Genomic DNA, 144,179 nt, shown 5'->3' with positions numbered 1-144,179 from the left:
GGATTGTACATTTAAAGACATTACCTTCTGAGTTTTTTGAATGCCTTAGCCTGGTTTTCACTATTATCTATGGTTAGGGCTTCTACTCTGTTCAAACTTTCAGTTTCATCTCTTTTTATCCTTCTCCCAGTGCTAGGTGACAGTGAAACTAGTCCTCTCCAAGTTTCTCCAACAGGTCTGCTTTCTTCTTGTAATGCCCTGCTTGCCCTCTTCTGCCTGTCCTATGGTATCATCGAAAGTCCGCAGGATGGGGGCGCCTGGGTGGCTCAGTGGGTTAAGTCACTGCCTTCGGCTCAGGTCATGATCTCAGGGTCCTGGGATCGAGTCCCGCGTCGGGCTCTCTGCTCAGCAGGGAGCCTGCTTCCTTCTCTCTCTCTCTGCCTGCCTCTCAGTGTACTTGTAATTTCTCTCTGTCAAATAAATAAATAAAATCTTTAAAAAAAAAAAAAGAAAGTCCGCAGGATGCCTTCCCCTCCATGTCTGCCCATCTCAATTCCTATGCAAGTTTTGCTCAGTCTTCTAAGTGCTTAGTTATGGCAGAAGATGGGAAACCTTGCCTCCCCTCTTCCACCTTTTATTCCCCAGGGTGCGTCCATTTAATTGCTTTCACTCTCTCTTCTTAATTATTGCAAAATACGTGAGAAATAGAGTGCAAATTCTTTTGGCAGGAGAGGGGCGAGTTCAAAGTACATTTGAATTTTTTCACTTGTGAAAATGCCCATATGTTGGTTAGTGTGCATCTGGAAGCTGGCCAGGTCAGGTTGCTCCAATCAGAACATACCTGGGGTGGAGAGAAAGCTGGGAGTGAGTCAAGATTCCAGATGTCAGCTTATAACAACCCCCCTCTTTCTGAAGGGAGTGGGATGGCGGGCACACAGAGAACATTCCTCAGCGAGGGTCCTCCCACACCATCTGCTGTGCCTGGTCACAGGAGGCCGTGGGCAGCTCCCAGACACAAGAGGGGAGCAAGAAGACTACCCCTCGATGGCTTTGCCTATGGTGTCCTCTTCTTCCTTTATTCAGGACATGAGTGGTACTTCCCAGTTGGTGGCAATAAAGTACAAGAAGGACCCAATTATTTGTCTTTAATCACATGGGTTAACTGTGAAATTAGAAATTGAAGAGCAGAAGCAGGAGCACAAAACCCTGCTCAGGAATCAGAAAGAAAATTTGAAGTATGTCAAGTGTGCATTAAGTCCCCCATTTTTACAGAAGCTTGAGAATTCAAGAGTTGTTTTGGTTGAATTTATCTTTCCATTCTTAATGTTCCTAAATTAAGATTTTGGAAGGTTATAATTTCAGGTTAAGGTAATCAACACTGAAGTTTGCCCTACATTCCAAAGTCTTATGCTTTTTTTCTCATTAAAAATTACTTAAGGAGAGCCTGGGTGGCTCAGACAGTTAAGCATCTGCCTTTGGTTCGGGTCATGATACTGGAGTCCTGGAATCGAATTCCGCCTTGGGCTTGCTTTTCAGCGGGGAGTCTGCTTCTCCCTCTCCCTTTCCTCCTCCCCCTGCTTGTGCTCTCACTCTTTCTGTCAAGTAAATAAATAAAATCTTGAAGAAAAATTACTTAAGTAATACATGGTGTAGTAAGAAATTCCATCACTAAGGAACCGTATACCCTTCAGTATCTGGTTCATATGTATGGCTTTAGCTTATCCTCTCTTGTGTCCTGTAGCCAGAGAAGCACCATATCATGTGTAAAAGCATGGGCTGTGGGGTCAGCCAAGGCGAAGCTCTAGCCTACTACGTGTTTTCCCTGGGGTAAATTGCTTAATCTCTCTGAGTCTTTTTCTATATATGCCAACCTCCTGAAAGGATTGTTTATGAGGATTAAATGAGAGAATGATTAATGATTTAGCATATAGTGTTTGGCACTTGGTTAAGTCTCAATAATTGGGAGCTAACTACAGAATGCATACACATGTTCTTTTCTATTCAATTATAAGCCCTTTCGGGATAGCAACCATGTTTTAGTCCCACAATACCTAACAGACTTGAGACTTGAGAATTGAGACTCAGTAAGTTTTGTTGAATGAATGAGTGAGCGAGGGAGTGAGTGAGTGGAGTGATCTTGGAGTCCCCAATGTAAATAGGAGTAAAACTTTTAGTAGTGAGTTTTTGTTTTGCAATTTTTTTTCCTTTTTTCCCCCTACATGGTTTTCTTTTTTCTGAAGTTAGTCTGCTTGCTTTTTTCTTTTTATATATATTTTTTATTACCATATAATTCTTTTTTTTTTTTTTAAGTAATCTCTACCCCAAATGGGGCTTGAACTCAGACCCTGTGAAATCAAGAGTTGCATGCTCTTCCAATTGAGCCAGCCAGGAGTTCCTGCTTGTTTGCTTTCAAAAAAGTATTTGATTGTAGTTTTTTTGCTTTTTGAATGAAGTTTTATATGCTCTGAATGCTTCACTTCCAAGTGTTGTTTCCCCAATATTTTCCCTTACTGCTGAGTGATAGAGATGTAGAGAACACAGGGATTTATATCACAGACTTGACAATGAAATTAGCACTAGAATATTTAGGCTTCACAGTCATGGAATTAACTCTTTTTTTTTTTTTTTTTGTATTCTACTAAACTCTATATTCTTCTGTTTCTCTATCATGTATAGATAATCTATTAGATAAAAATCATCTCTGAAGTTCTTATTTCTTTTTTTTAATTTTAAAGATTTTATTTATTTATTTGACAGACAAAGATCACAAGTAGGCAGAGCAGGAGGCAGAGAGAGAGGGAAGCAGGCTCCCCGCCGAGCAGAGAGCCCACTGAGCAGAGGGGCTTGATCCCAGCACTCTGAGACCATGACCTGAGCCAAAGGCAGAGGCTTAACCCACTGAGCCACCAGGCGCCCCTTAAGTTCTTATTTCTTCTTAAAGAAAGCACATCCGAGGTGAGAAATGGTATTCCAAAAAGAAATAACAAAATAAATAGACTATCCAGGTGAAAGGTGAGGGAGATGATTGATGGTGCTATTTAGCTTGGTTCCTCCCACCCCCTTTAAAGCACTTTTATGGAAAAATACTGCCCGTTTGTTCAGAAACATGCAGCAATTTATTAGCAAAGCTTAACAAGCATTTATAAAGCAAACCCCATGTAACTGGTACCAGGGTTATGAAACTGAGCATAGTGAACACTCCATCCCAACATGTATCCATTTCTGGCTTGAATCCTTATACTCCCCTCAGAGGTAACTGTCATCCTTCTTTTATGTCAGTCATTTCTTGCTTTTCTTTATCGTTACACTGCATTTGTGGGCAATATCCTTAAACAGTATTGTGCAGTTTTTGCCTGCTGTAAGACTGTGTATAAATCATACTGTTTATATTCTTTTGTATCTTGCTTTTTGCTTAATATTATGCTGTAAGCCACCCATATTGTTGCATGTAGTTGAAATTCATTAATTTCATTGCTGAGTGATATTCCTGCATGGATATTGTATATGTATGTGTATGTATATATATATATGTGTGTGTGTGTGTGTGTGTGTATTGCATTCTGCTGAAAATAGATCGCTTCCTGGGTACATTTTTATGTATATGTACATTTCATATGTATTCTAGTTTATATGTATATACTTTTTCTAGGATACATACCCAGGAACATAATTGCTACATCCCTGGGTATGTAGATCTTTAACTTTACTAGATACTACCAAGTTGTTTTCCACAGTGATTGTACCAATTTACAACCTCACCAGCAATGTATGAATAGAGTTCCAGTAGCTCTGTATCTTTATCAACATTTGGTATTTCTTTTCCCTTTTCCCTTTTTTCTTTCTTTTCTTTTATTTCTTTTTGTAGCAATTCCAGCGCCAGTATAATGTATATCATTGTGGTTGGAATTTGCATTTCCATGATGACTAATGAAATTTAGTACCTTTTCATTGGCAATTTGGATTTCCTGTTTTGTGAAGCATCTGTTTAAGTCTTACTCATTTTATTTATTGGATTACATACGTTTTTCTCAATAGATTTGGCCTGTCCTTCCTTTCATGAGTAATATAGTGGATGTTGACAAAGTGGAGTTTTGTGGTCATAGCCAACCTTTTTGAAAACTGCCCAAAGCAGTTTAAGTTACTGGGGAAGAGGATGTAATCAGTTCTCCTTTTCAGATGTTACCTCCACGTGGTACATGAATTTTTTCTGCCCTTGAGCCTGGCAAGTGAGTCTTGGTAAGATATTAAATGCCATCAAGAGAAGCCTCAGGAAGGAAATTTCCTACTCATTTCTTTCAGGGGATCATTTAATGGAGGGTATCAAAGGATGTCCGTTGCTTGGGGAAGGCCTCCAGTTAATTATTACCTAGAATCTGAGGGCAGAGCATGGTCCGCTCAATCCCCGAAACTGGTGAGTCCCCTTTAATCAGTGTTTTGAAAACATTTAAATTCCCATCAGGCTAATTAGTTCATCTGGAAAATAATGTTTACTTGGAAATGAGCCAAATGAGAAGGGGATTCTCTCAAACAATTTCCTGGAGGAATGTGTCTTCCCTCTCCTTACAGAAAGATAAAGTGGAGGATAGAGAGGAAAGCAGGAGAGAGTTTACTGCATTTTCTAACCAACAAACTGCTGGAACATTTCTGCATGTGTTCAATGTTGTTTTAACAGCATAGATGGGCTGATTTTGCAATACAATGACTGGTAGTTTCTACATGTGAACATTTTTGTCTTTCCAGAGGAATAATCTTGTGAAGAGTTGTTTGTTTTTTAATAGTGCTTGAGGTGGTTGGAATTCTGCAAATCCTTATTTCTCAGACAAAAGTGGAATTACAGCTTTTGATAAGCTCCACAAGGGCCGGGATTTGGCTCTCTTGTATTCATCGCTGTTTTTCCAGAACCTAGAGCAGTTCTGTACATGGCAGGCAGTCAAGTATTCATTAGATGAATGAACAAATGATTTTCTGCACTAGAGGTGTACTGAAAGCTACTAGCCCAGTAACAGAAGGAGAAACAATGCTGCTTGTCAATATGTGAACATATGCAGGCACACACACTCACTGCTTAGATTTGACCATGTTTATGACTTTGCAGGGAAAGAGGTGCGCAGTTTCTGCCCTTTTGAAGATAGTGTATATAAATAATTATTGAACATGAAAATAGTTTTATTGTCATAAAACACAAGCAGTAGACTTAAAGATAAGGTTTAGTTATGAGGGCAAAAACTGCTTTCCTTTCCTCTACTTCTAAGGATCCTCTGGCTTAGAAATGCCTGCCAAAGGCTCTGTACCTAGGAGGTTCTCAAAAAAGTGCGCAAAGCGTAAACATTGTTTCAACACAGTTTACCTGGAATTGTAATTGAATTTATTGCAAGTCAATACATTCTTTGCAGCATTTTTTGCTGGTTGGAAGCAAGCCCTGAGGCAAGAAGTGAACGGGTGGGGCAGCATCATCTTTGTCTCTGCACTTTCAGTGTACATTGCCAGGTATATAATAGGATGAAATCATGTTGGTTAAATGCATGAATCAATCCTATAGAGCCGAGTTGAGGAGCAAGGAGAGTGTGAATTACTTGGAGAGGGAGAGGTCTTGGGGAGGAGACAAGATGGCTGTCTTTGGACGTCTGAAAGCCCAACCTGTAGCAGAAGGAGAGCCAAGTGAGGACACTGTGTGGAAGCGTCTAAGAAGCAGATTTTTATTTGTCACATATCAGCAGAGGAACAGCTTGATCTTAAAAGCAAAAGGGAAGGGAAAACAATCGCATTTATTTATTTATTTATTTGGGGGTCTTATTTTTTCCAAGGTGTTTTTATGAGGCACCTCATTTCCCCCTATTACTCATTCCCTTATTTTCTCCAAGGTTTGCAGTTTGAGTTCCTTGATTCTGCAGGACAACACTGGCTCTCACTCAGCATATCTGCTTCTTGGGGAATGATGATTCTCTCACAGTTGTTACATACAGATTTCAAGGCTTAGGGTTCCGTGGCTACAATCCGCTAGGAATGATCCAGTCCTAACTTTGTCTAGGAAAATGAGATCTAAGACATGTTTAGATCTCGTCTATTGATGAGATCAATATAAATTGATATAAATCAATTTCAGGACTGACTAGACCTCCAGATTGCTCCTGGTAAGTATCATATTGCTAAGGAGTCCCTTGAAGTCCACGTGAAAAATTAGTTTTTGTAGACAGCGCTCTTTCAGTTGTTCTTAGTATTATTTATGCATTACCTTATTATTAATATGCATGACATCTTGACTTAAATATACTAATTTTACCTTGATTGATGTCGGGGTGATAAGAGTCTCAATTATTGGACTATTACACATCAATCTCTTCTGCCTTAAATTCAGACATTACTCCTTGTTTGAAAAGTACAAGTAGTTTAAGAGAAATATTATGACTTAGAGAGATAGACCCAGAGAAGAAACAAAGTGTTCCAACCTGAAGTCTACTTCTGAATCCTTATATAATCTTAGGTCTATTGCCCAACTTCTTAGCATCACATTCTTCTATCCAAAAAGTAATGTTAATAAGAGTAATTGACTATATTCTTCCTGTCGAAAGATGGAAGTATGCTTAGAAATTCTTGACATGTAAAACTAAATTGCCCCTGAAGAGAGTGCTAAAATGACTACTTCGAAGTCATTAAGTTATATATTTTTAAAAAGTATCTATTCATACTTTTAGCTTTCTTTACCAACAGGGCTTCAAGGAACCTGGCTTTGGGGCACTCAGTGGCTGTGGTTTACAGAGTGAGTTGTGGTGAGGAAACAGGAATCACCTTGTTGAACTTACCAAGGAGGGGGAGGAATGGGATGGGAATGTGGTTCATTTGACAGATGACCCCCAAAATGTCTGCAAATCAACCACAATAGTGTCCATGGTGTGGAAGAAAGGTCTTAAAAAAATTTTTTTTAAAAGATTTTATTTATTCGATATATATATATATATATAGAGAGAGAGAGAGAGAGAGAGCAAGAGAGGGAATGCAAGCAGGGGGAGTGGGAGAGGGAGAGGTTGGCTTCCAGCTGAGCAGGGAGCCAGATGTGGGGCTCCATCCCAGGACCCCAGGATCATGACCTGAGCCAAAGTCAGATGCTTAATGACTGAGCCACCCAGGCACGCCAAGAAGGGTCAGTCTTAGGAAGCTTGCAGTAGTTCTGGCTCAGCTACCTTAGTAGCTGGCAGCAAATCTGAGCAAATCACTTAACCTCTTTGGGCTTCAGTCTTCTTGAAAGTTAATCTAGGGTGTTTGGGCTAGATCTACACTGCCCAGTAGAGTAGCCACCAGATACGTGTGGCTACTGAACACTTGAAATGTGATTGATGGGATTGTAAACAAGTGAATTTTTTATTTTAGTGAATTTGAATTTAAGTTAAAAACTAAAGTAGTGTAACAATTTTTTTTCTTTTAAATACAACTTTATAACATTGGTGGGGCATTTCATGTTAACTGTTGAAAATTTAGTGTCCTTATGGAGACGCATCACAAATGTAAGATATACAATATTTCAAAGTACGCAGAAGACTGTAAAATATCACATTAATAGTTTTTCTTTTTTTTTGTATTGATTACATGTTGAAATAATAATATTGTGGGTATATTGGGTTCAATAAAATATATTATTAAAATGATTTTCACCTGTTTCCTTTTTACTTTTTAAAATGTGGCTACTAGAAAAATCTGAATGACATATATGGCTCATAGTGTATTCAAATGAGTAGCAATGGGTTAGATGATTTTAAAAATATAGCCTATTGTTCTAGGTTGCTGTTGCAAAAGTTCAGCTCTAAGTGGCTTCGAGCATGAATTTCAAAGACTTTACTAAGAGAGAGTGTGAGTTATAAGCCCCACTTACTAGTTGTGTGATTTTGGGCAGCTGCTTAACCTCACTGGGCCTCCGTGTCCTCATGTGAGGCATAAACACATCTACCTGCTATAGAGTTGTAAGGGTTAAATGAGATAGTATACACAAGGTGCCAAACCAAGTGCCCGTGACCCTGTTGAAATAAGTTTTCCCATCTCTCTGACTGTGGTTTTTAATATCCGGGGTGGACCAAACAAGGAGACCAGGACATGAGGGTTTTAACCCCAGCTCCAGCTCTTACGAAGAGCCAAGGTGCCAAGAGGTTTCGGTGGCCCAGGAAATGGGTGGCTTTGGAAACAGGAGTCTGCTATCCTTGGGTTTGATCCATCATGTGATCCAGGAGCTCACTTTCTCACCATGCACACTCATGTTTCTCTCTCTTAACTCTTGCCCTGATGGTCTTTCTAGTTAGTCATAGCCCAGGCTTTTGATGCTTTCTGCCCTCAGGATATAGGAATGTTGAAAGACATAATAAGACTGATTGGGAAAGAGGACATGTCCCCTCCTTTCCTGGGTACCGCTGTAGACCATGGAGGTTCCCTAGGAAACAGGTGAGAGAAAACATTGTAGTGGGTGCTACGGTCATCTTACTCCTCATGTCTACCCCACAACCCTAAATGCCAACAGCATTCTCTAAGCAGAATGATGAAAAAGAAAAAGGCAAGGAGTCTACACACCTTTTTAAGGAAATGAGGCAATTTGAAATGTTAAGGATAAGAAATTTATGGTGCACTTTAGTTTTATTTCACCAATATTTATTCATCACGAGTTTTAATTTTATTTTGTCAATATTGATTATTCATAATGATGAGGAAAACAAGCTCTGGGGTCAGAAAAACCTGGATTTGGATGTTAGTCACAATACTTACTACTGTGTGTACTTGGAAAGTGACCTCCCTTCTCTGAGTCTCAATTTCCTTTTATGATGGTTAGGGCTTGAGAAATGGTAGTTATTATTATTTTGATCTTGTAATATTTACTTAAGATTATCATTATTTTTTTAAAAACTAGTCTTTTTTGGAGTGGGTTTTCATCTCTTGCCTGATTTCTGTTAGAGTTACTTTGTTTCTTTGTTATCTGTATAATCTGTTTACTTTGATGTGCAAAGCAAAGAATTAGAATATAAATCAGGGAAGAAAATATTATCACCTGTGACTTGTAACTCTAAATATTACCTTGTCTCAGAGGGTGCTTATTGCAGTTAAGTTGCCTCTGTAGGTGGTTGAAGTGAGATTTTACTTTCTTTTTTTTTTTTTTTTTTGAAGTGGGATTTTCTATGTGTCCCCTGAGTCAGCTGAGGCAAACTGACATTATTTGATGTCCTCAGCCTTCTCCACCATCCCCAGCAGTAGAGAGGCTCAACAGGTTCTGACGAACTTCGCACTAAGGTTTCCCTTTTAGCAAATGGGTAGAAATCACTAAAGGGATTAAATTTAAAAAACATTTAACCACCTGTTGGTTTTACTCTTTAACACTAGCCAATCGGTGGCAGAATCCTGGGAAGAAAAGGCGAAAGGAGTAATCAGCGTTTTGGATTTTTGAGTCCCCCACTCTGTGGGCTATGGAGCATCTCAAGTCAGCTCCACACCTCACCAGTTGCCCAGGATCTGTGCTTTGGGAGGAGATCTGGATGCTAAGAAATCTTCCTCTCCTCTGGTATGAATTGCCTTCTAAAAGTTCTTCCTAGATGCACAGGAATGCACCATGCAGGGAGGCCCAGAGGCATCCCAACCCAGGGCCTGCTGCTCTTTAACTTGGGGAACGCTGTGGATGTGGAGCAGGAAGGAGAGAGCCATTTCCTTACCTGAGCGGGTTCCCACGAACCCTCGCAAATGCTTTTATTTCTACAATTGTCCCACATGATTTTTTTTTTTTTTTAATAGCTTTGTCCTCCGGAGGAAGATGAATGCTTCTGATAGTGTTGTAAACTCCCAGGGGCACCATTCACATGGTAGTTGATGTGAATGGCGCCTCCTGGCGGTGTGCTATGCACAGCCTGGGCGGTCCTGTGGCGGCTCTGCCTGGGGATGGGTTGGAACAGAGAGTTAGTAGATTGGCCTTGTACATCTTTGATCCTGGCATCTGGTACATGACAAATATTCACTCAACAAATTTTTTTTTAGTGAATGACACTGGTCCTACCATTTAATTTTGATTTGATGTGACCCATTTTTCTGATCCTATTTTTAGGATCAGAACCCCTTTCTCTCCATCCTGAAAGATTGATATTACTGGTATTTTTTTGTGCATAGTGAGGTGAGTTCACTCCTGGAGGGAGCTGGGGGGTATTCAAGGCTCCTTGATGCCCTTGGGGTGTCTCCTGCTGGGGTGAGTGGACCTGGAGGGCTAGTTTGGTCCATGCTTGACCCACTTTTAATGCTGAGAAACTACTCAGTGACCTTCTGGCCTCGTTTTCAATGTCACAGATGTGGCCCTGGAGAAGGACCAAGTTTATATCTTCAGAATATAATAGCGCAGAGTTTGGGTCACAGCTGCAGCAAAATCAGCCCAAAACAGACACACAGGATGTAAACAAAGTGGGAACGAATTCCGTCCGTTTTCCAAATTTGGAGTTTGGAGCTGAGGAGTGAGATTGTGGGTGGATGGTCTGTTTTGGATTCTTCTGCCTTCCTGGATTCATACTTCAGTGAGGAGGAATTTAGCTCAGAACACTAATGGCACCAGGATGGGAAAGCCCTCGCAGTGTGCCCTCACCCGTGAGCAGCTCGGTTCAGGAGAGTGAGAGGTCACGGAGCACTCCCCAGGGCCCAGGCTGGGTGGGGGGGGGGGGTGGGGTGGGGGTGGGATTTCCGCTTCCTCTGCTCCCCTCTCCTCACACTGCCAGCCTCGAGTTCTAGGGGAAAAGCAGCCATATCCTCCTAAGGTTTTGAAGAAGTTAGGCTTCTGAGTTGAAATTAAGTTAGAATTTAAGCTGAGTTAGAAATTAAGCTTCTAAGCTTCTGAGCTTCTGAACTGCTTCGTTTTTGTCGAAAAGGAACATAAAGGCATTGAGGAAACCCTTTTGTCCGGACAAAGGCTGGCTTTCCAAATCTACAAATCTTCCAGATCACGTCACTGGATGTCAGAGTCTGAATCCTGAGTCTTTCCTCTTGCCCCTCCTGTTGTAAAAACCCTCTCCTTCCTGCTCGCTGCTCAGGATCCCCAGAGCACGGTAGAGAGATCAGGCAGGTGAAGATGCCACAGAGGAGCGTCCATTACTGTGTTTTCAAAACGTTTCCTGTAGGAACATAATCCCTGTCAGGGCAAGGGGCTCAACAAATCATCGGCTTCTTAGAGGACAGGAAACGTTCCATGAAGGAAATGGAAAGAGACCCAGTACCAAGAGTCAGGACGTGAGAATATGGTTTTCCTTCAAATTTCTCAAGTAATTTGTGCTGTTGTCCTGCCCTGACCCCTTCTCAGTTACTTCACCTGGCGTGGAAGCAGAGCCAGGCACATACCAGGTTTGTGAGATCCAGCTTCTCTAGTTCTCTTCCTGAGGAGCCAATGGAAATTCATTGAGTTTGTTAATAAAGTGTTAGTAAGAATTGACAGGCCCTGCTACAAAAGGCAGTTTGGAAAAGGGTGAGTAGATCTTTGCATTTGGTGCTTGCGACCCAGTCCGGAGACTATGACTTGTGGGGTTTCCTTTGCAGCTCCTCCCACTTAGTTTTTAACTTGGAACAGAAATAGGGCCTGGATTTCTCAGCTGGGGTGAATGAGTTAGGGTAATCTGTGAAGTCGCTGCTTGTTTTTGCCCCTGTGGCTGCAAAGCCAGGCACCTAATTGTGTGCTCTGGAAATCATCCTGGTGTAATATGTCCTTAGAGGGAGGACTGTTTCCTTGTTGCCAAAATCATGGATGTCTGATAATTTAACTTTGCCAGTATTGGTAAGTAGTTATGAGCTTTAATTTATGATTAATAATTGGCACAAAGAGCAAGTTCATTTGCTCCTTTGGAGAGCATTAGGCATTTAAAGTGGGTAAGCTGGGGCACCTGGGTGGCTCACTGGCTTGGCCTCTGCCTTTGGCTCAGGGCATGGTCTCAGGGGATCATGGGATTGAGCCCTGCATCAGGCTCTCTGCTCAGCGGGGAGCCTGCTTCCTCCTCTATCTCTCTCTGCCTGCCTCTCTGCCTACTTGTGATCTCTGTCTGTTAAAAAAAAAAAAATCAATAAAGTGGGTAAGGGGACATGCTCTCTTCGTCATCTTTACCAGTTTGTGAATGGGTCGGGTGTTCCATAAAGGAAAGCAGAAAATAAGAATGCTTACTTTAAATGGCTTTCTAAGTAGCTTAGAAATTGGCAGAAACTCAACTCTCTAGCTTTCCATCAAGTGAACTTATTGACTCATATACTGGGGAAATGTAGCCAGGAGTGGATAGCTTCAGGCACAGCTGGATCTTGAGGTTCAAACCCTATCATCCAGGCAACTTTCCTCAATCATTTTGCCTTGTCCATTACAAGCTGGTTACATGGGTGACAATAGCTTGAGGCCCATATTCTCCAGCTTAGCAACTCTGAGTGAGTATAGACCATTTCTCTTCCTGACATTATTCTCAGAGAAAGCATTCATGTGCTCGGGTTGAGCCTTGTGTTCATCTTTGAATTCATCTCTGTGACCAGAGGGATAGTCCATGTGAGCTGGACTTCCTGGACCAAGTACTCGTCCCTGTGGTAGAAATGACAGGCACTAACTCCAGAAAAATTCCTTTGGTCTAATTGGATCTAACTTACTCACAAGCCCACCCTCAGTCACATGCCTGACTAAAGAGTGTGATGTTCTGATTGGCCAAGCCTGAGTCACCTGGGTCACCCCTGGAGACAGAGACATAGGACAAGAACTGAGAGTGAAGAAGGGGTGGTGCCACAAGAAAATTGGGGCACCGGCAGAGGGGAGACTAGAAGTTGACTAGCTGAAACAACAAATATTAAGAGAATTCAGTAAAAGCTTGCATTTTTAAAAGTACGCTCAATGCCCAATGTGGGACTTGAACTCAAGACCCTGAGGTCAGAAGTCACATGATTTACTGACTGAGGCAGCCAGGTGCCCCAGAAGCTTGCATTTATTGTTTAAAACTTTTGAGGTTGGGTTTGTTTTCTTTTCTTTGCAACACTATCTTGAGACAGAAGGAAACTTAAGTTTGCCCTGACTACAAATACTTACATAATAGAACTTTAAAAAAATTTTTACACAGTTCTTTCACCAATCCTTATAACAACTCCTTAGAACTGAAGCTTGTAACTGTTCCCATTCCACAGGTGAGGAAAGGAAGGTACAGAGAGGTTAAGGAACCAACCCCACACTATGCTACTATAACCAGAGGGGCCAGCACTCAAACCCAGGCCGTCTGACTCTATCTCTGTCTTTTTTGCTCTGCCCCGTGAGAGAGAGAGACTCAACAAAGCATGTCCGGTGTGAATGGGAGCAGGACACAGATTCTAGAGATCATTCAGAGGAGTTAGCAGCAGGCTGTAGTGACTCACTGATGGTGGGTGGGGTGGAGGTGGAGGTGGTGGTGAGGGACAGGAGATGACTCAGCCTTCTAGCTCGGATGACTGATGGGCTAGATACTGCTGCCATTAATTCAGATAGAGCTCTCAGGCAGAGATGGTGCCCAGCCTCTCAGGTACATCCTTCTTCTCACGTCAGCTCTTGAGCCTCTACTGATGAGACTGGGGCAATAACCATCCCCCTTTCTCCAAAGCCTGCCCCTATCTGGTGGGATCCAGTGGTCTGGCTGGATCTAGCTTTTCTGAGGGTCTAGTGGTCTAGCCTTTATGTCTTCTCTCAGAGTGCCTCTGGGACTCAGGTTCCTTTGCTGCCAGTTTGGACTTAGGGCTTGCTGACCCTGGGAATGAGTCCTGGGGTTTGGGTGGCCTGAGTTTCAGAACACAGTAAGCTGCCTCAACTTCTCCTCCCTAGTCCTCATACTCTAGAGCCGCACTAAGAACTGGCCTAACGGCTGGGCCCTGGTGTCCTACTCATCTTTTGACTCCCCTTCTGTCTGACTTTCTGGCATGTTGATTAGGGCCACACCTTACATGGACTAAATCCCTCCATGACGAGCTGTCATCTTGACTCCTGGATATTGGCCACAGCTGGGATGCCCCAGAGTGTTTCTTTGCTTGATTCTTGGCGTGGCCAGGAGCCAGTAGGCTTGCCTCTTCTAAGACTCCGAGATCTTGCTTCCCCCACTTGGGTGTCTGGCCATAGTCATCCGGTTAATTCTTGTTCCTGTTTTGAACAAACTTTCCACCACCTCTGAGCCTTTGTACGGGCTGTGCCTCTGCTTGCCATGCTCTGCTTTTTGGCCTGCTTGGCTTCTCTTTGCTTCAGATCCCAGCTTAAATGCTGTGTTCTCATTGAGTGTGGCCTGCCATCTTCCCGTCTCTTTCTACATCACCATCCCCATTTCTCTTTCATCATCACACTATTATATTTGGAATTCTTTCATTAGGGTTCTTGTTTCTAGGGTTCTTGTTATCTGTTTCCTCACTAGAATGAAAGCTCCTGGAAAGCTGGGACCTCCCCTTTCACGCTCACTGTTACCTTGGAGGGTCTGGAATAGCACCTGCTACACAGCAGTTGCTCCATAAACTATTCCTGGAGTGTGACTGAATGATTCTTGATTGTTGAGACCACACCATGTCTGGTCTATGCCGGGGAAGAAGGTACAATGGATTTTGTGCTGGCTGAACTTGGAGGGCTGTTCCCTTGGAACTGTCCAGTTCCCTCTGCCAAAACTGCCCAGCTGGTCTGTCAAGCAGACTCTTAAATTCAGTTCAGAATTGTCATCTTGAAAACCTTCCCTTGCCCTGACCTCCGAGCACTAGTTGTTCCTCTTCCTTGCTCTCATACCACCTCTTTCCCATCTTTAATTATTCCCCTTCACACAGCATTGTGTCCATGTTTGTGTACCTCTCTTTCTTCCCAGTTAGGCTGTGAGCTTTTTGCCAGCAGGGTTTGTCTTTGGATCCCGGGTGTCTGACACAGACTTATCATTGAATCCCATAATTATTTGTGTGCAACAGACAAGTTGGTGGGCACATTGGGAAGCTGGATGTGTGAATCTGATATGTGGGAGTGGAGTCCGGGTTAGTGATGCAATTGTTAATTTAACTGATTTAACAGCCATTTATCCCAAAACCACCTCACTAAAGAAAAAAGTCTTCGACACTTGGGCCAGTCAGTTGTGAAAGAGCTCATGTCATCCTGATTGTGTCACGTTGAGTTTATCTGAGCCATCCTCCCATTCACATCCTGTTCACATGTTCCTGGTCACAAGCCCGGGATAGAAGAGGCTCTCTTGGGATAACTCCAGAGTCATGGTTCTGACGTTCTTAGCTCTTGAATGACTCTATTTTCACCTAACCTGAGTTACAGTCACTAGCTCCTGTGAGACCAGCCTCATTAATCATAATAGTATCTTTGCTGGGGAGGATGCCTACCTCATTCCGCCCCCAGGGAGATCCAATGACGTACAACAGGAGGGTTAGCTCACTCAGGCTGATTCAATTCACTTTTGATTCATGGCCTCCTTTGGTCTACTGTGTTATCACAGATTTGAGATCCACAACCATAATCCAGTTGGTAACTTTATATAACATCATCCCTGGGGTGAAATTTTAATTGTGAAAGAAAATTAGTTGTTTATTCACTAATCATGTATAAATTGTGGATTGCATGGCAGGCCTTGTGCTGGGGGCTGAGGACAAGGATGAGTAAGATCAAACCCTTGTCTTTGAGGAGCTGACAGTCTAAAGGGCAACTCAGGACAAGAGGGCAGATGATTTCAGTCTGATTTGTGTGGGCCACAGGATGGTGAAGGCTTGGGGGAGGGACGCAAGCTGGCCAGACAAAGCATAGGGTCAGAGCAGGAACAGCAAGAACAAAAGACAGGAAAGCATGGACACGGAGCGGCATGGGACCAAAGCAGAACAGTCTCTGGGCCATGCAAGGCTCTTGAATTTTAACCTACAGACTGAGTGCTTCACAAAATATATTTTAAAGGATACTTGTTCTGTGTGATGATAATGGCTTTTGCATAGTAAAAGGGTTTTATGAAGAGCTAAATTTGGGGAACACTGACTTGCAAGGCAGTATTAATACTGTCCAGTTGGTACCTGTTTTTCCTGAGTCTCATTCTGTGCATCATCCTGATTAAGGAGGGGAGGACACAGGGAGGAATGATCCCTACTGTCCCACGCTCAAGGGGCTTGCAGGCCAACGAGGAAAATAGGGATTAAACAAAGAGCGACAAATGGTTTGTCAAATATTTACAAGGGAGAGAAGTCCCAGAAAGAAGAATGTGTTATATGACAGATTACAGGATAGAATGGTTAATAAGAACAAGATTGACATTCTTCTAACCCATGCTTTGAACCTGACATGGGGTTAAAGGCTTCACAATCATTATTACATTTAAGCAAAACTAATTGGGACCATTTGCTAATGTGCATTTTGCATTTCCTAATGCTGGACATAGTAATAGGGCATTTCCCAAGCAGATTTGACTGTGGGATGGTTTTTTCACAGAACAGCTTTAAATTCTATTTCAGTTTTGGCATGACAAACTGTTGAGGGCTTTTCAACCAGGGAAAGATATGGTCAGGTTTCATTTTCCAAATGGTAGAAAACATTTACCTTATGATCTTGATGACTTAAAAGGGGCCAGGAATTTGAGAAAAAGTTTAGGAATCATCAACCTTGCCAATAAAATTGAATTACCTTCACTTTTCAAAATACTACCCTGTTATGTCTGAGTTTCTTAGAGCCGTCTGTATTTTGTAAAAGCTCCTAGGTACACAGGGAAGTGGTAACACTTGTTGTCTCTGGAGAGAGGTCCTGGGCGGTTGCATGATAGGGACAGGAGGAAGAATCCTTATTGTAAAGTGGTGAGCCACGGTTACATACTACCTGTTACAGAATAAATGTGTGAATTAAACAGATCTTTATGGGTGATCCAGATGCAGACAGGATGGGGAACCGCTGGTTGAATTAATTAGTGAATTCAAAACAAAATGAAGTGAAACAAGTGATTAAAATTTCCTATTACATTGTTGGTGGGAATGCAAGCTGGTGCAACCACTCTGGAAAACAGCATGGAGGTTCCTCAAAATGTTGAAAATAGAACTACCCTACGGCCCAGCAATTGCACTACTGGGTATTTACCCTAAAGATACAAATGCAGTGATCCGAAGGGGCACGTGCACCTGAGTGTTTATAGCAGCAATGTCCACAATAGCCAAACTATGGAAAGAACCTAGATGTCCATCAACAGATGAATGGATAAAGAAGATGTGGTATATAAACACATTGGAACACTATGCAGCCATCAAAAGAAATGAAATCTTGCCATTTGCGATGACGTGGATGGAACTAGAGGGTAACATGCTTAGCGAAATAAGTCAATCGGAGAAAGACAACTATCATATGATCTCCCTGATATGAGGAAGTGGAGATGCAACATGGGGGGGTTAAGGGGTTAGGAGAAGAATAAATGAAACAAGATGGGATTGGGAGGGAGACAAACCATGAGTGACTCTTAATCTCACAAAACAAACTGAGGGTTGCTGGGGGGAGGGCTGTTGGGAGAAGAGGGGTGGGGTTATGGACATTGGGGAGGGTATGTGCTATGGTGAGTGCTGTGAAGTGTATAAACCTGGCAATTCACAGACCTGTACCCCTGGGGATAAAAATACATTATATGTTTATTAAAAAAAATTTCCTATTACAAGTAAGATGTGCTAGATAGAATTGATCATTAACTTTATTTATTTTTTTAAAAAAGATTTTATTTATTTATTTGACAAAGAGAGAGAGGTCACAAGTAGGCAGAGAGGCAGGCAGAGAGAGAGAGAGAAGGGGACGCAGGCACCCTGCTCAGCAGAGAGCCTGATGCGGGACTCAATCCCAGGACTCTGAGATCATGACCTGAGCCGAAAGCAGAAGTTTAACCCACTGAGCTACCCAGGCGCCCTGATCATTAACTTTAAATGATTAAAGAAAGTAACTTTCTAGGAATGGGGAAGGGAAGTCAGACCATGAAGGGTTAAAGAGACAGAAAAAGGGGGAGCAGAGGCCGAAGACTAAAATTCTCTTGTGGGCAGCTACAGGTGGGCTATTGAAGCCCTGACCCCTCTGCTCGCTAATCAATGAGCTGTGGGACTTGGGGTGTTTCCTAGTCCTCCTCTCCCCCATTCCTCACCATAACATAGGAATAATATTACTGCCTTAGCGGGTGCTTGGAAAATCAAAGGAAACAATGAATCATGGTTTACACACACACACACACACACACACACACACACACACACACACACACACAGTATTTAGCATAGTGCCTGGTACAAAGTGAGAAGATAGGGTGGACCTGGACATTTTTGTAGGAAGAGTGGGAGATGGAAGTTTTAAAAGTGGAGACAGATCAAGATCCTGCAGGGAATGGAAAGGGAGGAGAGTGAAAGTGCAGGCGGGGAGGGTTTCTTAGAAAGGTGGAGAACCTTTTCCTTTGGGAAGAAGGGAGGAAGTGGGCAGGCAGGTAAAGAGGTGGCAAGAGACATTTCAGGAGGGAGGAGGGAAGAAATCTCATTCCTTATCTCTGCGAAGAGAGAGGCAAGGTGAGAATTTCATAAAATGTTTCAAATACAATACTTGATGCACAAAAGCCATGTTTTGGGGTTAAAATAAATTGGTTCCAATCTGCATGTCTGATGAAAATATAGGCAGCGTCCCTCCTGTGTTACCTCCCTGCTGCTTCTTTTTTCAGTGCATTTTCTCTGGCACAAATACCATCAAGAGGCCATTTATTCATTCAAACCTTTTATTTTGAGCCTACTGTGTGGCAGGTCCCGGAAGATCAGGGAGGTCCACACAGTGAGAATAGCGCAGGGTGGTGGGAATGAGGAGGGGTGGGGAAGAAGAGCACAGCATAGCTCTTACGTCCGGTGTGTGAACTTAGAACCTCAGAGAAGGCTGCATGTTTGCATTGTAGGAACTGGGTGGGTTTCTCTTTGTAGAGCATGTTGAAACTGACTTATTTCCCCCAATTTGCCAATTGACATGGGATATGAATCCACATTTGGCCCAAGAAAGATGCTGGCACACTACCAAAAAGTATGGAAAGGAGTATGTTTCATCAAGCTTAAAAAATAATTTCTGCAAACAAATTGTCCACTTTCTTAAGAAGGACAAGAGTAATGTTCAATCCCTTCAGAGCCAATGCCTCCTTCCTAGCAGATAAATTTACTATTCTGAAATGAGGTTCATAGATGGTGACATAACCTACCAATACATTTAAAAAATAACATAATGCCCCAAATTTATAATATAGGAAAATTAAGGTTAGGTAAGTTACCATTAAATATGTGATTCTCCATGCAAATACTTGAGCATGGCTACACCAGGAGTACAATGAAGGCCACAGATAGTGACTCTACATGGACAATCACTGTGGTTGTGGTAGCTGAAAACACAGGCCAGGTTGGAGATTTTATTGTATTAGTAACTCAAAACCAACTCAAACAGCTTTGCTGATGGTGATGTGATTTTCTAAAATTTGAAGAACTATTTTTAAAAAATTGATTTCTTTATTTGAGAAAGAGAGCAAGAGAGAGCGGGGTGGGGGGGCAGGGCAGAGGGAGAGAGAGCATCTTGAGCAGACTCCCTGTACTGAGTACAGAGCTTGACACAGGGCTCATCTGAGATCAAGGCCCTGAGATCATGACCTGAGCCCAAATCAGGAGTTAGATACTCAACCAACTGAGTCACCCAGGTATACCTAAGATGTGAAGAAATTTTGATGAAGTTCTGAACAAAGCAAGTACAAATTTCTCTTAATTTATACAGTAGATGCATTTTTGGGAAATTAAGTGGCTATTAAAAAACATGCAAATACACTCAAACACAGATACTTTGTATTTATATGTAAAATGAAGTTAGGTTTTATTTTATTTTATTTTTATTTTTAATTTTTAAAAAATATTTTATTTATTTATTTGACAGAGATCACAAGTAGGCAGAGAGGCAGGCAGACAGAGGGGGGAAGAAGGTTCCCTGCTGAGCAGAGAGCCCAATGTGGGGCTCAATCCCAGGACCCTGGATCATGACCTGAGCTGAAGACAGAGACTTTAACCCACTGAGTTACCCAGGTGCCCCTGAAGCTAGGTTTTAGCTCAGATCATTATGAGCAAGCTTATGTCCAGTGGGACCTAGACAGTCCCATGGCCCTCGGGGCAATTCTTTGTTCTGTGGGACATTCCTGCAGACTACAGGGCATCTGGCACATCTGGCTGTCCACTCCTATCATGGGGACAAAGAAGAAACACTCCACAGCTTTCCAAAATGCCCACCAGGGAGTGACACCATCCCCTTTGTGAATCACTGTTGTGGGGTAAGTGAACGTAATTGAACTCTGCACTAGGAGAGCCTCACTAAGTGCCTGTGGAATAGAATGGTTATGTCTCTTGCACATCCTCACAATCATCATTTGGAACTTTAACTCACACTGTGGAGAGGCTGTAACTATCCATGGAAGATCTACACTGGGAGAGCCAAATGATCTGGTCTTTCAAGCCTACCCCAGTTGGTGGAAGTAATTGCCCTTAAGATCATATGCAGAATAATATTGGGGGCAGTGTCCAGCTTCTTCAATCATGTCAGCTTTATTTACTGGGCATCTAAGTTAGGCACTGTTCTAGGAGCTAGAGATACAGTAATGGCTAAAACAGAACAGATTTGTCTGTGTCTCCCTCTTGGAGAGCTCCCTCATGGAGCTAATATTTTGAGCTTAGGAGGAGCTGACATTAAACGTATCTGCTATGAGATCAGAAACCTACTAGCCACAAATGTGTCTTGCCTAAAACAGAAGAGTTACCTGAAACACTACTAACCCAGGAACTTTCCTGGAATTTTATTTTTAGAAAATTCAATTTCTAATACTCGTTCGTTTCCTATCATTTGTCTTTTTCTCCTCAGAAAGAGAAATAGCCAAAACAAAACAAAACAATCCAAGTAACTTCTGGTTAATTGATAATACTGATTGAATTCTCATGAGGATTATTTCATAATTTGTAAAGTGGTATGAGAATTAATGAAGAGATATCACTTGCCAAGAAATGGAGACTTGGTCAAGTCAGGAACAAGAATTGATCTGAAAGTAATTAGGACACCCCCAATACCTAAAAAAAATTATGAATATCCTATCTCCGTGAAGACCTGGCCACAACATTCCTGGGCAAACCTTACGAATAAGACACATATCCCCAGCCACTAGGTGACGACCTGCCCCTTATTGCTGTGGTTTTGTGATTTGGGGCAAGTTATTCAGCCTCTCTAGGCTCTGTGGCCTCTCCTGCTGGGATATGTGAAGGACGACCTCTTTGGGTCACATGACTGAGCAAATAATGTTCTCAAAGCCCTGAGCACGATGCCTGTGCAGGATGATCATTACTCCCAGCAGATGCGGGGTTTGAGTGTGGCTGGTTGGTTCTCTTCTTTCTAGGACAGTGGGGCTGCTTATCAGCTCACATGGGCACTTTTTATAGTCTCATAACTCCAGGAGAGGAGATCACATTTTCTTGCAAACAAACTTATGGTTTAATACATTTTATTGAATCTTTAAAGTGAAAAGTGCATTAAATCATCCCCAACCGCCACACTATACTGAGGGAAAAGCTGAGCTCCAGGGAGGTCATGTGATCTGGTACTAGACACAATGTTTAGTTTCCTTTTCTTTCTTTTTCCTTCCTTCCTTCCCTCCTTCAAGACTTTATTTATTTATTTGAGAGAACAAGAGAACACGTGTGTGAGCCCCATGAGCAGATGGGAGGGAAAGGAAGGGTAGAGGAAGAAGGAGAGCAGACTCTTTGCAGAGAGCCTGATCTGGGGCTCCATCCCCGGACTCTGGGATCATGACTTAAACTGAAGGCAGATGGTTAACCAACTGAGCCACCCAGGCACCCCAGTGTTTAGTGTTCTAAAGTCAGGCCTCCAAGACCTAATTAACCCATAATGTGCTGTGGGGTCTTCCAGAGTACAAATGTAGGACTACTTGTATTAGAATCATATGAGGAGCTTTTTAATAAGCAGGCTCATGGGTCCTACGCCTAAACTATTTTATCAGAATAGCTAGAGATGGGGCCTGGGAACCTCATTTCATAGCAGGCCATGCTTGAAATCAAGGGCTACTCATGTAATGATCAACATTGATAATTTACGGTATTATCAAGTATGCTCATACCCAGTCCCACCTGAGGACTTGGTCACAGTGGATTTGCAATAAGAACATAAATCCAGGGCTGTTGAACTACCTAACAGTTTCAGCTATTGTTTCTATTAGTTTCTGCCATAATTATCCAATAAATTGTCTCTATGCCAGGATAAGCTCAGCTCTGTGGCTCTTGTGAAATTGCGTAACTCAGTGTGGTTCTCTGCTCTTGCCCAAGAAATGACTCAAAAGATATAAAGCCTTAGAATCGTGCCGGGCTCATACTAAGCACTCAATAAATGTTAGTTATTAGTATTATTTCTCATCAGAGCAGGACGAACATCTGCAGAGGGGTGATGCTGGTTTCTTAGACATGAACTTAGATCATAGGATCAGCATTTGACTAGCAAAGATGGTTGGAGACAATTATTAAGATAAAGGAATGGAAGATCTCATTAAGACTCTCTGTGTGGTACAGATCATACTCTTGTTTTTGTTATTTTTATCTGTGAAGAGAATGTAAGATCAGATATGACTTTACTTTTGACAGTTTAAATTGTTGTTTGCATCAGCAGAAACTACTCTTATTGGAATGATGGTTCACTTAGGGATTTATTTATTCTCCTACTGACAAATACACACAAGTACATAGACTGCTGTTGCATACCTTTTAGGTTGCTGTAAATTATTTGTGTATGTCTCAATTTGGAAAGAGATACAGTTTTCAGGAACATGGAGAATTTTAGCCACAAAAGAATTCTTAGCTGTCACAGGTAGTGTGTAATTGAGAGACTGGGAAAAGAATGAGGAAGTAGTTTCTCCAGCATAATGAAAGGGAAAGGTGGTTCTTTCTTCCTTGAACAAAACATTTGTTAAATGCAAAAGAAAATTACCATGAACTCTGGAGCCAGAGCATCCACAATGCTAACATTTTGCAACAAGATCTTTTATCTATAGATCTCACAACGGTTTATGGACACTAATTAAGTCTCACTGTACTCATACACTTCACAATGAGTTTTCTTTACTTCTTTTTTGCTGAGGAAAACCAGGACAGTGAATGTTTAAACTCATTTGAAGTTACAAAGCTGGGATTTGAACCCGGTGCTTCTGGCCCAGAGAGGAAGGGGACCCACATGGTGGGTTTGACAGTTGACGCATAGCTGGATATTTTGCAGAGCAGGGAGGGATCTCCAGCGACTCTGAGAGGAAGGAGCACGGTAGGAGCACAGGGATGGTCTAGGGGACCAAGAGTGGGGACCAGAGATCTTGATGGACAGTGAAGGCGCATGTACCTGGTGTCTTTGATCTTGATACTCCTTCTGCCTTACTTGCTACACTCCTGAACAGACACACTGGGATTGAAGTTCATACTGATTGCTCTAGTTTTTTGAGGCTGTGAACCTTGAGGGAAGTATGTGTATGCCAGAGGGGAGTGGCCTGGTATTGGTGGGCAGAGGTGAGTCACTTACCAAGTGAAGCCACAGTAGGAGGGAAATCAAAGGGCAACAGGTTATGTTACTCCCTCTCACTTGTAATCTTGGCCCTCTTTAAAAAGGAAGAGAAAACAAAGCACAGGCTAGGTCTGAGATCAATCTCAGATGGCCAATTATGACAGCTACAGCTACACCTTAGATATATTCAGGCCCTGACTTGTCTAGGACCCAAAGTAGATGTCTGGGTCTATCAGAACTCTTGAATGGAGACTGGAAATAATTTGCAATAACTCACTTTCTCTCTCTCTCTATCCTCTCAAGGGGAATGTTCAAAGATTACACAGGAGGGCGCCTGGGTGGCTCAGTGGGTTAAGCCTTTGCCTTTGGCTCAGATCATGATCTCAGGGTCCTGGGATTGAGGCCTGCATCAGGCTCTCTGCTCAGCAGGGAGCTTGCCTCCTGCCCCCTCTCTGCCTATTTGTGATCTCTCTCTGTCAAATAAATAAATAAAAATCTTTATAGATTACGCAGGAATATTTTCATATAAATGGAATAAGAGTCAGAAAAGGGAGATGACCAGAAAGCCCCAGGAAAGACAGATGCAAGTGCTGGGAGCCAAGGAGGAATTTCACAGGCTCAAACACTATTATATTTCTGAGATGTAGTCAAATGTGTAAAAATAGTAGCAAATTATTTGCCGCTTTAAAGAGAGTTACATACCAAATTGCAGGGGAATTTATTAGCACATCTAAATCTGAAAAAGAAAGGTTATAGACTTACAAGGCTAAGTTGCAAGTAGGGAGCAGAAGGGAGAAAAATTTTAGTTGCTATTAGTTTTTATTCCAAATTGCATCAGTTCATTAGAAACAAATAGTTTATAAAGGACTTAGTCCATACTCTAGTAGAAAAATAATACAGGGCGCCTGGGTGGCTCAGTTGGTTAAGCGGCTTCCTTCAGCTCGGGTCATGATTCCAGGGTCCTGGGTTTGAGCCCTGCTTGGCAGAGAGCCTGCTTCTCTCTCTCCCTTTGCCTGCTGCTCTGCTTACTTGTACTCTCTGTCTCTCTGTCAAATAAATAAATAAAATCTTAAAAAAAAAAAAAAAAAATAATACAAACCAGAAGTATATCAATATTTTTTTTCATTCAATAATATTAAAATAGCTACAGGTAGCAGTTAATCTGGCTATATATATGTGGATATTTACAGACAAGATTATGCTTACACTATGTTTTGGAGAATGGTAAGATGTTATTACCTTTACTAAAAACAGATGGCTAAAATGGTCTATCTGACATTCTATTATCCATGTTTTAATAAGCTACATTGTAATGGTAATTGATGTTCAATTTGAGGGTACTGAAAAATCTCCAAATATCTTCTGGGTTATCAAGGAAAGATAAAATGGTATTTGATACAGTTCTTTACAACTTTGATATAGTTTTAATGGTGAGTTATTTTATGGCCCTTGAATATTTGGAAAGTCACATATGATATAAAAACGAGTTCTCTTAATCGGAACATGCAATTAACTGGAAAAATCTCTAAACGTACACTCTAAGAGACAATTTGTGAAAAAGGAAACGTGGTTAGGGTAAAACATTTCCTTTTTTTATAAACCTTGACCTGGGTATGTCCCTCACCAATTACATAGGGTCCCTTGGGCCTCAACTTTACGCAGGCGGTTGGGTCTCTATGGTAATGCACCCGGCTGCTGAAGCGGAACACAGGTGACAAGGCGGAGGCAGGGGCTGGGCGACTGTGGGGAGAAGGTCTGGCTGCCCAAGGCTATGCAGGGTCTTCTTGAGCGTCTAGGATTGACTGCTCTGCCTGGCCAAGAATCTGCAGAACCTCCTCCTGACAGCCTGCCTCGACTTCCTAGCTCTCCTGGTAAACGCGCTCTGCACACCGCTCCGCGGCCGCTCAGGAGGCCAGGGTACTTCTGATGCCTGGCTGCGCTGGGACTGGTGGCTCCCGGTGGGACCCCACTTCCGTTGATGCGTCAGCTGCATCCTTCCAACGCGCTCAGAGGCTATGACTCAGGTGAAAGGAGTCCATTTTGCCAGCCCCCGCTGTCATGCAGCCGTTCAGCATCCCCGTTCAAATTACACTCCAGGGTGGCCGGCGGCGCCAGGGGAGGTAAGTCGCCACCAGAACCTCTCTTGCTGATTAAGTGGCTGGAGGGCGGCCATAACGAGTTGGCAAGGTTAGGTTTAGGTTTGGTCTTCATCCTCTGAGAATGCCCACTTGCCAGGCCTCCCAGGGGATCCTGGGGGCATCTTTGTGTCTTCCCCAGAAGTCCTGGCATCAGGGGGCTGCAACTTTTCTTTTTGGTTTCCTCCTCCATTTGGCTTGCAAATCTTAAAGGCCAGGGACTTTTTTTTTTTTGACTCACCCGTGTTTCCCTGGCACTAGGACATGGCCCAGAACATGTTAGGTGCTCAGTAAATACCTCTTGGTTGCATGAAGGGTCTAGGAAACTACCACCAGCACTTGGTTGCCTGGTGAAGCATGCTTGGGCCCTGGAATCACAGGCCTGGATTCAAATCTCAGTTCCACTCTTTTTTTTTTTTTTTTTTTTTTTTATTTTTTTTTTATTTGTCACAGAGAGAGAGGAAGAACACAGGCAGAATGGTAGGCAGAGGCAGAGAGAGAAGCAGGCTTCCTGCTGAGCAAGGAGCCCCATGCAGGTCTTGATCCCAGGACCCTGGGATCATGACCTGAGCCGAAGGCAGCTGCTTAACCAACTGAGCCACCCAGGTGTCCCTCAGTTCCACTCTTTAACTAGCTATTTAACTGTGGGCAAGTCATATAATCTCTGTTGGCCTCATCCCCTTGTCCATGAAGTGGGGATAATAATGGTCTCTACATGCCTTGGCAGGCTTTCTAAGTACTCCTCTCGACACTATCCTATTACCCTCTAAGGGAGGAAGTGAGATAGGCTTTCTTTTTTTTTTTTTTAAGATTTTATTTATTTATTTATTCGTCAGGGGAGAGAGAGAGAGCGCGCGCACACAAGCAGGCAGAGTGGCAGGCAGAGGCCTAGAGAGAAGCAGGCTCCCTGCAGAGCAAGGAGCCCGATGTGGGACTCATCCCAGGACCCTGGTATCATGGCCTGAGCAGAAAGGCAGCGGCTTAACCAACTGAGACACCCAGAGGCCCTGAGAAAGGCTATCTTAAGGAGCTTTTTTTTTTTCTCTCCCCAGAGGAATGCAAAACAGGGGGGCTGTGAGCCTTCAGTGAAGTTACAGTTCTTCTGTCTGCTTCTGGGTTTGGGTGGGTGGAGCCTTAGAACTGGATGCTGATATTGAAAGATGAGCCTTGCTTCAGGGTATTTGAAAAAGAGCATAATAAAAGCTTGCCAGGGGTACATTTCTCAGCCAAGTTCACACACTTTATCTGGAAATGTGGATGGTTTGTTAGTAGCTCAAGTGGAGTCGGGAGCTGAGTAATTGGAAACAGTAAAAACCACAGTGGTCATCACATCACCCACTTCTAACATCCTGTAATGACAGGCATGGGTGTTGAAGAAGAAACAAAGGAAAGTGAGATTAGGGGTTTGGGCGGTGGTGAGGATTGGAAGAGGAAGACACAGAACATGGGGGAAAGAGATAGAGGCAAAAACCCTTCTCTCCTTGAAATGCACTAATGCTTTTGTGAAAAGACAAAGCGAATTACTATATGGCAGAAAATCAAATGACCAAAGGCAAGGGAACAAGTTTTAATGCACTGTTCATAACACAATTAACTAGACCTAAGAGCAGTTGTGTTCTCCCCAAGGCAAGACCGTCTTCCCTTTTCATTGGTGAGATGTACAATCAGATGATTGCCCTAGCCTTTTGCTGAACTCTGTGAACCATGCTGACTTCACTCAACTTCATTTGGTGCTTCAAAAGAAGTTGTTAAACAATTTTGTAATTAAAAAATAGGAGGATAAAAATGATTACCCACAGCTTCTCTGTAACACAAACAAATTACAGGGAAATACGAATTTAACATCCCCATGCTTCGAAGTTATATACACATGTGAAAGGAACGTCAGATGAATTACCGAACTTTGAGGAAGAGCAGCATCTTTCTAAGGAACCCTTCTTGACAAGCTACAGTGTTGGAGGGAGAGGCTCCTGGCTTCTGCAGGGAATCTCAGCCAGAGGAGCCTGTTCAAACTCTTTGAAATCAAGTTTGCCTGAGGCTAAGACAGAAAGTGCCTGGAGCAATGGGTGAAAAAGGGCTGGTGGGAAAGTCAGTTCAGTTTGCCAGGAAGCCACAGAAGGGGGTGGATACTGCCTAGACTATGACTTAGACATCTCCAGGTAACAAACTGGTTGGAAGTGGAAATGTATTGCTGGCAAAAGGAAATAAAAATTATATTCACTCATCTTACTGGCTAGAGAGCAAAATTAGATTGTTCTTTGTTTGTTTGTTTTAAGATTTTTTTCTTTCTTTTTTTGACAGAGAGATTGAGAGAAAGAGAGAGCGAGCACAAGTACGCAGAATGGCAGGCAGAGGGAGAGGGAGAAGCAGGCTTCCCACCAAGCAGGGAGCCCGATGTGGGGCTCGATCCCAGGACTCTGGGATCATGACCTGAGCCAAAGGTAGACGCTTAACCAAATGAGCCACCCAGGTGCCCCCCAAATTAGGTCATTCTGAAATGCTTTGAGATCCTTGGATGAAAGGCGCTTGTAATACCACAAAGTTAATTACAGGAATGTTTATGGTCTCAGAAAACTGGAAAAACCCCAATATTCAACTATAAGGAACTAGGTAAGGAATTGATGGGATATCCAATTGATGGAATATTATGGAGCCAGTAGAAGGGTCACAAAGAACTGCTTGTGACATAAGAAAGGGCTTACTATGTTAAGTGCAAAGACGAGATTTAAAAAATCCCACTATGTCCAGAATGATCTTGTTCTATTTAAAATAATAGAGAGGAGGGGGAATAACACAGTAAGTGAGTAGAAATTATCTCTGAGTGGTAAAATTGTGGGTGATTTTTGTTCTCTTCTCTCTACTTTTCCATATCGTTCAAGTTTTGTAACATGAGCGTGTAAAAAGTACATTACTTTCATGAATTCTTTGACATTTCTTGAGGCTTTCTTTAGGGCTTGGTTTGTGGTTAGGTCTCATAACTGTTGCTTATATGTTTGAGAATAATATATATTATGTAGGGGATAGTATTCTGCATTATCATTTAGATAAAACCCATTACTTACTTTGCTCAAATCTTTTCCTCACTAATTTATATGGTTGAGCTGTCCATCACTGAGGGGTTATGCAAAAATATCTCCTCATTTGTCAGTGGATTTTGTCTGTTTCTTCCTGTAGTTCTTCAGTGAGGCAATGCTATTAGGTACATATAAATTAGTATTGTTAGCTCTTCCAGGTGACTGCTTTAATATATTATCACCTTCTTTACTTCTAAAAGGCTTTTGAACCTGAAGGTTCACATCAGCTTGCTTTTCCTTAGACTTTGCCTCACAAACTTCAACCTTTTTACATCTGCGTGTCTCATGCGACTTTTTTTTAAAGATTTTTAAAAAATTTTATTTTTTTAGTGTTCCAGAATTCTTTTTTTATGCACCACACCCAGTTCTCCATGAAATACGTGCCTCCTTAATACCCACCATCAGACTCACCCAATCCCCCACCTCCTCCCCTCCAAAACCCTCAGTTTGTTTCTCAGAGTCCACAGTCTCTCATGGTTATCTCTCCCCTCCGATTTCCCCCAACTCCCTTCTCCTCTCCATCTCCCCATGTCCTCCATCTCACATGATTTCTCTCAGTCTATTGACAATATTCCTGTCTTCTGGTTTCCATTCCTGTTATGGAGAAGTGACAACTCAGCCTGTCATTCCTCTGCGGTTGATCTGTCTTTTTCGGGGGCTGCTTTTAAGATTTTCTGTTGTGGTGTCTGTGTAATAACTCTGTGATGTGTCTAGGTGTAGATTTCTTTATTTGATCCCACAGGGTTTATGGAATCTGAGGACTAGGTTTTCATCAATTCTGAGATTTTATTATCTTTTTAAGAACATTGCTTCTGACTTATTTCTCTTATTTCTGGAATTCTGAATAGATCTTACGTTAGAGCTTTCCTATTTATTTTCCATGTTTCTTCACTTCTCTTTAGTATTTTCCATTACAGAAACTCCGTGTCTTATACTCTGGCTGTTTTGCAGGTCCATCTCTCTGTTTACTAATTATCTCTGTGGATGTGTCTAATCCACGGTTAAATCTGTCCATGGAGTTTTTATTTAAATTTTTAAATTTTTCATTTCCAGAAATTATATTTGATTCTTTTAAATATTGGCCTGGTCATATTGCAGAGTCTTGCTCTTTTTGATATTTGTAATCCTTTCTTTCTTTCTTTTTTTTTTTTTTTAAATATTTTATTTATTTATTTGACAGAGAGAGAGATTGCAAGTAGGCAGGGAGGCAGACAGATGGGGGGAAGCAGGCTCCCTGCTGAGCAGAGATCCCAATGCGGGGCTCGATCCCAGGACCCTGAGATCATGACCTGAGCTGAAGGCAGAGGTTTTAACCCACTGAGCCACCCAGGCGCCTCCCTTTCTTTTTGTTTCTTTAAACATATCACAGATACATTTTTTTAAAAAGATTTTATTTATTTAATTTAACAGATAGAGATCACAAGTAGACATAGAAGCAGGCAGAGAGGAAGGGAAGCAGCTCCCTGCTGAGTGGAGAGCCCAATGTGGGGCTCTATCCCGGGACCCTGAGATCATGACCCGAGCCAAAGGCAGAGGCTTTAACCCACTGAGCCACCCAGGCACCCCTCACAGATACATTTTTATATACTGTCCAAATATCCGAAGTTTTTTGTGGATCTGAATCTGTTTTTTCTAACTCAAAGGCCCTTACTGTGTTTTATGACTTTTGAATGAGAACACATAGTCCTTGAAACATCATAGGATTCCTTTAGGGCCTAGATTCAGTAGACTGCCTTCTTCTTATTTTTTTTTTTTTTAAAGATTTTTTAATTTATTTGCCAGAGAGAGAGAGTGAGCAAGCAAGTACACACAAGCAGGCAGAGAGAGCAAGAGAAGCAGGTTCCCCGCTGAGCAAGGAGCCTATGCGGGGCTTGATCCCAGGACGCTGCGATCATGACCTGAGCCGAAGGCAGCGGCTTAACCCACTGAGCCACCCAAGTGTCCCGACTGCCTTCTCATTTTGTTGATGGTTTCCTTTTCTTTGCAGAAAGATTTTAGTTTGATGTAGTTGTATTTGTTTATTTTTGCTTTTGTTTTCCTTGTCTTTGGAGTTAGATTCAGAAAAATATCATTAAGATTCATACTAAAGAGCTTTTCATCTATGGTTTCTTTTAGAAGTTTTATGGTTTCAGGTCTTATATTGAAGTTTTTAATCCATTTTGAGTTAATTTTTGTATATGGTGTAAAATAGTGGTCCAGGTTCCTTCTTTTGCATGTAGCTGTCCTGTTTCCCAGCACCATTTATTGGGGAGACTGTCCTTTCTCCACTATATATTTTTGTCTCCTTTGTAATAAATTAATTGACATATAAACATAGGTTTCTTTTTGGGCCCTCTATTCTGTTCCATTTATTTCTGTCTGTTTTTATGCCAGTAACTTCAGATGTGCAGGATGGTTTCAAACCAAGCGGTGTGCTACCTCTAGTTTTGTTCTTCTTTCTCAAGCTTGTTTTAGTTATTCTGGGTCATTACGTGTGGTTCCACATAAATTTTAGAATTATTTGTCCTATTTCTGTGAAATATGTCATTAGAATTTTGATACGCATTGTACTGAATCTCATTGCTTTGGGTTTTTATGGACATTTTGACAATATTAATTCTTTTAATCCATGAGCACAAAATATCTTTCCATTTATTTGTTTCTTCTTCAAGTTCTTTAGTCAATGTCTTATAAGTTTTCAGTGTACAGATCTTTCATCTCCTTGGTTAAATTTATTCCTAATTATTTTATTTGTTTTGTTGTGATTATAAGTAGTATTGTTTTCTTGGTTTCTCTTTCTGGTAGTTTGTTACCAGTGTATAGAAACAACAAATTTTTGTATATTAATTTTGTATCCTATAAGGTTATTGAATACATTTAATAGTTCTAATAGCTTTTTTGATGGTCTTTAGGGTTTTCTATATATACTACCATGTCATCATCATATAGTGACAGTTTTACTTCTTTTTCTCCAATTTGTATGCCTCTTATTCTCTTTCTTGCCTAGTTGCTGTAGCTAGGACTTACAATATTATGTTGCCTAGAAGTGGGCATCCTTGTTTTGTTCCTGATCTTAGAGAAAAAGCTTTCAGCATTTCCCCATTGAGTATGAGGTTGGCTGTGGGCTTGTCATATATAGCCTTGATTATGTTGAGGTTCTCTCCCTCCATATCTACTTTGTTGAGAATTTTTATCATAAATGGATTTTGAATTTTGCTGGATGCTTTCTCTGCATCTATTGAGATGATCATATGGTTTTTATCTTTCATTATTTTAACGTGGTGTAGCATATTGATTGATTTGCAGATGTAAAATCATCCTTGAATCTGTGGAATAAATCCTACTCAGTCATGGTGTATCATCCTTTTAGCCTTTTGTTGAATTCAGCTTGCTAATATTTTGTTGAGAATTTTTGCTTCTATGTTTATCAGAATATCAGCTTATAATTTTCTTTTTTTTGTGGCTTCCTTGTCTGGTTTTGGCATCAGGGTATTGCTGGCCTCGTAAATGAGTTTGGAAGTATTCTTCAATGTTTTGGAAGAATTTGAGAAAGCTAGGTACCAAATCTTTGAATGTGATTTGGATGTCTGTTTCCTTCCCTAGGGAGGTTTTTAGCCATTATTTCTTCAAATAACTTTTCTGCCCCGTTTTCTCTTTCTTCTCCTTTTGAGACCTCCTATAATGTGAATGTTATGCTATTTGATGTTGGTCTCTTAAGATGTCTTCAATTTAAAAAATATTTTTTTTTTTCTTTTTTTGCTCTTCTGTCAGGGTGAGTTTTATTGCTTTGTGATGTGTTCTTGCTGATGTGTTCTGTTTCATCCAGTTTGCTATTGAGTATTCAATAGTATATTGAATTCTTCAGTTCAATTCTTCAGTTCCATTATTATGTTCTTCAGTTCTGTAACTTCTGTTTGGTACTTTCTGATCATTGCTCTCTCTTTTGAAGTTTTCATCATGTTTACTCATTCTTCTGAGTTTGGTGAGCATCTTTACGACTATTAATTTGAATTCTTTATCAGGTAGCTTTCTCATCTCTTTCTGAGGTTGTATTTTTTGTTTTTTGTCTTTTGTTTTTTTCCCATTGGGAAGTATTTATTTGTTTCTTCATTTTGCTTCACTCTGTGTTGGTGTCTGTGTATTGGGCAAAACAGCTTCTTCTCTCAGCCTTGAAGGAATAGCCTTGGTTAGGTGAGGAATCCTCTCATTCACTCTTTTTCTAGCTCTTGGCTATCTCTTTGTGATTGTCTAAACTACCTGATTTATTCTTTATGTGTCCCTAGCAGGTATGTCAAGACCTGTTAATGTTCCAAGGGGAGAATTTCATTTAGCACTTAGCTTAAGGCTGATTAGAAGCCAGCCCCTCAGGCAGCAGCTGTCAAAGCATGCAAATTTTTACAGTCCTTCGGGGCTGCAACTGGAAACCTAGTTGGCCTTTAGACCAGGTCATCTAGAGGTGTCTCCTGGATGAGAGTTATAAAAATTAGGGCTCTAGACAAGTGTAGAAGCTCCTTTCTGGGAGGTCTATTGAGCTATAGCAAGACCAAGAGGGTGTGCAAGGATTGTGTCTTCCTGCCTGTGTTCCCTGGGAATGCCTCTTGGTCTCTAGATGTATGGGAAACCTGAAGCCTGTACTTCAGGCTGGAGCTCCAGGCTAAGTAAATAGGACTTTTTACAGGATGATTGTGTGTTTCAGTCTGCTATCTGTGCATTGCCCTGGGGTGGGGTGGGAGGTGCCCTGCCAAGAACGGTCTTTGTAACTGTTACATTCCTATGGAACTCAGGAACACCAGCATCTTGGCCAGTAGGGCTAGATGATCAAAGGTTTTCCCCTGTGTGGATGCTGTCCATGCACACTGAAATTATGCCAGTTTTGCCTATCAACAATCATACTTGGGTCTATTAAATCAATATGTTACAAGAGCCAGAGAGACCTCAAAATAAACCTCTTCATGCATGGATTCCATAGGTATCTCACAACCAGCCTCCAGGATGACTAAAGTCCAGTTTCAGAACAGGAGGGAAAAGACAGGGTATTGGGTACTGGAAACCTACAAAATATCTAATCTTACTTTATGGCTAAAACTCTTCTCTTTATTATAATTGTTTATGAATTATAAAATGTGCTACCTCAAATTTCACTTAAAAAGTTGTTTTTCCTGCCTATTCTCTGAGGGTGGGATGATAGAGGGTGAGTAAAGTATCAAAAGAGATTAAAAATCCCCAAACCAGGTGCCTGGGTGGCTCAGTGGGTTAAAGCCTCTGCCTTCGGCTCAGGTCATGATCCCAGGGTCCTGGGATCAAGCCCCGCATCGGGCTCCCTGCTCAGCAGGGAGACTGCTTCCTCCTCTCTCTCTCTGCCTGCCTCTCTGCCTACTTGTGATCTCTCTCTCTCTGAAATAAATAAAAAAATCTAAAAAAAAAAAAAAAATCCCCAAACCACATCCTTGATTCCCAAAATAGTATTAACCCAGGAGTGCTGTGATCCTCTGAGACCAGTGCTTCCCACCGCAGGCTCCTAGGACATCCTGGATTACTTGACCTTCCCCTCACTGTCTTTGAATTTTGAAGATTTTACCAGGGAGAAAAGCAGCTAGGGAGAGGAAGGGGAAGGATGTGGGGTAAAGTATAAAATATGCTTTTGGAAGAAAACAACTAGCAATTCCCTTGACAAAGTGTTGCTCAGCTTTACATTTTAGTAAGCTTTTTATTCAGTTTGATGGTGTCTGAGTTTCTACCATTTTAACTGCATTTGTTTGGCTTAAGATTTTCTTAAGACTCTTGAAGTGGAACTACCTCTGGGACTGCATCCGCCTACTGAGCAAGGATCTGCAAATCAATGACATTGACCATAGGAAGTGGTAAAACTATGGCGAATTGGAGAATACATGCTGGTCCATAGGGACAGCCTCTGCTTGGCTTGGCCAGCTGTTCATAGACAGGAGTGTGGACCTGATAGTTTTCAAAAGTCAGTAATCAGCATTTTTATGAAAATTTTCACAATTTTTAAAGTGTTAGCAACGAATCCCACATTAAAAAAACACACAGAGAATTAAAAAACAGAACAAAACAAAAAACCAAAAAAACACAACTTATCCGTGGGCTGGATACTATCTGTGGGTCACCAGTTAGCAACGTTCATTTTGGTTTTTACTGTTCACTGGACCCCTACTGTGAAATAACTTATCACATCCTTTGCTGGTATAGAGCAGAGAGAGGGAGAGAAGAAATGTAGGGCCATTCACACAGATCTGTGAGTGACCAGAGAGGGGGAGAGCAGAGAGGAGAAGAGAACAGGCAGAGGGATAAGGAGAAGCAGTCCTTATTCTGAAAGGACTGGCCACGGGCCACCAAGCCCCATGATAGCTATACTGCCTTTCCCTGTAAAAGAACAATATAAAAGAACAAGTCAAATCCTACTATTTCCAGATGTTGTTAATTCTGAATCTGAACTTTCCGAGTCATTCTTTACATATGGAATTCACTGAAGAGTGTAAAAATTATTTTCAGGGGGAATGTGCAGTATCCCTAACTGATAAACAAGTTCATAATACTTATTTACATACATATATATGAAAACTATACAAATGAAAACTACTTATAGGTAATTCTTTTCTATTCATTGATTAAACAGATCTCCAAAGACTTCTTACTATTGTTAGATGTAAAAAAAATTACATTAATTATATTTTATAACACATAAATTTAGCTGGTTTGGGTGGGTTTTTAACCAAGCTCTGAACATGGGATTTCATGGTGTTGCTCTGAACCTGATCACAACCTCTCCAGGTGGATGGCAAATGGGATCATCCTTCCACCCACCATGAGGTGGTAAATGTTCCCATTTCTCTGTGAGTTTATTGAAATATCTTCTTTTTACTTCCCCCAAAGGACAGCCTTTTCTGCCTCAGGGAGGAATAGAAACATAGACCACAGTGATGGAGACCTCCCAGATGTGCACAAGAAGCTGCCATCCAGTGCTGGAGAGGACCGAGCCGTGCTGCTAGGGTTTGCAATGATGGGCTTCTCAGTCCTCATGTTCTTCTTGTTTGGAATAACCATTCTAAAGCCCTTCTTGCTCAGGTAAGAAACAGAGAAAGGAGACCCAGAATTTTCGATTCAGATCAGACCAAACACAGTGGTGGAGAAGAGGCTGGCTTTGGCTTCTTCAGCCCTCTCATCATTATCTAAGGGAAGGGAAGATAGAAACACCTGTTTGTCTCTCAGGGCTGGGAGGCAGTTGAGGGTGGAGAAAGGGGTGGTAAGAAAGCGGAAGATAGTCCTTTGCCACTCACCCTCCTCATCTGAAAAATACTTTCAACAACTAATCCATACATTAGATATGCATGTAGGTAATAAATTCTTCCTTTAACAGGTTGATATCAGGGGTGTCTGGGTGGCTCAGTCAGTTGAGTGTCTGCCTTCTGCTGAGGTCATGACTCCAGGGACCTGAGATTGAGCCCCACATTGGGCTCTCTGCTCAGTGCGGCATCTGCTTCTCCTTATCCCTCTGCCTGCCATTCCCCTGCTTGTGTTTGCTCTCTCTGTCAAATAAATAAATAAATAAATAAATAAAATCTTTAAAAAAATCCCCACCAACCAAACAAGCAGATACCACAGAGAATGGTTAATTTAAATCTTTTACATGAGCATATAAAAGTTATTGAGTTTTTTGAGTTTGATAATGTCTATCTAGCACATAGTAGTAGCTCAATAAATGTTAGTTTCCTTCCTTTGTTTTAATTGGTTTCCTTATTAAATACATCTAATAACAGCATTTATCAAATATATATTATATGCCAAAATATACTATATTTTATCCTATTTAAGTCTATAGTCTAATGCTAATGGTAGCGTTATTTTATTGTTTTAATTTTCCTTTTAAAAATGAGCAAGCTGAGATTCAGAAAGGTCAAGTAACTTGCTTAAGGTCACTCAGCCAGTAAAGAACTGGCCTGTTGTTTTGATATAAGACTCCTTGCCTCCTAATACTTAAATAAAGTTTGCAGCCACAGGAGGGATAGGAGATTTCATTAGGGCAGGGGAGCACAGGTTTAATTTTGGAAGATGGCTTACAGAACATGGGGGTACTTTGAGGGAGGGCAGTACGGGGTAGGGGAAAAGCAAGGAACACTTTCCCTTTGGTTAGCCAAAGAGTTACAGAAGTTTGGGAGAATGGGGAGAGGGAGGCCTAAGAGATCAGTGGGGAAAAAGGGTCATAGGGCAAGAAGTAGGTGGCCTGCTTTTGTTATTTATCAGATTCATCTCTTGCCATTCCTAAGTTACATTATTAGGACAATAATGTGGAGGTCTCCCTCGCTACAGCACACAGTGCTACAATTAGAAGTGCCCAGAATTTCCACTCTAATATTAGCACCAGGAGAATATGTTCTGCTTCTGGTCAACCAGCTTTTATTCAGTGGACTCCAGGAATCTTATATGTATTTGTATTTCCTTCATTGCTTTGGCTGCTAGGAAGCTCAGAGTCAAATTTGTGGCCCAGTTCTCATAACTGTAAGGGATCTTATGGTATGCAGGATACAGGATTGTATCCTTACTCTTTTCTCCCTCCCTTTTCCTATTACTCCTGTATCTATATTTGTATCTGTATCTATATCTACCTATCTAGCTAGCTACATTATACATATTTATGTAAGCTGAATAAATGGTGTATGTGTGCACATGTTTGTGCACTTGTATGAAAGTCCAGGTCAGATTATTTATTAAATGTGATAATTTGGTAGAAGTTTCAAGGATACCTTCTGCAACCTGACACCAAACTGTTGCTCATATTTAAATTTTACTTTTCTAAGCATTTCTAGAAATTGTTTGCTTAAAGTAATTACATGAATGCTTAAGAGGGGTATGTTCTCCTCTGTCTCTTGCCTTGTGATCTTGTGCTACCTCAGAGCCTGGTTTTGCTTCAGGGAAGATGGCCTAAGTAGCTTGTACCTGTCCCCACTCCCTTAGACTCTCATCTTTCAACCAAATGATGGACTTTGCCTACTTGTAGACACATAGACACACAGTGTTATCAAAATACCATGCTCATGTTTTCAGCTCTAAATATATCCGTAGTTCTACTGGAGAGGCCTGGCTTGGTCCTTGTGCATGGAAATTCGGAGAGCTTAGCTCTAACACAGACAAACAGGGGCCTCTAAAGTATGATTTTAGGTTCTTGGTCTAAATAAGTACAGAATTTAATTTTGTGAGAAAGAAGGCTAGTGTTAAACCTGTGGAAAGAACCTTATTTTCCATATTTGCATTTTTACTTGCCTCAAATTTTATTCTTCTTAGGCTCCATCCAGTGTTTGTTTTTTATGTCCTTGCCTCAAGATTATTTTGAATGGCACCGTCTCCCAAGTTATTAAAGAAAATGCTTACTCATGACCAAAGATCTCAATGGAAGTGCAGTGTTACCCTAATTTCAATGAGGCATTTCAAACATTGACTTTAGAATTTGCTTATCTTACTTCTTGTGTTTAAGTTGCCAGGAAATAAACACAGGGACCCGCCTACACGTGTGAGGGTGCATGAGGAGCTGGTCCTGTACATTCAATCAAGCATTTCCTCTGACCCTCATTTACTTTATCTAAAACTTATCCTCTAATCATTTCATACATATCTGTCTTTTCAACACCACCACAAAATCTTCATGGGCAGGAGTTTTGCCTACTACTTCTCATAGCACCTAGAACATTCTGTGTGTGTAGTACATGAGAAAATTCTCAAAGGAACATTTTCCAAGTAAAATTTAATTCACGGTAACACTTACTGAGCCTCTACTATGTGGGAGGCATGGCGCTTCTTGCTTTGAGGATCATAAAGAAGAACAGGATGTACCTCCTGACCTCAAGGAACTTACTGATAGCAAAACATAGTAAGTTTTCGAATGAGATATTCCTTCTATGATTTGTTTGCTCATTGGAAGTAGACAGAGACCATGGAAATGTACCTTGTTACCAGGCTATATTGACCCAGGGCCACACTGACTGTGGTTGGACTCGATCCAAAGGCACATTTCCATAGGACAGGAAAATGGGTACATTTTGAGATGACAAAGCATGAGAGAGGATAAGATTTCTAACTATGTGGTTACAGTAATATTTGTCAAAGCATGGTTTGCCAAATACCTGCATCTTAAATATGGCTAAATACAGATTTTTGGGCTTCAACTCAGATCAACTGAATACAAATCTCGAGGAGTGAAGCCATAGAATCCACAAATTCTTCACTCTAACACACTTGCTCAGTTGATTCTGAAGTTTGAAAACCATTGATCAAAGGGTTGGTGTAGTTAGAAATACACCAAGCGGGTCATAATTGAGATGAAACTTACCAGTTTGCTGTTTATCCCCTTTCTCAATGTTCTCCACTCAGTGTTCCTAACCACTATGTACCTTCTGTAATGGTTCTACATTACCTTTAAATATACAAATGCCTTGGGCTATCACATTAGAAATATAAAACTGGGGCACCCGGGAGGCTCAGTCGGTTGAGCATTGACTCTTGATATTGGCTCAGGTGATGATCTCAGGGTCATGAGATCAAGCCCTGCATTGGGTTCCATGCTGGGTGTAGAGTCAGCTTGAGATTCTCTCTCTCCCTCTCTCTCTGCCCCTCCCTCCCTCTGCTTGCTCTCTCTCTTAAAAAAAGAGAGAAATAAAAAACTAAATTGTAGAGGGTGAAGATCATTTATCTTTTTCCAATTGAAGCACTCAGAGAGAAGAATCAAACTGTACTGTCATCCACGCTCATATCATGGATGACTGGATGGACTGTGCTTTCACCTGTGGTGTGGACTGCCGAGGGCAGGGCAAGTACCCATGTCTTCAGGTGTTTGTGAACCTCACCCATTCAGGTCAGAAAGCTCTCCTACATTATAATGAAGAGGCTGTCCAGATAAATTCCAAGGTAATGTAAAGTTCATGTAATGAAGGAGTTCTAATTATAGTCCTCCTTTCTGTGCCAGACTGTCCCCAGCAGAGTGCAGTACCCCAGACCATCTCTAGGGATAAAGCTATTTCCCTCCAGTGAATGCCTTTACAGGATAAAGGAAGCTAAAAGCATTCTTGGAGGAAAAAATGGGGTATATAGAATGGGAAGGAATTATTTCAATTTTGCAAACTGGTGTCTAGAATTTCCCAGCTGAGCCAGTGAACAGAGTCAATTGTGGGCAGTTTTACTTTTGGAAGTCCTACTCCCCATCATATAAAAAATGTGAAAATGTACTCACAACACATTTTAAATCAAGTAAACAATTTTTCTTATCAAATAAATTTAAAGGATTATTATAATTTTGATTTTAATAGGTTACTAAATTGGTTCATATGTTTATAGTATTTATTTACACCTAACTATGAAAAAGTTAGCTTGTATTAGATTGGTTAACATGCTATACTTTGTTGTCTTTACTTGGGCACTAATCCATCTGATGATTTCTGTTTCGGATGCAATAATTTTTAAGGTCTCAAACATTTAGGTAGGCCTTAAGCACAGTGCCATGAGTGCCTACTGAGGATGCTAAAAAATCTGAAGTTTTTTTGGAAAAAAAAAAAAAAATCACCAGCTGACAGATCCCTTCACTGGTTCTGCCCTCCGCGAACCAAAGCCTATTTAGGAAGGCTTTGTGGGCCTAGGGCAGAAGCCTCAACACACTATCCCTTAGGGAAAGATTTTCTATGGGAAACCAAGACAACTAGGGTAGAGGTGTTCATAGGTTGAAAGCACATAGTGAGCTCAACAGATATTTTTTGAGTGGACAAAGACCAACTGCCTGTATGTGGAGAGAGCATGGTCCTTACGATGCTGGTCACTGCCTCTTCTGCAATGTCTATTTTCTAAGAATCCCTTCCCCCATTTCTGCCTAGTGCCTGGAAATGGCCATTTCACTCTGTGTCCTCCTGTCCACCCTTCCCCATGGGCTCTGCAACAGGTTTCATCACCTTCTGAGATTGAAACTCTCCATGAATAGCTTCGGTTTGAAGCCTTTTCAGAATTAAAACTGTTGCTTAAATGCTTGGTTTCGGGGACAGTGTCCTCATGTTTCTTCCTCCTTCATACTCCTAGTGCTTTTACACACCCAAGTGCCACCGAGACAGGAATGATTTGCTCAACAGTGCTCTGGACATAAAGGAATTCTTCGATCACAAAAATGGGACCCCTTTTTCATGCTTCTACAGTCCAGACAGCCGATCTGAAGATGTCATTCTCATAAAAAAGTACGACCAAATGGTTATCTTCCACTGTTTATTCTGGCCGATGCTGACTCTGCTAGGTGGTGCCCTGATTGTTGGCATGGTGAGATTAACACAGTACCTGTCCCTATTGTGTGAAAAATATAGCCCCCCACACAGAGATGAGGTAGGTGGCAAAGTACCTTATATGGAACAGCACCGACTAAAACTGTGGAGCATGGGGAGGAGCCCAGAAAGAAGCCGAGAAATCTTACAATGGTGGCCACATTAAGGTCTTGGCCTTCGGATGCTTGGCAATTTTTGCGCCTGAGGACCTAATGATGTCTGCCTGGACACTAACCATGTAGAGGCAACTCAAATTAAGTATGATACTTCACACAGGAAGAAACATTTTTAAAGAGCCTCATTATGTAGTCCATCTGTTCTATAAATAACCACAAACTCATCGTCTTTTCCTCTACCCCACATATTCCACGTGAGCCAAGGCAGTGCTTTTGTTCCCTCATGGCAACACAGGCTTCAGGTAGTTGTGCTTGACCTAATTTCGGCTCTCGTGGAACCCGTTGGTGTGGAGTACACGATGAGGGCATCTACCTGCTGACCACTGACTGGCCAGTCTCTTTGTTGGCAACAGAGTTCACCTCAAAATATTTCTCAAAAAAAAAAAAAAAATCTTAGTGAAAATCAAGTCATTCACGATCAAGTTAGGAAGAGAATAATCTGGTAATTTCAAAAAAATGTGGGCTACCATTCTATCTCCCCATTCATGATAAAGGAGGAAAGCTGCTGCCTAGCAAAACCACTAAGTTTGGAGCTATTCATACTTAACCTTGCCATGTACCATGTAATTTTGCTTTCAGCCACATCTTTCTAGTTAATTATGCTTTCCATAAGCTCATTTTATTCTCTGTGTACATTCTGGTGGGAGTGGGAGAGACGGCCAGAAATGTGCAGGAAGAGGCTATACTAGATGGAATTGAACATTCATGTCAGATGATGCACACTGTAGATGGGTCCCCCATGGTTAGTCAGCAAATGTCCAAGCTTTAATTAATGACTCAACTATGGTTACTAACTAATGAATGTCACAGGGTTCTCCCAACAAGTGCTTTTCAGAGTTAGCTGAATATGAGTTGAAAAGAGTTTGTTCTGAAAACCAACGTGCCTTAAAGTATCTTTAAATTTTACTAAAAAGTCATATATCATGGACATTATAATGAGACTTTTGAAAGCAACTTTTATATGCAGATGTAATCAAAACAGAAAGTTTGCCTCTAAGTCAATATTATGCTTTTTCATATGAATTCAAGTCACAAATAACTAGACTGGATAATTAGAGCAATATTGACTTCACAAAAAATAAAAAAATTAAAAAAAAATAAATAGAGATCCTGTGGTGGGGGGGAAATATTGACTTCACAAGTAATGAACAATTTTGGTGCTTTCTCTTCTTTCTAGTGTGGAATGGTAGAAAAAACACATGTCTCAGAGGATTTTATGTGAATTCGTAGGCCATCATTACAGCTTTTCAGATATGTATCCTTGGGCAATTCTGCTCAACTGCAATGAATGTTCAAGCCTTTCTCTTCTCACTTATAAAATGAGGACAATCTCTTCCTTTATAGGGTTAAGGAATAAACAAGGCAGAGTATATAAAATACCTTGCTCAACTTCTGACATCTAGTAAAAGTCCTCAAAAACATTAGTAGATTTAAAAAAAAATTGTTTTCTAAGTTTCAATGTTTAGCCAGCCTTATCCCTCTTCGGGTATATACCCAAAGGAAAGGAAATCAGTACCTCCAAGAAACAATCTGCACTCCCCAGTTCAGTGGAGCATTACTGACAGTAGCCAAGATATTGAACCACCACTGTCCATCAACAGATGAATAAATTGTGATCCTACACACACACACAGAGAAAACACATATACATGAGGTGTATATCTACACACAGTGGAATATTATTCAGACTTAAAAAAGGAGACCCTGGGGCGCCTGGGTGGCTCAGTGGGTTAAGCCGCTGCCTTAGGCTCAGGTCATGATCTCGGGGTCCTGGGATCGAGTCCCACATCGGGCTCTATGCTCAGCAGGGAGCCTGCTTCCCTCTCTCTCTCTGCCTGCCTCTCCATCTACTTGTGATTTCTCTCTGTCAAATAAATAAATAAAATCTTTAAAAAAAAAAAAAAAAAAGGAGACCCTACCATTTGCAATGACATGGATAAACCCAGAGGGCATTATGCTAAGTAAAATAAGCCATACACACAAAGGGAAAAAAACCCCTGCATTTCACTTATATGTGGAATCCAAAAATGTCAAATACACAGAGGCAGAGTAGGATACGTAGAGTAGGATGGTGATTATTGGGAGTGGGGGAAATGTTGAGATGTTAATTAAAGTGTACAAACTTTCTTTTTTTTTTTTTTTAAAGATTTTATTTATTTATTTGACAGAGAGAAATCACAAGTAGATGGAGAGGCAGGCAGAGAGAGAGAGAGAGGGAACAGGCTCCCTGCTGAGCAGAGAGCCTGATGCGGGACTCGATCCCAAGACCCTGAGATCATGACCTGAGCCGAAGGCAGCGGCTTAACCCACTGAGCCACTCAGGCGCCCCAAGTGTACAAACTTTCTTATCAGATGAATTAAGTCTAGAGATCTCATGTAGAGCATGAAGACAATAATACTATCTTGAATACTGGAATTTGCTAAGAAAGTAGATTTCAGGTGTTCTCATCACACAGATACATAAGATAACTATGTGAGATGATACATTGATAGCTTGATTATAATTATTCGCTATACATAAATTCCAAATCATATTGTACACCTAAAATATATATAAATCTTATTAAAAAGTAAAATGGAGTCAGCCTTGGTACCTTTCATTGGTTAGCTGGTTGTAGGGGCTAATGTAGGGAACTGTAGGAGAAGATTCCTTCCCACCTTCTCTTGGCTAAATGTAATATATATTTAAGGTCCAGAACATGCCGTTTAAGAGGTTGTGGTAAATTATTTTGTATACCAGACTTTCCTGAAATAAAATAGATGTATGCACACATATTTTAAATCGTTTTGCAAATTGAGAGTCTATAGATTTCTTAAGGGCACCTCTCTAGTTATTTCTTAGTTAGTTTGACATGCATCTAACAACATGCAATTCTTGGGATTTTTCTCCTAACAAATTCAAAACCACTGATTTAAAACCTAAAAAGTGGAAGTGTGAAACCTGAACTGTTTCAATTACTCCAGTTTTCCACTCACAGAGTGCAGCTACTTGGTTCATCTCCTGATCTCATCTCAGGAAAGAGAGACATTATGCTTGGAGAACAAAGTCAATTTAGAACAATGTTAATTCAAAGTCATGCAAACCATTTGGCAATGAAAATTTAAGCAATTACTTGTTGTTAATTGCTTAGAAGTACAAAGTATCAATGCCCACATGTATTACTAGTCCAAGGAAAGCCCAGACTTCCCCTTTGCAAAATTTATGATAACTGAAAGCAAAACCAGTTTGCTTCACCCTAACCTCACTTTTTAGGTTCTGGTCTTTAACTGATTTGAAAAAAAATCTGTCTGCATGTACAAACACATTCATACATGTAGGTATATACATATATTTCTGCTTGAAACACATAATGCCTTATACGTAAAAGCAGTTAATATTCAAACAGATATGTCTCTCAATATTCATCCATTTACTGGGGCCGAAAAGTTGCCTTTTAAGAATAATAGTTTCAGGTTTTCAATCAACTATTCTTAGTCATTATTGGTAAGAACTCAAGTTCAGCTAAATTTTGAGTATTAGGAACACTGGTTTGCTTTTAAGTATTCAAAAAAAAAGGCAAAATATAATTATCACAGTTTTTGTTGTTGTTGTTTAAAGTACATAGTACACTAAGGATTGTTTGGACACAAGTCATTTTTTCTTTTTCTTTTTTTTTAATAAACAGCGTGATGTTACAGACTGCAAAGTTAAAAGAAAAGCAGACATTGACAGTTTCTGATGAGCACAAACAGTAAGTGCAGTCACAGGCCAAACTTCTTGCTAGGAACAGCAAGACTGGGAAGAGGTCTTAAATTTAGTGACACTATTATTCTATATTCTCAGTACAGTAACACATGCATCTTGCTGTGTCAAATCCTTTTTGGGCCATCATTAAAAGAACATTTAAAAACATTCTTTTCCTCATGAATGCATTATACCATAGGACTTCAATTCACTGAATGACAAAATATAGAGAAATAGATTTGGTACAATAAAAAAGGCAAAAAAAGGGTGGTGGGGGCTTCTCCCGGAACAGAGTCAACATTTGATGTGTTAGTAGTAGTCTTTTTTTTTTTGATAGTGCCACATTCCCCAAAATATTAAAGTACTCTATTCCAAAAGGATATATTTAGATTTTATTCAGCCCAATTAAGCCCAAGGACTAAGTCACATTGAAACTATTAATTGTATTTGAAACTTAAGTTCCATAGCCAAAAACATTTCTAGAAACCACATGAAGTTCAAGCTCTCCAACCACTCTTTGGAACAAAAATTAAAACTGATAAGGGGCTTTTTCTTATGAAATTGGTAGATCATGATGACGACATTTGGAAATTCATACTAGAATGAAGAAGTTTAGTCTTATTAAAGAAAATATAAAACAACAAAACTTTTCTGCCTCCTTGTTTACCTAAAAGGAGGAACAAAAATAAGAATCACCTAAAAATACACATGACTCTTAGCATAACCACAAAATTATTGTAGTGACAGATTAAATAAGGTCTCAGATAGATTTATAGACTTAATTGGCTTACAAAATGCATTAAAAAACCTTTCCATACTTATCAACGTGAAGAATGGTGTCTACTGTTGGTCTACTGTTGGTAGTGAAAATCAGTTACCTAAACTACCTAAATGTACAATAGACTGATTCCCACCCCTGCAACCCCCCCACCCGCCCACTAAAACTCATTATGTAGTTGTGTAAAAACTAAGTCAGAAAATTTCCTTATGGCTCATAACTGTCACTTTATGCTAACTAGCATGGCTGTAATATTAACAATGTCTAAAACTAAGGAAAAGGAATGGCGCTTCATGAATAAAAAGGAAGTGTGAAACTTTTATCAGTGGAATACTTGGACGAAGTGAGCTTATTTGAAAACTAACATCCCAACTTGGGAAACTCCTAATAGATTCTAAACACTTCTGAACTTTAGAACCTGATGTTTACACCTTTTATAAAAGATGCCTCTTGACTAGGGCTAGCAAGCAGTGTGTACACAAGTAGAAATGTGTGCAAATATACACACACCAATTTCACTAATAATAAGAAAAGAGAACACAACTAATTTTGAATGCCAAATTCAAGGATCCAGTACCATAAGCCTCCTGGCGCTATAGTCTTTCCATGGCTGGAGCGATGATTACATTTTAACCCAAGTTTTTCCCAAGTCTCCAATGCCATTAAAAATATGGCATGCCAACTCTTGACTTTTTATAAATCTAAACTATAGTGCTCTGGAAATTTCTCTAACATCAGAGCCTGAAGTATTGAATTGGGACTCATTTATTATTATTATTTTTTTCTTATTAACTCTCTGAGGTAGTTACCAAACCCATTTCTTCAGGACCATAGTTATCTTGAGCTAAACCCCATGATCTTTTCAGAAAGTGAAAGTAACTTTTGAAAGAAAAGAAAAAAAGGCTTCCCAGGCCACGGCACATAAGATACACTTATAATTTTAATGTAATAATTAAAAAATAAAATGGTTTGGGTTTATATTTTTTAAAAACAGCCCAGCTGCATTACTCTGTCACCAAGAATTGTTATTTCAAGATCCCGCCAGTGCTGAGTTTTATAGGTCAGCCTTCACAATCATCCTTGATGAAGAGTTAGTTCCCTCATGGTATGCAAATATACTCACAACTTTCTGCCTTCTCTTAGAAGGCTCCATCTAAGGCTTCCCTCAGAAGTGCCTCTTCTGAGCAGGATGGATATGTAGAATGTGATTCATTCAAATAACTCCTCCCTGTTCCACCCTCTCCTCCAACATTCCCCTCTTCTCAGAAACATCTGAAGTATGAAAGTTGTTTTTAAATAGCAGAAGCACCAAAACCCATTAACACCACATATAGTCTTTAAACTGAAATATTTTAGTGATGTCTTGGACATCAAATTGATTTTTTAAGGTGGATTCTGAGTGTGTGGGTCCAGCCCAGGTCTGCAGTTTGTGCAGACATAGAAACAAAAGAAAGTTAAAACATTCAGAAAAAGTTAACCGCTCGCTTTTAAGATAATGCTGGAAATCAAATTTTTTCAAAGAATTGGCAAGCATGGGCTATTGGTCAGAATATGAATTAGGTGGATTTACAAAATCATTAAGAAACAAATCCAAGTTTATGTGCTGTGAAATTTCCATGGTTCTTTTAAAATAGATAGGCTGCTCATAATTTTTTTATAATGCTAAATCACTCAATTTTTGATGGAAAAAGAATACAGATGGACTGTGTTTTACCTATATGAAAATCACCAATCCATTGAAAATAAAATCCAAGAGGGTATATACATTCTAATCAAGTCATTGATTATTTTCCTGATTAATAAGAACTACACTTTACACAAAATACTTTGTCAGCAGCTGTTTTCATCAAAAAAACCAATATTCATAGTTTCACAGTTGAAAAAATTACACATTAAAATATTTTACAATTCATTGTATATTCACCAGGTTCCCATTTCCTAATATAAAGCAGATTAGAAGGGAAAACCTCAAAGTTGATTACTTTGACAGTGAGTTTTACAGAGGACACTAAGAACCACAAAAAGCTTAGGTTCTATCATAAAATAGTGACCAAATTCCATTCTTCTTTAAAAAATCCAATTAAAAACATCTTTTTTAAAAACCAAATTCTACAATATGATTAACAGATTTCAAATTAACAGCAGTCTAAAAATCTTCAAAATAAATGATTTTGTATACTGAGAATATGATAAAAAGTTAAAACATAATTTTCAGATTATATCATATTAGAATATGTTTAAAATGAGGTTTTATTTTCTTTAAACCTGCTTTTTTTTTTTCCCCTCCAAAATAGTCATTGAAGGAACTATTTCTCAAGTGACCAAATGAAACTGTAAAGTCTATAGTTAGATATACCACATTCAATGACAAGGATGGCTGGCCACAGGAATTGACCAATCCATGGGAAGTGATCGGACACTGAAGTACCTGGAAATGGCTTACCACTGACTTGACAGCCTAGTCACCCCCTGTAGCATTCAATTCAATTTTTGGTTCTTTGCCTTCTGAGCACTACCTGATCCTTTTTTCTTATTTTTAATGTTGTTTGCTTTAACTCTGCTTGGACTCATTTAAAATTAGCTTTGCTTTTAGCTAGATCGCTTAACCTACCTTCTTTGTAAAATCTGTCTACACTTCTTCAAACAGAATTAACTTGGTTGCAATAACTGAAAATAAATGTAAATCATGAAATAAGCTCTGTGGCTGTGTTTTAATGGAGAGGTCCCAGGGGAAGGGGACTAGCTGGACTGATGTGAGACATGCAAAAATTATGTAAATTTTGTGCAAGGAAGCTCAAAGCTTTTTGGCACTCAGGTAAAACGCTGTTCTGTTAAATCTTCAGTTTCCACCATCAGAGTTTCAGATTTGTACCATTTCATTGAATTTTCCTGTAATTAATCCCTGATATAGAAAAGACTGGGATGTTAGTATGTATTAACTGAATATATATAAAAGGCACAAAATGTTAAAGAAGTTTTAATAAGTTATGAAATCTACATCTGCAAAAGAATCTATTTGGCTTCCTGCTTAAAATGGGAGTTTAAATTCTTCTTAACTATTCCAAGACAGTTTACAGAAATAAGTTCCCCTAAATCTTCAAATTTATTTTTCTTGTTGGCAATATTATATACATGCTTTAGTGAAGTACCTAAGTCTCCAATAATTAGGCCCTTTAAGGGCTCTAAAATAGCCAAATATTAAGAGTATTTGAATTAGAGTCCCTTGTTTACTATTCAAGACTTCTATTATAGGTAACTGATTTCATAAATGAGTATCATTTACGTGATGTTGTTTTACTAGAGTATATAATGCACACTTTTTATAAAGTTGTATTCCAATAATACGCCTAATCTAGAAAACTGTCAGTAAATTATTGCACTTTTTCTGGTGTGGCACCTGGACATTTGCTAAAGCTATTTCCTAGGGCATTAATCATTCATTTCAAATACTGAGTAAAATATCAGATTCTAGTGTGATGACTAGCATTAGTCCCTACACCTTGGGTTAATGTTTCCCCAAGTGTTTAAGAATGTATCCTGCACTCAAATGCAATTTATAAAGTTGGACAGTGAGCCCTAATTGCGTGGAGATGGGACATGATCTTAAAATGGTTTAAGGTCCTACTTTTATTATCCAGATATTGCATAAATAGCCTAAAAAGGTAAAAAGTTCATGGTTTCTATTCCCCCATATAATAAAGTAGTATTCATGAGCATACCTCGGTAGAGGGGTTGAAGCAATCAAGAAGATACTCTATATTGTGTTAATTTTGGTAACTAGTTTCATGACTGAGGCATTACCAACTATAAAGGAAGATGGAGAATGGGGGAGTCATATGAAAACAGAAAGAAAGAAAACGAAAGAAGATGAACTTTAATCTGTTTTCCTTATGTAGTTATACACTAGTCATTGGTATAAATGGGATAGTGCCTGAGCCTCACCCACAGACCAAGAGGAAAGCTGACCATGCTGCTATGAACAATAAAAAATTTGGGGTGCAAAACAATGCATGAGTATGGGACAGATCATGTAAATAAAGAATATATATTAATGATAGTTTCTATAATATAAATAGCCTTTAATAAAAAAAATAATCTTTTTAATAACATTAATACTCACTTCTATTTTCTGGAAACATGCATGAAAAATGTATTCAATTCAATTGCAAAAGGAAAAAAAATCAACCTACTGTGAATACTGTACAATTCTGAAGCAAGAACTAGTCCTGCTCATTCTTTCTCTCTGATGATTATTGTACTTTGTGGGAGCCCAGAATTTCCCTGGGAAAAAAGAATCAGATTCTTGTAAATACTGTCCAGAAAAAAAACCCAAAAACACCACCTTATAACCGGTCTCACTTGTGACTGCTTCCAAAACTTTGCAGATAAGACCCCAAATCATCAAAAGGTTTGATTTATTAAAAAGGGAAAAGTCTCTGATGAAATCTCAAGAGCCCCTTCCACCCCAAGCATTTTTCTCTTCATTAAACAAGGAGTCAAAAAACCCACCTCAAACTATAAATTGAACAGCAATGAAAAAATAAGAAATCTTCATTATTTTCTAATCTCAATGTAATTTAACACCAAACTTCAGTTTCCTTGGACCTAATGCAATAATAGACTGTGTTGTGTCCACAATTTCAAAACATAGAACATTTGCAAGACAAAAAAAGAACATCATTCTTTTTCCTTCTCCATCATTTCTATATATTTTGGGGTTTTTTTGTTTTGTTTTCTTTTTTAAAAAAAGATACAAACAATCTTCAAAGTTTACCTTTTTGGACTTAAGGCATAACATGAAATTGCGCATTATTCTAAAGCTTAATTTTGAAATGAACTAGTTTAGTGCTCTCAAACCCTGTTTGCGTTTACATTATTTAAATTATATAGTATTTTATTTCTGTTCTTGTGTAAATTCTAATGCTGTTCATGGATTGTGCAATTCCTATGCAATCGGTCTTTGCCTGTTGACAGTTATTAACAGTGCAGGATAGTATCCAGATAATGAGCTTTCGGTTTCTCAGTTATCATTTCAGTTCAACGCATGCTGCTTAATTGTGTGGAAGATCCAATCCATTTTTGTTGTCCAGCCACCATGATGTGCATCATTCATTTGTTTCATGAAATATTCCAAAGCCTCTTGTTCAGTTTTATCTAAAGCTAGGGTCTTTCGAATGTATGCAATATCATCAAAAGATTGTAGTTCTGGCATTCCAGAGCCAAGCATCATTGAGAAAAGATTTATGAAGAGATTGGCATGCTGCCGAATAGCTAGATAAGCCTTGTAACACATCTCCTGAAACCTATAAGTGATAAGAAGAGTGTAATCAGTATGGAGCAAATGGGGTTAATACCTTCAGGTGTCTGCTCAAATGTCACATCATTAGAGAGGCCTTCTTGAGCAAATCTATAAAAAAATAGCATTCCTCTCCCCACTCCCCTTACCAACACTTTCTGTTCTCTTCACCCCATGCTAGGATGTAACCTCCGTGAGTCCATAAAGATTCTGTTTACTGCTTATCACCAGCACCTTAGGATAATACTTGGTATATCAGCAGTTTACTAAGGATTTATTAAATGTAAGAACTGGTCCATACCAAAGCCTTTAGGATTTAGCGTAGGACCAAGACAGAATTGCAGATAAAATGGAATTTTATACAAGGTTTTTGAAAGTACTTTTAGGTTTAAGATAGACTGATGATATACCAGAAGGTGATCAGAAAAATCATAAATAAATGCGGTAACTACAGTTTACTGATTTCCTCAAATTGTAAGACTAAAAAATGTTGTCTTAAGCACTATACATTATCAGTATAGAGAAGATATAGTCCAATTACTTAAGCAACAGTAAATAAAAACCTTTAATATATTATTTTTAAGAATCATTTTCTTGGGTGCCTGGGTGGCTCAGTGGGTTAAGCCTCTGCCTTCAGCTCAGGTCATGATCTCAGGGTTCTGGGATCGAGTCCCGCATCGGGCTCTCTGCTTGGCAGGGAGCCTGCCTCCTCCTCTCTCTCTCTCTCTGCTTGCCTCTCTACCTACTGTGATCTCTCTCTGTCAAATAAATAAAATCTTAAAAAAAAAAATCACTTTCTTAGGCCTTAATTAACTAAATAATTAATTTCAGGCCTTCACTAATTAATAAATTGGTTTTTCTTTCCATTTTTCTTCATAGCATTGTACAATACATAAATACATTAAAATACTCGGGCCAGAATGTTAATAAAACATATTTTAAATTGCTTGAAAAATATCAATTATTTTTGAGAGAGCAGAAAGAATTCTGTACTTTGTATTTTTGATTTCTTGAACTTACCTCTCAAATTCTCTTGTCTTTGTGCATTCTTGGGCTCCTTTACTAATCACTATTAAGAAATCTTGTGTCAAAACAAATGGTACACGTTCCCGTTTATAACCAAATTTTTTCTTCTTGTGATCCAAAAAGTGTCCAAAATCTATATGAAACAGCTTTCAAAAATAAAGAATTATATTATAGTTTGACAAATGCAGAAATGCAATATCCTGAATTAATAAACTTAAGAATGCCAAAACATTTTAAAAAGAGAAAGCTATTACTTGTCCATCATCTTTAACCATGATGTTACTATTGTGACGATCTCCAATGCCCAGAATGAAGGTAGCGACACAGTATCCAGCACATGAACGTGTGAACAGGTCAATGGCTGCATCATATCTACAGAGAAAAAATAAACACCTGATGAGTAGTGTGTTAATAGAGTAATCCAATCCAAATTGGAAAAAGGTGGTCAAAGTCTGTACTGAAGAGTGAAAATAATCATTGTCGTTAAGGGGAGGAAGTAATTATGTCCAAAGATTTGAGGTAGAAAGGACATTTCTTCCTCTGACTAAAGCATAGACTTATGACTATAGCTTAAGCCTTACACTTATGACTAAAGCATAAGTCTTATTATGGTAAAAAAATAGTGAAGGTGTCATAAAAAAAATTCTTCTAATCATTTTAACAATGAACTAAAAGCAAATTTTGAGATGTTCAACATTGACCTTGAAAAAAAAAAGAATAAGCAAGAAAACACATTAGATACCTAAAATTGGATGTATAAAGTTGGGTATATAGGGTTTCACCAAAATTGAAGTAATTCTGATCATTCAAAGACAAAATCTCATCAAATATTTCAAAAGGTGAGCATATTTTTTTCCCAAAATAAGTACATCTTTTCTCTGGTCTCAGAGAAATGTACACAACCATTAAAAGACTCATCTAACAAAACCTTAAATTGACGTAGGAAGAAAAGAACAGCAGACTCACATTTCTCCTTTGTTCTTGTCTTTGAGCCACTGGTGGAGTGTGTGGCTGTTAAACTGCAGAGCGCCTTTCAGGCCACCTTTGCACTGAATCTGCATAATCGTGTGAGAATTTCGCACCACCTCAATAAGTCCCACACAGTCACCAATTGACAGACAACCATAAGGTAACATTCTGAAAAGGATCAAGACATTTGCAATTAAGTGATGGAATATTAAAACAGCAAATATTTTAATAGGCTAATGCAGGAATATCCTTTCTGCAAATTTGTCATGGTCTCATGACTTTTACTTATAAAGGTCTCATGACCTTTACTCCTTTAACTTTGGTTTTCCTTTAAAATTAGAAAAATCCTCAAAATTATCTGCCATCATTTGTTATAAGCTTCAATTGAGAGAGCACCTAATTGAATATGAGAAAAGCATTAAGATTATTGTGGCAATAAAAATTTTATAAACATTTATGACTTCAAAAATATAGGTGAATTTCAGCTTGTTTAGCTGAAATCTAAATAATACTTTGGGGCAGTTCTCAAGTTTTTGGTCTCAGGACTCCTCTGTCCTCTTAAAAATTACTGAAATCCCAAAGAGCTTTTATTTATGTGGGTCATATCTACTGATGTTAGCAATTAAAATAGAGGAAAAGATTAAAGTATTAATTCATTTAAAAATAAAAAAAGTGGTATATGGTAACATAAATAACATCTTTTATGGAACAAAGAACCTTATGTTAAAAAAAAAAATTCTTGGGGCCCCTGGGTGGCTCAGTTGGTTAAGCATCTGACTCCTGGTTTCAGGTCAGGTCATGATCTCGTCGTCATGGGGTTCCGTGCTCAGCACAGACTCTGCTTCAGATTCTGTCTCCTTCTCCCTCTTCTGCTCTTGCACTCTCTCTCACTCTCAAATAAATAAAGAAAATCTTTAAAAAAGAAATTCTTAGTAAGAAGAATGACACTTTCCACACTTTCTTTAATGTCTGGCTTCATAGTACTGAGCTGGATTCTCCTATATACTTTTGTATTCAATCTAAAGCAATATTTCAATTGAAGCATATGAAGAAAATCTGGCCTTGTATCATTAAGTAGGTAGAAAAAGAAGTACTGTAATAGCCTTTTCAGATAATTGTAGATATTTTTCTTTGATATTATTCCAAAATTTGACAAAAGGTAGTTTCTCAAGTTGTAATATGGAATGTGAAATCATATCAATAAACTTTTCATACTGTTACGTTAAAATCTATTAGTCTACCTTGCCTCTGAATGGAACTTTTACTCATATATGACTTTATATATCCTGCATTGGTCATTTGGAAGATATTAGTTCACTGAGTTACAAAGATCTTTCAGATGGTGATACTTTTCATTATATCAACTAAAAAAAAAAAATCACAATTGTTAATATTATCACTGATATCATCAGAAAAGTCTTTACTTTGAGAGCACTCTTAAGGCTAGTATATACAAGTTTTTCCAAATTCTCACTTTTGCTTGAAAGCTCAAATTTGATCTTTGACAACAAATCCTGTCAGTTGTTCACCTTGAAGAGATAGGCTCATAACATTCATTTTCAAGAAAGTGTCTACCAAATACCCATGTCTCAAAAAACCAAAGCTTATTATTATTATTTTTTGGGGCTTCTATTATTTTTTAAAAAATATTTTATTTATTCATTTGAGAGAGAGAGAGAGAGAGAGAGAGAGAAAGAGAGCAAAGCAGGGGGAGGGGCAGAGACACAGAGGGAGACATAGACTTCTTTTTTTTTTTTTTAAGAGTTTATTTATTTTATCTCTGAGAGAGAGAGAGAGATATCATGAGCAGGGGGGAAGGGCAGAAGGAGAAGCAAGCTCCCCAATGAGCAGGGAGTCTGATGCAGAACTCAATCTCAGGACCCTGGGATCATGACCTGAGCTGAAGGCAGATGCCTAACTGATTGAGTCATTCAGGTGCCTTATTAGTTATTCTTTAAGTAAAAATAGTGTTCCATGAAAAAAGCAGTTAGTATAGCTTGAAGCTCTAATAACCCACAAATACCTTTTCTTGATAAACCATATTTGGGTATGCAGCAGAAGTGCTATATGGGTAATTCCCACTCATCACAGTGTAGAAAAAAGGACATGTATTCAAGGGAGGTGTGAGCAGTTAAAGAGACAATGAGAAAAACATTTCAGTTAGCACATAAGTACTAAAGTCTAGTTTTTCTTGCTTTGTTGTTCTCATAAGCTACTGTCCTCGCTTTTCATCTTTCTTTTACTTCTTAAGTTCCTAAAAAGTAATAGTCTACTTATTTTCATTTTCTCAATTCCATGTAGCATAAATTCTATGCCTACCACTCTACTGACTTAATTCTTCTTATAGTTCATCATGAGTCATCAAATCTAAAGGCTTTTTCGTAGTCCTTATGCTCTTACATCCCTTGAAGCACCTGATACCGTGAATCTCTCCCCTCTTGGGTTCTGTGAATTACTTCCTCTGGCCTACCTATCCCTTTGATGATTTCTTTTATGGAATCTTTCCTTCTACCTGCCCTGGTAAATGTGGGAATTTCTTAAGGTTGTACTCCTGCTCAGTCTCTCTTACTTTATATTTTAATTTTATTCCTGCTGAACATGCTCACAGTTTAAAGAGTCAGACAGAGTCCTATAAGGCTTGTGACATAAAAAAACCCAAAACAACAAGCAAAGAATCCAAGTTTTGGCAACAATAAATAAAGATGCTCTGACTTCTTGAAAATAATTTTTTTATTTAAAATCAATTTAAATAAAAATTTTTACTTAAATTACTTAAGTTAAAAAAATTTAGAAAATATTCTAAGACTTAAAAACTTTTTGAAGATCCAACTTACTTTCCAATGATCTAGCTTAACTTTAAATGGTTTTTAGCACACTCACTCATTTATAGTTAAATACCAGAGTTATATAGTTAAATCCTTGACTCTGTCTAGCTCTTGCATTCTCTTTTGTTTTGTACTTTCCTGGGGGGAAGTGGTAGTAATGGCATGTGTATCTCTCAGATGCAGAAATTATACCAAAAGAGGAAGCTTGATTCGTATAACACTCTTTTTGGAAAGCAGAAGGGACTAAGCACAGCATCAGGAGTTAAAAATTTGAAGTTGATGACCTAATTTTGTGCTTTAGCAAATTACTTGACATGTCCATTTTTCTTCTTTGCAACAAGATGATTCTACTATGTGTCACTGATGTATTTTTACATACTACGTATCAATCTTTTGGAGGCATACAAATAAACCCTAATCTGCTCTGCTGCTGCAGCTGGAGTTGACTCCTATGCCCACTTATGGACAAAAATTCTTTTGGAGAGAGCGCCTTTGCTGGAATGGCTAGATTTGCAAAGAGAGGAGAAAAAGAAGGGAACACTGTGAGAAACAGAAACAAATTAGGACAAGATGAAGCACGACAGAAAACTCAGACATAACTGTAGAAGGCTGGGCAGAAACAAACAGAAGAGCAAAAGCTTTAAGACGAGTTCTTTTCATAAATTTTACTGTCAAACTGATTTAAGATTAGAGGTTACATAAAGTTTTAAAATTAGAAAATTTACATTACAAAAGAAACTTTTTTTAACCTCTTAACTTCTGAATGAAAACAGGGGGCTTTTGTGTCTCCTATGTTCTGTCTTGAAAAGTTCTAGACACATTCCAGACACAGTTGAAGTCTTTGCCAACTTAGAGATACCTCTTCTTGCCTTGCTGAATCTCTTTGCTATTATGCGCCAAGGAAGAGGAAGACGAATGAATGTGTAATCAACTAGTATTAATTACTACTCCCTACATTTTTTCATAGATACATGCCCCTTTATGCTTTATAACTGATGTTTACTAATAGTTTACTTTTTCAGGATAACTTTCAACATATATGTTGCCTTACTGGTTACCTACCGGAGATCAAGACCTTGATTTTGCCAGATATTTTCCATAATGCGAATTATTTGAAGTGTGAGCATATCTTGCCGTAAATCTGCAATTCAAATAATATGTATCACCGATTAATTCCATGAATGCAAACCTGGTGTCATGTCATCATGTTGCTTTCAAAGAGAAAACAAATACAGCTATATTTACTTTTCAGATTAATCTATAAGGAAGCAATATTTTGATTCTTAACCCATTTCTAAAGTACCTGCATAAACCCATCTGTATAACGATGTATTTCACAAAAATTTTAAATTATTTAAAGTACTTTTTTTTTGAATCCTTAAATTTGAACCTGTTTATAAATATTGGGGTTAACAGAATTCAGTGCTGAAATGTCGTTTCCCAGGGGAAATTCATCTATGATCCTCCCACTGCTTCCTGCCACAGTCTGTTTTCTAAGTATATTATATCCTTCTTTTTTATGATTTCTTAGCAGACTACACCTTTCTTTTGTACCATATTATAATTTTATTTTTGTAATTATTTGTTTAAAGTCTCTCTTCTCCCTGCTGGACCATAAACTTTAAGAGGCAGGGACTCTGTTTTGTTTATTCTTACAATTTGACGGCCTAGTACATCAAATACTTATAGAAAGAATGGATACTCACACAGCTAAGTAAATAATAGAAACTTATTTCAGGCCATTCAATTCTAACTTTAGTACTTCTTTACTTTTAATAATTATACATACATTTTCTAAAGGTTAAGACATTTGTTTAATATTATATATTTTACCACACATATTCCTTAAATGGCTTTCAAAAGTCTTCATGCTTCATAAATATCCTGTTTATAAAAAGATAGCTAAATTCATGCATCATAAGCTCATTAATACTCTTCCTTACCATCCCCATTTTTAAAGATGATCTCATTGTTCTGAAAGAGTAACTCTGACATGATGTCTGGGTTCTCCCAATTCAACCACAGTGGCCTTTTTGCAGAGGACATAATTCGACACTCTTCAAGCCTTTAAAATAGTTAAAAACTTCACTAGGCACCTTATTTTTAAAATTCTTTTACCCTCAAATTTATTTTAAAATACACAGACCATATAGTTTTTTGAAGTGTTATAAAAATTTAAAACCTCCAGTTAATTTATGAATTCATTTATTCAAGGGAGTATAAAGAAAAAAGTTACGCTTAAAACTTTCTTACATAATAGCACATGAATTTTCAACAAATATGGGATCTGCCATTCGTTTTATAGATACTAATTTCATTTTTGAAATGAAACCAGAAATTCTGGCCAGAAGAAGTTTTAAACTCTATTATTAAAGTAATAACACATTCTGAATAAATGCAGTTCTGAACTTAAGAAAACTAAACAGCCTATTCTACTAGGTAGGATAACGGGAGAGGGAAGCAGATGTAATTGAACATTCTAATTATAATTTTTAACTTTTCTTAAGATTTTTTCCAGGAAGGTTACTTATTTCAATATATCAATAAACCTTCCAATAAGGTACATTACCTGAGATTTCCTAGTTGATGAGCAGGATTAAGAGGAGATAGAAAACCTTGGAGAGCATCCATGAAATCTGGTCGCCGCATCTGCTCAACTAAAAACTTCATCTGTACCTGATAAATGAGCATAATCATGTTTAGAGACTGATTTCATGAAAGGTAAAACTAACCACTAATCTCTTTTATATGTTGTAACCACAGTACTGTATGGTGTATGAATCCGTATGTTTCTGATTAGAAAGGTTTCTATCACACAGAGCAACACACTTCAGGCAGAGGCAGGAGGGGCAGCACTGTGTACTCTCCTATAAGAACACTGCTAGCTGACACAGGCAATGTTTTGGCTCTAGAGCAGGGCTTGGTCAACTATGGCAGTTTTTGTAAATCAAACTGCACTGGATATAGCCATGCCCTTTCCTTTAGATACTGGCTGCTTTCACAGCAGAAGAGCAGAGTTGAATAGTTACAACGAGACTGCATGGTCTGTGAAGCCTAAAAATATTTACTATTTGGCCTTTCACAAAAAGGTTTGTTGACCTATGGAGGAAAAACTATGGAGATATTAGGTTAGCTTAGTAACTTTACTTTTAAGCTTTGCAGAAAAAAACCATATTCATTTTCTTTCTGTTTAGTAAAAAGAGTCTAGTGAGGCTAAAAGAAATTATTTGGAAAAGGGCTTATAAAAACATTTGTTAGGCTGAGTCGCACACTGTACTCAGGTTCCAGTATGTATGCAGAAACATATCTTTTTAATCACCTGAAACCAGAGCCCAGACTGCTAAGCTGTATCATGCAATGACTGCCATTTTATTTTAGGAAATCGTTACTTATCAAAAATATAAAAGGTAAGTAGGGGACAAAAAGAGGTTAGAAGCCAGGAATTCATAATCAACTAATTTTCATAATTTAATTTTAGTAATAAAGTTTGTTTTGTTTTTGTTTTGTTTTGTTTTCACTATGGAGAAGCAAGTAGCTGGAAAATATAGTCATCACTGACTACGGCAGCTCTGGCTCATGTAAAGGCATTTCTTTTTCTAGCACTATCAACCCTAATGTTAGCACACTGCTTCCAATGCTTTATCATTGTACGATAAAGCAGGAAACCACTCAAAGAAACTGCTTTTGTTCCTATGGCATTTTCACTCCCCTATCACAATCCCATTTGAGCCAATAGTAAAGTGAGTAATGACTTTCACCTTCCTATTTAACTCACTGTATCAAAGCCAACCTGTGATATGAAAATTCCAGCTAAAAGAAATGAGTATATTTGCAAATTTAACTAATATCTAGTTTCTTTTTTCTTACCTGTTACAACATAAATATTATAACTTTTTTTTTTAACTTTTATTCTTTCAAAGCAGGCTAGTCCCCTCTAGCTCATGATTCCAGCATCAGAAACAGTACAATTATTTTTAAAAAATCTTTTTTTATAGAGAGCAAGTGCGAGCAAGAAGTGGGGGCAGAGAGAGAATTTTTTTTTTTTTAAGATTTTATTTATTTGACAGAGAGAGAGATCACAAGTAGGCAGAGAGGCAGGCAGAGAAAGTGAGGGGGAAGCAGGCTCCCTGCTGAGCAGAGAGCCTGATGTGGGGCTCGATCTCAGGACCCTGGAATCAGGACCTGAGCTGAAGGCAGAGGCTTAACCCACTGAGCCACCCAGGCGCCCCCACAAAGAGAATCTTAAGCAGGCTCCATGCCCAGATCAAGCCCAATGCCAGGCTTGATCTCATGACCCCGATGTTGTGACCTGAGCCCAAATCAAGAGTTAGATGCTTAACTAAGCCACGCAGGCGCCTCCCACCACTATTTTCTAATATCATTTATTTCACCTTCAATAAAATCAGCTCAGTCACTCACTCAATGACATTTAGATTAATCCAGTAACTTTCTCTAAAATTTTTTTTTCATGCAGTATCAATGAAGATCTTGGAAAAATTCATTCGGTATTGCTAATTTACATTCTTTGTGCTTGGGGACTAATATACTGGGATTTTTTTTTTCCCATTTCATCAGAGGTGAGGAATGATCTCACTTTTTACTACAGGATGTGGTAGACTGAAAAAATGATAGGAGGAAAAGGTCAGGAAAAATCCTTATATTTCATATTCCTCAGTTACACTAGGCTAGATTACAGATCACCAGAGTGTGTGATAGTGTTCAAAGCATGACTAAGAGTCCACCTTAAACTTAGCAATGTACAAATTAATTTATTTACACTTATTTTCAGGGTCATTACTAAAAGATAAACAATGGCACAAAATAAGGAATAATAATTTTAAAAGTTAAGGCTGTGTAAAAGAGAAGGAAGGGGAAGAAGAAAGGACTAACATTTACTGGGCACTGCCTGCATTCTGGGCACTGTGATATGTGCTTCAGTGCATCTCATGTAATTTAATTCTCACTACACTATGTAGAAAGTATCATTGCCATTTATAAATGAGAACAGATCTCAAAGTCTAAATAATGTGTCTAACATTACATAGCTGAGAGGCAATGAAACTTGGATCCAAATCCTGATATGCTTGATTCTAACACCCACAATCTGCATCTACACTGGGCTCTCAAATTACCCTGCCCCACTGCAATGCAGAGTCTCAAAAACAAACTAAAGATTCACATACCTTTTGTGTTTCATCCTTCTTCTCTTGTTTGAGGATATCAGTTAAGTTAATGAGCTTTTCCATAGCCTCAACTTGCCTATTTAGGTGCTTCAAATACATCCCACATGCACGACAATAGGACTCCAAAAGAAGGCCAAACCTCTGACTAACCGTTTTATTGTGCATCTCAGATCTGAAAGAGCACAGAATTAAAACAAAACAAAAGAAAAAAACAAAGACTGAATACACACATGTATGCACACACACACTGCATTATATATATGGTCCTAAATAAGTACATATATATATATAGTTTTTTAAAAGAAAATATGAAAACCCATTTTTGAAATCCAATAAATGTTATGATCATAGTAACAATAAACTTATGTAAAATCTATCATTTGGAAGCAAAATAATCAAGAATTTAAGATAGTTTCTGGAAATATAAATTTAATAAACTAGACTTTAGGCCTACTTCAACTACTTTTCATTTACTAATCTTAGCACGAAATGTATTAACTATAGAGAACAATCTGATGGTTACTGAAGGGGAGGTGGCTGGGGACTAGGTGAAATAGGTGGCAGGGATTAAGGCGTGCACTTGCTTTAATGATGAGAACCAGGTGTTGTATGGGAAGTGTTTAATCATTATACTGTACCTATTATAATACTAATATGTAATACTAATATTATATTGCATGTTTACTAACTGGAATTTAAAAACAACTTGAAAGATATACAAACATGTAACAAGTAAATTCAGGAAAAAAGTAATAAAATGAATGGGGGGGAGTAAAGAGCAAGTGAATACTATTTGACTCTTGTGGCATACATATCCTCTTTCTACACAGTCTTTGAATTTAATTATTTTAAACTTAGCTTCAGGATTCCATTTTTATTTATTTTAACATTAAAAAAAATCAAGTTAATTATTTAAAAAATCAAGTTAATTATAAATCTTTTTAAATTTAGGAGAAGTGTATGGCTTATGATCTTACTTGGAGTATTAGATCATATTCTACAAAATACTTTTAATTCTTTTATTTATTTATTTATTTGAGGGATTGAGAGAGAGAGAGAGAGAGAAAGAGAAAGCATGATAGGGGAGAAGATCAGAGGGAGAAGCAGACTCTCTGCTGAGCAGGGAGTCCACTACGGGACTTGGAGATCATGACATGAGCCAAAGACAGTTGCTTAACCAACTGAGCCACCCAGGTGCCCAAATACTTTTAATTCTTAATTAGCTTGTTTTCTAGTAAGAAACTTGGGATTTCTGTCATTATTGTTCTGAATTCCAAGGCAGGATTTTTTTTCTTTTATGTGTGGATTTTTTAATCCACACATATAGTGAAATCAACTGCAATATTAACCAATATAAAACTAACAAATTTTACTTCGCTTAGAGTAAAATCAAAGTCTTTAAAAATATTTCAGGTCTCATTTCTATATAAAATTCAGTTTTGAATTTTCCTGCTTATTTAATACTAAAGAGAAAAACTTGAAGGGAAGCTTACGACTGGTACAATATACTTTCATTATGGAAAACTCAGACAAAAACAACAGTATATAAGTAATATTTATAGATCTGTTAAGAAAGCAAGTAACATATATCTAAAGAATTTAATGGGAAAATAATGTGACTTACTTTAAATGCCAAAAGAAAAAGTGCCCAATCCTTTGATTAGTCAATGCTTTCTTGAGTAAAAATCTCACAAGCAGGTTATCCAAATACTGTTCATATTTTAGGACCTATGTGATTAAACACAAACATAAAAACAACATTGCATCAATCAGGGTCAGTTTTTGCATGGCTGGATTTAAAGAAAATTTTTTAGAAATTAAGTAGGTACTACTGGTAATAAAACCTATTTTAAAAAAAGCATAAAGCTAGTATAGATAAAGATCCACAGTCTGGATAAAGGTGCATGGATTTAGAATAAAACATTATTTTTCTATTTTACATTATTTTACCTGTACTAGCTGAATTAGGTACTGAGAAAGCTTGTCATCTGTTAAGTATTTTTCCAAGCACCGAACAGCAAAACCTCGAACCATAGGATCTGGGTAATTACAGTCCAGAAGCTCCATAGCCTGTTCAGGTTTGATTGGAGGCCAATCTTTCACTAAGCAGTACATCTGTTATAGCAAAAACAATAAATCACATTTAAAAAGTTAAGACAATTGTGAGTGAACCCTCTAAGACAATGTCTTAATTTCTTCTTTTAAAATTAGTTAAGGGCTCTCCTTATGAATCTGGTGTTTAAAATGTTCAATTCTAACTAATTTTATTAGTGGTGTGAATGGTATTTTTTCCCACTATATTATCATATTAATATAAAACATAGTCTATTTCACCTCTTATGCAGACTTTCTGAGAGAAAACAATTTGAGTGACACATGAATTTTATACAACAGTTATTCTGTAATCTCAAACATGCATTTACCTGAGCTACTTCATCTCTAGAATTCCATTTAACAGACAGAAGCAGTTTGGGTAGAATTTCAGGGATAGTTACACAATAGTGTCTGTGTGGAAAAGACAAAACAAAACAAAAAACATTCTTGCATGTTAATCAAAAGGCCTAGATATCTAAATTTTAAACTATGTAATCTTTCCAAACATACTGAAAACTTACCATTACTAGCCTACTTTAATATCAAAAGAAATCAGCATTTAACAATATAATTCCATATTTATGCACACATAATACATAGACAGTTACAATGTCATGGAAGACAAAAGAATAATCCAAATGGAAGACAGATACTTTGGAAAAAAGTATGAATTTATTTCACAACACTACATAGCTCTTTTTTTACCCACTCACCCAACAGAAACCATGAGGAGAGTTGCCACTTCTACTGTAGTCACTGGACAAAACTTATGTTTCAATGAACTTTTTGCAGAAAGGCACTGCAACTGCTTTATTTAAATAAATCAGTGTATAATTCCTAAGTAGTGGGGTAATTTCTCCATATGTGAAAATAAAGCACTGCACTATTACATTGAGGAAGTGTAAGGAAAAAAATGGAAGGAACGCCTAAAAATTGAAATATCTAGACCAACTACATCCCAACTAAATTGATCTAAAGCTATGGGTATTTTTTTTTTAATCTTGAATTTCATTTAAAAAAGTCCCCAAAACAAATCCTAAAAAAAGTCACACCAGGGACTTAGAATTTTAAAAAAGCCTTCAAGGCTTGAAGGTGGAAGGTTAGTACCAATGCAGCATGATTTTCTAGAAATACTGATCTTTATCCACAGTTTAAAAAAGAATATTGTTTATGACAAAAAAGTCATGTAAATTATGCTTTATATATTTTAACAGGTATTGAAGAACCCGCAAGATAAGCCAAAATCAGTTGTTTTAGGGAATATTCATCTTAACATTTACCTGTGGCTCCATAGAAAATCTTTCTCTTGCTCAGTGATTTCAGATAGAGGATCTCGGGTACAAATTGCTCGGAGCTGTTCTTTATCGTTTTCTCTTAATTCGTTGTCTCTAGCTAGTCTGTTACTCTGCAAAATAAAGTAATATCTTATATGATTTCCTTTGCCATATTTTCCCCTGGATTCATGAGTGATCTACAAAAACAGACAGTGGCCAACAACTTTACACTGCTTATTAATCGTTGTGATCCAGTTTATTCTCATCACAAGCCTTTATTTTCAGGGATGGGGAGAATCAGCTTAAGGCAGTATTTGTGGAACAAATCCAGTATCTTAGCTAACATTGCCATCAGTCACAGAACAGTCACTGCCAAAGTGAGTGACCAAACTGGGATACCTGAGGGTAGAAGTAAGTAACTGACTTCTCTTCCTGATAAGGCCCCTTCCTAGTATTCTATTAACTACTCTGCTCATGTTTCTGGAATAAGAAACAGTAAAATAATAAAATACAAATGTAAATTCTTTCATAATCTTTGCTCAAATATATCCTTGTAATCACTGCAAGGCTCTCAAATTTAAAAAGTAAAAATAAGTAAGAGAAAAAAGGAAAAGAAATACCCTTGTTAAAACACTGGACGTTAAATGTTTGGAAACGAAAATAAAAACACCATAACCTTTGGTATAATGCCAAGAGTCCAAGTAACATACTTATTCCCTTTAAATACAGATATATTAACTGCATAATGAATAATTATGAATGTATATTAATATATTATGAACACAAGTACACATCCCCTTGGAACAGGTCACACATATTCCCAATGGCTAAAAATGAAAGCAGGTATTCATGCCACTTGGTTTTTATTAACATTTGTTAACATTTTATTAACAACACTTAAATATTAATTTATCCAATAGTATAAAGAAATATTATTGGCACATGTCCATCAACAAATGTTTATTAAAACATGTACCGTGTGCCTTGTTTTGTTCTTACTGTTGAGGGTCTTAAATAGTAAAAGAACCTTCACTAACAAGATTATAGTGAAAAATTATATGAACAAATTAAAAAAAATTGGAAAGCTGATATAAATACTTTGGGTGATATAATGAACATGATTGAGTGGCTCCTTTACACTGGGTATCTGGAAGTGGCCTCTGAGAAGGGAGTATTTAATTTGTGGTCCAAATGATAAGAAAGAAGCACCCACAATAAGATCAGGGAAAAGAGTACTGCAGGTGGAGGAAACAGTGAAGGGGACCCAAGAAGAGAATGAGTTTGGTATTAGGGAGGAAAAGGAACAAGACCTAGGAGCCTGAAGCCCAGGAGACAAGGGGAGAGTGATGGGAGGCTATGTTCAGACCACATAAAATTTGCAAGTCAGGGTAAAAGATTTGGATTTTATTTTTAGTGAAAGCTATTTAAAGGATGAATATCATGATTTGATTTATGTTTCTTTTTTTAAAAAGATTTTATTATTTGACAGACAGAGATCACAAGTAGGCAGAGAAGCAGGCAGAGAAAGGGAGGTGGGGAAGCAGGCTCCCCGCTGAACAGAGAGCCTGATGCCAGGGCTCAATCCCAGGACCCTTTAGCCCACTGAGCCACCCAGGCGCCCCTGATTTATGTTTTTACAGATTATTTTAGCTGCTTTGTAGACTGAGGAAGACCATTTAGGAGGCTATTGTAATACTCAAGGTAAGAGATAACAAATACTTAACCCTTGATTCACAGGAAAAGTAGTCATTATCATTTCTCATCTTGGTCTAAGCGACTCTTAATATTTTTGGCTTATTTTTTAGTTGTTTTCATTTTAAATATAACTTAATAAACTATGAAAAAATTTTGTGAAAAACAACTTTATTTGACATCTTACTAAGAATTTAGTACACAGGTGTGATATGGTGAGTGCTGTGAAGTGTGAAGACCTGTATCCCTGGTCCCCATACATTAGATGTTAATAAAAATAATTAGTTATAAAAACAATTTAAACAGCAGAACCAAATTCATAATCAAAATGGGCAACATCCTTTGAATGCCATTAACTGCTTGCTCATCAACTGTCATGCATGAGCCTGGAACACACATATCTTCCAGATCGTGATTCTACACTTCAAATGCATATCTAATAAGTTCTAGCTTATCATCACTCCTGATTTTTCTTCTTATACTTCAATTGTCAAAATATAATACTTTTGAGAACTTTTATAGTAATCCAAGCAATTTTATATTTCTACAGCACTTTTTTCCTTCCACTCATCTTTGCATACACACCTGCCTGTGATGTTTATTCACTTAAAAAGTGTATCAAATAAATTCTGGTGTATAGCAGCATTAAAACTGGAAAGAAAGATGAGGTGTGGTCCAGGTTCTCATCAAAAAATAGTGTGTGATGAAGTTATTCCTGTTGAATGACTAACTGAATACAATATTTCCTTTTTGTTCTTGGAAATCTATTGTTCACTCATCATATCTTGAGTTCGAGAAAATTCATCTAGGACATTATTTGATGTTTTACCTACATGATCAATTTTACCATCATCATTAGAATCTGAAGTAATGACTCTCAAGTGGTGTAATTTTGTTCCCTCTACCTCCAGGACCTTTGATATCGTTTCTATCTTAGGTTTATAGAAGTTTTCAATAGACCCGATCATAACTGAAAAACTGACCCAGTTTTATTCTATTAAAAACAACTTTTTACTTTAAAGAAAAAATTCCTCTAAGAAAGAAAAAAAGTCATAAAATATCAGTCCTTTTTAAAAAAAATTTTTTTTCAGTATTCTAAAATTCATGGTTTATGTACCACACCCAGTGCTCCATGCAATACGTGCCCTCCATAATACCCACCACCAGGCTCACCCAACCCCCCACCCTTTTCCCCTCCCAAACCCTCAGTTTGTTTCTCAAAGTCCACAGTCTCTCATGGTTTGTCTCCCCCTCTGATTTACCCCAACTCGCTTCTCTCCATCTCTCAATGTCTTCTGTGTTATTCCTTACGCTACACAAGTAAGTGAAACCATGTAATTGACTCTCTCTGCTTGACTTATTGCACTCAGCGTAATCTCTAAGAGCTAGGACAGCTCAAAAAGAAACTCAAAAGCTAATTGAGTCAGACTCTGATGATAAAGTGAATATATGAATAAAAATAGGAGATAAATGAGTCTTAAAGTGACTTGACTTTCATAATTCCTTTGGTTTACAGGTGTAACTAATGGTATAGCACTATGGACAATTCATGGGAATGCTCATCAATATTTCTTTTTTAAAATTTTAAAAATTTTATTATTTTAAATTTTATTTATCTATCTATCTATCTACATATATATATTTATTTTTAGCTCATCAATATTTCAATCCCAATTTCAAGATTAAGGAGTTTCTGTTCAGTTACAGCAAAATAGTTAAGAGTTAGAAGCTCAATACCTTTTTTTTTTTTAAAAGATTTTATTTATTTATTTGACAAACAGAGATCACAAGTAGGTAGAGTGGCAGGCAGAGAGAGAGAGATAAGGGGAAGCAGGCTCCCCGCTGAGCAAAGAGCCGGATGCCGGCTGGATCCCAGGACCCTGGGATCATGACCTGAGCTGAAGGCAGAGGCTTTAACCCACTGAGCTACCCTGGTATCCCAGAAGCTCAATACTTATTAAACAGTGATACTGGATAAGTTATTTAAACTCCTTAAGCCTGTTTCCTTACTGGCAATATAGGGATTATATTCGTACTACCCTCATAGAGATTGCTTTTAAGATTAAATGAGATAAACCATGAAAAGTGACTGGTATCACAGTACACAGTACTGTGGTACACAGTAAGCACTTGATAAATGTTAGAATTATCAACAAGAAATCAAAGTTACAAAATAGAGGCTACATTTTTCAAGAAAAAGAATTCCTTTGTACTTTTAGTATCAGAAAGAATTCAGTAATAATTTAAAATTAATTTGTACCTCTCTAAGTACCTGCTACATTATCTCTGAAAGTATATTGGCAGGAAGGTTATGATTATTACTAATCAGTTTACAAAAGGGTTTGTAAACTCCTTACTGAGAACACAGCTGTAAACTAATAAAGTTCCTCAATGCAGGATTCCAACTGCCCCTGGGCATTGCTGTTACTCAGGTAGGCCTATTTCAGGACCTCTTGGCCCCATACTCATTGGTTGGTCTAGCCATAATGTATCACCAGGCCAAAGAAAAAGTGATAAATTTGAAAACCAGGGAAAGAGATAAGAACAAAAATATCTTCTCTTAGCACTGACACCTTTGCCCTTGAGAAATAAGAGTTAATGGTCTTTGAACCCAGTTATACTGTGATTCTAAATTAATGGCCAAGATCAGACAACTTGATTCATACTTAAACTTCCTTTTATATGTAATCTTTTCTAGGGGATCCTGGAGTATGGTGGTAACAAAGCTCTCCTCTGCTTCCAAGCTTAACTAACAACATACTCATGCTTTTGTTTCAACTTTCAGGTTATTATCCCAGAGAAGTAAAAAGTTCTTTCTTGAACCCAATACATATTGGCTTTTCACCCCAACTCTCTATAGTCATTCTTGGGATACTATTGGTTTTTCTATCATTATCACCTACCATGATTTATAATCTCACACATTTCTTTTACCACTTCAACGTCTATTTTCACCATTAGACTGTATATTCAATGGAGGTCTCTTTAGGTCAAAAACTTTATTACCTCTCACACAATGAATGCAAACATATAGTTGACATTCAATTAATATTTGTTAAATGAAGGCAGGCTAGGGCTCTGACTAAACTAAGAGACAGAACTTCAGTAACAGTACTAGCATATAGAGAATGTGATTATACTAATTACAGCAACTCTGTCCAGAGCCTATAGGAGCTATGCCACTGTAACTAAACCCCATGAACCCTGCTCCAAACAAAAAGGATAAACCCAAATCCACTGATTATGACTGATACTTAAGAAAATTCAGTGATCTGCCTTACCAGTCCTGCATGGGAATAACTAAATCCTGCTTCTCGAGACACCGACCAGTTGGCATGCTCTTCAATCACTGACATATCTGGGAACTTGACCACACTGCTGAACCAGTCAAACTCCAACTCTAAGCATGGTGTTTCCTAAGAGATGGAATAAAAGTTATCATAAATATTGTGCTTAACCGTCAGAAAAAAGGAAACAATTCTAATTTATGATAATAAAAAGCTTACTTTATTTGGATTTGACCCAGTAACACCAATAGGGTTCAGCAAATCTTCTAATCCATGAGGTACTGGCCAAAGATTCAGAGCCATTTTTCCAGATACTAGAGTATCTGTATAATCAAACAAGTTTATATTTCCCCAGGCCAATGGACAGTGTTCCTTCAAAAATGAACAGAAAGATATTCACTACTCTGTGGATTAAATTATAAAATGCATTTTAAAAAAGATTATTTATTTACTTGGTAGAGAAAGAGAGACAGAGAGAGAGAGCATAAGCAGGGGAAGTGGGAGAGGTAGAAGCAGGCTTCCTGCTGAGCAGGGAGCCTGATGTGGTGCTCAATGTGGGGCTTGATCCCAGGAACCTGGGATCATGACATGGGCTGAATGCAAATGCTTAATGACTGAGCCACCAAGGTGCCCCTACAAAATGCATTTCAAAGCACTTTTCTTCCACAGAAAGAATTCAATAACTATCGCTACAATGATAGCTTTAAGTCACATCAATTTTTTTTGAAAGTACAAGCACTTTCTGTTTTCCTATTTGAAATAACAGAAATTTTTCTTTAATTATAAATAGGAAATATGAACCAAAGCAAACCAGGCAGATATTGGCATGTAGTCACGTAACAGATATTTGTGGGTAGTCATTGCATGTATAAAAAATTTTGCCCGTGTGAACTCAGGACAGACTTGTAAATAAATTCGGGAAGGTCTGCTGAGGTATTCTATGACACATTTATTTACTAAAAATTTAAAAATATTTGACTAATTTTTTTAGATAAAGAAAAAAATTCACTTCTTGATAAAAATTCAAAGCAGTATAATTAGGAGTTTTTTAGAGGTAAAAATAATTATTCCTTCTGAAATACTTTACCTCTTTAGCACCCTTTCGGCCTTTAACAGAACAAATGGAAAGGCAAAGTCGAGCAGCACGAGGAAGATCAGGAATGTATATATCATAATTTAGCCATTCATTCCACCTATGTAAAATTTTAAAGAAAAAAAGAATTTACAAAAAAAAAAAAAAAGGCTTTATCCAGGTATATAAACAACTCCTACAAATCATCAAGAAAACAAAAAATCAAATAAAAACAGGTCAGAAATCAACTGGTATAGACATACCTCACAAGATCATATCCAAATGGCCAATAAATATAAAAAAGTAGTCAATATTATTTGTTAACCAGAAAATGCAAAATAAAATCTCATAGAGATATCATTATATAAGAGATTGGCTAAAACTATAAAGGCTGATGATACCAATGATGTTACCAAGGGAGGGAAGGAGGTGTAGTAACAGGAAATCTCACACATTGCTAGTAACGAGTATTTGCAAATATCCCCCAAGTGTTAACAATCCAAATGTCTAAAAGCAGAACAAACTGCAGTAAATTCTTATAATGGAACACCATACAGCAAGGGAAATACACACGTTACTTGCAATACAGATGAAATTTTTTTTTAAAGATTTTATTTATTTATTTGATAGACAGAGATCACAAGTAGGCAGAGAGGCAGGCAGAGAGAGAGGAGGAGGAGGAAGCAGGCTCCCTGCTGAGCAGAGAGCGAGAGCCCGATGTGGGGCTTGATCCCAAGACCCTGAGATCATGCGAAGGCAGAGGCTTAACCCTCTGAGCCACCCAGGTGCCCCAATACGGATGAAATCTTACAAACATGAGTGAAAGAAGCTACATATAAGAGAGTATCTAATTCTTAAGTATATTTATATAAAATTCAAAAACAGTTCAAACTGAAAAATAATGTTAGATGTCAGGATAGCTGTTGCCTTTGGAGAGGTGAGAAGGTTAATGGAAGGGGCAATGTCATATTTCTGGTAAATGTTCTATTTCTTAACCAGCATAGTAGTTATATAGGTACTAACTCTGTGATAATTCCCTGAACTTTATGATTATCATTTATATACTTATACATTTGTGCCATACTGCAGTAAAAAAAAAAAAATTAGCGTATAGAAAAGGCATTTGAAAGAGGGAAACTAAACAAGAAGAGTGAGATTTTCTATGATGATTACAATTATATTTACTTTTACACATGATGTAATTTTATTCAGAAGAACCCGTTCAGTCAGTCACTATGCAAATAAAGGATGTGTAAAGCAGAAAGTATTTGAAGTTGAGAATAATTACTTGACAAGAGGTAAGAGTTAACATTCATAACAAAGAATAAAAAGTTGCTATACAAAGTGATGACAAAAATTATTCTAATATTTATGATAATTCTTTTTAATTTACTGGATATTATATGCGAAATTATGTCTATATTTGGTGGACAGATCTGTAAAGAGCCAAGTAACAAAACTTTAAAAAACAAAACAAAACATTTTATTTATTTATTTGACACAGAGAGAGAGAGAGAGAACACAAGCAGGGGCAGGGGCAGAGCGAGAGAGAGAGAAGCAGGCTTCCTAATGAGCACGGAACCCAATGTGGGGCTCCATCCCAGGACCTGAGATCATGACCTGAGCTGAAGGCAGTTGCTTAACTGACTGAGCCACCCAGATGCCCCAAAAAACTTTGTTTTGTCTTGTTTTGAAACAACAGTTACCAGTATGACTCAGGTCAGACTACCTTGAGTAGACTCCTGTTCACTATTTTATTAAATGTGTGACCCTCTGTGATGTGATGAGCACTGGGTGTTATACACAACTAATGAATCACTGAACATTACATCAAAAACTAATAACGTACTACATGCTGAATTTAAATTAAAAAAAAATGTGTGGCCCTTGCTTTTGTCTGTTTTCTCATCTGTGAAATGAGACTAATAACAGTACTTATTCCCCAAGATTGTTGTGAAGATTAAATGAGATAACACAAGAGAAGGGGTGAGTGGCTGGCTTGGTCAGGTAACACAAGTAAAGTGAAAAGAATAGTAACTGGTCCACAGTAAAAGTTCAAGTGCTAGATATTAATCTAGAAAATTTCTTCAAAGAACTTTTTCATAATTCTATTTTTTTATTATAAATAAAATAAGACTAAACAATTTAATGGTAAAAATTCTATTTTTAATTAGCCAAACTAAGTTATAAGCTTTATCAGTAAAATAAGTTCTACTTATGGACAAAGATTAAAAAAAAAATATTGTCCTTTGATGCAGAGAAGACTTATGTTTTAAATGGGTCAAGTTAGTAATAAGAAATTCTAAAGGGAAAAGAAATAAATGCAAATAGAAGAAATACTGTTGGATCTGATAAGTCCATAATAATTTAAGAAAAATTAAAGATACATGTACTTTGATGTTCCCAGGAGTTTTTATTACTTATAAATCTTTCAAATTGCTTATAATTAATGAAAAATATCCTATACACTTTCTAAAAGAGCTATGTCCCATAAATGTAGCTGTTCAATACTATGCTAATTGACAAAAACATGTTTCTCTCTTCCTCTAAAGTCCATACAGACATGTGCATACACACATATCAATTAAATTCTTTATTTTTAGGCAATGGCTTGATATATACAGTCCAAATTTATTTTGATTTTGGGAGAGGACTGGTAACATTTATGAAGAAATCATTAAGTTTCTACTTTATTTAGCATATGGAAGTACGGATTTAGAATAACCAATCTCAGTAAGAATTTTTTAAAAATCAACTTTTCTACCCTTCTAATAACTTCATATTCTTTATCCTTGATTTTAATTTTGTGAATACAGAAAAGTTAGAAATCTACTTAAATCCTAATACTATTACCATAGGGATTTTACCCTTTAACTAGAGAATTCTTTTTTTGAAAATTAATTTAAAAATTTTTTATAAACATATAATGTATTTTTATCCCCAGGGGTACAGGTCTGTGAATTGCCAGGTTTACACATTTCACAGCACTCACCACAGCATATACCCTCCCCAATGTCCATATCCCCACCATCCTCTCCTGACTCCCAGACCCCCAGCAACCCTCAGCCTGTTTTGTGAGATTGAGTCTTTTATGGTTTGTCTCCCTCCCAATCCCATCTTGTTTCATTTTTTTCTTTTCCTACCCCCCAAACCCCCACGTTGCATCTCCACTTCCTCATAACAGGGAGATCATAGGATAGTTGTCTTTCTCTGCTTGACTTATTTTGCTAAGCACAATACCCTCTATGCAAATGGCAAGATTTCATTTCTTTTGATGGCTGCATAGTATTCCATTGTGTGTATGTGTGTGTGTGTGTGTGTATATACCACACCTTCTTTATCCATTCATTTATTGATGGACATCTAGGTTCTTTCCACAGTTTGGCTATTGTGGACATTGCTGCTATAAACATTCAGGTGCATGTGCCCCTTTGGAGCACCACGTTTGTATCTTTAGGGTATATACCCAGCAGTGCAATTGCTCGGTCATAAGGTAGCTCTATTTTCAGCTTTTTGAGGAACTTCCACGCTGTTTTCCAGAATGGTTGCACCAGCTTGCATTCCCAGCAACAGTGTAGGAGGGTTCCCCTTTCTCCGCATCCTCGCCAGCATCTGTCATTTCCTGACTTGTTAATTTTAGCCATTCTGAGTGGTGTGAGGTGGTATTAACTAGAGAATTCTTTTTTATTAAATGTTTTAATTTTAATTCCAATATAGCTAAGTATACACTGTTATATTAGTTTCAGGTGTACAGTGTAGTCATTCAACACTTCTAGTGTACTACAGTACTCATCATAAGTGTACTCCTAATCCCTATCACCTGTTTTTCCCATCCCCCCCATAACCTCCCCTCTGGTAACCCTCTGTTTGTTCTCTATAGTTAAAAGTCTGTTTCTTGGTTTGTCTCTTTCTTCCCACTTTGTTCATTTGTTTTGCTTCTTAAATTCCACATGACTGAAATCATATGGTATGGTATTTGTCTTTCTCTGACTCCTTTTGCTTAGCATTATACCCTTTAGCTTCATTCATGTTGCAGTAAATGGCAAGATTTTTTTAAATGGCTGAATAATATTCCTGTGTTTGTGTGTATGTACAGCTCTTTAGCCATCCATCCATCAATGAACACTTGGCTGCTTCCATAATTTGGTTATTGTAAATAACAGTGCTATAATCGTAGGAGGGCACATAGCTTTCAAATTAGTGTTTCCTTATTCTTCCGGTAAATCTAGTAGTGGGATTACTGGTTCATAGGGTGGTCCTTTTTGAATTTTTTGAGGAAACTCCTTACTGTTTTCCACAGTGACTGCACCAGTTTACATTCCAAGCAATAGGGCACAAGTGTTCCTTTTTCTCTACAAACTCTCCAACACTGTTGTTTCTTGTGTTTTTTATTGTAGTCACTCTGACAGTTATGAGGTAGTATCTCTTTGTACTTTTGATTTGCATTTCCCTGATGATGAGTGATACTGACCATCTTTTCATGTGTCTATTGGCCACCTGGATGTCTGACTTCTTTGGAGATGTCTGTTCATGTCTTCTGCCCATGTTTTAATTGGGTTATTTGGTGTTTGGGTGTTGAGTTTTGTAAGTTCTTTATATATTTTGGATATAGTGCAGTCATTTGTTGTCATTTGTTGACCTTCAGAGGCTGTCTTAATTTTGTTGATTGTTTCCTTTTTAATGCATAAGTTTTTTATTTTAATATAGTCTCAATAGTTCATTTTTGCTTCTGTTTCCCTTACCTTTAAAGATGTGTCTAGCAAGAAGTTGCTGTCTGTATTCTCTTCAAGGATTTTGATGGATTCCTGTCTCACATTAGGTCTTTCATCCACTTTGAGTTTATTTTCGTGTATGGTGTAAAAAAGTGGTCCAGTGTCATTTTTCTGCATGTGGCTATCCAATTTTCCCAAAACCATCTGTTGAAGAGACTGTCTTTTTTCCACTGGATAGTCTTTCCTGCTTTGTTAAAGATTAGCTGACCAAAGAGTTGAGCGTCCATTTCTGGGTTCTCTATTCTGTCCCATTTATTGATGTGTCTGTTTTGTGCCATTATCATAGTGTCTTGATGATTACAGCTAGAGGTCTGGAACTGTGATGCGTCCAGCTTTGGTTTTCTTTTTCAACATTGGGTCTTTAGGATTTTCTATATAGTGTATCATGTCATCTGCAAATAGTGGAAGTTTCACTTCTTTCTTACCAATCTGGATGGCTTTTATTCCTTTTTCTTGTCTGATTGCTGTGGCTAGGATTTCTAGTACCATGCTGAGTAAAAGTGATAAGAGTGGACATCCTTGTTCTGTTCCTGATCTTAAGGAGAAAGACCCCAATTTTTCAACATTGAGTATGATGTTAGCTGTAGGTTTTAAATAGATGAACTTTATTATGTTGAGGTATATTCCCACTAACATACTCTGTTGAAAGTTTTATCATACTTTGTCAAGGGATTTTTTGGCATCTATTGAAATGATCATATGGTTTTTATTCTTTCTCTTATTGATGTATGGTATCATGTTGACTGATCTGTAACTACTAAACCAGGAATAAATCCCACTTGATTGTGGAGAATGATTTTTTTTAACATATTGTTGGATTTAGTTTGTTAATATTTTGTTGAGGATTTTTCCATCTATGCTCTTCAGAGATACTGGCCTGAAGTTCTTTTTTTTTTTTTTTTTAAAGATTTTATTTATTTATTTGACAGACAGAGATCACAAGTAGGCAGAGAGGCAGGCTGAAAGAGAGAGAGGAAGAAGCAGGCTCCCTGCCCAGCAGAGAGCCTGATGTGGGACTCGATCCCAGGACCCTGGGATCATGACCTGAGCCGAAGGCAGCGGCTTAACCCACTGAGCCACCCAGGCGCCCCTGGCCTGAAGTTCTAAACTAGAGAATTCTTGAAGAAAAGATAATCAAATTTAAGTCCTATCTAAATAGCTAATTTACTAAAATTTTGAGCTTTTAATCTCATATTATTAAACAAATTTACCTTTTACTTTTATAAAACTAGTTTACTTTAAGTACTTGAAACAACTAGGATATATCTACCCAATATTATTTTGGGGTCTCTGGTTGGAGCTTGTAGAACTTCTTAGAATGCTTATAGTTTTCAACAAGTTTGGAAAATTTTTGTCCAGTATTTCCTCAAATACTGTTTTTCTGTTCCTCACACAGACACCCCATCCAACCTGTGAAATACATGCCAGTATGGGTAGGAAATAAACTTTTCCTGCTACAAACAAAAATTTAAAAAGATCCTGTAGTTGTTTCACAGTGTAACTTCTAATTAAATGATGTACTTCTGATTGACAATGGTTCAGGTAGGGTAAGGAACTATTTTACTTCCTCCTAGTAGAGAAAGCTATCACCTCTTTGAACTTCCCTAGGCTCTAGAATGGTGGCCATCTCTAGCAACTTAATTACAAGACAAGAACTTTTTCTTGATTCTCTTAAATTCAGTCTAAATTCATTACAAAATTTACTTCTGGAGGTTTTACTAGTTGTCTCTATTGCTAGTCTACAAAATTCACCTTGAATCTTTCGTAACAATTTGAGTGCTCTTAAAATGTTTCTATTATATTCAGGGTAGACTCTTAATTCCCAAGTGATTCTATAAAGAGCCAAAGAAATAGCAGGATGGCAAACTGTTGGATTATATTACCTTTTATTTCTTCATTGCATTTCTAGGCAGTAATCATTTAAAATGTTCCTCCAAACTCCCTCTCAGAAATGGATTTGTTCCCAGAGGCTCTTTATTTAAATGTCATAAAGATCTACTCTTCTGAGTGATGTGAGTGCCTCACAGTAGTCTGGCTCTGAAGTTGTTTGCCAACTCTCATTTCTTCTAATGTAAATGTAAATGGAGGTTAAGAATAAAATACTAGGTTTATGAATCTAATGTGGGGAATCATCAGCACAAAATGTAACCATATTCTGTTCTCTACTTGATATAATGGGAAGAGAGAATCAGAAAAACCCTTCAGATAACATTTTATGAAGAACTCACAAAATGATCCTGTGATAGATATTCATTTGACTGAAAGTTCTTATGGTCTATATGTAAATGTCTGGTTAATTTAAATGACTTGTTATAAAACTAATGATGCAAAAAAAATTACTACTTTTATTGATTACACTGCTAAATACTAACATGGCTTTTGGAAATACAAATCCATATACTTCCTTACCTGGGATTGGAACAAGGTACTCTTTGAGTGTTCACATTATCGCATAAGGGTTCTCCTCCATGATAGATACCTGTTCGAACATAGATCTTAAAAAAGAAAAAAAAAAGAGTATGTGTATAAAAATACATACAAACATAATATATATACACATTACAGAACCAATATTATTACATAATCCCTTTAGGCCAGGTATGTAATTCAGAGTTTTTCATATTATAGAAAGATAAATTGGTACATATACTAAATATCACTTCAGATTCTTAGCAGTTGCAACAGTACTCCATAAAGACATTAATATTTCTGCAACAAAACATATGCATATTTACACTAAATGGGATATATAAAAGCTATAAAAATTCTTGCTTTTTAAGGTCAGGTTTTGCTGCCAAATGAATTCTATAAAACTCATGGTTTTAAGAACTTAGAGTATGGAAATTAAAATGATTAGAATATTAGAATTATGGATATTAGCATTACAGACAAAGACTGTAAATGGTGCACAGCTAAGGGAGAGGAGGAGTTTTCTAGCTATCTGAAAACAGTGCAGGCCAACAGATTATTATACATAGTTCAGTAAAAAAAGTTTATGTAATTTATATAATAAGCATCAACCCTTGACTTTACCTTGTCAATGTCTCGAATATTTACATTCACATAGGTTGCACAAAGGATTTTTATTCTGAGTGCACTATTTATAACCCAAAGGGATTTTGTAGATGTTTCTCCATTCATATATGGTGTAGCTGTGGAGATGCGTCTGGAATATGAAGGCATTGTGAAACAGTCCATTGGCAGTTGGGAATAAAGGCTTTCTTTAGCCATCAGCATCAAATTGGGCATCCTCCCAAGCATTATACAGCTTCTTATGTACTGTAAAAGATTAAGAGGGGAGGGAAAAAGCCATTTCTTAAAAGGTGTTTCATTTTAAAATCAACAAACATGCAAGCAAAAATAAATAAATAAATAAATAAGAAAAAAAAAAAAGAAAAAAAGAATTAAAAACAATGACCAGAGGATACTCATTATGAAAACACTGTTTATATCTGAACAATGTTAATCAGCTTATCCATGTATCTATAGTCGGACTCGAAATATCAGTATATAAAATCTAAAGGAAAAAAAAGTATCTGTTCTCTCAAATTCATCATCAATCTCTCAAATTAAATACAGCATTTTTTTTAAACTTAAAAAATTTTATTTATTTATTTCTTTAAGAGAGAGTGAGAGAGAGAGAAAAAGCACAAGCAGAAGGAGAGGGAGAAGCAGGAACCCCACTGAGCAGGAAGCCTGATGTGGGGCTTGCTCCTACGACCCCAAGATGATGACCTGAACTGAAGCAGACACTTAACTGACTGAGCCCAGCTGCCCAAAATAATTAGAGTATTAAAAATAAACTTATGAAGCTATTCACTAATACTAATCATTGAATTTTCAGAATGTCCTAAAAATACAGATACTTGTCCCCAACTTTTACATTTCATATTAATATTTTTGAAGCTTGTTACTCACCTTATACTGACTTAGAGGATATTTCTCAAGGAAGTATTCATCACATCCACACACTTTTAAAATATACTTGCCCTGATATTCTAAAACACAGAGTTTGAGTTGTTCAGATGATAGCAACATACTTCTAGTTTTTTTCCTGATTGCTTCAGCAATTACTTGTTCTGGCACACAGTCATGGTTGATTTTCAGAGTATACTTCTGCTTGTCATTATTTGGAGAAACTATTACCCAAATCACCACTATTATTTGCCCTATAACAGGAAAACATTATTGGATACAATCACCATATATATTTCATTTTTCAAGAGACAAATTTTAAAAAGTATGTACTATGTACTACCATTATTCTAACTATAATCAGAAAAGACTTATAATCAAACTAATTAAATACAGGTAAATATCAGGCAGAAACCACAAATCTTTCATATATGACAGGGCTGCCCGGCCATGCCCAAATCTCATGTTTCATGACAAGCATGCAAAACTGTGACTAGTGGGTCACAATACCTGAGGTCAAGCTAATTTCCATCCTAAACTGCATCACATACTTCCTGAGTACAACGCCTGTGAAGAGTGACTCATGATGGTATCAAAGGTTAAACAGTACCTAAAGTAGAAGAGTTTTTGGCAACTATGGGAAAGAATCATGGAGACATAATGCAAATTCTGAATCAGAAGGAGAGAAAAGGTGGTGGAAGAAGGGAGAGAATATGAATTTTTAAATGTTTTCCTTTTAAGATCAATTAAGCTGGGAGGAAGGAGGGAAGATGATGAAAATGGAAAGATTAAAACTATGGTAGAGTGGTCCAGGTATTCACAGTATAATTCTTTCAACTTTTCTGTAGGAAAAGTTTCATAAAGAATGTTGGTGGAAAATGAAGAGAGACTTTCATTTTAGAAGGTATGCTAAAGTAGAAAAGAATTTCAAATGAAGATTTTACATTATACTGCTTTAAACTATTTTGAATAATAAGAGTGAAATAGTAATAAGATGTCTTAATTCATCTACCAACAGAATTTTATATTTAATAGTGTGTGAAAGCTAACTTATTCTAAAACTTCAAATTGAAAACTTCACTTTGTTATCTTGAAAAATACAGAATGTTTATCTGATACAAATGACATTTCCATTTCCCCAGAGTGTATAAATTTCCATGTTCACTTAATTCTAGAAATTGATATATTAAATGTCAAAAGTCAATCTATCAGGTTTAGTTATTGCATTTAATATTAAGAAATTTATTTATATACAAAGTTTTCCCAAAATTTCATAAAGTATTTCTATTTACATTTTTTATTTGTAAAAAGATAATCAGTTGTAACTGTGTAACAATGAATTTCAAACGCAAAGTTCTTTAGTTTTATTGTTAAGATACACAATTCACTGGGATCAGCACTGTATGTTCGCAATTCAATCAATAAATATTTATTACATGCATATATATTTGGCACTCAGCCATATCTTGTCAGTATAAACAGTCCCTGTCTTCAAGAAGCTTCTCATCTAGGTGAGATAAAAAGAGATAGAAATTTTTACTACAGTGACCAATTATAGTAGATTGACAAGTTTCTTACCTTTATCTAACTTATTATATATGTGCTTTGGCAGTTCTGGTGAAGATTCTACATTTGGAGGATAGACATACATTGCTCTACTATGAGGTGAATTAAGATCCCGAAGATCCACAGCTTCTTTACAAACATTCAGAATATTTCTTCGGAAGTCCTGTACTTCTGGATCTTTAACCATATCAAATTCACACACTGGCATGCCAATAGCAAAACCTTAAAAAAATTATATAAAGAATATAACATTCTCTTAAACATACAGTACAAACAAGTTTCTTACAAATGGGGAACTTGACACATTGGGAAGATTACAATAAAGAAGTCTCTCTGGGTTTAAAGAAATTTTGATGAATACATAAAGTAAGAGTTGACAAAGACTCAAATATTTTTAACATATAACACATAATATATTCCTGCAGCTTGGAGAAAAGGAAGCAAACATCCATGTAATTTTTAAAAAGACTAACAAAACCAAACTGGGATATAACAACTTTCTTAAAGAAAAACTTATAGGATATTACTAAAAATAGTTCCTTGGCCAAGTAGTCAAAAAATACTTCTGATTTGTAATGGTTTTTATTTCAAAATCTATTTATTTAAGGTTACAAAGGCAGTTAACGGATTCAGACAAATATTTTAGTAATGAGATAATAGTTAAGTTTCATAGTTATTTGCTTTTAGAATAGGACAACAATGCCATTGAATAAAAACTGTCATACCAATTTCTCGATTGAGGATCTTTTCTTCTCGGTTGCCTACTGGCTCAATTACTTTTAAAAAGGGTTGAAAAAGCCGAAGGTCACAAAGTCGTCTTGTTTCATCAAAAAATTCTTCCCTTTCTGCTTCTTGGGTAACACTTACGAAAATGTAAGAAGATTCATCTTGAAGAAGTTGATGGAGAGGGTACTTTCTTGCTTCTTTAAATAATTCATGCTTTATAGTTATTAACGTAGCCTCACGGAGGCATTCTAACGTCACTATCATTCCATTTGGTAGTAAACATTCTACTAGGATTCTTGGGGGCATCAAGTGGATGCCCCACAGTTCACCTGATGATGGTCTTGGAGGCATTGTTCTGATCCTTTACAAGTTTTACATATAAAACTATTTTAAGGAATTAGATGAGTGGCTGTCCCAAAGCAGAAATCTAAACCAAAGGAGGGAAAAAAAAACATGTTAAAAGAAAAACTACAGGAGAATATATTTATGGCATTACTAAATGTAAAAACTCATTTTCTGTAGTTTGAATTGATTAGGGTATTAATAATTCACCTTAAGTATTTTGACAGGGACTCTTGCTCCAAATTAGGATTCCAAAGGAGGAATTAGAAAAAGCACTTGTATTTAATTATTTAATAAAATCATTCAGTTAAAAACATATTATTTTAATAGATTTTTAAAGGTCTATCAGGTCTATAATGTCTATCAGGCACTATCAGGTCTTACCAAGACAGAGCCGACCCTATGGGAAGAACACTGAAATTAAAATTCCCATCACATATCACTTTTATCATTCTATTTTATGGAGCAAAAGAATTTGGACCGGAAAGATCATGGGGCCACTGCTCTCATTTTAAAGGCGAGTAAAGATGAGAGAAGTCAAATCTTCCTTTTCACTCCCTATCTCTCTACCCTGCGGTAACGAGAAATTGTATGGCTTTGTCTTTTTCTTAAATTAACCTTTGTGATCTCCTTCTTTGCATTATTGTCAAGTGACATCTTAGACCATTCTGCTTTTAGAGTATAATTTGTGTATATATTCACTATAATATAAAGTGTCATCAATGCATTTTCCTTGAGATATGATGATAAATTTGAATTATCCATCTACTTTATCAAATAACCCAGCCCTAATACTTCTGACTGAAATGAACTGATCTACACCCAAATGAGACCCACTGACTCTCTTTGTTAGTAAAATGTCTTAACAGTGTTAAATACTTGTTATATTTTTTAAAATACAAAGTATTATTAGGATTTGAAGTCCTCATTTTTAAAGATGTCAAAAATCTCTGGGATTCTTTAGAAAATACTACAAAATCCACAAAGCCAGAAGTTTATTTTTTGTTGTTCATATTTTCTTTTATTCAGCAAGCTATACTATAAAGGCACAGGAAAAGGTAAACTAAGAGACTATAAAAAAGAAATGAAAGCTAGAGAAATGAAACAAAAGGTCCCAGATAACTTACTATATTTGATTATTCTATCAGGCACTATGCACAACAGTCATACATGATACTTTGTTTATTCACTAAAAATGTATTGGAGCTAAAAAAAAAAAAAGAGTACTGGGGCTTTTCCACAGGACGTTGTTAGGTCCTGGGAATATGATAATTTGGAGAAGACAGACATGGCCCTTGCCCTTCCAAGGCAAAGTCAAAAGTATGAAGATTATGAGTTTGTTGGGTATAGGATAATTAAATTCACAGGTAATTTCACAGACAGAAACTTGTCTTTTCTGACTCCTGTATGTCATGCCCTCAACGTCTAATGCATCAACAAACTGTTAATTCTATCTCCGGAATCTGCATACTCCACTACTACTCTTAGTATCTTCGGTCAGGCCACAATATTTCTTGTTTGGACCACTACTTAGGCCTAAATGGTGTCCCTGGATCTAGGATTGTCCCCTACAATCCATCTTTCACTTTACAGCCAGTGTGAGCCAGAAAGGGCAACAGGGTCTACTTTGAGCAGACTTTTTTGCTGTCTCTAGGTTGCAAACAAGTACTTATAGTATGCTTCAAAGTTCCAATACATAAAAGAGGTGAGAAATATAAACAGCAAAAATTTCAAACCCTCCCCCATCTCTAGAAATATAGAAATCAGCTGGAAGACAATAGAGAATGTAAAAGCGATTTTTAATAGTTGAAAACGTTTCTTCAAATTTATGAGACCCACTGAAGTTATCGGATTTAAAGCATAATTATTCTATTTCTTACATTTCTAAATGAAAATTCATTGGTTAGTAAAAAGACCAGATGAACCAATCTGTGGGCATAATTATAGAAGTGACTGAAGCTAAGCTTTTTAAAACATACAAAAAAATTTGAAGAATGCAAGGGAAATGCCAAATGACTACTTTTAAATGATGACCTGCCTGCTCAAAAAGTTCAAATAACAACAAAACCAAACCACAAGCCACACCAAAACAGCAGCTGTGTTTATAGTTTTCTTTGTTGAATGGTGCTCACAGGTCCACATTACGGAATCACAAGGGCAACTATTTTATATAATAAATAACATCTCAGAGTCTCAAATGTTCCCTAAAAATTAGCAAAAGAGAAGACTAGTAGAGCAGAGAGATTACTGGTTCTAATCTTTATCCTACTATAGTATATTTATGGTCAGTTAGCGATTATTGAATGCTCAAGACACCCCTTCTCATTAAGAGAATAAATGTGATCACAGCCATAAAACACTTGAAAGATTCTGGAAGGCAGGCAATGGCTGGCGCTGTGGTAGTACTGAATAGAAGAGAGAGGATATTAACTTTGTCTTCTGATGTCAGGCCTGACTCTGTACAAATCATTAGCTCAGAGCTCACAAATGTTAGATATAGATTTTGAATCCAGGTCTAGATGACTTCAAAGTACACACTGTAACCATGCTGCTATTTGGGTTTCAGTTATGACCAGGTAATACTCATTGGTGGTAAGTAAGAAAATGGGCTCTAAAGTTACACTGGATTCAAATTCTCACTGCCTTAGTAAATAGCGGCTTTGCTTCGGTTTAATTTATCTCACTGAACTTCATTCTCCACACCCTGTTTTGTTAAGTTGGGATAATGGCAGAAAATTCATCAGACTGTTGTATGAGATGAGTTAATATATGAAAAACATGTAAGCAAAGAGACTGGCATAGAGTAAGCATTCAATAAATGTTAAATATTAATAAACCTGCAAAGTACACCCACACTACCTTTTCAAGCTATTATGAATTATCCAGGGCTTGTACCAGATAGGGACGGGAAAAAGCAGCTTGAGTTCTTTTACAGTGGGAGGCAAGTAATAAGGAGCCTTATAAAGGAGTGCTAGTTTCAAGAGCTGAATGTTGAAGGTAGCACCGGGAATGCCCCGCTCACCTACAAGACTGGAATAGTACTGAGTGGCTCAGAGGCTGGTACTTTCATAGCTGTCTCTAGTTTCCTGGATTCCTAATATTCCTATTGAAATGGTACAGTTATCTACAGCTTAAGGAAGGAATCCCTTGCTAACCCCCTCTGGCTTTTTTTGGAGGGATATCTACCTGTTCTGGGCTCTAAGCTAAATATGCTATGAAAACTAAGGTAAATAAAATGTTTTCACTTGGGTTGTTGAGGGACTCAGAGTTCACTGGGGAATGAAAGATAAGAACAATGTTGACAACGGAAAATTGTTGTAGGACAGAATATGAATTTAAGTAATGGGAAATCTCCAACTGCTTGAGGAAGTTAGAGAAGGCATCAGAGAGGTAAAATTTAAGTAGAATATTATAGAAGAGTAGGGATCGCAGGAAAGGTACGGGCAGCTTGGACATGAGGAAAGTGTTTTAGATTGCCACAAGAGTATGTGTGCTAAGTCACAGACCATGAAAAAACACAGCCTGTTACCAGCAATACAAGTTGTTTTTTATTACTTGAGTTTGAAGTGCATGGGAATAAGTAGGGTTTGTAGCAAGGAGGGAGAGAGAAGTAGGCAGAGGCCAGAAAGGTGCGCAGATTCCTCGTTAAGGAGTTTGAATTTTAGGTAGTATGCTGTAAGTAAAGGGAGTCTTCTAAAGTATTTTGAGCAAAAGAATATTATATTTTTTTCATGATTTTAAATTTCAGATTTCTAAAAAAAAAAAAAAGTTTCTCTTCAAATAACAGGATATAATCAAATAAGCATTAAACCAAGGTGTAAAAATGGTATCTTCTCAAATTCCTCTAATTTGGGGGGAAAAAATCCCTAGAGTTAAGAATCAGCATATGTAACTAAATATGCATATGTAATTAAATAAAAGGTCCTTCATACTATAGAAGAAATTAAATGCTGATTAATTAAATCATAAATTAAATGCTGATAAAGATGGTGGAATTATCTAAATGCAAGTGCGTAATCTATTTACAAAGGAACTTATTTGAAAAGCAATAGAGGGGGATAAATCACTATAAAGTTAATATTCAATTTAATCTCTATAGTTTGGCAGTTTGAAGTCACAACATGTATTCACTAAAAATAAAATATTTTAGGAGTAAAGAACTTCTCTATTGTTATTTTTGTCCTTTCTTTACAAACCCTTGTGTTGAGAGCTGACTTTCCATAGACTGCAGTGAACTTTATACCACTATGTGGGAAACCCTGACCCAGACGCAGGGTCTGCCAATGGTTTAGCACCAGGTTCCCCATCAATGTATAACTGAGTGACCCGCGAGGGGTAACCCTTTTTTTGGCTGTGACCCATTTCCTGGGACAAGGGGCTCTGCACCGGACCTCAGCCTTAACACTACTGAGCTTTTGAATTCAGTATGTCAGAACGAAATATTCTAATACTGAAAAATCATAACTATTCAGGACTCTTAGGTATTAAGTTGGTTTTACTTTTCCCCTAACTTTGTATATATCTAATGATAAGCTATTTCAATTGGGGTGCTCCTGCTTTCTTAAAAAAAAGTATATATAACTCACAATTTACCCTTTTCTTGATGAATTACATCCTTATTATAAAACAATTACTGTGCTATTCTGAAACACAATACAGCAAAGCACTTCAGTATTATGGAAGAGTCTGAGTGTACTTTTGGCCCTACTTCCAAAGACCCCAGGTTGGAGATGATGCTTTTCAAAGTGGTCCCCATCTCCTTGTTTTCCAGCCAGCCTGTGACAGTAGCCTCCTCTTCTTCAGTTACGCACTGTGTTTGGGCAGGAGGCACTTAAAGTCTTTGGTTCTTAGAAGGCCTGAACCCACATTTATTTCTTGGTTAGCGTTGGATCTGCATTAGCAGTCCAAATGAGGGCAATGGTATTGCTCAGCTGGAGTAAAGACAACTTTAAGCACAAAATAGCAGAAATGAACATTAAAAACAGTCTCAGAGTCTCCACTGTCACTTGACTTTTATTAGTTGAGGGGTTCTTAATTCACTGGACAATTTAAACATCTAATGTGCCCTCTTTCAGCCCAAGATGACAATGACATTTTAACAATTTGTTTTTTAATTCAAAGCCTTTCTTTGCTTATATTAATATAACAGTATTTTCAGGTTTCATTGTTTTAAGCAAAGATTGTCAAACTATGATCATGATCCACATGCCAAATCCAGCTCAACATCTGCTTTTGCAAATAAATTTAAATGGGAACCCAGCCAATAAACTGTGTTCGTATATTGTCAATGATGTTTTCCCACTACAACAACAGAGTTAAGCAGATGCTATACGACGATAGAGCTTAAAACACTTAATATCTGGTCCTTTACAAAAAAGTTTGCTGGCTTCTGATAAGGCATCAGGATTACCCAATAAATCAATCTGAGAATTTTCTTTTTTTACAGATTTCTTTATTTATTTGAGAGAGAAAGAGCACGAGTGTTAGTGAGGTGAGGGCCTGAGGACGAGAGTCTCAAGCAGACTCCCTGCTGAGCATGGAGCCTGATGTGGGGCTCAATCTCAGGACCCTGAGACCATGACCTGAGCTGAAATTAAGAGTCAGATGCTTAACAACTATGCCACCCAGGTTCCCTCAACTGGAGAATTTCTAAATGGACATCACATAATAAGTCATCCTTAACCCTGCCTTTTGGACCACAATTCTACAATTTCACTTGAAGTCCTTCGGGGCTGAGGTGGAAAGGAGGCATTAATTTTAAGGCACTGAAGTTAAGATCCTGAAATAGGAAAGTATCTCAGAAGTCAATAAATTGAATATTTTCAGTGTTGGGAGATCATTATCTGATACAGAAATTTTTGTGGAGCACTTCTAAAGTTAACCCTAAACGTTATTATTTCTAAAATTCATTCCATTATTTCTGCCTTTTCTATCTCTTCACATGACTGTCAGCTATTAGAATTTTCTCTTGGTCTTTTTACCCCCAATTCCTTTAGCAATGATTCAAGAGATACTTTATCTTCATTTTTGTCATTGCTTAAAGTGTTCTTTTGCTAATTAATATTCATCTCAAAATGCACCAACAAAATCTAGTATGTACGTATGAATTATGAGTCTATAAATACATTCTAAGACTGCAGAGACTTTTTCTGACTTGATTACTTTAAAATAAAATGTATACATTGGATATTTTAATTCAGGCTTCAATTTCAAAAGTGTATTATATTTAAAAGTTATTTGATTTTAAAGTATAATATTACATCTGCATCAGAAAGTAATTAAGATAAGAAAGCTATTTTGAAATGTATACTTGGAAATTTAGGGGGATAGCTATACTGACTCCACTGGCAACTTAATCACCTCAAACAGCCATAATCTGTTAAAATAAGTAGCTTGTGTTTTCTAGATATCTATGTTCCACAAATACAGAAGTTTCCTAAGTATTTACTGAATGAACAAAAGTTTTACAAATACTTATTTCTTATTTAACTGATACTTTTAACCAATGTTATTTGATTTAATGGACACATATGAGTATATTTAGATATATATTGACAAGATATTTTCCACCCTTATTCTCAGAGAGCTCAATGAGAAAACATTAACATGTAGTTTTGCTGCTAACTCAGTTGCATCTCTTAATTTACTCATTAACTAGAAAATATACTTGCCTGTTTTTTTACTTTACCAAATAGATCCTTACTTTATAGTCTGATTTAGGACAAAATAAAAAACTTGCCTCTATACTTGCTACAGAAATAACATGATTAAAATCTGGATTAATAATTCTAAGATCTGATTAAAAGTTACTTTAAAAGTAACTTTTAAATACTCTCTCCTTAAAAAGTTACTTAAAAGTTACTTAAAATACTCCTTCAAAGTTACTTTAAATACTTTGTTACTTACTCCCTTTTCTTAATGTTACCCAGACTCTTACATATATGTCTATAATTGTACCTTAATACATTCTTAAAGTTATCTATATCCATATTTGACTTTCTACTAGACTATAAACTTTTTCAGGATAGGATCTTTTTTGGGGTCACTACAGTCCTAGAGCATAAGAAGTAGGAAAACTAAATTGCTAAAGTTAGCCCAAGGGAAGTCCCAGGGCCTGAAATAAAAAGAAGTAGCAATAGTTAATAGAAGAAAGAGATGGATGAAGACATCTTATAAAGGGAAATAAAAAACACTGAGAGACTAACTGGATTTGAAGGTAAGAAGCATAATTTTAAACAAATTTTACTGTAGTGGAAATGCATGGGAAACAAGTGTTTTTCAGTATGATTTTCCAGGAGCCCCAGTAGAGGCCTCTAAAATTCTCTTCCTCTAAGAGTCACTGAGCTGTTGTTGGAGTGAGTCCAAAGGGACAGCTGTAATATACACTAGTGCTGGAAGGATGCATTTTATCCACTTCTTTCAAAATGCTGTCCTTCACTGACCTTTACAAGCTGACCATGAGAAAACAGATTTAACTCATTCTCTTAGTTATTCGGAGAGAGACCTTAACAATTTCAGGGTGGAAAATCGAGTTCTCATGACTGGTATGTAGAAAATTCAAATTCCTTTAGAAGGGAATATAATTCATTTTCACTATTAAATTCACAATACTGTGAAATACACTTCAGAGATTTAAAAATACATTTCAGAGGTTTAATGATTTGTTTAAAATAAGAGTTCCCAAATATGAGGTTCATAGGTGGGCTTAGGATGGGTCTGTGCTAATTGATTTAAAAAAAAAATAATGACAAACAATTAAGGTCTAAGTCAGTTATGTCTATGTCAACGTAGACTTTTTTTTTTTTTATATTTTATTTATTTATTTCGAGAGAGAGCATGAGTGGAGAGACGGGGAGAGGAAGAGGGTGAAGTAGACTCCTGGCTAAGCAGGGAGTCCAACACAGGGCTCGATCCCAGGACCCCGAGATCATGACCTGAGCTGAAAGCAGATGGTTAACTGACTAAGCCACCCTGGGTGCCCCTGTAGACTTTGATTATCAATAAACGTGAACAAGGACTTTATTAGGTGGATTAAAAGAATCTAGTGTGACTAGCAGAACTGAGAGTAAACAAGCATCAGAGTTACTAATTCAGTATAGATCAAGATTAATTCTTGATCTTAGATTATTAAAAAAGGAACTTGAATTCTATATTTTATATAAAGAAACTTCACTAAACCTCAAAAGATGGAGTCACTAATTTTCCCAATTTGAACTCTGAAAATTCAAATTTTAGTGTGTGATAAAATTTCTTAAAATTTAAGCTCAAAAAGAGACTAAATATTAGTAGATGGAGGTGATGGGTAGACATATAGACAGGATTACGAGGAAAAGTAAACATAGTTAAGGTACAAAATACAAAAAAAAAAATATTTCACAATATCATACAATTTAAAAAGACAAATGACTCTTCAGTGACATAGAGTTTTCCAGGAAATATTTATTTTCTCTTTGTGAGGGAGTCAAGGCAGATTATCATAGTTTCACATGAAACAAGCAGCAGGCAGGCAAAAGTCAACAGTAAATTGGGCAACTCTAGAAACCCCATTTATGTTTTTAGATCCAGATGGCAGTATTTGGTAAGCTATGATTCCAAAATATAGAACTGAAAGAATGACTAATACCTCAAATGAAAAACACATTAATATTTTGCCTTATTTTTCTAGTAGTAGAATATTTTTTGCTCTAATTCTTTGATTTCTCCTTATTAACCAGCCCATCTTGTTACTGATGGCATGTATTGATAAGGCAGGTGGACAGAATCATGGGTGCCTCTTTCTGCCCAAAGGACAAAGCTAATGATTCCATAAAGAAAATCTAACCAATGACTTGAGCTTTGACATCTTAATACCTGGAACAAATAATCAATGGAGCTGAAAACATTTTGGAAACCTCTACATTTTTTTCAACTATGGTATTATTCACTGTTGAGTAGCAAAGAAAACAACATATATGAACCCCGTCTAGTTCTAGGGGTAGAAGAGAAATGGTCTAACCAGGGTTTTTGCTTTTGTTAAGATCATTGCTCTATCATTCTCAGTTCTACCACCCTTATGGAGAAATCTGCAATTTTTTTTTTTTAAAGATTTTGTTTATTTATTTGAGAGCAGGCAAGTTGAGGGAGTAAGGGGTTATAAGGATAGTAAGAAAGAGTCCTAAGCAGACTCTGCAGAGAGTGCAGAGCCCAACATGGGGCTCGATCTCACAACCCTTGACATCACAACCTGAGCAGAAACCAAGAATCTGTTGCCTAACTGTGCCACGCAGGTGCCCCAAGAGAATCCTGCAATTCTTCAGACTTCTCCAGGAGTTTCCTTATTTGCACTAAGTGAATAAAAATAGTTATTATCTCACAATGGTAAGAGTTAAATGAAACAATATATGTAAAATCCTAGCATAGTGCTTAGTGCATGGAAATTCAAAGAAGTTTCCCTCTCTTATCTATTGGATCCATGCTATCTAGATCCATGGGTCCAGAAAGGAGACAGAACTTAAGTGTTTCAACTTATTTTATAGTTATTAAGAAATATTTTGATGCAGAATATTTTACTTATGTATTTGAAATCCGTATAAATGTCTCTGTCCTCATCTTTTATTTGTCTCTGTATTCTTATTGAACTGCAAATTTTTTTTTAAAGATTTTTATTTATTTATTGGACAGAGAAATCACAAGTAGGCAGAGAGGCAGGCAGAGAGAGAGGAGGAAGCAGGCTCCCCGCTGAGCAGAGAGCTCGATGAGGGGCTCGATCCCAGCACCCTGGGATCATGACCTGAGCTGAAGGCAGAGGCTTAACCCACTGAGTCACCCAGGTGCCCCTGAACTGCAAAATTCTTAAAGGATGAAGCCTATACCCTTTTTTTTTTTTTTTTTTTAAGATTTTATTCATTTATTTGTGTGAGCGAGCACATGAGCACAGAGGGGCAGAGGGAAAGGGAAAGCAGACTCCTGACTGAGCATGAAGCTGTATGGGGCTTGATCCCAGGATCCTGCGATCATGACCTGAGTTGAAGTCAGATGTTTAACTGACTGAGCCACCCAGGTGTCCCGAGGCCTGTCTCTGTTGAACTCAGTTTATACATTCAGTAGAGCATAAGCATTGAATAGACATTTGATATATTTCAATAATGATAAAACATAAAAACAATCAAATACAAGTCAACGAGAGACGTAAGAAAATGGCAGAAGAAATATATACAAAAATTCTTATTTTAGGGGCACCTGGGTGGCTCAGTGGGTTAACGCTCTGCCTCTGGCTTAGGTCATGATGATCTCAGGGTCCTGGGATAGAGTCCCGCATTGGGCTCTCTGCTCAGCAGGAAGCCTGCTTCCCCCTCTTTCTGCCTGCCTCTCTGCCTACTTGTGATCTCTCTCTCTATCCGTCAAATAAATAAAATCTTTAAAAAATTCTTATTTTAGAATCATAATTGGTAAAATTTACTTCTTTTTATGTATATATGAAATTATATTGGTTTTCTTATTTAAAGAAAAAGAGAAAATGCATTGAGTGATAGAGATGAAAATGCAAAGTCATAGTAACAAATATTTTTGGTTCTTGGACTGAAAAAAATAATGACCAGTTAGGAAAAGAGAAAAGTAAAAGGGTATTATATAGACTGTCCCACTGATTTTCTCTTCATATTAAAAAAAAAAAAAAAGCTTTTAATCATATTTGGTTTGATTGAAAATAAGCAGGAATGATCCTTTTGGGCTAAAACCAACAACACAGCTCATCTCCTACATTAAATAATATACTATCTGGTTCACTGAAGCAATACTTAAAGGAAATTTGGTATAATGTGGAGAGTAACTTTGTACAAGAGAAAAAAAAAAACTTGCCTTGTGAATTGTTACAAACTAGTCTCTTTCATATAAAGAGAGAAATAATCCTCAAATATTTAAATTGCATAGGTGTATCTACATCTTCAAGGGCCAAAAGTATACTTCAACAAGACAGGGAAAAGAGAACCCCAATTATGTGCCTGGTTGTGTCCATGAAAACTTAACCAATATGAGATCAATGACGAGACCAGCCCAGCAAGGAAGGAAGGGGGAAGGAAGGAAGGAAATGCAAAATATGGCGGTGTTCTTGAAATGCTACTCCTATTTTCTGTTAAGCAAACATTTTAGGCTGCAAGGGAACATAAAGAGAAAAGGACCTTAATGTTTACCCTTTTACAATTAAGTTTACAACCAAACTTATTACTGATGATAACTATGGGGCTCATAGTCCGTAGTAATTTCCCTTTACAAATGAGACTCATGTACTTCAGGAACAAAAGCAATTTTGTACTTCATTGTACTCATACTCATGTACTTCAGGAACAAAAGCAATTTATTATTTGGTATTATTTAATATTTGGTATTGTACAGATGTTGCCAACCACAGATTGTTTCTTGATTTATGGGTTAAGAAAAAAGAATAAAAGGGTTCTACTTTTCAGCTTAAAATCAGTATGAAAACTAACTCTCCCCTGTTTTTTTTTCAAAAGCCTTCATGTTTCACAAAAAGTAACTTCATTCTTTCTTGCCCTAAAGAATCTAACACCATCCTAGACTTGGTTGATTTGTAAAATTGTTATTTCCTGGCTGCTAATGACGGAGAAAGAAGAGACAAAAAGAGTACATCATCCAGATCCTCGCTAGATAAATTCAATGGGAAGCCCCAAAGTATCTAGATTAAATATCTTAAATAAGAACATCTAGAAAGAGGCCACTGTAGCAATGTGTCTTCCACCTCCCTTGACTATTCTTTTAAAGACCTATAACAAATTGAAGGCAAGAGGTTTCCATAAGCCATCAGGAGTAAGGATTTACTTCAAGTTTATCAAATGACTCTTTCTTTTATCTTTATTTTTTTTTCTAGTATAGTATAATGCCTTTGTAAGCCTTTCCCTATCTTTGAATACCTCAAGAATTTTCTTCCAACTCTTCCTGCCACTATGGGTAAGGGTGGATGAACTTCTGGAAAACACTCGCTTCACACTATTCCTTTTTGTTTTCTTTACTCATCAAGCATGAACAGCTACCTTAGTTTCCTTAAATCATGAGATGAAGACATAGTTTAATTACTTCTGGGGATTCTAGTCAGGTACAATTCCTTCTGGTGGTAGCTCTCTAGTGTCTAGGTGCATTAAAACTTGTTTGCACTCCACTGGTTAACCCTACGGTCTTTCTTGATTATGAAAAGATGAGTCTTGCACACCAACCTTATACTGCCATTATAAAGTGAAACTTGGGTTAACTACAGATTTCTCAGTAGACCCAGATGTTCTTTCTTCCTTGTACAGAACAGGTAGTTTGTGTCCACAAAGAGAAAAGAATCCCCAAAATGATAAAATAGTAAATGTTCAATCTAGTCCACTCCAATAAAGAGAGCTACCTTTGATTGAAGGTACTGGCAGACACAATATATTCACCTAATTGAATCCAGACATATTTCATAGAGGGTCTTTTTGCTTTGGAGTATTGTTTTCATTTTTTTACCAACTCAACATTCTAAATTCAAAATGCCATCTGCTCCATTTTCTGACAATGACAGAATAGTTTAGTATTCAATAGTAATGGGGAAAAAACTCCACTGCAAGTAATAATTGACCAACTTTAATAGTGATTTATCATCCTTCAATATTTGACCTATGATAAAGGGGTTATTTCACTAAAGCAAAATTTGAAGTAATGCTGAATAGCTATTTGGCAAGCAAAGGACACAGATCTCCCAGAAGCGCAATCAGAGAGAGAGAGGAGCTTAATTTCAGCACAAGCACCACCTAACCAAGATGTGAACAGGAAAGTTCTATGAGTGATAGTATGGTAACGTCAAGGCACGTGAGCACAAATATTTTAAAAATCTATTTTTTAAGCCAATACAATATGGGCACAGTACCTAAGAATCCACTTGATAAGAGAGAGGTATTAGTAGATGGTCTTTACTTTGCCTTTTTAAACATTTATTGTTCACTTATAGTTAATATGGTGTAATACACCACATATCTGAAAAGCTATAGTTATTATACTTTAAAATGAAAGCAATGTGAATGACAATTTGAAATGGGTGTCACTGTAAAAATAGCAACATAAGTGACCAGTAAGTAGAATATTTCTATTTTATTCACTGATGTTCAATATGTCATCTGTTGACCACCTAAGGCATATTATTAAACAACACATTACCTTATAATAATTCAGTAAGTTAAAGTGCTTCCTTAGAAAATGTATCAACTGACAAAAAATTGTAAACCAGTTATTTAACCTAAGTCATTAAACTATTATCCCAACAACTGCTTCACACATTACAATTTATTAGGTAATCCTGCTGAAAGTAAAATAAAGGCACAGAGTGAGACTAAGAAGTTTGAAACAGATAAAGGAGCTAAAGTTCTAAACATTCACTAGGGAGTAATAACTCAAGAAAGGGAATGAATGCAAATACTAAAGTGAAGAGAGAAGGGAGCTCCGGAGTTGGAGAGAGAGAACGTGGAGGACAAGAACAGAGACTTTTGAGTCTGTGCTCAGTAATGGTTATTACGGAGATGGACACATGATGGAGAAGGCTGATATGAAAATGTGGAAAACATTTATTATGGTACATAAAAAGCACATTCAAACCTCTATTTTTTTTTTAAACCTCTATTTTTTAATTGAAAGATTAAGGTTAAACAAAACCAGGCCATTAACTTTTATTTACTTATTTTTAAGATTTTGTTTATTTATTTGACACACAGAGAGAAACAGCTAGAGGGGGGACAAAAGCAGGGAGAGTGGGAAAGGGAGAAGCAGGCTCTCCTGAGTAGGGAGCCAGACATGGGGCTCAACCCCAGGACCCTAAGATCATAATCTGAGCTGAAGGCAGACTCTTCTTAACTGACTGAACCCCCAGGCGTCCCTGGGCCACAAACTTTTAACTTCATCTAGCCAATACTAATAATTTCTACTATTTGATAGTTGCCTAATGGTCTAAGTGGTCACAATTTGTTAGTCTCATACCAATTTGATGGGGCATAAGAAAAAAAGGCACAGAAAAAAAATTCTTTAAAATATCCCCACTGTCAATACTGCAAGTCAGAAATTCACCTTTTGTCTCAAAGTTTTTCTCAAAGATAAGAGTATGGGCTCTACTTTTATAGCATAATTAACAAAACCACAATAATTAGCTTATTAGTTTTAAAAAAATCTACTTTCACATCTCTAGGAATCAGCTAATTAAAACCTGTGCTTGGCTCCTTTGTTCCAATTGGCTTTACAATACTAGTGTTCTTACCCATTACTAGTCTACTCACAATGGTATCATTAGCACTAAGATCCAAATAACAGTGCTGTATTTATGACTGCACTTTAGTTTACACAAAAGCAAAATTCTGAGAAGAGCATGAGTCATTATCCCCAGGGTAAAAAAATAATGTTTCTTTGGTCAGAATATGAAACTTATTACTGAAACCAGTAATTTAGCCTAGAAATTCCTTTTCTGAATAAATGGAACAGAATGTTTCTTTTCTCTATTCGAACACTCCAAAACTAGACAGAACTGTCCATCTGTCTGCTTTTACTACTCTACATATCTGGTGTGTGGTGACAGAAAAACAACCTTTAGTCTAACTATTTTCAATACTGCTCTTTTATTCTGTCCTGTCAGAATATCATCTTCCCAGGACAAAATACAGAGACAGACAGACAGGCAGACAGACAGACACACACACATACACACACACACACACACCTTCCCCTCACTATTTGGGTAATCTATTACAAAGTCATTGTAAAATATGTAGAGGACATTCTAAAAGTGGGTATTTATTTCCATAATGTTAAATGTTCAAATGTTCTCAGGTTCATATTTTATATCTCATCTTAAAATATCTTCATTATTAAAAGGTAAAAGTTACAAAGATAAGGAACTACTGGGGTGCCTGGGTAGCTCAGTAGGTTAAGCATCTGCCTTCAGCTGAGGCCATGTTCCTGTGGTCCTGGGATTGAGCCCAGGTCGGGCTCCCTGCTTGGCAGGGACTCTGCTTTTCCCTCTTTCTGCCACTCCCCCTGCTTGTGCTCTCTCACTCTCTCTCAAATAAAGTCTTTTTAAGAAAAGATAAGGAACTAATGATGTTTTAAATGATTTAAAGTCCCCCCTCCCCGTCCAATTTTCCTAAAATCAAGTCAAAATAATCTTGCTAGGATATTTTTCTGGTCTCTTTTGTTTCTTTTGTTAGTACCTCTTAACTCTCTCTATTCATCGCCAATCTCTAAGGTTAGACACTTCGGAGTTCTCAATTCCTTTTGTATGATATCACTTCTACTCATTAAATCACCCCAAAATTCATCACTTTTGGGGGGGGGTATCTTCTCTTTCACTACTAAACCCTAAGGAGTTCTCATATGGAACAAGGACAGATCTCTAATTCAACAAGCATTCATAAAGCCATTGCTATCTACAAGACACTGACAAAGTAAAGAGGGGAAAAAAACCATTCACATGTGCACAGAAGAGAAGGTGAAAAGGACAGAGTTTTAACCTTTATTACCTTACAATCTACAAGGCAGAATATAGTAATTATAGGAGAAAGTGTTAAGTATGTGCTTGCTTATGGGAAAGATGCTGGTAGGATCTGGAAGGACTGGTAGGGTTTCTGACAGCTACAAAATGAGGAGACGTTTAAGTGTACAGTAAGAACTAAGGTAAAAACCCCTGAAAACACAGTACTCAATCCCCTCCCCCAATTTGCTATCCAGTGTCACTAAAACTGGCTACCTAAAACATATATCTAATCCCATCACTACTCAATTAAAATAATATAGTGAATTTCTGCTATCAGAATATACTTCAAACTCAAAACCTCACCAACCATTACAACTATGCTCTGTGATTACGCTTTCCCCCCACACTCCAAGTTCTAACCTTCCTCAATCAATCGTTTTCTTTTAGTTTTCTTTGTGTTCTAAGAGTCCACGATCTTTCTCCCACATCTATTCCCATTCGTTGCCATTTAAATCATACCTTTCCCATAAATTTAGCCCAATGCTTTTCCCTTCTGTCCCTTCACAGTCTCACTAAACTTGGTTTATAATTCCAGATTAACTTTAGAATCATTTTGTGAAATTCAAAACAAAGATCAAAGCAAAACTTGTACTTTGATTGAGAAACTTGATTTGTACTAATTTAAGGAGAACTGACATTTTTACAAGATATCTTTCCTATCCAAGGATGTACTTATACTTGCCTAATTTTGTTTTTCAATGTTCTTTAGTACTTTTTAATTGTACTATAATTAAAATACAGTGAACTGTATATATCTTAAGTGTTAAGTTTGATGACTTTTGACAACTTTTTATAACCATGTAACCAGCATACAAAACAAGATATAGGACATATCTATTACCTGGAACATTACCTCACGCTCTTTTCCAATTCATTTCTCTCTCTGTCCCTAGATTATTGCATTTTCATTTCCGTAATCATAAGTTACTTTTACAGGTTCTTGACTTCATATAAATTGAATCACAGAGTGTATACTCTCTTGTGTTTGGCTTCTTTTGCTTAACATATCATATCTGAGATTTATCCATGTTGTTAATGTATCAGTAATCAATTCTTTTAAATTGTCAGGTAGCAGTCCAAAATATATTTCAACTTGTTTATCCACTCTCCAGTTGTTGAATACATGGGCTGTTATGGCTTTGGCCATAAACAATCTTATATAATTTTTTTCTTGTTTTTGTTTTAGTGGACTTTCATCTCTTTTGGCAAATACTTAGGAGTAAAATGCTGGGTTGTATGGTGTGCAGGCTGACTACTTATCTTTAAGAAGGCCTGCTTGCAAGGTCTGGGAACTTGGATCATGGATTCGGAAAGGATTTCCACCCCCTAAGTGATAAAAGTGGCTCACTGTGCCTAAATTGTTTACGAAAACAGTATTTTATTCTCAATACCTGCTTGCCTTCTGGAATTTGGGTATGTGCTGGGCAGAGGGGATCAGCCTCAAAATATTCATGTACTGAATCTAACAAGCTTCCCTGGTTGTCTATATTTAATTTATGCTGTCTCAACTTCTTGTTGGGGAATTTACGTGTTATCTTACGTGATTCCATTGCAAGAGGACCCTCAGAGGCCTGCACCTAATCTACCCTGGATTTCTCCCCATGCACCTTTTCCTTTTGCTGACTCCACTGGTTTGTACCCTTTTACTGGAATAAACCATGGTATTTAAGCACAATTACACATAGAGTCCTGGGAGTTCTCTCAGTAAACCATTGAGCCTGGGGGTGGTCTTGGTGACCTCCCAATACATAAGGTAAATGTTATGTTTAACACTTTGTAGGCAGTTCTCCAAAGTGGCTGACCATCTGGCATTCCCACCAGCAATAAATGAGAATTCCAGTTGCTCTATATCCTCATAACTAGTCAGCTGTACCAGTTTTTCTATTTTAGCTTAGATTCTAGTGGGCATGGAGTGGTGTATAAAAACACTATGGTTTAAATTTGCATTTACTGATGACTAATGATGTTGCAATTTTTTCATGTGCTTATTGGCCATTTGTTTATCTTCTGTGGAATGTCTGTTTGAGTCTTTACACATTTTTATACCAGGTAGTTGATTTTTTTTAAATGTTGACTTCAGAGGTTCTTTAGATATTTTGGATTTAAGTTCTTTTGCCACTCACAAGTACTGAGAATATTTTTTTTTCCCATTCTGTGGTATATCTATTCATTTTAATGTTGTCTTTTGAAGAGCACAAATTTTTAATTTTGATAGTCTTATTTATCTCATTTTATTTTAAGACCAGTGCTTCTTAAGTCTTGTCCAAGAAATCTTGCCTTCTTAATAGTTTTAGAAAGATTTCTTCATGTAAATTCTGCTATAGCCAACTAAGTTTATTTCTTAGAGAAGTGATCTTTTTGTTAATTTTATAAATGAGTTCTTCTCTTCCATTATATAATTGGTCATTGTTCATATAAAAGAAAACTATGGTTTATTTATATATTAACATTATAATACCAAGAAGACGTACAGGAAAAGGTGGAGAAGTATGATTAAGTAAAAGTAAAAAAATCTGGTTTGGCAAAAGTACCACAAAACAAATGGAAAGACTACTGGCTAACTGGTAATGATATATTTTTAATACATAGGACAAAAGGTTAATTTTTTGGTGAAATTTATAAATAGCTCAGACAAATCAATAAGAAAAGGATGAATAAGAAAACAGTACAAATGCAGTCTGGAGAAAAGGAAACTTAAATGGGATAAGCTTAAAAAAATAATTTAAAAATGCAAAAAAAATGATATATTTCCATTTTTTACTTATCAGATTGAAAAACATTAAGCATTAAACATCTGCTTTCGGCTCAGGTCATGATCCCAGGGTCCTGGGATTGAATCCCTCCTGCATTAGGCTCCTTGCTCAACAGGGAACTTCTCCCCCTGCCTCCTGCTCCCCCTGCTTGTGCATTCTCTCTCTCCCCCCATCTCTTTTTGGCAAATAAATAAATAAATAAAATTAGAAGAAAAAAATTTGAGATGAAACTAATTACTATAAAGATAGCACTCTTAGAAAGTTGGTGGAAATGTAAACTTTCTAGATGACAATTTTGACAATATGATTCAAAAATTAAAATGTACATATTCTTAAACTAGGCAATCCCACCAATAGGAATTTGTTATATGGATATGTCTATAAAAAATTCACCAAAAGTAGTTTAAAGAATATTTAATGAAGCAATGTTTATGAAAGCAAAAGCTAGAAACCACCTCATATCAACAGGGGAATAGTTACATAAGTTATAGTAGTGCATTTTATGAAATACTACACAGCTCTTAAGATGAATGATATATAACTGTATGTACTGATATGAAATGATCATCAAAATACAGTAAGGAGTAAAATAAGAGCAACAGAGCAGTGTGTTTATAAAAAGGGAGGGAACAGACTTCTGATTTCAAAATAGCAGTGTAAAGACCTTTGTGCCCCCACCCACTCCTAAATAAGGTGAGTAAAAAAAACAAACACCTTCTTTGATGAAGCTAGAAAACTGTCACCCTAAACCATAATATATAGACAGGATAAAAAAAAAGAATGATAAATGAGATGAGGAATATTAAATTTAAGTGCTTATAGACAAGAAGGAAGCCAACTGTCACAGAATCTCAGAAAGGTATGGGACTAGGAGATACCTGGAACTACTAGCATTTCAGGTCTTTAACTCCAACTAGTACAGCCAATGACTTCCCAATCCTTTAGAAATCAGAAGGTGTAGTTTCTGGAAAAATTAAACCCAACTGACCTTGGATTTAAACAGACACAGAAGTAGATAAGGGTAAGGCTGTGACTAAAACAAGAAGATTACATGAAGTCTAATGAGACTCAAAAGCCCCTTTCTTTAGTATAGCCTAGAACACAAGAAACTTTAAATAGGAGGTGGTAAATTTTCTCCAGAGAAGGATTAAAAACTGATTAAGCTAGAGAAAGATCATAATATTTAGAAATTTCCTACAGCACAGTTCACCAACCGACAAGAGTTCTGCCCTCAAACTCCACTGTCTACCAGCTTTAAATATAAATGACAGTCAAGGATTTTATGTATTTCAGGAAAGTCTCCAATATTAGGGACAGAGACTGAAACATCATGGGAGTGCTGAGAATCAGAATGATGGAACAGAAAAAATATCAAGGAAACTAAAATATTCCAACAGAAACTACTGTATACCATTAGCCAGATGAAGAACCAGTAAGAAAAGAACAATTAGACAAGAAAAGCTGAAAAAAGTTCAATGAAAAATTGAAGTTTTAGTCAAGGCAATTTTCTAGAAGGCATAATAAAAAGAAAAAGATGAGTAATAGGAGGGAAGGGTAAAAAACAGAGAAAGAAATCCAGGAAGTTTAATACCTGATTTGTAGGAATTCCAGAAAGACCACGAAAACAGAGGGGAGAAAATATCAAAAAAGTAAGACAAGCAAATCTCCAAGAATTGAAGATGTTAATTAAGTCTGCAGAAAGCAAGGACCTACTTGTTGGCGCACAGCACAATAAATGAAAAATACAATACCTTAAAACTTCAGAACACTAGGCACAAAGAGAAGGTAATAAATACTTCCAAGGAGAAAAATAACTAAAAGACCAAGAGCCAGAGTGGTACTGGACCACTAAATAGCACAACTGGAAGATAGAAGGCAGTAGACCAACACTGCAAAAATTCTGAGTAAAAATTATTTTCAATCTAGAATTCTACACTCACCTAAAATATCACATAATTGTAGGAGTAGAAAATGATGTATTAAGGCATGCAAAATCTCAAAAAATTTACATCTCCGTTATCCCTTTTTAGGAAGCCATTAGAAGATATGCTCTGTAAATGAGGGAATAAACCATGAAGGTATGGGGCACAGGAAATCAAGGCTCCAACGCAGGAAGCAGGTGTAGGGAATTTCCAGGATGATACCAAAGAGAAGTCTTATGAAAACAGCTGTGAAAGAGACCTAGGGAGCAGTAATGATTAAATCAGAAAAGCTGAAGGCTCTAGGAAGGATATCTTAGGAAAATAACGAAACTAATTATCTCACAGGTGAAAGATATTACAAAGAAGGACTATATGGGAAGACACTCAGATAACAATGGTAAGTAAGCAGAATTTTTAAATGAGATAATTATTTAATAAAAATGAAACCCAGAAAAGATATCACCATATGTACTATTTGCTTCATTACTGAATAATAATTTTATGGTCAAAATAATGAAAACACTAAGTGTGTACTTAACCAGTAATAACTAAATATATTAGTTTGTGAGAGAAGGCAAAATAAGGCATAAAAAGAGTTAAAATCACATTATAAAAAGAAATGAATGAGGGGTGCCTGGGTGGCTCAGTGGGTTAAAGCCTCTGCCTTCGGCTCAAGTCATGATCTCAGGGTCCTGGGATCGAGCCCCCCATCGGGCTCTCTGCTCAGCAAGGAGCCTGCTTCTTCCTCTGCCTCTCTGCCTACTTGTGGTCTGTCAAATAAAAAAATAAAAACAAAAAAGAAGAAGAAGAAGAAGAAATGAATGAATCTCAAATATTGGTGGGCCTAGGGCTAGTGCTATACCCCATTATTACAAGCTAGAAAATATAAGTAGCTGAAACAGCTGAAAGTGGTTTTCCTGAAGAATTATATAAGGCAAGACACATTAAGGGGAGAAGATGGGAGGAAGGAGCAGTAAACTTTTAAATAAATCTTTCAGTAGTAATTTAAAATCACATGATTGTATTTGTATTTCAGTTTATCTGAGGTAATTTAAAATTAGGTTCAATGTGTCTTGGTAAATGTGCAACAGTTGTGAAAATTACCACCATAATCAAGTTAAGAACAGTGAATTACCTACCCCTAAAAATTTTCTCCCTTTGTGGTCAATCCTCAATCTGCATTCTTACCCCAGGTCATAGGTAACTATGAATCTGGTTTCTGTCACTGTAGATTTTTCTAATTCTGGAATTTCATATAACTGAAATAATTCAGTATGTAATCTTTTGTGTCTAACTTCTTTCACTTGTCATGATGTTTTCATTTTTGCATTTATGTTTAGGTCTGGATTCATTTTGAATCAATTTAGGGGTTTGGTGAAAACTGTGTTAAGGATCTTTTTAAAAATTCCTCCAAGGACATCTAGGTATTCCAGAACAATTTTTTGAAAAGATTATTTCTCCTTTGAATTACATTAGCACCTTTGTAAAAAATCAATTATACTATTAAGTATGATTCTATTTCTAGACTCCAAATTTCTTCCATTCATCTATATGTCTACCCTTAGGCTAATATTGAACCATTTGACTACTGTTTCTTCATAGAAAGTCTAAAAACCAGATGTAGTAAGCCCTCAGATTTTGTGCTTAAATTTTTTCCTGCTACTTTATGACTTTGCACCTCCATATAAATTTTAGAATCATATTGTCAATTTCTATGAAAAAGACTGACAATATTTTGATTGGGATTGTACTAACTCTATAGATCAAATTTTTTGAGAACTGCCATGCTAAGAACATGTAGTCTTCCAATTAAAAAACATGGTGTATCTCTCAATTAATCTAGGTCTTCTTTAATTTGCCAGCAATACTTTGCAGTTTTCAGTGTACGGGTTTTGCATATCTTTTTTGAATTCATTTCTAAGTAATTATATAACGCTACTGTGATTTTGTTTTTGTTTTTTAATTTCATTTTTGGATAGCTCATTGCTAGTATATACAATTACAATTAGTTCTTATTTATTATCTTGTCATCTACAGCCTTGCTAATAAGTTCAATTAGTTTTTTTTTTTTTTTTTTTTTGCAGATTCCTTACAACTTCCTATATGCATGTCACCTGACAATAATAGTTTTACTTCATCCTTTCTATTCTGTAAGACTTTTCATTTCTTTCTCTTGTCTTAATGCACTAGCTAGGACCTCCAGTGTAATGGTGAATAAAAGTGGTGAGAGTAAACATCCCTGCCTTGGTCTTGATCTTAAGTGGAAAAGCACAGAATAATTCACCACGAAGTCTTTCTTTTCTCTTTCCTTTTCCTTTCTTTTCTTTTCTCTTCTCTTCTTTGTCTCTCTCTCTCTTTTGAGAGCATGCGAGCATGAGTGAACATGTGGGGCAGAGGGAGAGAGAGAATTTTTTTGATTTAAGATTTATTTTATTTGAGAGAATAAGCGAGCATGCATAAGAGTTGGGGCAGGAAAGAGGGAGAAAGGGAGGGAAAGAGAAAATCTCAAGCAGAGATTTTCTGGGCAGAGCCCAGATACTGGGCAGAGCCCAACGCGAGTTTTGATATCACAACACCAAGAACATGACCTGACCTGAAATCAAGAGTCAGACACTTAACTGACTAAGCCATCCAGGCACCCCAGTATATTGTTTTTTTCATAAAGATCCTTTATCAGGTTAAGGAAGTTGCCTTCAATTCCTAGTTTGCTGAGAGTGTTTGAGTTTGTTGAATTTTGTCAAATACTTTTCTTTTTCTTTCTTTTTTTTTTTTTTAAAGATTTTATTTATTTGACAGAGAGAAATCACAAGTAGACGGAGAGGCAGGCAGAGAGAGAGAGGGAAGCAGGCTCCCCGCTGAGCAGAGAGCCCGATGTGGGACTCGATCCCAGTACCTTGAGATCATGACCCAAGCCGAAGGCAGCGGCTCAACCCACTGAGCCACCCAGGCGCCCTGTCAAATACTTTTCTGCATCTACTGAGATGGTCATATGATTTTTTCAACTTTATTTTAGTAGCATGGTATATTACATTGAATCGATTTTTGGAAGTTAAAGAAACCCTGCATTGCTAGGATAAATCCCACGTAACTATGATGTATTATCCTTTTAAAATATTGCTAGATTTAATATGTTAATATTTTGTTAAGGGTTTTTGTGTCTGTATTCATGAGGAATACGGTCTGCAAGTTTTTTGTTTTTCTTGCAATGTCTTTATTTGGCTGTGGCATCTGGGTAATACTGGCCTCATAAAATGACATTTTATGTCACTGTGACATTTTCTACTACTGCATTTTCTGAAAATCTGGGTAGGACTGGTATTTTTAATTCCTTCATTTTTTGCAGAATTACTAGCTATGCCTTTGGGGGCTGGATTAGAAGGTGTTAAATTACTAACTGAATTTCTTTATATAAGTCTATTTCCTCCCTTTTTTTCTTTAAAAAAAAAAAAAGAAAGAAAAAGATTTACTTATTTTAGAGAGAGAATGTTGGGGGGTGGGGCCGAGGGAGAAGAGAATCCCAAGCTGACTCCATGCTGAGTGCAGAGCCCAATGTGGGTTTGGACCTCAGGACCCTCAGATCAGGACCTAAGCGGAAACCAAGAGATGGATGCTTAACAACTGTACCACCCAGGTACCTTAGATTTTCTGTTTTTTCTTGAGTCCATTTTGGTCATTTGTATTTTTCAAGGAATTTGTCCATGTCATCTAAGTTGTCAAATTGGTTACTGTAAACTTGTTTGTGATATTCTTTTATTATATTTTTAAGTATCTATAGTATCTTTAATACTATCCATTCTTTCATTCTTTTTTTTTTTTAAGATTTTATTTATTTGACATATCATAAGTAGGCAGAGAGGCACGCAGAGAGAGAGGGGGAAGCAGGCTACCTGTTGAGCGGAGAACCCAATGTGGGGCTCAATTCCAGGACCCTGAGATCATGACCTGAGCTGAAGGCAGAGGTTTAACCCACTGAGCCACCCACGGGCCCCCGTTCTTTCATTCTTAATGTTGTTAATTAGCATCTTTTTTCTTGATCATTCTAGTTAAAAGTTTATCAATTTTATTGAACTTTTTAAAGAACCAGTTTTTCATTTCACTGGTTTTCTATTTCCTTGATTTCTAATTTGATCTTTATTATTTAGATTCTTTTATTTACTTTGGATTTAATTTACTTTCTCTTTTTTAGCTTCTTAAAGCAGCAGCTCAGATACTACTTTTAGGCCTTCTTAGAAATCGGTCTTTAAAGCTATATCTTTCTTAGCACTGTTTTAGCTATACAAGGAATATTTTCATATGTTTTATTATTTTCATTCAGTAAAAATATTTTCCATTTTACCATGTGAATTCTTCTTTCACTTATGGGTTACTGAGAAACATGTTATTTATTTTCTACATATTTGGGGATTTTCCTTATTTCTTTCTGCACTGATTTTTTTTTTTTTCTGGCATTGATTTTTAATTTAATTCCTTGTGGTTGCAGAACACACTGCATAATTTTAATTTTCTCATATTATTAATATTTTGTTTGTGGGTCAGTATATGGCTCATCTTGATGAATGTTTCAAGTCCACTTTGAATGTGTTGTTGTAGTTGTAGACGTAGATGTCAGGTTGATTTGCCTTACTCAAATCTTCTTTATCTTGTTTTTCTGCCTATTATTCTAACAACTGTTGAGAGAAGGGTACTAAAATCTCCAACTCTAAATGTAGAATTATGTATTTCTCCTTTCAGTTTTGTTAGCTTTTGCTTCATGTATTTTGTTTTTCTCTTACATTTATATATACTTAGAATTTTTATACTTTCCTGCTGTATTCATTTCTCTATAATTATGAAATGTCCTTCTGTGTCTCTAGTATCACTCTTTGTTTTACAATATATCTTCACTGATATTATTATAGTTACTTTAACATTCTTGTGCCTGTTTTCTATGGAGGAGAATCACCCAACCTCATGCTGTCATTACTGGAAGATGCAATTATTTTAATGATGGAAATTAAATACAGATTTAAAAAGGGAATACAATGGCAGAGTCAGAATATATTTTAAAAAGAAAATGTTGATTATAACTTTATACTAATAAAATATGGATAAAAACATATGTAAATATACTTTCCTTTATCCTCTTCTATTTTTCCTCCTAGAATAATTACATGCTATTAACCCAGGCCGCACTCTGGAGGGAAGGACATGATTGGGGACTTAGGAGATGGAAATGGATATACAAAAAGGAAACCAAAATTTGCTAATAATCTGTCTTCTCCATCATTATACTCATTTTCTTTCCCTTAACTCTATTAGTATTGTACACCAACACAAATGAGAAAAGTTATTGCTTTTTGTTATTCATAACATGAAAACATGAATGGAACGTGAATCTTTCATTATTAAGCCTGACTGAAGTTTCTGGTTTGGGATATTTATTATTTAATATGTCAAGAAATAGCTTTCTATTCATATTTTACTAAGGTTGTGTGTTTTGTGTGAGTGATTAAGAGAATGTATGTGTGTATGTGTGTTACTGATACCCTGAAGTTAAAATGATCCACTGTATTACTGGCATATATGCCATTTGACTATTGAGTGTGCATGTGTATGTTTTCACAAACTATGAATCCATTAGGTAATACTTTATATAAGACAACTAATACCTGAAGTGAGGCAGGTCTGTAGCTTTCTTTGTGTGTGTGTGAGAGAGAGCCTTTAACATAGTGTAAGAAGTTTTATAATAGCTTTTAAAATACTGAATGTTTAAAAGAATAATGAGGGAACACTAACCTTAACAGACATTAAAGCTTCATTTAAAAAAAAACAAACAAACAGTATTTATAATATTGGCTGACAGAGATCCAGGGAACAGAACTGAGTATAGAAATGAACCCAAGAAATTGCTGCAATTTTGTATGGGAGAAAAAACCCCAGAATCTCTAAGTGAGGTAATAGGATATATTATTTAATAGATGATCTTGGTAGAAGTGACCAGTCACATGGAGGAGGAGAGAGTTTAATTTTTACTGCTTTAAGATAAAGAAAACTTTAAAATGTTCCTGCATAAGATAAATGACTTGAAGGAAAGGAAAAACAGATCATATTCTTTGACAGGAAGACTCAAGTTCATAAAGATGTTCATTTAACATGATACCAATTAATACTAGTATGGTTTGTGTGTGCAGAATTTGTCATGCTGACTCTAATGATAAAAAAAAAAAAAATACAAACAGCAGCGGAAAACCTAGGAGAAATTAGGGGAGGGGGAAAAAGAAGGGAGAGAAAAGGGTCTAGTCCTACCAGATACTAAAATATATTATAAAAGCACAATAATTACAATGGTTCATGACAGGTAACATCAACAGAACAGAACATTTAAACAGAAAAATAGATATGGAATGTACTATATAATATAGGTGTCATTTCAAATCAATAGGGAAAAGACCATTTGGAACAACAGCCTGAACACTTGAAGAGAAGTGTGGGTTCCCTATTTACACCTTACATTAAAAGAAATTCCACTTAGAATAATAATTACAATGTAAAAATAAAACACAAAAGTATTATAAGAAAACATGAGATGATCTTTTTTCATATATGTGAGGAAGCCTTTGCTGAGTGAAATCAAGACACCATAAAAAGGTGAATAAATCCAACTACACAAAAAACAAAAATTACTTCATGTAGGGGGAAACTACCATAGGCAAAGACAAAAGATAAACTAGTAAAAATAATCTACTACTCATATAACAGATGATGGGAGAAATCCCTATGGTATAAATAGGAATGACCCAATAAGAAATAGACAAAAGGATATTAACTGGAAGTTCACAGAAAAAGAAATGTAGGTGACCAAAAACCACATGATAATTACATATCTTTATTCAGAATAAAAGGCAAATTAAATGATGAATTTCACCTACTGGATTTTCAAAATTGAAAAAACCTGCTAAAACAAAGAGCAAAAAAAAAAAATATTGAAAATGAGGGATAAAAAGATATATAAGATGAATCAAAGAGGTCCAACAACCAAATATTTATTATTCCAGAAGAAATAAGAAAAATGGAGAAAGAAAACTAAAGAAATAAAAAGCATCTGAGCTGGAAAGACTTTCGTATTTAGAATAAAAGAGACAACTTAGCAGAATAAGTGTAAAAAAAAAAAAAACAAACAAACCCCAAACTCCTCCATACCAGACAATAGAAGATAAAAGCCTTAAAAGCTTTCACGGTGGGGGTGGGGGTGGGGACTAGGTAATATAGGTAATATGTAAAGGAACAATTATCTGACTGGCAAAACTTTTCTCATCAATTTTAACAGTGGTGAATACTATATACCTGAAACTAATATAACACTGTATGTTAACTACACTGGAATTAAACTAAGAAATAATCAGTAATGAAAAACTACGCAGTAATTAAAGTCTATTGGGAAAGGATTTGACTGGGATTTCTATATCCAGCAAATTATCATGTGTCAAGAAAAAATAAAGGTACTTCCATGGGTTTTACTTCCATGAACCAATTCTGAGGTACCTGATTTACTACTCTAGCCAACCAAAGATGCAGGTCAAGACAGAGGTCAAGATATCCGATACTAGATGTATGTGTATTCTCTTTTATAATACAGTTTATGGAGGTGGTCTGATTGGCACAATGAGCATGTTGGAATAGATGATTTAAATAATTTTCTATATGACAGCGATGCCTAAGAGTGTTAAACATGTTGATGTTTGCATCTTTTGTTTGCTTTTGTTAGAAGTTCTTTACAAATTCAGCAGAGAGAGAATGGACAAAGATGCAGGATTGGAGACACAGATTCTATGTATTATCAAGATAATTATTACCAACACATACTTCTAAAAATAAAAGTATACAAATGACTAAAAAAAGTATCCGATACTAGAAATGGTGGAACTGACCTAGTGACCAAACAATATAAAAAATAAGAAAAAGCAATCCTAGAATGAAGTTTTATCAACTGTAAGAAGTAATAAACTCAAGCTAGCAGATGAAAACTGTATGGCCCAAGTAAAATACATTCAGGACAAAGATTACAACTGACTCCAAGCAGGAGAGAAAGGAATTGAGAAGTTACATAGTATTAGAGGCATGTATATGAAGAATGTACATGATTATTTTCACAATAGAAAAAAAAGGTAACTGGAAACTTTAGAGAAAAACCCCCAAATACACAATAAAATCATGCTCAAAATATGAACAAAACAATACAATTTTGAGCAATTCATAGAGTGTATGAAAAGAAGAACCATGTGACTGAAATGCTAAAAATATTCTTTGTATGGTTCATGATGTTGAACAGAAAAAGAAATCTAATGCTAGAGTTCTACTTAGTTGTGAAATAAAACGTTTTTACATAATCATGTTCATGTAAATAGTATTTGTTTCAACTATTAAAATCTACCTATATTCAAAACATAAGCGGTTAAGCATGGTTACAGTACAGAATGTAAATGTTACCATTACCTGAAAATGTAAACATTACCTAATACCTAATATGTGGTGAAAGGGTAGAATACTTGAAAGGAAAAATGGAGTAATGTCATTGTCTAATATTGTGGGGAAACAGGACTATTACTGAAAGCTGATGTGATGGAAAATGGAGATCTGAGTATGTTCCAAGTAGAAAGACGACAAATGCTAAAGGAAGGGAGAATGGAAGTATCGATAGTGAGAATCTGATTAAATATGGTAACAAAATTAAGAAACAAAATTTCAAAGTGAAATTAAAATGCTCAAATTTACTTCAATAATCTTCAAGTCCATGGCTATTCAGAGAGGCAGTTTTTCAAATTCTAAAATGTTCCTGTTATTAACCAATGCATATATTTCAGCTTAATATTGGGGTTATATAGAAATTTATTTTTTATAAGTATCTTTGAGATACTGACAGAGGAACTCTATTTGGAAATCTTTATAAGATATAACAGTTTTTCGAGTGTTTACTGTATTTCAAAGTATGGTACCCTAATTTCCATTTTCTTGATTTCAGTTCCAGAAATATTGGCAGAAAAAGTAAAAAGCTGACAGCTGGGTATAAGGATATTACAAGATGACTCTAATTATCTAAAATGTTTCTTTTAAAAGAACAGTTGCTACTAAATATTTCATTGCTAACATTTGGTTCAAGCCATAGCTACATGTATTCTATGGCATTCTGGATCTGAACTTTGCAGCTGGTGGTTGATTTCCATCAACACCTTAAGACTGAAGTCTACAGTAAGGCTAAACACATTCAAACTATGAAAATGAAGCTTTAAAAAATATGGTGGAAACCTACTTGAATACTTAGGCATATACAGCTTTTTGTCTTAATTGTTGCAGAACAAAATGTTACCTACACAAATGTCAGCTGAATTTAATTAAACCAGCATTTGCAGAAACCCCATTAGGTACCATAATATGGTTTCTACAAGGGATACAAGTAAGCATCACCAAGTAGAGCACAGGAGGTTGGATGTGAAACTGAAAGATAGTCTACTCCCTAGTAATCAGTTCTTTGTTTTATTTTATAGAGTGAACACGATGAGAAAGTTTATTGAAACACTTTCTGCCCCAAACATGATCAACGGATAAATGAGTTGGGGGGAGGGGGGTAAAAAGGGCATGTGTTTACGTAATTTTACTGGGACAGTTTACCTTAACTGTAAGGACCAAAGTCAGAAAAGAAGCCAGGTATCTTGGACGTATGAATCTCAAGTCTATACTGACAAGCTGGGTAAACTATAAGCGAATACTTAACTTTTTAAGACCTTATTTTCCTCACTGAAAAATGGGACTAATCACTTCTTCTTTGGATTTTTAATGATATGACACACATTTATTAAGCAGTTATTATGGACCAGGCTTATGCTAAAGGTATAAGATAAATAAAATGACATCCCTGACTTCAAAAGGCTTATAATCTATGGAGGAATGCAGATATGCAAATAAGCATATCTTATTAAGAAACAGAGGCTATGAGAAAACAGAGGAGGGAGAGATTGACTGGTTTAGGAGAATGAGTCCAAGAATACTTAACAGAGATTACACAGAAGCTCAAGATTGTGTGCCAGGTCACCAAGTTATTGGGTAGGAGCAGCCAGAGCAATAGGGGTTCTAAGCAGCAGAAACAGCCCAAGCTTGGACTAGGTGAGCCTGAGGCAGTTCACAATGGCTAGACTGCAAGATGTTCAGAAAGGTAAAGTATAGAAACTGCATACAGAAAAGTAGGCTGGTGCCAAATTATGAGAATGATAGTAAGTTAATGAGATTGTACTTTATTCCAAGATCACTGTTCTTCAAAATTCTGTCCTGGGATCACAGGTATAGAGTAGGAAGCCTTGTTAAAATGCATGTTCCCAGGCCCAGAGATACACTGAATCAGATTTTTTAGAGTCTGAGATAATTTACATTGTAACAAATTCTCTGATGATTCTTAAACACTCAAAGCTTGAGAAGCAACAATGTAGGTCACAAGGAATTACTAAACTTTAAGCAGATCAATTGTGTATTTTAGTATGAGTGATATTTTGGCAAAGGCGTGGAAGCAGTGTCAATCTCTCCCCTGTTCTCTTCCCCAGAACCCATTTATTATAGCACATTCATGAAATTCTGCTGGCTATTTATATGTCTGATAATTTTGGCGGCAGTGTGGAAAGTAAAAGAAAAGTGGAGAGACTAGTCAGAGTACTTCAGTGATACAGGAAAGAACTAAAATAAGGCTATGAGAAGAGGTGAAAATGACATCAAAAGACATTTCTCCAAGAAAGAAATACCCAAGATTTGGTGATTAGTTGGATTTGGTTGTTCAGGCAGGAGAAAGTAAAGGTTAACAGAAATTCCTAACTTAGCAAGTAATAATACTAACAAAAAAGGATCATATGAAATAGAATTGTGAAAACATTTTGAAAACTGGAAATCTAAGTGTAAGATATTATTAATCAGGTTCCTTTCTAGAGCACTTCCCACACTTCTTTTCTTAACTTAGATGTGGATTGTATTCATATCTCTTTTAATGCAAAAGTAACTCAGGCTTATTATAGAAATTCATTCACTTCAGTACTGACTGAAGTTCTATTAAGATCTGCGAAGATGCTTTGTGCCTACTTAAAATGCAACAGTGCATGGATGAACAAAGAAAACAAAAGAGTGAAAAACACGTAGAAGACAACTATTATTACCCCCTTTTTTGAGATTCTCTCTTATGGCTTTTTTTCCCCCTATGAATATTTTCGTTTATTTCTCAGTTTATATTACTGTTTTTATAAAGTATAATGATTTTTATCTTGCATTTTCACTTCAAAAACATTTCCTCACATTACTGTAAATTCTTCAAAAACAATAGTGTTCTATGACCACCTATTTCTATGGGAGAGAGCAGTTGAATTATGGAATACTTAAGTTGTTTTAAAATTTTCATTGTTATAGATAATGCTGCAAATAAGATTATGGGATCATAAGGTATGTTAATTTTAAAGGCACAAAAATTGCTGACTTGCTTTACAAAGGGTTTAATCAGTTAGACTGCCAACAGAAATATATGAACAAGCACATTTCCTGGTACATTCATCAGCAACAAAACCACTAGAAAAAATTTCTTGCTAACTCAAAAAGTAAAAATGTATCACTGCTTCTTAAAGTTTCACTTCTTTATGTGTCAGGGAGAAACATTTTCCCATTTGCTTTTTTTCCCACTTTAGTGTAAGAACCTGAACTTGGTGCTTTTGAAAGCATTTGTAGAAAGACCTTAAAATTTAACGGTAAATGTTTGGTTTTCTGCAACGGTGAAGTTGCGGGGATCTTAGCTGGCCGAGCTTGTGGGATCTCATTGGTCTCCCAGCTCTTCAAGCTTTCCTTCCCGGAAGCCCCCCAATTAAATGATTTTATCCAATAAATAAATAAACTAGAGACAAACCTCTGCTACACAGTTGTAAATTTCAAATCCTGCTCTGCACATCTTTAATTTGTTCATTAGTATGGGGGATGGGAAGTGGGAGAAAAGGACAGAATAAATGTCAATGTTCTGAGTCAAATTTAATGAACTTTCCCTTCATAAGTCCTTCCAGTTCTTTAAAGTTTGGAAGGTATTTCCACATCCACATAAATATCTTTCTTAAATGAGAGACTAGTATAACGATATTTACTCTATTTCATTTAACTCTTCAATTTACCTGGAGTTTATTTTGGTATATAAGATGAAATAAAGATTCAAGTTTATTTTGAACACTACTTAACACTCTCAAAAACATGCACTAAATGTCTTCCTTTTTCTACTGATTTCCGAGGATTGCTTTATTATATTTAGAGTATCTATTTTTGGGATTTCAGTTCCCTTTGCCAACTTTGCCACCAATGCTATGTCAGTATCCAACTCTTTTGTTTACTATAGTTTTATAGTATGTTCTGGTATCTGATAGGGCTATAGTGGTTAGTTCTTTGTCACTGTTCTTGGTTTTTCACTGAAGTTATCTCACTTTTTACCTCTTTAGTCTTTTGGACAAAACTAAGAATCATCTTTTTAATTTCTCAAACACATTTTTTAAAAATCAGAATTATTCTAAAGGTGTAAGTTAAGTTGAGAAAAATGGATATCTGTAATAGTTGGGACTTCCCATTCAGGCACATGATATTCTCATGATATTCTTCTCCCTGCACTGCCCTGGCCCCCCGACCCTTGCTTGTATCTCAGTAGTTTTCAGGTTTCTTTTTTTATTTTTTTAAAATATTTTATTTATTTGTCAGAAAGAGAGTGAGAGAGCAAGAGAGCATAAGCACAAGCAGGGGGAGTGGCAGGCAAAGGGAGAATCAGGCTCACTGCACAGCAAGGAGCCTGATACGAGACTCAATCCCAGGACTCTGGGATCATGATCTGAGCTGAAAGGCAGACGCTTAACTGAGCCACCCCAGACATTCCAGTTTTCAGATTTCTTTACATGGGTTTACACATTTCTTATTAATATAATTTTATATTTTCTGTCATCATTGCTATAAGTGATTTTTTTCTACCATATTTTCTATTTTTTAAAGATTTTATTTATTTGAGAGAGACGGAGAGAGAGAGAGCGAGAGAGCGAGCTCACTAGCAGGGGTAGGGGTAGGAGTAGAGGAAGAAGTAGACTCTGAGCAGGGATCCTGATGCAGGCTGGATCTCAGGACCCTGGGATCATGACCTGAGCTGGAGACACCCCAGGCATCCCTCTACCATACTTTCTAAATAAGTTCTGCTATTATAAAGGTGAACTACTGGATTTAAAGTATTTGTCTTAAATCTAGTTACTCTACATTCTTATTAGTTTTAGTAACTTCTCAGTTGGCTCTTGGTTTTCCTGGAATGTAATCATACCACACCAAAAATGGGATTGTGCAGTTTTTCAGTATTTACTTCTCTTTGTTCTAATTTATATCTTACTATACTGGTCAGAACTTCCTTAAGAATGTTATATAATAATGCAGTGATAATGGGTTTCTGAGTTTTTAATAGTCATTGCTGCTTTAGTGTTTTCACCATCAATTATTATTTTAAGCTTTTAGTTTGATATGCTTTGTTAAGGAAATTTCTCTTCATTCCTGGCTTTTAAAGAGACAAAAGGAAATTATTAATTTCTTTTCCGTGTTTGCTGATATGTTCATGTTCCTGATCAGATTCATTGACCTATGCATTATAAAATTTCATATTCAGCCATCTTTGCATTCTTAGATACTTGATAATCATAAAGTAGAATTAATGTATTATTGAATTATTATTTTTATTACTTATTTTTAAAAAAGATTTTACTTATTTATTTGACAGACACACAGTGAGAGAGGGAACACAAACAGGGAGAGTGGGAGACAGAGAAGGAGGCTCCTCGCCAAGCAGAGAGCTCCAGGGCTTGATCCCAGGACCCTGGGATCATGACATGGCAGAAGGTAGACGCTTAACGACTGAGCCACCCAGGCACCCCCTGTTGAATTATTTTTATTTCTATCTTATTCATAGTTGCTATATGAGTTCTACATTTTTAAAGTTTGCACAAAATCATTTCTGGAACACAGCACTTTGGAAATATCTCTTTTAGTTACTAGCCATCTAGTGACAACTTTTCAGGCTCAGAAAACCTAAGTGGATTGTTTAGGGTAACAGGATTGGCAGGCAAGTTAGTATTCTGGTTCTGATCTAGAATTATAACCAAATGTCCCATTTCACTGTGCAAACCCTTTCTTCTCCCCCAGTGTGAGAAAGATCATGTCTTCTTGGCCCAGCAGTCTTATTTTCTAGCCAGCTAGAAAGACTGGCACGTGGCAGCACAGGGTATACTTTTCTCTTTCCAAGGCTCTGGGGGAAGTTCTACCTTCCTGTACAGATCAGACAGGAGATTCAAAAAGTGGGTGTTTGTACAAAGGGAATGAAGACTACATAAGGAGGTTAGAGTAACATGCAGATCTGTCCCCTTATTTGTATGTCCTTTTAGTATTTCCATTTCTTTAGGTGGAAGAGTCAGCAGAAACATACTCGGAGTTTTTATAAAATAATTCTGTGTAGTATGACTGAGTTTCTTTTAGCAAATCCATCCATATCCATATGAAAAGGAAGAGACAAGAGAAAGAAACGTAAGTAACGCCAAGTCCAGTGGTCACATCAGGATCAGATGTTGTGAGATAGCTGTAATTTCTAGTATTCTATTTCTGTACTCTTCTAAAATGATTTAAGACTAATTCATCTGGGATATGAAGCAGATTTTTCAAAAGCTTCAAAATTTGAGCTGAGAAAATAAGATCACTGCATGTATATTTATATTTTAAAAATAAGTACCCAAGTATTAAAGATTTTTTTTTTCCCAGTAATGCAATAAACTTTGTGCTTAGCAATGTGCTAGACTCTGGGTATATAGTGGCAAACAATACAGTCTGTGGATGTACAGACTCAACATTTTCCTTGAAAAATCTCTTAAATCACCCATTAATTATAATGTACACATTTTTTGTATACCGCCTTATACAGACATATTCTGCATAAAGACAGAATATATTTACATCAAATGAGAACACACAATAAAATTATATGTGCAATATATAAAATATATTTATTTAAAAGGGTGTGGGTTTATGCATGTGCATGTATGTACCAGAGAGGATGCACGCATAGAGGTGGTGGTTTGTTGTGGCAATAGCTGAAGGTCATCTTGGAAACCAACATAATTGCTCAGCAAGTCTAAAACAGCAGTTTCTTTTCCAGCATTGGAATAAATTCCTGTTTCTTTGATTAAGCGCTTCAGGTTTGGCATTAGAAGCCATGTTGTACGAACATTACAAATGATTAACAGAATTACACTCAACACTGAGATGTTCATACCTACACGCTGAGGTCATCTGAGGTGACAGAGATTCACACCTTTAATCTCATGTCTATTTTGAAACAAAAGCTCAGTAGCGGGATGTGACTGCAATATTTAAATGATTACTTTCGTCATGATTTTACTTTTGGCTGAGTGTATATAGTTGAATTCAAGTAAATTAAGTGTGATGAGACTCCACTGTACTGATTAGATGTGTAACTTTAGTTTCCTACTGTGTGTAGTGGAGAGACTACGTATGTATGGAAGAGCTAATGTGAGGACTAAGGGAGATAACATTATTATGGACTTTGTGAACAAAATCTGTAATAGTACTCTTTCCCACATTCATGATATTAAAGTTTGGGTTTGAAGTAATTCCAAGTATACACTAATGTGTACATTTAGAAAATCAAGGAAATGTTCTCACATAGGTTGTCAGCTGTAGGTCTCCATGATACCATTTTAAAATAAGTAGTTAATTCTTAACTCCAATGTGTAGGTTAATCATAACCACATAGTATGGCAATAAACTCTTGGTCAGTACTAGGGCAGTCCACTGTCATGTTTTGTTTAAATTTTTTTTCATTGTGCACACACCCCTTAAAAGAGATGAAATTCTATAGAGTTCTACATGTATAAAACAAGTTTGGAAGTATGCTTAATGATTCTTTAAAAGTAACAATGAAATTTTGAATAACTGTGCCAGAATTACAGATCCTTTCTAAAGCAATTTCCATATAAAATAGTAATAATAATTGTATATAAAGTTTTTAAAAAGTACATGGATTTTACTGTTACTATCAATCTGGTATGAGAGATACAGGCAATGGGGTCATCAGCTTGAGAAGAGTAAGTTTTGGTGTGAGACCATCAAGAGCAGTTTAAATTGCTAAAAAGTAGGAGATGAGAAAACAAACACATATATTTATCAAAAACTTAAATATGAACTAATAGTCTGTCTCATTTATGTAAGGTACCGACAAGATGATGACTCAAAGATTTGTATCAGTGATGCTATGCAGGTAACTTAGTAATTAAAGGCAAAGAATTAAGAGACTGAACTCATAGAAAAAACAAAACAAAACACATGGCTGCTTTCCTTATCTTTACATAAACGATTTGCAAGTTTTACACAATTTCCAATGAGTGTAAACTGTGTATCAAAATTGCACATAAAATTAAATATTGTATTTAATAAAGACTTCATAACAAGTATAATGGGTGAGATACAAGCAGCTTTAAAACATGACATGTGAATTTTATAAAAGCCATGTAACATAGGGACTATGTGACAATATGACACAACTATGGTCATAGGACATGGAGGACAGGGAAAAGAAATGCCTAGTAGCTTGAAACAAGTACTGCTTCAATGGCAGAGTGCTTTTAAGATACTGCTGAAGATTTTGAGATTCCAGGAATTGATGGGGGAAAAAAAAAAATCAATCCATAATACAATTAGACTAGATGTGAAAAATGTACATTCATTTACTTGGTATATTCCGCCCTCAAAACCTCATTCCTATCAAGCTAAATCTCCATATGCTAACTTCACTTAGGCATGAAGGTATGAAACAGAATTCAGCTTCCTAGAGCTAGAATGAAATTTTAAGAGTTGTAACAGAACAAAAAGCAAGCAGTAATAAAGAAGCTTGTTAGGAGGCAACCTTATTGTTTATTCTCCAGAGATTGGATCCATATGTAAATCCTAAGAATGGACAAAATGCAATTCATTACATAATGTTAAAGCCCCCCACCCAAATTGGTGAATATGACATAGTTTGTACTTTCAAGGAGGCTACAAATATTTATTGAGTGCTTACTACATGCTAGGCACTGTTCTAAATGCTTTAACATATTAGTCACTTAATCCTCATTACAATATTATGATGTAGGTACTCTTATCATCCCTTTTTTTTTTTGCAAACAAGGAAATGTGTATTAACCCAAAGAATATTTAACCCAGACAGGTAATATAACCTGCCTTAAGCTACAAAACTACTAATCTCGGGCGTCTGGGTGGCTCAGTGGGTTAAAGCCTCTGCCTTCGGCTCAGGTCATGATCCCAGGGTCCTGGAATCGAGCCCCACATTGGGCTCTTTGCTTAGCAAGGAGCCTGCTTTCTCCTCTCTCTCTCTCTGCCTGCCTCTCTGCCTACTTGTGATCTCTGTCTGTCAAATAAATAAATAAAATCTTAAAAAAAACCAAAAAACAAAAAACAACAAAAACTACTAATCTCAATAGTCTGGCTCCAGAGTACATGTTCTCAACCATTATGACATAATATATTTCGGAGAAAGAAAAGAAAAATAAAGAAGCCAAGTACACTGACCATATTTTGTGAAGATTCTAAGACTGTCCTGACTTCAAATATTCTGTCCTACTGTCAGATTACTTACCTTCATTTTGACTGGGCAAATTATTTGCAAGAGAAATATACTAATTTATAAGCTTGATATTTATACTCAACAAAAAAGACCATAGCATGATATGGTTGCTGTGCTTCAGTAGTTGTACATTAGTAGATACATTTAGCTACTCATACATATACATGTATACAAATGGATATATACATATACATTTAGTTACATTAATAGTGCCTATGAACACAATATGGCTGTAAAAAATGTTGCCTTTTATTCCACAGAATTAGTCAAAATTATTCAAAGTGATTTTGAAGAAATCTGAATCCCATAATATCACTAAGTAACTTGAAGTTTCGTCATTTTTAGTGAAGAAAAACCAACCAGTCTCCACAATATAAAATTACTAATATTCCAAACTACTTTGAGTGTTACTACCATTGTAATTATCAAGTACAGAAGCTGCTTTCAAAAAGTCATATTCAACTTTTACAGCTGCTATATAGTTAGAGAAAAAGAATACAGATATCTCTTTCATAAATATATTAAGATGCTACCCACTGGAGTCTCAAATGCAAATAATAGCCATCAGATTTTAAGGAAATCTTCATAAGGAAAATAACTTTAAAATGATGTTATTATTAATATTTATAATTGAAAAAATGATAGTACAAAAGAGTTTTTCCTTTCCCTTTTTCATCTATGGTTTGATTTCAGATTGGACTTTAACAGTCCTAATTTCAATCATTTTTTCCACAATTTTTCCCACTAATGATGCTTTATATTTGATGATGTGCTCTATACATCTATATTCACAGAATAGTAGCTTACTTAGCAAAAAACTTCAAGATTTTTATTTTTGCACTTGCCAAGAAGCTAAACTTCTAAAGAAAACTCCCTCTCTCTCTCTCTCTCTCACACACACACACACACATACACATACTCAGACACATTTCACTCACTTTTAAGCTAGAGGCAATTGTTTCAAAATGTAATAGTTCTTTCAGGCCCAGACCTGCAATGAGTCCATCAGAAAAGTACTTGGAAAAGTATCTCTCAAAGAAAAATAAGCCACAGAAATGTGTTTAGCTTGCTGAAAAATGAGTACATAGTCATAATAACTCTAAATAGGGGTACCTGGGTAGCTTAGTTGGTTAAGTGTCTGCCTTCAGCTCAGGTCATGATCTTGGGGCCCTGGGATCGCCCCACATCTGGCTCCCTGCTCAGCGGAGAGTCTGCTTTTTCCTCTCCCTCCATCCCATCCCACTTATGCTCTAACAAATAAATAAAATATTTTTTTAAAAAAACCTAAATAGTATCTCATAACTTGAACAGTTAGCTGGTTAAAAAATATTCAAGCCCTATAGGTGAGTAATTTGAATAGCTATAGAAACAACAAATTAGTAGCATAAACACCAATGTTTTCCAATCAAGAACAATGATTTTTGTCATCTTTCCTTGTATTTGTCTGCATAAAAATGATATATTTAAAAAAAAAAAAAAAAGGCTTACTCTGCTTCTGGAGTTACATTCCTAAAATTAGAACACATTTTCTGAAAACCATCTAGTGGGATGGGTCACCAAAGGAAATTCTGGAACATAGTTTCCTAGAAGTCTTTAACAAGTAAGGATGGTGACCAGTGGCTATTAAGGGTACTGTGACAGGTTTGCTGGCCTTCATAACCCTGGCAACTGGTGTGCAAATGGATGACCTATTCTCAATGCCTGTCAGTTATTCAACTACTCTCAGTGCCAGTAACCAAAATGGCCACGCCTGAAGTAGTTTGATTCTCCAAAGTCACTGATGGTTTCAGAAAGAAAAACAAAAACAAAAACAAAAAACCCTTTCCAGTCCATTCTTTTCTGATGGCAGTTTGTTTATGCAACAGAATTTCACACAAGGGCCTTCAAATACATGCAAATTTATAAACAGGCAGACAGAAAGATTTTAATTTCTGAAAATATAACAAACTGACATAGACTATCTTCCCTTTTTAGGGAGTGGCTTACTTTTCCCCACAATAAAAAAAACTTTATTTTTATTTTATTTTTAAAAGATTTTATTTTTAAAGATATTATTTATTTACTTGACAGAGATCACAAGTAGGCAGAGAGGCAGGCAGAGAGAGGACGGAGCAGGGTCCTCGCTGAGCAGAGAGCCCGATGTGGGGCTCAATCCCAGGACCCTGGGATCATGACCTGAGCTGAAGGCAGAGGCTTTAATCCACTGAGCCACCCAGGCACCCCAAAGATTTTATTTTTTATTTATTTGAGAGTCAGCGAGAGTGACAGAGAGAGAGAGCGCGCGTGCACACAAGCTGAGAGAGAGAGACAGAGAGAGAGGCAGGCTTCCCTCTGAGCAGGGAGTCCAATGGAGGGCTCAATGCCTGGACTTTAGGAATCATGACGGAGCCCAAAGCAGATGCTTAATAGACTGAGCCACTCAGGTGGCCTCCAATATAGACTTTAAAATACTAGGAATCTCACAGAATTTTGGAATTGTAAAGAACATTAGAAATTGTGTAGGTAAAAGGAACAAGTATTAAAAGATGAAGATCTAAAACCAAACAATTAGTTAATAGTTCAATATGGAATCCAGATTTTAGATTCCTAATCTTATATTGTTTTCACCATAGCACACAGCCTCTCCTTAACCTATCAATCTTTGTTAAAAATACCTCCAAATAGCAACAAAAATATGCAACTAGTTAACAACTTACTGAAAAGTGTTTCTGATATACTTCAAGTCTATTCTAAATAAATCATCAACTAGACTGGCACAGAGAAATTATCTTACTTTTCAGATAGTTTAAAGTACATAGCTACAAATTGATAAAAGATAAAATTATTTTGATTCTCAATTATTGATCCTACTGCAAAAATATCAATGCATATTGGCCACTTACTTTTAGGCACTGTTAGGTGCTGAAGGTAAATGATCACACATGGTTTCTTCCTGTTCAAAAATTTATGCTTAAAGTTATCTTTGTATATTGCTTTAAATTTCTTTAGTACTTTGTAAGATACATCTCTCCACTAAGTCTTACTAACTCCTGAGTTAGTATTGAATTTAGCAAGAGAATTATGATCAGAGTATATGATTCTATCCTGTTGCAGCATTTGTTTTGTTTTGTTTTGTTTTCCAAATCACAACATTGACTTTTTTGGCTTCCACTACACAAATATTTAAAATCTCAAGTGTACCAGATAGGTAGGATCTGTAAGAATTCTTACTATTTTTTTAATCCCACCTCTATTGCAAATGGTAATGCTGGCTTTGATACAAAGACCCCATAACAATTGCAATTGTATGCTAAAAGTTACTAAAACTTAATTTCTAATAAATAACAATTTGATAAATTACCAAGGTAGCTACTAAAATAATACAGAAGAAATAAGTAATTGTTGGGCTAAATATGAAATATGTTATTCTTGTAGTAGATATAAACTTAGAATAATGATTAGTATGTATACATTCTTCCTTAATTTTATGTAATTTGGGATTACTTAAATTATCTCATTAATTATAAGAGTAATTTAGCAAGCAACATAATACAATTTCTATCCCATCAATGAAGAAAAAGATATAATCTGTTTCTGCTTCCCCATACACAAACACAAAGTAGCATTTTGGGACTGGAATTAATCCCTTAGCCCTCTATATCAGAGCTCTATAATCCACACTAAAAACAGCTCTACCTTAAGAAAATTAAACTTGAAAAAAGCTCTAAGCTATCACATTTCTTATAAACTTACAAATCCTTTATTGGCACATTTTAACTTTAAACTCCCCAAACTATGTATTTGGGAAGAGGGAGAAAGCACCTAAAAATTCCTTAACTAGGATCAATTAGTTCACAGAATAAAGTATTAAATGTGAATAAGATATACCTATAAAACATTATTGGTACATTTAAGATTCAATAACCCTTCCAATGATGGAAATCTCAAGCCTTCAAGTTGAATCCTCTAACTTCATTATGTGTTCCTTTGTATTTCTTTTTTATGCCCTAATATTTTAGCTTTTCCTCTCCAGTTTTTAGCGTGGTATTTTTCCCAAAATAACTGGCAATAAAAATCACTTTATTTTATTTTTTAAAAGATTTTATTTATTTCTTTGAGAAAGAGGGAAAGATAGAGAAAGAGTGAGCATGTGCAGGGAGGAGGGGCAAAGGGAGTGGGAGAAGCAGACTCCCTGTTGAGCAGGGAGCCCCATGTGGGACTCAATCCCAGAATCCTGGGATCATGACCTGAGCTGAAGGCAGATGCTTAACTGACTGAGCTACCCAGGCATCTTAAAATTCACTTTAAACATAAACTTAAGGGAAAACTCAGGCACACCAATTTGTATATGAGAATAAAATTGGTATCAAGAAACTTCAGCAAATAGGTATTATTACACCACATGTAAGGTTACTCTTTATTACTAAATAAAGGCTAAAATAACTATATATTTAAATAGAGAAAAATATCAATATCAATATGGAAAATATCAATAATTTTGGTCTGTTGATATCTGTAATTGCTAATCTGACATCAAGAGCAATTTTATCTTCTGGAGTTGGCCCTGACCAGAGGTATATTTTCTATATCTCCTAGAAATTACTAAATAATGGTCCCTGAATTTTAGCTTTAGTGAATAGAAATTTCACCAAATTTCTGGGTCTTCTTTTATAAATCACCCTTAGTTTTCATTTGTCCCCTTCTTTTGGAATGTTTAAGTCTGATTTCACTTAGTTTTGGAGATAGTTTAAGGTCACCAAACTCTCTCTTCCTTCATATTATTTATTAGAGATGTATTGATACCTTGTCATGGTTGAAAGTTCTAGGCACAATTACTTCCTAAGTAGACGGACTAACACCTGAGTGTTTGACAGTGCAATGTGGTTCCAAGAAAATGAAACTAAAAGCCACAGTGGTTTTGGTCCCTAGTCACACCTGTAATGCTAGCAGTTAGCAAAGTGGCAAACAGGATTACATAAACTATGTCTTTCTGTTACCTCAGATAAGTCCACTTGTGAGATCTAACACCTCCTAAGGGGAAAGGAAATGAACATTTGATACAATGTGAGACAGCGCAAAAACTCTCTTGGATCTATATTTCATTTAATTCAACAATAACAACTCCACTGAATAGTAATTACTACTATTATGCAGATTAGGAAATCTGTCCAAAGTAATCCTGCCAGTAACTGTAAGAGCCAGATACTGAACCAAGGAGCCTCAGATTCCAAAGCCAGTATTTTTAGTACTCATTGGCTTTTAAGGCGAGACCACTGAGTAGCATGTAGAGCAGTTGGTACAATCTCTCTGTATTGCAGAAGAATAAATAGAGACCCCAAAAGATTGAGACTTGCCTAAGGACCTAATGCTTGTGGTGAAGCTGGGATCTGAATTCAAGTCTCCTGATTTCCAGTGCAGTTCTGTGCATAATAATGATCCTCATTATTGCTTGTGTGTGTGTTTGGGGTTGAGTCATGCTTGGTATAATTTATATATAATTTATAATGCCTTGCCTGTGTCCAAATAAAATTATATGTGTGGCAAGTTCAGGGATATACATTCTTAGTGACCAAATATATTAAATGTATTTGGCAGGAATAAAAACTTAATTGATGTTTGTAAATTAATATATGTTGTAAAGAAATCTGTTGCCAATATCTTTATTTATACAGTTAATAAGTGCCTATTATGTACTGGCTACTGTGCTTGGCAATAAGAATGCAACTGTATATAAAATAGAAGGATTCCCTATCCTTCCTATGGAATTTATATCCTGGTGGAGGATACAGAGAAATAAATAGGCAATTATAATGCAGTGAATCAATGCTATGACAGTGGGAATACAAAATGCTACGGGAACAGGAAGCAAGAATACTTAACTCAGACTAGACTTTTCAAAGGAGGTGGTTATGAAAAACAAGTAGGAGTCAGCTAGTTAAGGAAGAGGTATGGAGTACGCAAATACTTCAGGAAGAGCATTTGCACAAGAGATCAGGGAAAGGCCAAGGAAGGTGTGGGAGAGAAAAGAACCTAGAGACAAGCAAGGACCAAATCATACAGGTCCTTGAAAGAAAGGACTTTACAATCTTGTCTATTACTACTACCTGGGGAACTTTAAAACAAACAAATCACAGATGTCTGGGCCCTATCTCAGATCAATTAAATTGGAATCTCTGGGAATGAGACCCTGGTACTGGTACTTTTAAAAAAGCTAACTAGATGATTCTAATGTGTAGCCAGGATTGAAAACTACGGTTTAAGCAATATAGGGAATCTAAAATATATATTTTTACTGGAAATAAAGAAAAAAGTGATCTTAAGTAATTGACTTCTCTAGGCCTTAGTTTGGCTATTAAAAAGCAGGATGAAACAGGTTAGAGGTAACTTGATATAGTAAAATGAGTCAGAAAACACTGGTTTTGTCAATGAGTCTGTCACCTGACACCTGTATGACCTTAGATTAAAATGTCATTTCTCAGGCAGTAATACTACCTGCCTACAGGACTGCTGTAACTCAAGACAACACTTAAGAAAACAGCTTGATAACTCTGCTAATAAAATATAAACCACAATATTCCATGATTTATGCTGCTAAAATTGCACAATTTTAAGGATCATAAATATTTTTACCAAAGATGAGATCTTTTATAAGGCTTAAGGAACACATTTCACTTTAAGAATCACAGCTACCTTGGAATTCAAGATATTAAAAGAATAAAACAGAGAACTGATCTTTTTAATGCTACTCTAGTTACTAAAGAGATCAATTGGGATTAAATTAGCTCTTTTCAAATAAACAGATCAACAGAGCAAATACCCTTTAATGGTAACAACAAATGTTAAAACTCTTTGTTCAGTAAAGGGCTCTAATCAGGAAAGCTACACACAAGGTAAACTGTTTTAGGAAAAAGTTATTATGATCTATGTTCTTATACAAGTATTTTATTTATAAATTTAGTTTAGTTTTTTTTTGTTTTTTGTTTTTTGTTTTTAAGGGAATACTTATTTGGGATGGAGAGGATCTTATCCTGACAGGAAGGAAGTTCTGCCTCCAGGAGGACTGTTCCATACACAGAGCCAGGCAAAGTCACTGTTCTTTTAGTCTCCCTTTTACATATATCCAGCCCCATGAGAATATACACATTCCTGCAGTAATCTTTCAGTTCAAGTACAGTACTGTATCCAGTGACATCTTTCATGTTATATCCAATTTACTTAAAATTTAAAAACTTTATATAAAACACGTTCTGCATTTACATGTGGTTCATTTTTAATTCTTCAACTAAAACTGACAGAAATGCCTTTCAAACTTTATTCTCACAGTCAATTGAATATTGTTAATATTCATTTACTTTCTCGGTATTTCCTCCATGAAGTTATTACTATTAAGATGTGCTATCATTTCTTTCAACCACCTAGTTTGTGAAGAAAAGCACTCTATTTTACAGAGATGAAAAAATGCACAAGAAACTTTTGAAAAAAGTTATGGATGTCATTTTATTTAATTTTATCCCAAAACATGAGACAAGAAAACTTAAAAATCAAAACAAGCACCAACACACACACACACACACACACACACCCTACTGGGCCCTCCTCAGATAATTTTGGTTGATGACACTGCAGAACAGTTAATCTGATAATTAAAATTTTCCATAACATGTGATGTTTATCTAGAGATCTATGTTGTCAACCAGAATTCAACACTTCAGTTAAAAAATCTTAAAACTTGAATACACAGACATACTAACAAATTCTTACACTGCAGTTGCTTCAAGGGCCTCTTAATAAAGACATAAAATATTGACTTATCCAATTTAAATTAGCAACATGGTATCTTAAGGTTTTTTCAGGTCTCTTCTCAACATCACACAATCCAGCATAAAAGCAAATTTGTAAGCAAATACCCCCAAGAATCTATTATCTAAGGAAGAGAGCCTGCGACCAATACTGCCTGCAGTGGTTCAAATGTGGCCACTGAAATCATGCGACTTGAGTTACCAGCAGTTTATCTACCCAAGTTTTCGAGGGGTTCTCCGGGGCCTCACAAAATAGATTCAAAACATATCGCAAACCTGTGTGCCGAATGTGCACAAAGGCGCCGGAATGAGGAAGCTTTTTCTAAAATGAAATCACAACTCTAATTCATTAAAGAATATACGAGCTGTTTTCCTCAAAGCCCCCCTCTTGTTGCGCTCTCTCACCCGTCGTAGAACTCTGTAAACAGTCCCTCATCTAAGAAATAGCTTTCGATTCCTGATTCCTAAGTCTGGGGACTAGCCACCATCACCACTATTCCTTTAGCATCCTAAAATAAACCCCTCAAGCCGCGGTCAAAACACAGGCTGAACGTCTGGTGTTTACATAGTCCAATGCTGGGCGTACCCTACCTTTCTGAACCACTTAGGAGCTATGAAACGGGCAACACATAATAGACTTAGTAAAGACCGAAATCACGAGACAATGTCTAGGGTCTATGAATGAAAGATCCAATACGTTTGACTGTCTCGGTTAAAAGGAAAACAAAACAAAACAAAACAAAAACAACCACCACCTAGAGAGGAAGGGTTGGAGGGGAACCGCGGGGTCGGGGGAGCGGTTTTCCTTCCCTGCCCCAGCCGGGCGATTTAAACTCAGCGTGAGACAAACGCAGGGTCGTCCGGCTGGCAGGGCCGGAGTCCTGGGGCATGACAGCCCTTATGGGACTGCCCGCGGCTCCATCAGGATCCCTCACGCCGCGGTGGTCGCGGCAGCCCGGTCCCCCGCGGGCCCGGCGGGCGTGCAAGGGTGCGGGGCAGCGAGCTACTGCCACCGGGGCGGCGGCCCTGGGTGCACTTCCTCAGATTCCAGCCACCCCATCTCCAAAAATGAGAGAGGAAGGAAACCAGGAGCGAGGAGGCGGCCAGGGGGAAAGGAGAGTACACGGCTAGCCCTCGCCTCTGCATCTGGGTGAGGCCAGCGGCAGGCGGGGAAGAGGGAGCGGCGATCGTAGCCGAAGTCTGCAGCGGGCCGACCCTGAGAGACGACCCGGGGGGAGCCCCCGCCCAAGACCACGGGCGCGCCGGAGAGGCCCCCACACCCACCCCATTCCCAGCCCGGCCGCGCCCGCTCCCGGCCAGTCCGCGCTCTACTCACGCTCGGGTCTCCTCCAGGCTCCGCGGCTCTAACCGCATCGGGTCCCAGCCCCGCGGGCGGCGGCGGCGGCGGCGGCGGCGGCGCCGAGGGAGAGGAGAGCGGGCGGCACGGCCCCCGCCTCCCGGCCCCTCTCCCCCGCCGCTCCGGAGCTGCCCGGCCGGGCCCGAGCCCTGCCTCGCCGGCGGCCCCAGCCCCAGCGGCCGCGGCAGCAGCAGCCCAAGACCTCAGCGGCCGCAGCGGCGGCACCGGAACTGCCGCTTTCTCCTTCTAGCTCCCTCTTCTCTCCAGCCCCCACCACACGCCCCCGCCCCCGTCTCCTTTCTCTGTCACCCTGTTTTTTTTCCTTTTGTTTCCAGAATAAACTTTATTGGTCTCTTTTTCCGCTCACATCGTGTAAACAAACAACGAACTCTTCCCCACCCCCTCGACTCCCCCCCTCCTCGGGCAGAGGAGGGTAAGAACTGAGGAGGGGCTGAGCCTACAATACCCCGGAAGTAGAAGTGCAGAGGAGGGGAAGTGAAATTGCTGAGCCCGGGAGGGGGAAGTGGGCAAATCGGGTAACAGTGTGGCAGTGCGCTTGCGCCTTGTTTTTCCGCCCGAAGTTCGTGTGGTGGAGGGGTGCCTCTCTGGAGCGGGTGTGTTTATGCTCCGTCTCTTGCAGCAGTGAGGATGTTGTGTCATCCTAGGACGGCATATGTGTTGTGTATCTGTTTCCACGGGCACTAGGCAGGCTAGGGTAGACATACAGGAGTATTGGGATCGAGTAAGTTCTTGCACTTATACGCCCACAGAGGAAATGAGATTTCCTCTTGTTTGGGGGCGAGAGAAGGGGCCTTGGTGGTTCACCGCCGTTGTCAGTGGCGAGCCCGAAATGGTTACGGATACTAGAAAGAAGGCACTTTAGGAAGCGCTGGTGCGCGTCATTCTGCCAATGTAAAGTTAAGTTATAGCCCAAATCGGAAGAGTAATACACTGCCACCCCCCTCTGCAATCCTGACTCACTCCGGGGAGACCTTTTGCAATATGTTTAAATTCAGATTTGAGTCAGCTTGTAGGATTCAGTTCTGACTTGAGAAGACCTTTTTTCGCGTAGTGCCCACGGAAACTTCAGAAAAGCTCTCTTAGCTATAGATTAGATTCAAGCTTTCTGCCGTTTGCTACAGAATCCCACTCCCCCCACCCCTTTCCTTAAGAAGGATCTGTTGCCTTTTGAGATCGTGGTTCTTATAAAGGTCCAGTGTTCTTCGCGTTTCTCCCCCTGGTGGTCTTTCATTGTATTGAAAAGGCTCGGAACGTGATTGAAGTCTGCAATACAAGCCCTCAAACATTTGTTCTTTCTTGAATTTTTAGGTCTTGGAAGTGACCCACCCTAGAGAGGTTATAGTCCCATTTGTCATCCAAGGGCAAAAACCTGACCAATAACCAATTTTTGCTCTAACATCACACGTCCGTACGCAATCGTAAATGAGATTCATTCCTTTATGTTTTCATACTTTCATTTGACTATTTCTTGTTTTCTTTCTCTTTTCTTAAGGTCTGGTTTTCATCTCACATTCCAGAGGTGTATGTTTCTAAATATTTCTCTTGAACCAGGATTTTTTCCCGGTAGTTTCAGGACATGATGTTATTTACTCCAGAGCAGGGAATTTAAGGGAGGGGGCAGGGGGACGGGGAGAGGAAGCAAACAACGTTGAGCCAGGAGTCAAAGTAAACCTTAAGGCAGCATTTCCAAAACTATGTTTCCAAGCACAGAGTTTTTTGAAATATTAATAGGTAGTCTTTGCTATATTTTTCCTTCTAAAATTTATGTTTAAATAAGAAAATGTAAATTACAATGTATAATTTTTGTTATGTGATGATCGGCACTTAAGAAATCATGTATCATAGCAGAAAATGGCACACCTGGTACTTGAATGCGTGATTATTCAGTTTGCAGGAGTAGCATTTATAGCCCAGTTCTCAGTTGATGCATTTGATTTATTTGATGACCACTGATCTATCATGTGTTTTATCTTGCTTTTAAAAGCGTTTGCACTGTTTTTCAGTGTATACAGTATGTTAGATATCTATATGACAAAACTCATTGCTCAAGTGTCCTGAAGGAACACTCATTGCTCAAGTGTCCTGAAGGAAGAGTGTTTTAAAGGAAAAGTTGAAATAACAGTTCTCAGACTGTCAATCAAGCGAAAAATGGAATTCTTCAGAATTTAAGAATTGTATTCTAAGTTTTTCAAAGTTAGGAGGTGAAATGTCCAAGATGAAACAATTATTCTATTCTAACACATTGAAAATATGGCTACTTGCCTTTTGGATTTATTTCCATTGAAAATAAAGATAACTAATATTCAAATGAGCAATGTGGACCAAAATATTCTCTAACAGCACTTAAGTCATTGCTAAGCTTTGAAGTCACTTGAAAAGAAGAATCAGTTTGGCATGCAGCAATGTACTCTGGATGTATAAAATTGCCAAGTTCAACAGTGAAAATGCACCAAGGGATAACGAAGTGATCTACTGTATAGCCCTTTTTGATTCAATTATGGTCAGAAAACAAAATTTAAGTTCTTTTCAATTTGATAGGTTTGTTTTGCCCCCAAATATCTTACTGAGTGTGCCATTTGCACTTACAAAAGATCATTTTATGTGTGTCATTGGGTGGAATGTTCTATAAATGTCAATTATATCAGGTTGGTTTCTAATGTTAGATCTTCTATATCCTGACTGGTGTTCTCTACCAGTTCTATCAATTTCTGGGAGAGGAGCATTGATGTCTCCAGGCATAATTGTGGATTTGTCTATTTCTCCTTTCACTTCTATGTATTTTTGCTGTATATTGCATATTTTGAAGCTCTGCTGTTAGGTGCACACACAATTAGAATTATGTTTTTTTGATGAATTGACTCTTTTTAACTGTATGCACTTTATCTCTTTGTCCCTCGTAATAGCCTTGTTCTGAAATCTATTTTGTCTGATATTAATACAGTCACTCCAGCTTTCTTTTGGTTAGTGTTCCCATGATATATGTTGGGTCTCTCTTTTTATTCATCTATGTTGTTATATTTAGAATGAGTAACTTGTAGACAACACATAGTTGGGGCAATTTTTTCTTTTTAAAATTTTTTCCAATTTGACTCTATCTTTTTCAATTGCTATGTTTAGATGATTTACATTTAATGTAATTATAGATATGGTTGGATTTGGCCTGCCATTTTATTGTTTTCTGTTGGTTCCTTTATGGTTTTTTTTTGTTTCTACTTTTCTGCATTCTTTTGGATAATTTGAATATTTTTAATTTTACATTTTAACTTATATATTGTCTTTTTGGTCATCTTTCTCTATTTTGTATTTGCTCTGTGGCTTACAATATACCTACATAAACTTTCACAGTCTACTGAGTGTTAGTAATATATCACTTCAGGTAAATTGTAGAAAGACACTTTGCAGTCATATAGGTCCTCTCTCCCCACTAATTGACCTTTATGTCATAGCTGGTATATATATATTATGTTTATATATATGGAAACCCCTTCAGATAATTTTTTAAATGTTTGCTTTCAACCGTTATATGTATTTTAGAGAATTTAAGTGAAGAACAGTCTTTTATATTTACTCACCCATTTCTATTCCTTTTCTTTCATTCCTAAAAATTCATGTTTCCTTCTGGTATCATTTCCCTTTATCCTGAAGAACTTCCTTTAGCATTTCCTTTAGAGCATGTCTGCTGGTGACAGATTCTCTTAGTGCCCCTTCCTTTGAGGGTATTTTTATTTTGTTTTTGTTCCTAAGGGATATGTTAGCTGGTTACAGAATTCTGGGTTAATAAGGTTTTTTTGCTATGATTTTAGAGATGCTTTTCTGCTCTCCTTAGGCTCCACCTGTGGTCATTCAAATAGATTCCCCCCATATGTAATTTGTCATTTTTCTCTAGATTACTTCCATATTTAACATTTTTTCTTTCAGTGATTTATGATGTATGTAGGTATTTTTTTCTGAGTTTACTCTACCTGGGTACATTGAGTTCTTGAATTTGAAACTGTATATATTTTGCTAAATTTGGGAAGTTTTCAGCAATTATTTCTTCAAATATTTTTGTATCCCAATTTCTTTCTCCTTTTCTGGGAATCCAATAACAAGAATGTCAGACATTTCAGTATTGTCCTACCTGTCTTTAAGGCTTTGTCCATTGTTTTTAATCTTATTTATCTCTCATACTGGATAATTTCTATTGATCTCTCTTCTAGTTCACTTACTTTTATATCTTTTATATCCATTTCTGTTACTGAGCCCACGCAGTAAATTTTAATATTTCAGATATTATATTTTTCAATTCTTAATTTTCTAACTGGCTATGGTTTCTATTTCTCTGCTAAGAAGCTGTTGTGTCCTATTCATAAATTTATTTGTCCTTACCTCAGGGAGCACAGTTAGTAAAACACTACAGATATTTTTATGAGGTTCAGTGGGAGAAACAGCTTTTAAGGAAGAATAGCAAATTTTACTGCTTTAAAAAAGCAAACATAACTAAGAAAACAAGTTTTTCACCTTGGCCACAACAGAGAATAATTTTCTTGTACTCAATAGCTGTGGTTAAAATTAATTCTTCCATTGCTAAAGATGTTTTCAATGTCATTGTATAGTCTAGGGACACTACTCTGCACACTACTTTGCACACAACTCTGCTAAAGTATTTCTACCTAGGAAACAACAAGAATAAGTGTATTTGTACTACCCTTGTAGTTAGTCATACCAGCTGTGTGAGAAGGGTAGGATTTGGAGGTTCTGATAGAAGGGCCATTTCAATGTCAGGTAAAACAAATCTTAATTTAGCCAAGTAATTTTTAGTGTGCTCTAACTCATGAATACCTGAACATTGAAAAACCACCAGTTTTTCTTCTTCTTCCCTTTAGTGAAACATTCTCATGTGAAACAGATTTTTTACATTGTGTGACAATAAAAACAAATTGTAGAGATGGACTTGAGTTTGCAGTGAATTGAGAGTGTCCACTCAACAAACATCATTCCTGGCAGTTAGTGGGTGTTATATGATAATAAGGCAGAAACCTCTGTTCTTATTAAAGTGTTGGGTTTTGACAAATGTAATTTTGTAAGAGCTTCCTCACTCAAATGTTATTTTTATTCCTTTAAAAATAATATATAACAATAAAGAAATGTTTAGAGGGGAGAAAAAGTATTCCTAAAAGATAAAAGATGGTTATTTTTACTTTTGTGTACATCTTCCTAGTTTTATTTCCCAATGTAGATACATAACAATTGTTTTACAAAATAAGTAACCAAAAGTTACAACCAACTTAAATAGTAATTAGCAATAAAAAGGAGCAAACTACTGATACATGCAGCAATTTGGATGACTCTCCAGATATTCATCTTTTGTAAATGATTTATTGTGCCTCTTTGCCATTTTCCTGGTTGCCTCATTTATTTGAAGTGCTGTGTTTTTCATGTAATAAATTCCTATATACAGCTGAATCTGTTTCTGGACTTTACTCTGTTCCATTAATCTCTGTCTGTGCTAGCATGGCAGTATTTGAATTATGGTAGCTTTATTATTCATTTTGATAACTGATAGTTCAATTCTGTTCTCCCTATTCTCTTACAAAATGTATTGGCTAACCTTTTTGAGAAATTTTAAATTCAGGAAAGTACCAGAAAAATGATATAACAAAAACCATTTTCCTGCTACTCAGAATTAACAATTGTTTAATAGTCTGTTATACTTGAGTGAAATTTATTGTTTTATATCAAAGAAATGAGACATTGCAGTAAAGCTGAAGTACCATTTGACCCCTACCCAAGTTCCATTCCAATTTCTCTTCCCCGGAACCAAACACTATTTTTAATTTGGTATTTTTCTTTCTTAGTTTTACCTGTATTTTTCAACTTTTACCCACCTATATCTAGGAATAAGAAATAGTATTATCATTAATTATTTAAAGATTTTATTTATTTATTTGACAGACAGAGATCACAAGTAGGCAGAGAAGCAGGCAGAGAGAGAGAGGAAGAGAAGCAGGCTCCCTGCTGAGCAGAGAGCCCGATGCAGGGCTTGACCCCAGGACCCCGGGATCATGACCTGAGCCGAAGGCAGAGGCATTAACCCACTGAGCCTCCCAGGCGCCCCAGTATTATTATTTTTAAATTAATTTTTAAAATAATGTCATGTGATCCTTTTACTTTTACAACCATTTTTTACTCAACATTATCTTTTTCACATATATGTTGATCTAGTTTACCTTTTTAAAAGCCTGGTACACGTATCTTCTCACCCCAACTCCTATATTCACTTGGCTTGCTCGCTTGTTTTTTTCAAGTCTTTATTCCAAATGTCAGTATGGATTTTCCTCTCCATCCTTTTAAAAATTGTACGCACACTTTCCCAGGGCTCCTTTTATCCCTTCCCAGCATTGTTTTTCTCAATAGCTTATATTACCATCTAAATTATTATTTACTTCTTAATTTATCATGTCTCCCATGAGTATGTAAGCTACATAAAGGCAAATATTTTTGTCTGTATTATTAACTGTTGTTTCCAGTTTTCAGAATAGTACTTGACGCATAGTAGCCATTCTGTAAATATTTGTTGAATGAAGAAATTAATTTTAGTAATATGCCATTCAATAGACAATTAAGTTATTTTCAATTTCCATATTCTTTAAAAATTTCCATAATACAAGCAATGCTATGTCAGCTATCCTTCTATTTCTCATGTATGAATATGAATTTCTAGGTGGCAGTGTGTGCACATTTTCAATTTTACTAGATTGTTAAATTGCTTTCCATAATGCTACACAAATTTACTATTCTATCAGTTGTGAATTTCCCCTTATCTTTCCTAATTATTGATAATGTTAGAGTTTTAAACTTTTGCTGATTATCAAGTGAAAACTGACATCCCATCACCAATTTGTTTTCTTTTAACTTTATTGCTGTTGAGTTTCCTTCTGTTCTTTTTTTAAAAAAACTTCTAATGCACTAAAACATGCACATAGTTCAAAAGAATATAATAGTAAAAAGATTGCATAAAAAAACAGTTCCCCACACCTTCTATTTTACTTTTGAAGACAAACCCATTAAACTCTTTAGTTATTTCAGAAATTCATATTATAGAACCACTTTGCAATTTCTTGTTTTAGCTCCCTTAGGTAGACACAAATATATTCTTCCCTTATTCTATGCTCTCAGTATAATTATAATTTTCAGTTAAGAATTAATATTTATACTATGACTATATTAATATTAACTTCATAGCTAAATAGTACTTGTTTTTCTGTCTGGATAAACTTTTAATTTTGCCTCATTTATCATATGTATAACTTTCCTACGTAGCTATTCTTACTTTTTTCCCCCCACTTACACAACCAGTATGTCATATTCCTAATACTATTTGTCTTCCTCATTGCTCAGATATATCAGATAATCCATCAGTTCCACTTGTTGGTCTGAGACCTCTTCCTGGACCCTTCTTGCTCCAGTTTGGACTAGTTACTTTCTAAGCTCCCCCTGCCTGTCATCTGGGACTGCCCTTTGCTATTTCCGATTTTACTGTCCTTGTTTCTTGAGTCCTGTGTTTTCCTCTGTAAAGAAAATCATTTCAGAGGAGTATGCCTCTAGTAGCTTCTTGAGAAAGGGTGAATTGGAAGTAAATTCTTTGAGATTTTGGATATCTGAAAGATTTTTATTCTATGCCAGTGGTTTTCAACCCTGGTGGAATATTGGAATGACAAAGGAGAGCTTTAAAAATAACCACAACCACCACCACCACCACCACAACAAAAACCTTCTTGGGTCTTGCCTCAGACCAACTAAATGAGTCTGGTATTAGGATGTTATAGTTTTCAAGGAGATCCTAATGTGATACCAGAGTTGAGAACCAGATTGCCTCAAACTTGAAATGAAGGTTTGGTTGGATGTGATAGGCAGAATTCTAAGATGGCCCTCAAGATTTCTTCTCCTTGATGTACATGACTTGCATAATACCCTTCTATTGAGTGTGGGTGACACTAGGAAAAGTTCAAAAAAATAGAGTTGATTATTTTATTTTAATGTGTATAAACCTAATTTTAAATGTGTATCATGTTTTACAACACAAATTTGAGATGAAAGCTGTTTTATTAAGCTTGATAAATTTTGTCAATAAATATTATTTCTTGGAACAATTAACTGGTGAAAGTTTTTTTTTCTATTTCATTTTTATGAAAATAAGCATTATATGTTGGAAGTTCCTCTTGATGGAAATATATTCACACACCCTCATTTGAGAAATAATCCGTAATCAAATAAATTTGAAAAATACTTTCTTGAAATACTCAACACCTAGCATAGTGCAGTGCACTTAGCAGTAGCTCAATAAGAACTTATTGTATAAATGAATGCATTTGGTCTTCCTAACCATCCTTCTTTCCTTCAGGCTTATACTCTAAACTCAGACAGATAGGAAATGTTTTCTAAAAACTCTCCAAGGTGAAAATTTTATAATATCCCTAGAACCTATGTTAATGTTTAACAAACCTCAATGTCAGGAAATTTCCTTACCCTAATGCTATTTTGCTGTAGTTTAAGTCATTTCCTTTTATTCTTCCTTTAGTGCTGTTAGAGAACAGGTTACCAATCCTTGTGTATAAGTCTCAGAAGAATGTTACATGGAACTAAAATTTAGTTTAAGATGTGCTTTAAAGACTCTTTTCTCTTCCCTCTACCACAATTCTATAAAATTGGGAAAATTCTGTCACACATTTAAAAAAATGGATTAATTTAAGGGGCACCTGGGTGGCTCAGTGGGTTAAGCCTCTGACTTCGGCTCAAGTTATGATCTCAGGGTCCTGGGATGGAGCCCCGGGCTTTCTGCTCAGCGGGGAGCCACTTCCCCCTCTTTCTCTGCCTGCTTGTGATCTCTGTCTGTCAAATAAATAAATAAATAATGGATTAATTTATAGCAGAATATTATAAAAATATGTCCAACAATTTTAGAGAAAGGAGATACTTAAATATGAAGATGTTTATCTTATTCTCCTCAGAACTCTTTAAACCAATGATTCTAAGCTTGGCTAATCTTTAAAAATGCCTGGAGATCTTAATAGGTATAAAGATTTATAGTCTCTATTACAAACATATTGAATTTGAATACCAGATGGGTGGTGCTTAAAAACTTGTAATTAAAAAAAAGTCTACTCTAAAAGCTTTTATGATCTCCTCTTTATTTCTAGTGTAATCATGTTTTGGTTTGGGTCATTTTTTATACTTTGTACTAGGCAGTAAGGAAGACTTTTTACAAAGTTGAAGATTTATATCCTTTGGCTCTGGAAAAATTTTGTCTTTAATTATTTTCCCCCCTTTATTTTCTTTGTTTTCTCTTTCTGAAATTCCAGCTAGTTGGGAATTTGAGCTTCTGGATTAAAGCTCTATTTTTCTTTCCATTTTTCATGTGGTAGCCATCTCTGATTTTTGTCAGTTTTTTTCAACTTTACCTTTTAATGCTTCTATTGAATTTTTATTTTTATGGTCATACTTTGATCATATTTAATTTCCTGAAGCTATTCTTCTTGTGCGGTGATTCAAAGTATGTCCATAAATTCTTTGATGCTCCCATCAGAAAGTAGAGCCAAATAATACTACCTGTGAGTATGGGCTGGACTTAGTGACGTGCTTCTGATGAATAGGAAAAAAAGTACAAGTGACAGTGTGTGACTTTTGGATACCAGGTCACGAGGATATTATGGTTTTCTTATTGTTCTGTCTCCGGATTACTTGCTCTGGGAGAATCCAGTTGCTATGAACTGAGGTCTTCTGCCAACAGCCATGCAGTGAGCCATGTTAAAGAGGATCTCCCCCCCCCCCCCCCCCCCCCCCCCCCCCCCCCCGCGTCAAGTCCTCAGAGAATTGCAGTCCCAGCTGAGAGCTTGACGGCACTCTCACATGGAGTGCCTACAGCTACATTGTTTCCAGATTTTGGACTTACAGAAACTGTGTGAGATAGTAAATGTTTGTTGCAAGTTGCTAAGTTTTGGAGTAACTTGTCATGTGGCAATAGATAAGTAACATACCTTGCCTCTATACCATCCTATTCTTGCTTCATAAATTCTTATCTTCTATAATTTTTCAGGATATTAATAATTTTTATTTGTTTATTTTAAATTTCTTATCCTCACTCCATTGTCTCTTTTTCTTTCAGGTTTTTGTTTAAATTCCAGTTAGTTAACACACAGTGTAATATTAGTTTCAGGTGAAGAATTTACTGATTGAATGCTTACATACTTCACCCAGTGCTCATCATGGCAAGTGCACTCCTTAATACCAATCACCCATTTAGCCCATCTCCCTACCTACCTCCCCTCTGGTAACCATTAGTTTCTTCTCTATAATTAAGAGTATATTTCTTTGTTTTTTTTTTTTCTCTCTCTTTTTCCTCTTTTTATCTTTGATCATTTATTTTGTTTCTTAAATTCGACATATGAGTGAAATAGTATAGTATTTGGCCTTCTCTGACTTATTTTACTTAGCATAATACTCTCTAACTCCACCCATGTTGTTGCAAATGGCAAGGTTTCATTATTTTTTATGACTAATATTTCATTGCATATATATTCATTTATATACAAATTTATATATTTATATATATTTACACACACACATACACCATCTCTTCTTTATGCATTCATGGGTTGATGGACATTTGGGCTCTTTCCATAATTTTGTTATTGTTGATAATGCTGCTTTAAACATTGGGGTACATGTATCGGTTAAGATCAGTATTTTTGTATCCTTTGGGTAACTACCTAGTAGTGCAATTGCTGGGTTGTAGGGTAATACTATTTTCAAATTTTTGAGGACACTCCATACTGTTTTCCAGAGTGGCTGCACCAGTTTGCATTCCCACTGACAGTGTAAAGAGGGCTCCCCTTTTTCTGCATCCTCGCCAACACATGCCATTTCCTGTGTTGTTAATTTTATTTATTTATTTATTAAACAATTTTAAAGAGAGAGAGAGAGAGAGAGAAAGCACAGGGGGAGGGACAGAGGGAAAGAGAATCTCAAGCAGATTCAACATTGAGGATGGATTCTGAGGCAGGGCTAGATCCCAGGACCCTGAGACTGTGACCTGAACTGAAATCAAGAGTCCAAGGCTCAACTGACTGAGCCACCTAGCACCCCTCCAGCAGTGTTCATTTTGGCCATTCTGACAGGTGTGAGGTGTATTTCATTGTAGTTTTGATTTGTATTTCCCTGAGATGAGTGATGTTGAGTACTTTTCGTATATCTGTTGGCCATCTTGATGTCTTCTTTGGAGAAATGTTTATTCATGTCTTCTTCCCATCTTTTAATTGGATTATTTGTTTTTTGGGTACTGAGTTTGATAAGTTTTTTATGTATTTTTGTTACTAACCCTTTATTGGATATGTCATTTGCAAAAATGTCATTTGCATATGTCTTCTCCCATTTCGTAGATTGCCTTTTAGTTTTGTTGATTGTTTCCTTTGCTGGGAAGAAGCTTTTTATCTGGATGAAGTTCCAATATTTGCTTTTGTTTCCCTTGCTTTGGGAGACATTTTCTAGTAAGAAGTTGCTCCAACTGTGTCAAAGAGATTACCTGCCTGTGTTCTCCTCTAGGATTTTAATGGTTTTCTATTTCACATTTAGGTCCTTAATCCATTTCAAATTTATTTTTGTGTATGGTATAATAAAGTGGTCAAGTTTAATTCTTTTGCATGTTGCTGTCCAGTTTTCCCAACACCATTTGTTGAAGAGTCTTTTTCCCATTGGATATTCTTTTCTGTTTTGTCAAAAATTAGTTGACCATATACTTGTGGGTCCATTTTGGGGTTTTCTATTCTGTTCCATTGATCTATGTGTCTGTTTTTGTGCCAGTACTGTACTGTCTTGATACGTGCAGTTTTGTACTGTAGCTTGCAGTCTGGAATTGTGATGCCTCTAGCCTTGCTTTTCTTTTTCAAAATTGCTTTGGCTATTCAGGATCTTTTGTTGTTCCATACAAATTTTAAAGAAAGAAATTCCATTTCTTTGAGTCATCTTCAATTTCCTTCATCAGTATTTTACAGTTTTCAGAGTATAGATCTTTCACCTCTTTGGTTAGGTTTATTCCTAGGTGTCTTATGTTTTTTGGCAAAACTATAAATGGGATTAATTCCTTGATTTCTCTTTCTGCTGCTTCCTTACTGGTGTATAGAAAACTGTGTTGTCTCTAATTCTTTTTTTTTTTTTTTTTTTTTAAATTCAGGGTAGTTTACAAAAGCCAAAGAAATGGAAGGGAATACAGATTCTGGGAGTGAAGTAAGAAGGCAAGCAAATGGTAAATGTAAACTTGGAGGAAAGTAAAGTTGGAGGAAAAGATTGAATATCCTATAAGAGAAAGAGGCCTATGAATAGATTCTAGGAGCTTTTTGTCTGTTTGTTTTGCTCATAATTTTATCAACTATCACTGCCTTCAAATTCCATAATCCACACTATCTTTGGCAAAGATTTTTATTATAGTATAAGTTAAAAGTACTCAATGGTGATTTTACACTATTTTACTTGATTCCCCTGTTCTTAAACTGGATGATGGAAAAACCAAGAAGTTATATGACTGTGTTAAGAAAACCTAAATGCCTCCATCAGAAAGGACGAACACCCAACTTTTGTAGCAACATGGACGGGACTGGAAGAGATTATGCTGAGTGAAGTAAGTCAAGCAGAGAGAGTCAATTATCATATGGCTTCACTTATTTGTGGAGCATAACAAATAGCATGGAGGACATGGTTATAGAGGAGTTATAGAGGAGAAGGGAATTAGGGGAAATTGGAAGGGGAGGTGAACCATAAGAGACTATGGACTCTGAAAAACAATCTGAGGGTTTTGAAGGGGCAGGGGGTGGGAGGTCGGGGTACCAGGTGGTGGGTATTATAGAGGGCACGGATTGCATGGAGCACTGGGTGTGGTGCAAAAATAATGAATACTGTTATGCTGAAAATAAATAAAAAATAAATTTAAAAAAATAAAAAAGTTAAAAAAAAAAAAGAAAACCTAAATGTTATTTGTGTAATAGATTGAGTGTTGAATTAGTATGACAGTGGTTTCCAGACAAGCTAAAGGTCAATGGAATCACTCATTGCCTAGGAGTTTGAGTAAGTTTCCTAAATTTTAAGAGCCTCTTTTTAAAATGGGAATATTAATAGTATCTACCTTAGGGGTGTTATAAATATTTAATCAAATAAGATCCTTAGAATAGTGTCTGGCAGTGTTCTGTGCCTGTCTGTTTCCCTCTTCTCCTTTTGCTTCCCCTTACTCCCTTCTTTTCCTCCTATTCTTTCTTATTCTCCATTTCTCCTTCTCCTCCTTGACCTCATATTTCTCTTAAGTGTTAATATTATGAGACAATGTATTATTATGAACTTTGAATCTGTCTTGAAGGCACTGCTGGCTTTTTGGACACTTTCACAAGTCTTATCCATATGTTACCACATCACATTTTAAAATATTGGTACCTATATTTGCAAGTTATAATCAAACCTCTAACATAGAAGCTTGATTTCCTATAACACACTTAAACCTTTCAACCACATTTTACAGAAGGCCTACTCTGTGAAAGAAACTGTGCAGGATAGCGGCTATATAAAAACATTGCTCATAGTCTAGTGGAGGAGACAGTCAAATGTAACACAGGAATTATCAGAATCCTGTGGCAACATAGAAGATGGAGCTCTGCTTTGCTTCTGATGGTCACTGAAGACTTGGCAAAGAGAGAGCAATTGAAAGGGGTGATAGTGGGGTGTGTGTGTGGGGGAATTGCATCTAATTCCAGATATAGAACCTCATACGCAAACTACAGAGGTATGAACTCTAGTGTTGTGATTGGAAACTAGCAAGTAACTGAATGTGAAATCTGAGAACCTACTATGTATCAGTTATGTAGTAAACAAGGAGTATTCTAAGACCAAAACACTGTTCTTGCCTGTACAAGAGCATCAGATTAAGTCCTCATGTGCTGTTTGAGGATTATAAAATCAGCATGAAGTACTGCCATTGCCCTTTGTAATAGTCAAAGTATGTGTTAGTGTTTGCTGAGTGAAGGAATAAATAAAGGGTAAATCTTAATGTTCAGGATCAGGTAGAAGCTATACTTGTCTTTCTCAAATATTATCATTTCTTTATTCATTCTAGTGCTTCAATATTTATGTGATACCCAAATGTTTTATTTGGTCCTTCTAATTATTTGCTGCCACCTAGTGTAATAAAATTGATGTTGTCATTTTTTCCAGTTTTATTGCAAAATAATTGACACACATCATTGTATAAGTTTAAGGCATATAGCAAGATAGTTTGATTTACTGTATTGTGAAATGATTACCATTGGTTCGGCTAACATCCATCTTCCCATATAGATGCAATAGAAAGAAAAGAAAAAAAGGGAAAACATGTTCTCCTTTCGGTGAGAACTCTTAAGACTTGCTCTTCAAACGACTTTTCTGTGTAACATGCATTGGTGTTAGCTATGGTCATCATGTTGTATGTTACATCCCTGGTACTTATTTATCATATAATCGTAAGTTTGTGCCTTTTGACCACCTTCCTTCATTCCCTTGCCCCACTCTGCCTCTGGGAACAACAAATCTGATTTTTTTTTTATGAACTTTTTTTTTTGTTTTAGATTCCACATGTAAGTGAGATTATACAGTATTTGTCTTTCTCTGTCTGATTTATTTCATTCAGAATGATTCCTTCAAGGAGTTCCACCTATGTTGTCCCCAATAGTAGGATTTCCTCATTATTTTTTATGGCTGCATAGTATTTCACTGTGTGTGTGTGTGTGTGTGTGTGTGTGTGCGTGTGTACAACTTCTTCGTTAATCCGTCAGTAGACTTAGGTTATTTCCATGTCTTGGCTATTGTAAATAATATTGCTATGAACATGGGTGTCAGATATCTTTTTGCGTTAGTGTTTTTGTTTCTTTTGGGTATATTCTCAGAAGTGGAACTGCTGGCTTATATGGTAGTTCTATTTTTAATTTTTTGAGTATCCTCTATATTATTTTCCATTATTTACAACAAAGAGTGCACAAGGGCTCCCTTTTCTCCATATTCACGCCAACACTTGTTGTTTCTTGTCTTTTTGATGGTGGTCATTCTAGCAGGTGTGAGGTGATATCTCGTGGTTTTAATTTGCATTTCTCTAGTAACCAGTGATGTTGCACATCTTTTCACGTACCTGTAGGTCTTTTGTATATCTTGTTTGTTATGTTGTTTTTAATCAACATGATTCTCTGTTGGTTTTTGAAAAGTACTACCCTTCATAATTTTTTTTCTTTTTTTTTTCCTTCATAATTTATTTAAAAATTTAAGCCATAATTAAAATTTGAAAAAAAAAAGCAGGAAAGTGTCATAAATGATGGTATTATTTAATACTGTGTAATGATTTTTCAGATTAGAGTCTTTGTATTAAAGCAAAGTCAGTGGAAGAGCTCGATATAAAATTCAAGGGAT

General features: G+C 36.8%; 2 protein-coding genes across 2 annotated transcripts; one reads left to right on the top strand and one right to left on the bottom strand.

The window, feature by feature from the left end:
• The first annotated feature begins 25,232 nt into the window (after nucleotides 1-25,232).
• On the top strand, nucleotides 25,233-42,836 carry KCNMB3 (potassium calcium-activated channel subfamily M regulatory beta subunit 3). The gene is made up of 4 exons (XM_013058341.2): nucleotides 25,233-25,596; nucleotides 35,556-35,747; nucleotides 39,380-39,578; nucleotides 40,734-42,836. The coding sequence occupies exons 1-4, from the start codon at nucleotides 25,535-25,537 to the stop codon at nucleotides 41,130-41,132; spliced, it is 852 nt and encodes a 283-aa protein (XP_012913795.1). The 5' UTR covers nucleotides 25,233-25,534; the 3' UTR covers nucleotides 41,133-42,836.
• Nucleotides 42,837-46,568: 3,732 nt separating this feature from the next.
• Nucleotides 46,569-129,152, bottom strand: PIK3CA (phosphatidylinositol-4,5-bisphosphate 3-kinase catalytic subunit alpha). Its single transcript, XM_004756625.3, has 21 exons — nucleotides 128,688-129,152; nucleotides 81,341-81,768; nucleotides 80,628-80,837; nucleotides 79,053-79,303; nucleotides 78,168-78,413; nucleotides 77,544-77,629; nucleotides 70,378-70,483; nucleotides 69,510-69,662; nucleotides 69,285-69,419; nucleotides 64,318-64,442; nucleotides 63,367-63,448; nucleotides 62,894-63,058; nucleotides 62,568-62,671; nucleotides 60,944-61,115; nucleotides 58,330-58,436; nucleotides 57,704-57,825; nucleotides 56,823-56,901; nucleotides 52,933-53,103; nucleotides 52,221-52,338; nucleotides 51,961-52,112; nucleotides 46,569-50,947 (listed from the first exon to the last, which is right to left on the bottom strand). Exons 2-21 carry the CDS (start codon nucleotides 81,690-81,692, stop codon nucleotides 50,677-50,679), a joined length of 3,207 nt encoding a protein of 1,068 aa, XP_004756682.1. The 5' UTR covers nucleotides 81,693-81,768; nucleotides 128,688-129,152; the 3' UTR covers nucleotides 46,569-50,676.
• Nucleotides 129,153-144,179: the final 15,027 nt, after the last annotated feature.

This window comes from Mustela putorius, unplaced genomic scaffold (genome assembly GCF_011764305.1).
Source record: "Mustela putorius furo isolate JIRA1106 unplaced genomic scaffold, ASM1176430v1.1 tig00003834_pilon_pilon_pilon, whole genome shotgun sequence".
Lineage (NCBI taxonomy): Eukaryota > Metazoa > Chordata > Mammalia > Carnivora > Mustelidae > Mustela > Mustela putorius.
This window is presented reverse-complemented; position numbering and strand designations above follow the sequence as displayed.

Coding starts and splice junctions, on each gene's coding strand:
- PIK3CA (XM_004756625.3), bottom strand. CDS start 81,692: ATGCCTCCAAGACCATCATCAGGTGAACTGTGGGGCATCCACTTGATG. Junction 69,420..69,509: donor CTGGGTCAAATCCAAATAAA/GTAAGCTTTTTA, acceptor TCCATCTCTTAG/GAAACACCATGCTTAGAGTT. Junction 61,116..62,567: donor TTTTTCTTTTGGCATTTAAA/GTAAGTCACATT, acceptor GTGCTCTTTCAG/ATCTGAGATGCACAATAAAA.
- KCNMB3 (XM_013058341.2), top strand. CDS start 25,535: ATGCAGCCGTTCAGCATCCCCGTTCAAATTACACTCCAGGGTGGCCGG. Junction 35,748..39,379: donor CTAAAGCCCTTCTTGCTCAG/GTAAGAAACAGA, acceptor TTCCAATTGAAG/CACTCAGAGAGAAGAATCAA. Junction 39,579..40,733: donor CTGTCCAGATAAATTCCAAG/GTAATGTAAAGT, acceptor TCATACTCCTAG/TGCTTTTACACACCCAAGTG.